Genomic DNA, 121896 nt, shown 5'->3' with positions numbered 1-121896 from the left:
GGGGGCCCGCAAGAATTCTAAATATTAACACTGGCCATTCCAGGCTTGTAATAAACTCCCAAGGTTACAGCTAAAAAAGAAAAACAAAGGAAATCAGCTCTTGCCACCAGCTAATTAAACAACATGTGCACAAACCTCTTAGGACACAAAAATTCTATCCTGTTTTTAAAAAAGGTAAATTTTATTAAAAACAAAAAGAAAGAAAATACATCTGAAAACTCAGGCTATTGCTAGATTAAAAAAACAACCACTTACAAGAATTAAGCATCAAGAATAACTTTCTTGAGGTCCAGTTTAAAGATTACAAGCAAAACAAAAGCACTTGGGGTTAGCACAGAGGAGTCCACAAGTCATAAAAAAAATAAGAGATAAACCTAATTGCGTCTTCCTAGACATTTCCTGATCTACTTACATATCTGGGGTTGTAAATGAGTAGTTTCTAGGTATGATTCTGATGATTTTTTCATACCTGGCCCCAAGCTTCTTACAGAATAATCTCTGCCCTGTTCGCCTCTCCCCAGAGAATAACAACAGACAGACAAAAGGGGAGTCTTTGTTTCAATTTTAAAAAGTTCTAGCCTTCCCATTGGCTCTTTTGGCCAGATGCCCATTCACCTCCTTTGACCTATGCATAGCAACAAGACTTTTTAACCCTTGACAGGTAAAGCAAGTAGAGAACAGCTACTAAGAGGGATTTTATAGCTAACTGGCTGGCTGGGTGTCCATAAAAGGAAGCTATTCCCCCTCCCCCTTCATTTATCACAGTGTGTTTTGAGAGGTTGACAGAGGGTGCTTGACCTTGAAGGGTCAGGGTGTGCCGGGAGTGGGGGAGCTTTAGATTGTAATTTGCAGTGTTGTCCTAGCTGTGTTGGTCCTAGCATATGAGAGAGACAAGGTGGGTGAGATAACATCTTTTACTGGACCAACTTCTGTTGGTGAAAGAGACAAGCTTCGAGCTCTCCGTCAGGTCCTCTGGTGAGGTCTCAGGTGAGGCTGGCTGCCAGAGAGCTGGGGGTGTGCTCCCGAAAAAAACCTGAGAAAAGCTCTGTGTGTAGCTTGAAAGCTTGTCTCTCTCACCAACAGAAGCTGGTCCAATAAAAGATATTACCTCCCCCACCTTGTCTCTTAAATTAGTGGTCTCCAAACTTTTTTGATCGCGCACCCCTATCAGTAAAAATTTTTTGAGCACACACTCCCTGCCGTGCCGCAGGGCCAGCTCTACCATTTTTGCCGCCCTAAGCAAAAAAAAAAAAAAAAGGCACCCGGACTCCTGCCCAAACTGCCGAAGCGGCACTGCTCCGGCGGCGCTCCTCCTGCCGGGCACCCCAAAGGATCCTCTTGTGCACCCCTGGGGTGCGTGCACCCCACTTTGGAGACCACTGCTGTTGTTGGCACAGAGGCCCGAGGACAGCAACAGCGGGGTTCGTTGCCCGGTACCTGGTATGAGGGGAGGGGGTTGTAATTGATAACTAGCTGTTTACACATTCCAATTTCTGTCCTTGGCTTTTGAGGCCGATTAGAGTTAAACATGGAAGGACAGAGTTTAAACATGGAAGAACTTTGGCTCAGGCAGGCCTAGTAACCCCAACACTGCCTTAGATTGTAACAATATTTCCAAAGCCTTGCGACCCACTGATTGCTTTTCCTTCCCCCCGGAAAATGTTGTTACGATCTAAGAGACAAGGCGGGGGAGGTAATATATTACTCTTATATTTGCACTAGGGTGTGGTGAGGTGGACATTACACACAATTCACAGGGTGAGGCAGGCAGATCCCATACTGTTATTAGCAACTACACACTATTCATGCTATTATTAATTATATTATATGGGTGAAACTGAGGCATGGAGGGAGATGATGCCACTTGGCCACTCGGTCAACGGCAGAGCCAGGTGGAGAACCCAGGAGTCCCACTGCCTCTCCCCCGCCCAAAGTGTAACCTACTCACTAGACTACCACTAGGGATGTGGGCCTTGGGAGACTACATCTCCCATGGTGCAATGGGGCTACAATTCCCTGCATGCAGCGCGCGCTCCGCCGGCTCATTTCCCCCCTCCCGGTGGGGCGATGCCTGCTGGGAGTTGTAGTCCGGACAGATGCGCTCCCCTGGCGGGGGCTCCGCGCCTCGCCCTGCGTGGGGACCGGGCTGGAGCGGCCCGGAGGGACGCGCAGGTACCAGGGCTGCGGCCGCCGTGGGGAGGGGCGTGTGGCTCCCCTCGGTCACGTAACGCCGGGGGCCTCGCGGGAGGCCGGCTCCGGGACAGCTGGGGCTGAGCCTCAGTAGCGGGGAGCCCCAGTATCCAGGTGGGGGTGGCGGGCAGGGTGAGCCCCAGTAGCTGGGGGGGGGACGGGGGTGAGCCCCAGTAGCTGGGGGTGGCGGGCAGGGTGAGCCCCAGTAGCTGGGGGGGGGGGACGGGGGTGAACCCCAGTACCTAGAGGGGGTGAGCCCCACTAACTAGGAGGTAGGGTGAGCCTCAGTAGCTGGGAGCCCCAGTATCTAGGTGGGGGTGAGTCCCAGTAGCTGGGAGGGGGGATGAGCCCCAGTACCTAGGATGGGAGATGAGCCCCAGTAGCTGGGAGGGGCGGACAGGGTGAGCCCCAGTAGCTGGGAGGGGTGGGCAGTGTGAGCTCTAGTAGCTGGGAGGGATGAGGGGGCGAGCCCCAGTATCTAGGTGGGGGTGAGCCCCTGTAGCTGGGAGGGACGAGGGGGGTGAGCTCCAGTACCTAGGAGGGGAGATGAGCCCCAGTAGCTGGGAGGGGCGGACAGGGTGAGCCCCAGTAGCTGGGAGGGATGAGGGGGCGAGCCCTAGTATCTAGGAGGGGGGTGAGCCTACTAGCTGGGAGGGGCGGAGGGTGAGCCCCAGCATCTGGGAGGGGTGTGGGAGTGAACCCCTGCAGTGGAGGGGTGAGCCCCAGTATCTGGGAGAGGGTGGGGTGAATGAGCCCTAACCCTTGAATTTTCCAGAGGAAGGGGCTGAATTGCTACCTGTAGCTATGGGAATGCCATTGGTGATGGAAGTGTAAATTTCCCAAGGCAGAAGGTGACCCCTTGCCTTGCGCCATGGATTCTGGGGCTCAGTTTGTGTTTGCCACGTGCTGCAAGAGGCTGAGCTGGAAGGATGAAGTGTGGTCAGACAATGCTTTTTATTTTCCTTAGGAGTCAAGGCCCTTGATTTACAGGCTAGTTGAATGGATAAGAGATTTTTTCAGTCATTTTTTCTGATTGCATCCACGTAGGGCTGGCCCTATGTTGTTCAGAGCCCTATGGGAGGTCGTGTGCAGGGGCTGAGTTGGATTTCCAGGGTGTGCACAAATCTTGGAGGGGTTGAGGGAAGACTTTGGCAGTTGGAGTGATTGGGGGTGGTTTTGTTGTTGGTTTTTTTCTTTTCCTCCGGTGCTTTAGCAAGGAGGTCTAGGGTGCAGGGACCCCAAAGGGGAGTGTCTTTATGGTTGGCCACTTTGCATATGGCTTAAGTCTAGCCCTGAGTCCATGCTGTTGCCCTATTTTTGTTTTAGGTATTTGTACAGCACCAGTCACTCTGGTGTCTAGGTGCCAGTGGCACCATTTCATCAATAAAAAACAAATGCCTTCCAGGCATGTGGTTAAAATTTACCAGACATCTTTGTTTTGTGGGTTTTTTTTTTTTTTTTTTAGGTTCGCCTCCAGTCCTGTAAAAGGACCAGTTGGATTCCTCGCTCATATTCAACACACAGGTTTCAGGACTATCATTTCAATTGTGGAAGATGTCATCTGGCCTTACGGAAGAACAGAAAAGAAAAATTGAGGAGAACAGACAGAAGGCCTTGGCTAGGAGAGCAGAGAGACTAGCAGCCCAGCAAGGAGGACCTGGTGGGCTCACTAGCCAACCATCCAACCTGCAGAATCCAAGCTATCGAAGAAACGTGGAGCATCAGTGTGTGAAACAAGAAGACAATCATGTTAGGTTCATTAGCCTACACCAGCAGACTCCCAATAGCCATGTGGTGCAGAAGAGCTATGTTCATAAAGGATATAATCACTTTAGCGCACCCCAGCAGATGGCTGGTTCATGTGGCTTGCAACAGGAGAATTGTTCAGAGGTCTCAAACCAAGATTCGTGGAGTCAAATGTGCAGCACTAAACAGTCCCTCCCGATACTCCAGAATTCTTTGAGTTATTCCCATCAACATTATTCAGGTTCTGAGCAACCCAAGTACCACACAGCATTCAAAAAACCTATAGAACCTTCTCATCCTAGATTAACTGCTAATGAGCACCCTGATGATGATAAAGGTTTACAAAGTCTGAACAGATCTGCCAGTGGACATGTTGACATGAAATACATGCCATCACCGAGCAGTGCTACCTTGAGTGATTCTGAAATGCCAGCAAATGCAGGGAAACCAACCTGTGGGCCCTTCCCGAAAAAGGATAGCATCTCACAGTTCTGTGGCACTATGCGGCCACCCACTCCGTTGAAGGAGGGTAAGATGCAAAAGGTGGCCAGTGCTGGTGGTGTGGGCTCTACCTTGGAAGTATCCTGTCATAGAAAAGTACCCAGTGTTATCAAAGGAAGGTGCGTGAAGCACAGAGAAGACCGATTCCGGGTTGAAGTAGGCTACAATGCAGAACTTGTTGCTGTGTTTAAGAGCATACCTAGCAAAAGTTATGGTAAGAAAACATAGAACAATTTCTTAAGGTTGGTTTATGCCCCTGTTGTTCTTAAGAAAAATCAGTATATCAGTCTCTTTAAGGAACTGTACAGAAATCGCCTCACCCATCACAGAAATGGAGCTATTTGCAGGGGTGGAATATGGCAATGATGCTGTATATAGTTTTTAGGGGGGATGTGAAAAGTAAGGCAGTTGAAACTGCAGAAGAATTCAGGGAGTAAATAACTCAGACTGGAATTTAGCCCAGATAATCTCCATTAACCCCCCGCTGCTTGTATGAAAAGCGTCCTGAGATGTTTTGTGACTTCAGGCGGTCAGAACTAGAGCTGGTTGGAAACTGGATTTTTCCACCTTGCAAAAAATTTTGAGCTTTTGGAAAAATTATCCTGATTGGAGAATTTTTTTTTAAATTTTTCACAAAATGAAATTTTTAAAAATAAATTGAGTAAATCAAAATGTTTAATTTCAGTAAATTTGAAATGTGTTGATTTTGACCTTTAAAAAAAAAATATTAAAGTACATTTTGAAATGAAAAGTCACTTTGAAACAAAAAAAAAAAATCAAAGCTTTTCATTCCAAAAATGTCAAAACATCATTTCAAAATGTTTTTCCATTTGTTTCAAAATGAAATTTCATTTAATTTGTTATGATTGTGGAAAAAAATATTTTTGTCAAAATGGTACTTTTTGACAGAAAACTATTTTGACAAAAAAAATTCCTACCAGTTTTAGTCAGAATCTTTGAGGGGGAAAACAGTATTTTGGAAATTGGTATTGGAGAAATGGTCAGTTAGTTTCAGTTGCTCTTGGACAGTTGGTTGACTCATAGTCTTTAAGGCCAGAAGGGACCATCATGATAATCTAGTCTGACCTTCTGCACATCACAGACCACAAAACTTCACCCACCCTCTCCTGAAATAGGCCCATAACTTCTGACCGAGGTACTGAGGACCTCAAATCTCAATTTAAAGACTTCAAGTTACAGAGAATCTACCATTCACTCTAGTTCAAACCAGTAAGTGACTCATGCCCTGTGCTGCAGTGGAGGGCGAAAGCCCCCTAGGGTTTCTGCCAATCTCACTTGGTGAAAATTGCTTCCTGATCCCAAATATGGCAATCAGTTAGCCCTGAGCATGTGAGACCCACCAGCCAGACACCTGGGAAAGCATTCACTGTAGGAATTCAGAGCCCTCCCCATCTAGTGCCACATCTCCAGCCACTGGAGATATTTGCTAATAGCAGTCGCTCATGGACCATATGCCATTGTAGGCAATGTCATTATACCATCCCCCCTCCATAAAGTTATCAAGCTCAGTCTTGCCCTGCCCCAGCCCAGAGCCCCCTCCTGCACCCTGAACTCCTCATTTCTGGCCCCACCCCAGAGCCCACACCCCCAGCTGGAGCCCTCACCCCCTCCTGCACTCCAACCCCCAATTTTGTGAGCATTCATGGCCCACCATACAATTTCCATACCCAGATGTGGCCCTCGGGCCAAAAAGTTTGCCCACCCCTGATCTAAGGCTATGTCTACACTGCACTTTCGTCAGTAAAACTTTTGTCAATCGGGGTGTGAAAAAAATGCCCCCCCCCCCCCCCCGACTGACAAAAGTGTTACCAACGAAAAGCGCCGGTGTGGACAGCACTTTGTCAGCAGGAGATGCTCTCCTGCCGCCGAAGTTACTGCCCCTTGTTGGGAGTGTTTTTATTTTGTCAGCAGGAGACCTCTCTCCTGTCAACAAAGTGCAGCTACGCTGCGTACCTTACAGCAACACGGCTCTTGCCGCACAGCTGTGCCGATGTAAGGTGCTCGGTGTAGACACTGCCTAATTTGAAGCCTAAACTTATTGATGGCCCATGTACATCCATATGTTCTTGTGCCCATATTGTCCCTTAACTGAAGTCTGTAATCAGCACCAGTCTAACCCTATGGTCTCCAGCCGTCCTAGTGTCCTCTAGGTTCTCCTCCTTAATGTCCAAGGGTGCGCACAAATATTTGTACCCACCCTTATTTGCAAAATCCTTTGTCCTTTTCAGTCAGTGCTGTGGTTTACTTCCACACCCCTCTCATATTTGTGTGGATGTTTGTTTTGCTATCCTACTGCTAAGTCTTTCTGTATTTCCAACTGCCCTGCAGTCGTAATAACAATGCACAATGCTTCTGATAGGTACGTGTGAAGTGTCTGTATAAACAGACCAGATTCTCTTTAATTACTAAGCCTTTAACAGCACAGTTTGTTTCTATTCCCAAATGACTCAAATTCTGTCCAATTTCAGATCCTGCTACGAAGATTTGGAATTTTAGTTTAGAAGACTACAGAAGTCTCAGTAAGTGAGCAGACCTATGGAGTGATATGCAGGATCAAAGTCTCTCTCTCATCTTTGCATGATTATTGTTGGCTGTGTTATTGCTTGGAGTAACGATGGGGCAGCACTGTTCAAACAGAAAACCCATTCTTCAGGCATGGGGCTTTTGAGGGTCTGCTGTGAATCTCTGAAGTTAGTTAGAATTAACTGGGTTTCCAGGTGTAATCTAAATGCTAAGTATATGCTTTCTCCATTCACTAACTGCATGTTTCAGGGGCGAACAAACCACAGTATATGGTTGAGTTCATGCAAGTCGTTCATATGGGTTCATGCAGAGAAAGTGAAAACATTCCAGAAGTGCAGGCTGGCTAATACTTTGATGAATGATTTACTCTGATGCCATCTTTTTAAACAGCAAACTAAATGTAGGTTTCATGAAGCTGTTTCTTTTCCTGTTTATTGGGAGTGTGGGAAGTGAAATGGCATGATCTTCTTGGCTTTGTGAGATTGCCATTGTGGTTGCCTCAGAATTTGGAATAATAGGGGATGGTTTTCTTCGTTGTGGACTGAGGAAGATTTGAGATGGTTGCAGCCATGCATTTCAGGTGGGCTTTTCAAAAGCACGCAGTCTTGATCCAACTTTGCTTTCCTTGAAGTCAATGGTAAAACTGCTGTTGATTTCAATGGGAGCAGATTTAGGCCAATGCTTTGGAAAAGTCCACCCTTCAGGCCTAATTTTAACCTCCCATGCAAATTGCTGTATATTTAAGTGCTGACCGGTGCCTCTCTTCTGTATCTTATACCGCGTAAGCAGGGTCCTAGCCCTGCCCAGCTTACTGTCTAAATAGACCATTTTAAAATAGCACATCATCTTTTTTTAAAATGTCTTGTCAAATTATCCTGAAGCATGAGCTTATGGTAGAAGGCACCTGGTGAAAAGCAGCTGCTGGTATCCCTATCAGTAGATGGTTACCAAAGCCAATCCCCAGTGTTTCATACACTATGGGTAAATGGACTCTTTCGACTTGAAATCTAGGCAGTTTTTTAAAGAATAATTCAAAAAATAGTGGCAGGTTCTGTACCTTCCCCTGCCAGTTTCTGTGGTTTTAAAATTACACTTTCCAAAAAAAAAAATCCTTCTTTTATTGTTTGTGAAAGACCCAATCAAATAGGGGAAACAAAGTGTACATAAAATGAACAAATAGAGAGGTTCTCTTCCCCCCCCCCCCAATTTCTTTAAAGCAGGGGCGGGTTGTAGCTATATTAGATATAAAGAATCAGATAAAAATGAAAGTTTCCATACAGGCTTTAATTGTCCGATGCGTCTTCTGAAATTCTCTTTTTGGGATGAAATTTCACATGCTTGGCTTCAGTTTGGAGGTGACTTTTTTTTTTTTTTTTTAAAAGGTAAATTGGATGAAAATCCATTTTGTCTCTTTGGAATTATGGTGGGGGGAGGGGAGACGGGGGCGAAATCTACTTTTCCAGCTTAAAAAAGCCCCCAAACCTGAAGGCTTTTGTAGCTTGTCAATAGCTCAGAATGTCGGCGAAGGAAGCTTGACTGTTGTCATATAGCTCAACTCACGAAGGAATGGCCTCTGAGTTTGTAAGATGGGGCTGGGGGGAGCCTGCTGTAATGATGTGGCTTTTGAGCATGCTCAGTGATCCTCTATTAAGAATTTAATGTAATGGTGCTTAAGGAAATTTTGCCCCTTAAGTCAGGTGGTGACATTACACAGGAGGCAGAGAGATTTCAGATCACACCCCTGGTGGCTAAGAGGGCACCTGGGCAGGGCTGGTGCAGCTTGGCTGCTGGATTCTCTACCTCTTCATTGCCAGCTCTGCTTCTCTTCTGTTCTCATTGTCTGCTCTGAAGTGGGAGAGTGGGTTCACCCTGCTGTTGCACCTCACCTCAGCTCCCTGATCCTTGCTCTACAGGAAACAGGGCCAGCTGTCCCCTTTTAGAGGAGCGTGGCCTGCTCTGCTGATCTCCTTTCCCTCCTCGTCCCAAAACATCCTGCACCTTTTGTCTGGGTTCATTTTGGCTCCTGCTCTTTCTGTCCCTTGGGGAATCGAAGTTTTCATGGTCTGCCCAATTTTTCATTTATTCTTTCCCATAAAGCCATTATTTCCCCCCCTAGTGGAAGCAGTGAAGCCGCTTTCCTCAGTGACTTTGGTACCATTTGAAGAGATGGATGCAACTGGCCCAGCCCCGTGTTCTCAATCTGTCAGCAGCGGGCCCAGCTTGAAATCCTTCTTAAAGACATTCAGCGGCTGGAAGAAACCCTCTGCCACCGTCAGGGGGAAGTGTGTTCTGATCTCACGCTCCCGGTTTGAGGTTGAGATTGGGTATGCTGCAGAAATTATCGAAGTGTTTAAACAGATGAATTCCAGGAATTACGGTGAGTCTCTGGTTTAATTGCTGCATTAATGTAGTGGTGGTGTTGGTGCTAGCTATCTTCACTAACGCTTATGAAGTGCTTTTGGATTGAAAGATGAAGGGTGGTATACAAGAGCAACTCTGCTCTGGACAGGCTGAAAGGAGAGGATCTGTGTCAGGGAGGGTTTTGGTATCTGTTGTAATAATGTTGGGATACTTAAACATTGTGCCCATTGCTTTGCTCTGTGGCAGCATGACTGACTCCTCATTTTGTTCAGAGACAAATTCCAAAGACCATATTTTGATGCTGGATGTGCTGAATTTGACCAGTGGTGCCCAACCTTTGCATCTCCCCACCTAATTTGTAGTTTTCGTCATCAAAAATGACAGAACAAGTCAATGTGGAAATGTGCATGATCTTCCCAGAGAATGAACTAGAATTGGTTGAGTTCACCAGCAGCCATGCTAATGTTTAGGAGGAGTTCTAATAGCACTCTCAGAACTATAAAGGGAGTTAAATATCCCCATCCTCACTTACAGACAGGCAAACTGAAGGACAAAGAGGTGAAGTGACTTGCCCAGTGTCACGGCAGGCCAGTGCAGGGCCGGCTCCAGGCACCAGCTGAGCAAGCTGGTGCTTGGGGCGGCAGATTGTTGGAGGCGGCATTCCGCCCAATCCTAGGGCGGCACGGCCGCTTTTTTGTTGTTGTTGTTCCGCTCCGGCTGCCCTGTAGGGGGCGGCGGCATGGAGAACCAGAGCGCCCTGCAGGGCAGTCCTCTTCCTTCCCTCCCCGCCGACCGGAGCGGAGCCCTCCTGGCAGGAGGCGGCGCAGCGGGAGGGGCCGCGTGGCAGCGCCTCTGCTGTAGCCCTGGCCGCCCCCTTCTCTCTCTCTCTCCCGCCCTCTCCCTCCCCCTCCCCCAGCCGGTCCCCCTGCACCCGCGCTCCGGCCGCGCCGCAGGTTTTTTTTTTTTTTTGCTTGGGGCGGCCAAAAAGCCAGAGCCGGCCCTGGGCCAGTGACAGAGCGGGGAAGAGAACCCAGGCCTCTTGACCCACAAGCCTGTGCCTAGTCTGCTGCATCATGCTGCCTGCTTGCAGTGGATCAGCTTTTTACTCACCCTTGACGACCAGGAAGATGCAACTGCTGTCAGAACAGCAGGCCGAGTTTGGCCCTAGCGTTGCACTTCGGGTATGCATGAATGAGGCAGTCCTGCAACTAGCTATTACTCTCTGAAAGTCAGCTGGGGTCTAATTGCCCATGTACTCTGCTGAGAACATTCCCTCCCTTCCTCAAAACCATTTGGTTAACATGGGATAGGAAGGTTTAAAAAAACAAAAAAACATGATGACTGGCCAAGGTGGAAACTGTTTCAAAGCAGTTGTGAAATGGAGAGAATATTGAATGATGCTGACGCTGCTTGTTTATGGAAGAGTCAGGTGGTGGTGGTTTTTTTAAACATCCTTTCTGACAACATTTGGTTATTTTATTATTGTGACCCTTACAGACATGAAGACCAGAAAATGGAGTTTCCTACTGGAGGACTATCCAAGGCTAAGTGAGAAGCTGCATTTACCTAGTGGGGTCTGTTCTCTTGGGACGGTGACCGAATTCTAATTCCATTTCTGGGGATAAGCGGGGATTGAAGTGGTAACGAACTCCCGGGCTGGCTGTCCTATTGCCCTATCAAATAGATTTTTTGTGTGGGTTACACAGACTCGGAAACCTGGTTGTAATGTGTGTATATTAGTAATAATTATGGTAGCCTGCCAGAGGCCCATTCAGGGCCCCATTGTTCGAGGTGCTGCACAAAGGCATATGAAGATGTGATCTCTGCCAGGAGTAGAATTTCTATTGTTTTTATTTCATATATTTTTACAGTGTGTGATGATAATTATGAAAGTGAATTAATAATGGGGGGCGGGGGAGTGTCCTACAGTAACTTACTCTCAGTTCTAGAATGAATTAAACAATGGAGAGAGAATGGCTTCCCTCACTAATTCCCTCCTTCTCCAGATCTGGTCGCAAGCTGCAACAGGGGCTGCTGGCCCGTCATGTCCATCTCTGCAGAATTCTGGGTCACTAGATCTGTACAGTTGGACTCCTAGGGTATGTCTCCACAGCAAAGAAAAACCTGCGGCTTGCCCGTGCCAGCCGACTCGGGCTGCGGGGCTGTTTTGTTAGTCTGTGGACTTCCGGGTTCAGGCTGGAGCCCAAGCTCTGGAACCCTCTCACTCCACAGGGTCCTAGAGCTCGGGCACCAGCCCAAGCCCAGAAGTCTACACAGCAAAGAAACAGCCCCGTAGCCCAAGTCGGCTAGCACAGGCCAGCCATGGGTGTCTAGTTGCTGTGTAGAAATACCCTTAGTGTCTTCTACCCTGGCCTGTCCCTAGTTCCCCACCCTCCTCCCTCGTGCTGGCCTGTTCTGCAGCTGGCACGCAGTCACCCCCAAACCGTGGTGAACAAGGGATGTGCAGGCATGAGTGCTCTGCCCACACTCCTGCAAGTAGCCCATTGCAGGACTTAAGTACTGTGGAGAATATCGTGCTGGTGATTTTCACCTTCTGAGTTTGTTCAGTTTATAAGTGAACTGATGATTTTTCTAACTGCCAGTATCAGAACCATAGTCTGGGTGCTGACTGTCAAGGTGGTTTTGTTCAGCTTTATACGGTACGACTAGAACTGAAGTCGCTGTAATCGGAATTCAGCCAACAGGTTTGTAGTTGATGTACAAGGCAGACTAGAATCCAGGTTGCTCTCCTGTGGCTGTGTTGACTGCTGGGCAAATGAGTCCCTGCTTGTTTCAATAAAGTGAGCAGACTGGCTCAGCAGGCTCTCACCGAGCAGTCACATCCTGGCACGTTTTCATATTCCTCTGAAAAGCCCAAATGCTAAGATGATGGGCACTTAAAATTTTTTGAGTAAAATATGTTGAGTGAGAGAGCATCGTCGTTCTACTTATAAGTACGCTCCAGGCGTAGTCTATAGCCATAACATTCACTTCTGGGCACAATCAGACATGCAGGCTCCTCTCCCTTTGCACCCATGCGCGGTGTTGAAAAAATTCTGACCCACACAGCAGGGTGTCAAATTGTATTTCTTTTAAAAGATGGATACGCTTTGCAAATAGCTCTCTCACAGCGGTGCGCTCCCAGCACGTCTGCTTCTTAGTTGTGTGTGTTTCGTTAATGTCTGGAAAGTGCTTTGAAGATGAAAAGCAGTGGATAAGCACTCAGTGTTGTAATTATTACTTATCATTCCATTCTGCTTGCTGTGGGCCCTCATACTTCCTGAAATATAAGGCTGCGGAGTTAGAGCAGGATAAGCTTTAGAAGGAAATGGCAAGATGCCCTATACTGGTGCTATAACACTGTTGTGGAGGATTGTACAGTCACGGTCCAAAATCCTGCAGTTTAGTGCTACTCCAGTACTGTACACCATTACTATGGGTTAACGGAGCATTTTTAATAATTGAGTGCCTGTATACTCTAGTGAGGAGTGCGTTAGAAATACTAATAGTAATCAAGGAACTGGAAGCCAGGATGCTGGATGTAGCATTAGAGGAGAGGCTGCTTTATGGTGGTGAAGAGGCAAAAGATTTTTTGGGTGAGCAAGCCTTCATTCTGAAACGACAGTATAAAGACCCTAACAGGACGGGAGAACAGAGTTACACAATGGAGGCTAGTTGAGGTTGCCCGGCATCTTGCAGGATTGGCTTGTGCGAAGGTCCTGATCTTGTCAGGTGACGAGCAGTTCCTGCTCGATGCTGAGTTTGCTCAGTCTTTTCAGTCGTCTGGCTTTGTTGAGGGCTGAGGGCTTGCTTGCACCACCTTGGAAGAAGCATTCAGTATCTTGCAGGGCCAGGTCCAAGGAAAGTATGGGCTGGATAAACGAACTACAAGGTGGATAGAAAGCTGGCGAGATCATCTGGCTCAACGGGTAGTGATCAATGGCTCCATGTCTACTTGGCAGCCGGTATCAAGCGGAGTGCCCCAAGGGTCGGTCCTGGGGACGGTTTTGTTCAGTATCTTCATTAATGATCTGGAGCATGGCGTGGATTGCACCCTCAGCAAGTTTGCAGATGACACTAAATTGGGAGGAGTGTTAGATACGCTGGAGGGTAGGGATAGGATACAGAGGGACCTAGACAAATTAGAGGATTGGGCCAAAAGAAACCTGATGAGGTTCAACAAGGACAAGTGCAGAGTCCTGCACTTAGGACGGAAGAATCCCATGCACTGCTACAGACTAGGGACCGAATGGCTAGGCAGCAGTTCTGCAGAAAAGGACCTAGGGGTTACAGTGGATGAGAAGCTGGGTATGAGTCAACAGTGTACCCTTGTTGCCAAGAAGGCTAATGGCATTTTGGGCTGTATACGTAGGAGCATTGCCAATAGATCGAGGGACGTGATCATTCCCCTCTATTCGGCATTGGTGAGGCCTCATCTGGAGTACTGTGTCCAGTTTTGGGCCCCACACTACAAGAAGGATGTGGACAAATTGGAAAGAGTCCAGCGGAGGGCAACAAAAATGATTAGGGGGCTGGAGCACATGACTTATGAGGAGAGGCTGAGGGAACTGGGATTATTTAGTCTGCAGAAGAGAAGAATGAGGGGGGATTTGATAGCAGCTTTCAACTACCTGAAAGGGGGTTCCAAAGAGGATGGATCTAGACTGTTCTCAGTGGAACCAGATGACAGAACAAGGAGTAATGGTTTCAAGTTGCACTGGGGGAAGTTTAAGTTGGATATTAGGAAAAACTTTTTCACTAGGAGGGTGGTGAAGCACTGGAATGGGTTACCTATGGTGGTGGTGGAATCTCCTTCCTTAGAGGTTTTTAAGGTCAGGCTTGACAAAGCCCTTACTGGGATGATTTAGTTGGGGATTGGTCCTGCTTTGAGCAGGGGGTTGAACTAGATGACCCCCTGAGGTCCCTTCCAACCCTGATATTCTATGATAAAGGCCCCTGTGGGTGGTGTCCTAGGAGAACACTTGTGAGGGGTTTGCAGCCCTCTCATATGCACCTGTCGAGAAGCTTTGTCCCTCTTCACTTACCCCAGCAAAAAAATAAAATATGGCTCGGTGCCTGTGCCTTATCTTCTGCAATGATTTCCTTTTGTTAGAAACTGTTCCGAGGGGTTAATATCTATTTGCCCAGTTACTCAGTCATCTTTAGGTAAAAGGTCACTTCAGTAAAAAATGACTCTTGGATGAATCACGCTGGCTGCAGACGCATCCTAATGATTTTTCTAGCTTTTCTGCAGAACAATAGCGTCAGAATGATCACGTAGGAAATTGTAGCAATTATAGTAACGCAGTAAGTAAGTTTGTGAGTGTAATAACAGGCTTTTGATATACTTAGGGGGAGAGATTTCCCGCCATTGAAAGAGTATAGAGTAAACTGGAGAGCTGAGGAAATTCAGACCATCACACAAGCACAAACTGAAATCCTTTCAAATAAGGATTTTTTACTTGTGTAGCAGGAATCCAGTCTGCTGCTCTGCTCTAGAGAGAACTGAAACTAAAATAAAAATCTGCAGTCTGGAGGCATATTTGGTGCCCACACAGTTGTAATACATAAAATCAGTGAGCACAAATTTAAATGTAAGTAGCTCCGTATGTTTGTACAGCTGGAAGTGTTCTATAGTCCCCCAATTTCCTATTTTAGTGGTTTAAAAATAAAGAGGTGCTTCCAGAAATAATGGGGGCTGTGTGTGCATTGCACGCATGCTTGGTATAGCGTCGTGTGTGGGTATGCACGCGTGTGTTTAGTATAATGCAGAAATGTGTTTTGATTTCTCTAAGTAGTAAAAAAAAATTGTGAAGAAAAATCAGTTTAAAATGTGTGCTAGAACCAGGAAATTGTGTTAATGTTATTGTGTTAATTAATTGTGTTAATATTATTAATTCTTAATCATTTTCTCTTGGAGTAAAAAGAGTTTTTCACTTGGCTTTTATGAGGGAGAGGGAATGGAGGGGTGTGAAATAAGGGTGTCTGAAAATTGAATGCAATGAAATTTTGACCCCCGACTTGTGGCTTTAAAAGATTAAACCCCAGATTTTTTGCACCAGGGATATGTGGGAGCTTGGTACAGCATTGGATAAAGGTTTGTGTTGCATATCATTGCAAATTGATGTATGGCTGAAGGCTATAAATGTTCTGATGTTTAGTGATAGTTTCATAGCAGAGAGTAAAATCCGGTACAGCTTCCCTAAAGATACGGTATGTCCATGCATTAAAGGATGATTTTAAAAGCCTTGGGATGTTGCTTGAACTAGGCTTCGAAGCACAGTCCTAGCGTAATGTAGTTGTAACGTCTTCTGTGAAGTGGTTACAAAACAAAGTCGTGGGCAAGTTCAAAAAGTTTAAAATTGGCAAAATCTCTCTCCCAATCCTGAAACCCGCCTAGAACCCCCCATCCTTTATTAAATTAAGCCCTATCTTATTTGAAACAGGATTGCTATTTATTAATTATTATTTAATACATGCAGTGTGGTAGTACCCAGAGGCCCCAGTCAGATAGCCATTGTGCTTGGGGCTGTACAAACATATACAGCCTGAAGACAGTTCCTGCCCCAGAGAAGTTCAGATGAGTGACGCACGATGGAGGGCAGACGCAATCCAATTATATGCAGCTTTTATGCAGGGATACATTGACAAGGAGAGATTTTAGGCTGGGGATGTGACCCTGTTCAGATAACAGCAGTTCAAATCAGTTCTGCTCAGATAATTGAGGAGGAATTCTCTGCAGAGGGAGGCCTCGGGGGTCTGCTACTTCAGAGTTCTGAAGCAACACGAGATCAAAACCTCAGTTCTACAGTGCTTAGGGGGACTCTGTTATTCAGTAATACAAATAAGGATTTGAACAAGGTGCTGTAGGTTGCCTGTGGGGTAATCTGTGCCCTGGCTGTTAAAATAAATTATTAAAAACTTCCTGTTCACACTGGACTGGGGATCTGTGCTAGCAGCAGTTGTCCTGGGAAAACAGGCCCAAGCAGCGCTGTGCTTGGCAACTATATCTGCGTGTGTGCGTAGCTAACAGCCCAGGGTTCAAAAACAGATTTTAGGTAACATAGTTGGGCCATGCCTATTGGATCAGGCAAGGCTTTCTTGAGCTGTTTCAGGACAAGCGTAGTATTATAATGCTGGTGGGGCCAAAATGTCCCCCTGGCACTAGTGTATATTCCATATGTGATCCCCATTCAGCTAACAGGCTGCTGTTTGTTCTTTTCAGTGGAAGCTGTACAGCGCCTTCCGTCAGTAGAGGTGGAACCGCTGCCCAAGCCAGTAATACAAGCCTTTGCTCCGCAGTTTGATGAGCCCGCCTTGCATGTCTCAGACATTCCTGAAGCTGACCTTTCAGCAGTGGATTCCAAAATTGTGATGAGCCTCATGCCCTTTCAGAGAGAAGGCGTGAAGTAGGTCCCATTTTTATGCCATGAAGAGCTAGGTCTGTGTTTATGGTTTGGCATTTCCCGTCAGCGTGGTGTTTGCATTTTTTTCCGTGACCCATCAGAGATGGGTTTGGATCCAAATTTCACCCAAGGGGTGCTGGGCTTTGGTACAGACTCCATTCGTCTTTGAATAGAAGGGTAATGAAGCCCATTACACATGTCTACCCAGTATGTATCCAGAATTTCTCAGGATGACTTGGGAAGGAAATCACATTTACCAGGGCACATGATAGTGTGAAATATTTCCAAGTCATGTAAATCTGTCCCTTCGGCACATCTTTGATGTGCCTCTCTGGGCTTAGTATGTGCACATGCATCATTTGCTTTTCTCATAAATTCAGCTTATGTATCCAAGTGCATTAGCTGATGTTTTCTTTCTTTCTTTTGTTCTTTCTTACAAGCTGTACACGTGTGTAGGGGAGCAAAACTGAATCCAAGGAAGATTTAAAACAACTGATTATATATGGAGGAAGCAACTTTAAATTTTTTTTTCTCATTTTTGGTCACTATTTATTAGCAGTATCAAGCAGCAAAATGTCACAGCTAAATCCCCAGCCCCTAATATTACTAATAGTCCTATGCTAATGTTTTTCTAGTCTGATCAGGGTAAACTCTGGAAGAGTAGGTGAGTATTTAGTAGTATCATGGAAAGAGCAGATTCAAACATCTCTAATGGTCTGGTTCAACCCCAGCAAAATCAAAGTAATTCAGAAGCAGGACTGAAATGGTTTCTTTGACCAGTCGGTTTTGTCACAGTACTGCAGCACCCTGGCATCTGTACATCCTAAGATTGCATATTTGTTGCTCAGTCTCATTCATACCAATGGAAGTGACCCATACACACTGAATGGAGAATTTGCAGTTCAGAGCCTTCTGTAATACCTAGTACAATCGAATGGCCTAAGAACAAGGCTTCATCTTAATTTTTGGTTCGAGCAATGGTACAATGATGGAATAAAATGAACATCTTAATCATTTGGGCCCCAATAATTAGGCAGGCAAAAAAAAAAAAAAAGAATTTGAAGAACAACTAGCAAAAGACACACAAACTAACAGCAAAAAAAAAAAAGTTGAAGTACATCAGCAGCAGGCAGCCTGCCAAACAATCAGTGGGCCCACTGGGTGAGCGAGGTGCTAAAGGCGCACTCAAGGAAGACAAGGCCATTGCAGAGAAGCTAAATGAATTCTTTGGTTGTTAGCCAAGATGGTCAGGGATGCAACCCCATGCTCTGGGTGTTCCTAAGCCTCTGAGAGCCAGAAGCTGGGGCTGGATTACAAGGAGTGGATCGCTTGCTAAATTGCCCAGTTCATGGACTGTTGGTCTGACCCACTGTGGCCATTCTCACGTTCAACGTGATCTCAGTGGTTCCATAAAAGTGCAATTCCAAAGTGAAAAGCATTGATGTAAAAAACCTGTCTGTGTGTATTCAGAGCCCTAAAATCAGTTTCTTACACCTGCAGACCCAGCACAGCTAGACTGTGTGAGCGGGATTTCATTCCCCTTTCTGCACCCTCAGTTACGTTGCTTACTAAGTTCCAGTCAGTTAAACCTGTGGAAATCCACTGGAGACAATGGGACTGCCCGGCTGTAGTTGGAGGTAGAGTTAGAAGGCAATGTGGCTGCACAGATGTTGCTGGAGGTCTCATTTGGACTGCAGAACCTTTTCTGCTGGTGATGATGCTTAAGAAGGAGAAACCTCAATGTGACTCAAGCTGAGTTTTTCAGGAGCTGGGTGGAATGAATTGGTTGGTCAGTCCAGTTCCCACTGCACAAATGTTGGGCTCACAAAAGTCACCACAACCGTTGGGACTAACTGCCCCCCTTTGTCATCTCAGCAGAGAGAGACAAAGGGTTGCACAGACCGGGGAGACTGGACTATCTGCTCGTCCTGGAGATGGTCCTTGCCGATCAGGTTGAGGCATCTTGGCAGGACTGCACGGGGAAGCTTGTACTGCCACTGTCTGCACTGTGCCAGTTGAGGGGCTAAACAGAGGGCTTCTGTCTGCCGGATTGTCAGGTCGCCACTATAAAGTACTTTAAAAATAAAACCAAAGGGGCTGCAAAGGAAGCCGTCTGCTGTTTCCCTTCCCTCTTCTTTGGCAATGAGCTTCTCAGACTGGGGAGGGATTATGCTAACCTTGGCTGGGAAGATGGGGAAAGGAGTAACCCTTCTGCCTTGTGTTCTTTCAGTTTTGCCATCTCCAGAGAAGGCCGTTTGCTTCTTGCAGATGACATGGGCTTGGGGAAGACTATCCAGGCTATCTGTATTGCTGCATATTACCGAAAAGAGTGGCCGTTGCTGGTGGTAACACCTTCCTCAGTGAGATTTACCTGGGCAGAGGTACTGTATGTTTAAATAGAACTTTTGGGGGCTCACCTGTGGTTTTTTATTTTTGTTTGTTTTTTCTTCCTATGGATTCTCTGAGGGATGGCAAAACTGCCCTCCAGTTAGAAAAATAAGGGGAAAAATAGGAAGAGATGAGGTTCCCTTATCCCCTGTAATTGCAAGAAGCTGATCATATGACACATGCTTGCCTGAGTCTAATGGATGATCCTCATTCTGTGTTCCAGAGGAAGGTTAGGAAAAAGATCTTTGACAAAATGGCCTTAAGGAAAAATTCCTCACTGACCCCATATATGGCAGTTGGTTTAACCTTGTGCATGTGAACCAGAATCACTGTAGTTAAGCATCTTAATTTCATTATGCCCAAGACACCATTGGTATCCAAGCAATTGTCCGCTTCTTTTGAAACCTACCAAGATGGGTTCTATCAGTGTCTCAGCCGCTACAGAATTGCAGATGCGGAAATTCTGCCCTATATGTTCTGCAATTCCCACTGACCCCAGCAAGCCTTTTTCAGGGCAAAATTTGGCCCAGAAGCTTTAATCTACAAAACCCTCAAAATTATTTGATATCCTTTCCCTCCAAGCTGCATGGTCACATGGCTTCCCAGGAGTGATTCAAGTGCCGTGCACATCCGGCAGCGTGTGTTCAGGTGCCCCTCGCCCCTGCTGCTTTGCAGCCATGTTGCTCTTGTAGCTGCTTCTGGGACCCTCCTGCTGGCTGCGCAGAGTGAGGGGGAGCGGGGTGCTGATGTCAGGGTGTCATCGTCGTCCCCGTTTTCCCCACCGCCCTGTACCTCGTCTCCACAGAGTAGGGAAGAGTGGACAAGGCTCAGGGCTCAGAGCAGGAGAGAGCTGCTGCGGTCTGAGGTCCGGTGAGTGAGTGCCTTAAAGAGACAGTGCAAGGTCTCTGAGAGTTCCCCAGCAGCCAGTTTACACTATCTCTGTCTCTGTTACACACACACACACACACACACACACACACACACACACACACACACACACACACACACACATTGTTGTTGTTGTTTTTTTCTTCTTGGTACTTCCTGCAATGCACATATATTCTCTGTAATTTGATTCTTTCCAAGTGTGCTATTTTAGTTTTTTGGCTGGTCTATGCATTTCATAATTTTTATTTCTCTTTTACACTTACATTTAATTCTTTGAGTAGTGAGTTCTAAAATGCCTAACCTGTCCTGGCTGGAGTAATTATCCCTATGGTAACTTTTTAAAAATATTTATTGTATCTAGGTTTTTTTGTTTCTACTGGCGGCACACGTCCGCACAAATTACCTCGGTGCACATAACGAAAGTTATTCCACACATGGGTGGAAAAAATTAGAGGGAACATTGGTCAGGACCTGGAGATGGGCGCTCTCAGGGATTGGAAATGCACATAATTGAAAGAAAGCACGGCTGCAGGGTCTGTCCTCGGAGGGCAATTACTGTGCAATTAACCAGCTTGTGCTAGCAAGATGATTTTGAGGCATACTTTCCTTAACTGTGAAATGTTCATTAATGCTGGGAGAAAGTGAAGAGTAGAAGCGCTCAGGCCCTTAGGCTAATAAGTTTTATGCCTGACTTGGTGGGGTTCTTTTTTCAGTAGTTCACTATGCTGATGCCTGTAGAGTAAATTGGTTGGATTTTGTTGCGTGGTGGGACCTTAGTACCACAACTATTTGTTCTCTTTTTCCTCTGCCAATGGTATAACAAAGCACTGGGCAGTCAGCCGAGCTACAGAAGACGCATCTAGATTTTTACCTGGTGAATGAGGGAGTAAAATTATTTATATTTGGGATACGGAGGAGGAGGCAGCGGCGGTATCCTTCAGAGGCTGGTGGAGATCTGGCCCAACATTTAAAAAAGTGGCTATTGATTTAGGATATCTCAATTTTTGGGTGCCCAGCTTGGAATGTCTTTGGTCCTGATTTTCAGAAGGGCTAAGCATTTGCAACTCTAATCTTGTTCTGGGTAGGCTCTTATATCCGCACGCGTCACCGTGGTATCTGAGCACCTTCCAGTCATGTATTAACATGTCATGTGGCTTTTGTTCTCTCATCCTTTCCTCAAGGGGAGAAGTGTGTGCAGTGGAGCGTTTTATTAGTGTAGATTTAAAAAAAAAAAAAAAAATCCATGTAACTATGTGTATATGTTAGAGAAGCCTTGATCAAAAAAATTCATCTTGCACTTTGAGTGGAAGGTGGTGAGTTTTGTGATAGTCCTTAGTTCCTGGGGGAGTTTATTCCATAGTCTCAGACCAACCCCCGAGAAAGCGTTACCTTTTATTGTAGAGAGTTCCACTGTGCCAGAGAAGTGCAGTAGTTGACCGTGGTCTTCATTCCGGAGCTTTAGGCTCTTTTAGATGGGATTCAGCCCACTGAGTGCCTTGAAGTAAGGACTGAGACCTTGAACTTGAGTCAATATTCTATGGGGAAACCAGTGTAAGAACGGGGAGCAGGTTTGATATGCGTGCAGAAGCTGGTGTTGCTGTGGAGACCGCTGCAGTGTTCTGTAGTAGTTGCAATTTCCAGAGCGCCGAAAGCTTCGTGCCCGAATCTGTCACATCGCTGTAGTCCAGCTGAGAGGTGATGAAGGTGTAAATAACTGAGGCCAGGTTGGGACAGAGTCTCCTAGCCAACCAGAGATGGTAAAAAGCATTACTCATGGATGCTGCTATGAGAGTGCTCATTGTCTGCGAGGAATCCAGGACCCTTCTAAGCCACAGACTGAATTAACCAATTGTGTGTTTGTGAACCGTCAACCAAAGGAGACTGCCCTGTGCCTGCAGACTCTTTAATATGCTTTCCCCTGCCCATCAGCATCACCCCTGTCTTGCTCGGGTTCAGCTTCAGGCAGCTGCTCTTCATCCGTGGGCTGATCTCATCCAAGCACTAGGCTCTCTTGGTGGTAGTGGTGTGGTTGTATGTGGTGAAGATAGGTAGAACTGTGTCATTCTCTTACTGCTGGGGCACTAGAATCCGTGTCATCTGCCCAGTTCACACAGTGGTTTTAGGTAGCTGTGTAATAGGACCAGTGAGAGAATTGATCCTTGTGGGACTGCACAAGTGAGAGGTCTAGTGGCGGAGATATGATTTTCCCATTGTTACTCTTTGGCTACATCCCTGCAGGAAGGACTCAAACCATGTTAGCGCATCGCCCAGACCTCTGCCACTTCTTTCAGGAGAGGCAACAGTATCTCATGACCAACAGCACTGAATGCTGCAGGGAGGCTGAAGTAATTGAAATAAATGGGAACTTTCATTGCTCGGCACCTGAAAAAAAAATCTGTCTCAAATTGGGGATCCAAAATCAGTGGCCCCTTCTTGAATATTTATCTGCTGGTTTTCATAATGAAATGTGAGCACAAGTAATTCAGTTGCCACCATAGAGCAGCAGTCAGTGGCTCTGTTAGACTGGTTCTTAAAAGGGAAAAAAGACCTTTAAAGGACCTGGATAAATTGTTCTTCATCTGTATCATGGTGCAAAGTTTTGTAAACTTTCCTGCCCTGTAAAATATTTGCTGCTTGTAAGTGGGTGGCTTTCACAGCTTCATGTTTACTATTGGTGTGGGCGGAATAACAGTGAATCTCTCTGCTAACGGTGGCCGTGCCACTCTAGTTGTGCTCTGGCTTTTGGGCACAACTAGCAACATTGGTAGACAATCACGTTCATTTCTGATCACGGCCAGAGTTCTGGCTGAGTAAGAAGCAAAGCGAAAGTAGACTTAGATCTTCCTAGTGGAGGGAGTGTGGTGGTGTGCCCAGAGCATGGGATTCCACTTCTGATGCCTGCTCTTCCAGTTACTCACTGCGCGGTCCTGGGCAAGTCACTTAAACATTATTAGACCCATTGTCAAGTTGGGTAAAACTGAAGCACAAACTGGTTATTTCCAAAGATGTGGTTATGAGGCTCCATTATAGCTTGGGAAGGTCTTTGGGATCCTCAGAGGAAAGACACTAGAGAGGTTCACCATCCTATTAATCACTTCTTCTCCTTTCTCAGGCATTTCATAGGTGGCTTCCCTCCCTGAGCCCAGAGAGCACCAATGTCATACTGACAGGCAAAGACAACCTGTCAGCAAAACTGATAAACATAATCAGCTTCGACCTCCTCGGCAAGATGGATAAGCAGCTCAAAGACACTTTCCAAGTTGTCATTATTGTAAGTAGCACCCCTAGTTATTTAAATGGGATTAGGAGGCACATACATGCTGGGTTCTCCTGGGTTGTTAACAGGCGTTTGGAGAGAGTGAAACTTCGTAGTGACTGGATGCTCTACACAGCAAGTTGTATATCCTTATATATTCAACCATGTATTGGCTCCAGGGCAATCTCCAGCTGTCACTAGTACATGTAGATATATATGGGGAGGGTTCCTGAAACCTTTTCAGATAAGGTTTGCTGCTCCCCTGCTCTGTACTCCTTATCCTCCTCTCCAGCTCCTGAGACCCTGTTTCTTCCCTGCTGGATGTGAGCAGCTGCCATTGACTGTAAGGGAAGATAGATGTTTCCAGTGGCTGGAGAATAGAGTTCCAGAAATGCTCTGTTGGCAGATCAATGGGATTGTGTTTTGCCCAAAGAATGCCATAGTCAACGTGTTTTGAGGAAGGGCCATGCCTTTGACTGGTTTTCATAGAATTTTACCATTGGCTACATTATCCGCATAGCCAGTAAACCAAAAAAACCCTCTTGAAATAATGTTCAGAGTGGTGTAAAGCATCAAAATGCAGCGTAGTCAAAATCAAGATTGACGCTACATACTTCAGTCGGACTGTTTCATTGCAAGTGTGTGTTTTTCTCTTTGTGTGTGTGTGTGCAATTTCTATGCCTTCTTTACTTTCATGGATGGCTCTGGTATCTGAAAAATACAGATTATATAGGGACAACCATTATAGAAAACCCTTAGGTAGACTTCAGCTCTATTCCAGTTAATTAAAATAAATAAATATATGTGTATATGTTTAATGGGACCCTTTTAGAACTCATATTGTTTCAAATCCAGTTTAGATCAATGGCAACCAAAAAGTCATTACACTTTGATGTCTGTTATCTTATGTGAAATGAGTTTAGTGTTCTCAGCCTGGTTTCCAATGAGCAGATGTTTCTGTCACAAAAAGTACCATGACTACTGTTAGTGGCGGTATCAGCAGAAAGGATGAGAACAGACTGGGTGCTGGAGACTGAACTTTTCTCTCACCTCTGTTGATTTCGCAAGGGTCCCGGCTGAGACACCGTGTCAGGATGGAGGAAACTCACATTGTTTGAGGGTAGAGCATCTATGACTCTAGAGCAATCAGTCCGGTACCTTTAATCTGCACTAAATTAGCAGATATTTTATTCATGCACGTGTGTGTGCAGATTCAAATCCTCTATATGTCCTGTAGATCAAAATGGCCCCACTGAGTGTTTAGCCTCCCTGCTTTTTTATTTCCAGTCCTCCTCTGCTTGCTGCTGTCATAATAACATTACCTTATTGCTAACCAGGATTGAGAAAGCTGTGCCTTGGAGGCTAAGTGGTGTATCGTCTTCTCTACGCATGGCTGCTCACTCATCCACACACATCAAGATGAGAACATACCCTTAGAGGGTGCCAATTTCCTCAGTGTCTTTAAGTTCTGCCTAACTACAACGAAGGAAATGTAGCCTATTCTGCGAGTGATGTCTCTCAGCCGGGAGGTTATTATCCACCTGGAGAGCCCTAACAGCAAAACAGTTGGTTCCTAATTAGATTTCTGCACTTCTGATGCTTTTCATTAACCCCTTCATTTTAGGGAGGCAGCACTGCGTGGGGCTCCCCATGAGTTTTTTGCATTTAAAGAAAGGACACACAGTAGCAAATGAAGATCAGTGGTGGAAATTCTTTGCCTCTTTTCATTTCTTCTCTCCACTTACTTGCTTGGCTATGATCATTCACGATTCGTGTCTTAATGTTTGTTTCCCCTTCCTGTTAACGTTCAGACAGTCCTACCCCCTTCATGATGGTTTCACATTCGGAATATGATGTTGGCCAGCCCAGAGATTGAAACCTGCTTGGGGACGATAGGCTTGAAGTATTATGCAGCATAGGATGCTGGGAATTTGTTCTTTATCCCAGAGTCAGGCTATGACTCAGGGCTTAGCTCTATTCATTTTCTTGCCTGTTTTGTTTCAGGATGAATCTCATTTCCTAAAAAACACAAAAACTGCGCGATGCCGAGCTGCAATGCCTCTTCTTAAGGTGTGTATTCCGTATGCCAAGCTCTCGTCAGTTTCCTCCTAGAGACTCCTAGCGGTATTGGTTTTGTATACCTGACGTAGGAACGAACAGCCAAATTCTGTTACGGGGCAGGGTAAATCCAAGTAACTTCTTTGATCCCAAGGCAGTTACTTTGGGCTTACACTAGTGTAACTGAGCGCAGAATTTGTCCCCAGATCTCAACTGCATGTTTGCATGCACATGACTGGCAGAAGGGTCTAATGGAAAGAGCGCAGGAGCTCCCAATTTCTAATCCCAGTATTACCACTTGACTTGCTATGTGACCTTGTCTCAATTTCCCCATCTGTAAAATGGGGATAACAATATTTCATCCCGGGGTGTAGTAAGAATGTATTAACATCTGCACTGTGTATTTAATGTAGCAAGCACCATGTAAGCACTTAATATTTATTACATGCAATAACTTGGGGCTCTTAAGTACTGCTATACTCCAATATTGTTATTCTGGGCTCCTCCTTCCCTGGCTTTGTGCTAGAGCCCTATGTCCCAACACTGCTTGCTTACCATCTGTTTGTGCAACTGGTGTTTGGAGCAGCCAAAGCTGCATTGCTGGTAGAATTTATATAATTGAATGGAGAAGTGGCAGGAACTGACTAGTACAGCCCCAGTTTTTGCTAAACAGGTACATTTGTTCAGAAAGCTTTCATAGATTCATAGAATATCAGGGTTGGAAGGGACCTCAGGAGGTCATCTAGTCCAATCCCCAGACAGATTTTTGCCCCAGATCCCTAAATGGCCCTCAAGGATTGAACTCACAACCCTGGGTTTAGCAGGTCAATGCTCAAACCACTGAGCTATCCCTCCCCTTGGTTGAACTACTACAGTATATAATACAGATAGATACATGCACACACCAGATTTTCATTATAAAGCCTTTTAACTACTTCAGGTTTTCCCAATGTACCTAGTACGTAGAACCTAACCTACACTCAGTGTTGCATTCCTGGCACCTGCTGTCTCATCACTGACAGACCACTGTGCCAGTGGAACAAAGGCACTTCCGAGTCTGCAGCAGAGAAGGGGCTGGGTATCTGTCCTAGGCACAGTGGTTGGCAGTAGTTGAATTAATCTATGGGGACAGGAGACCTATGCTGAGTTTTTGCTGATGGTAGTGTTGACTAACCTTGTATTGTGGAGATTTGTAATGACGTGTTCACACGCTGAAGGTTTTTTCTTGTTTTTCTAATTATGCTGTTCTCCATGAATATGTAGATTGAAAAAAGGTCAAAATCCTGTTTTCCATTGGTTTTGAGACTTCAATTGGAAGTTGAGCACATGGTGCAACTTTCTGTGCAAATTGTAATAAGTAAACCAGGGCACTTTTCCTGTTGTAGCACTTTTATGTAAGGGACAACACCAACTTGTGTGTGCACACCCTTCCCCTATGCTGGTTGGAGCATCAGACTTGCTCAACTGAGTGTGTGTGAGAGAGAGCATGCCTGATTCTCTTACAACAAAAGGAGAGTCTCCTTTAGCTCAAGTGACAGGGCCCTGTGCTGTTGGATGGATTCGAGTTCTGTCACGGATTACAATTATGAAGTCCTGGGTGGACTACAGATGTGTTATGATTTCACCAGATGGCTCAGGTCCCAGAAAAGTGTCGTCTTTCCTATTTTGAACTGTGAGAGGATCAGCTTTCAAAACTTATTTGTGGGTTGCATGATACAAGGTAAAGAACCAAAGATGGGCCACTTTAAAAGGAGACCAGCGTCCTTTATTAACCTATTTAGAGTTTACAGTTTTACACTGATAAATCACTGATCACACCTAATGGAGAGCTGATATTTCCAACATTGTGAATTTCAGTCCTTTGAAGGTACATTGATTTTTGTAGTGTTCAGCTTTCAACTGAAAATGGTAATAAGCAAGGAAATAGAGGCCAAAATATGTAAAACAACTTTCTATCCGATGTCCAGGTGAATGCCATTTTGATCATTTCAAATCCTGCTGCTCTAATCTTTTGATTTATGGTGCAAATATTAAATATTTTCTCGCTTAAAGGAACAAAAAAGTGAGGTTCTTTAGTTAAATGTTAACCTTTTTGCAGCTGTAATCCTAATATGCATCAAATAAGCACCAAAATGGCTAAAACCTCAGGATTCTAAATATTTAAGTGCTTCGTGATTGCTGGATAAAAGGGTTAGATAAATACACATTTATTATTTATCTTTAAATGTTTTGAGACCTGGGGTGAGGGTCTCACTTCTGTTCCTGCCTGTTTACACCATGTAAAAGGATCAGAGCAGTGTGAAGTGGTCTGGTGCAGGAACTGCAGAAGAGGGGTCCTGACACAGTCTCACAAGCCTTGGTGTAGGGGCGTGCCGGTGGGGGAGTTGAATATGGGAATGCTGTGTATTGCAGCCCTGCTGCTGACACCATGCTGTGGAGACAATGGGAAGCCCTGGGACGCTACTATAGTTTAGAGAGGCCCCTAGAACTGTCTGAAGCCTTTGTGTGCTCATACGTTTTGCTGCGTTAAGTATGCTGGCATAGTTTAAATCAGCGACCCCCCCAAAAGCCTCAGAGTATAGCTACATTTTGAGGTGTGTGTGAAAACCAGCTTGAGGAGACATACCTGTACTAGCTCTGATTGAGCTTGTTGCTAAAAATAGAGTTAGCGGCCAACCGTGGGAGGGGCTAGCCGCCCCGAGCACCTTTCTATAATCTTGGATGGGCATGTGCTCAAGAAAGCTAGCCCGTCCCACCACTCTATTTTTAGCCCACTAGTTCAGAGCTAGCACAGGTATGTCTCAAGCTGGGAATCACCCTCACTCCCAACTCACAGTGTAGACAACCCCTTAGTTATGCTGTGGGCCTCTCTAGCCCCCTCAGGGTTGTGAGTGCCTAAATCTGACTTTGTTCCCTTGGCTGTGAGTTCTGCGCTGTGCCTCTTGGAGAGGCAGCACAGAATCTCATTCTGGGTCTTGAAGCCACTTTCTCGAATAACAAGTAGATGGACGTCTTCCAAATCATGAATGCTTAGATTTCAGCTGATTTATGGGAGAGGAAAAAACCTCTAAGAAATGTGATCTCTGCTTCTTATTTGCTATAAATATTTATATGCCCATAACTGCCATGGCCAGATTTAAATTGAAATGTTTCTGAGGCAGATAGCGTCCCTTCCATGGGTATTTAATAGGTCCTTTTTAGCGTACTAGAATCTGGTGCTGTAGCTTCCATATTACAGTGGCCAGTAAAATTTAGAAATTGTTACGGTGGTTTAGACAAAACGGCACAATAATCAGATTAAATCAATAAAGAAGATTTAAGTTTTTAGTATGAATTTGAAAATTACCTTGCTAACAGGGCTGAATATCTGCTTCTGAAATACTTCGCTGTGGATTTGTTTTAATCTTTAATATCTTGAGGTCATTGATCATTTTTCAACATAAAGTGGTATTTTTACCGTATAACTCATCATCTTCTGCTCTGGCGTAAATGTTGCCATGGAGCTGGCACAGGACAGTGATGTATCGAGTTTTCCACTCTACCCATGTATAAAACATGTGACTGAAATCTCACTGTCGTGGATTGGTAGAAATAATCATTCATATAAATAACTACGTGTCTTGGTCTTCTGTATTCTACACCAGAGTCCTATAAGACAGATTTTGCTGTTTCTCTATCAAGTGCCGGGGATGGGTAGGGAAGGGTTTAGTTCCCCACAGTTTGGCTGGAGAAAGTGGGCCTCCTGAGGCTGGGCAGACTGCGTTTTGATTTAGTACTTTAAGCAAACGGGATACATAGAATCATAGAATTGTAGGACTGGAAGGGACCTCGAGAGGTCATCTAGTCCAGTTTCCTGCACTCATGGCAGGACTAAATATTATCTAGACCATCCCTGACAGGTGTTTGTCTAACCTGCTCTTAAAAATCTCCAATGATGGAGATTCCACAACCTCCCTAGGCAATTTATTCCAGTGCTTAAGCACCCTGACACTTAGGAAGTTTTTCCTAATGTCCAACTTATACTGTCCGTGCTGCAATTTAAGGCCGTTGCTTCTTGTCCTATCCTCCAGAGGTTAAGGAGAACAATTTTTCTCCTTCCTCCTTCTAACAACTTTTTATGTACTTGAAAACTATTATCATATCCTCTCTGTCTTCTCTTTTCCAGACTAAACAAACCCAATTTTTTCAATCTTCCTAATAGGTCATGTTTTCTAGACTTTTAATCATTTTTGTTGCTCTTCTCTGGACTCTCTCCAATTTGGCTACATATTTCCTGAAATGTGGCACCCAGAACTGGACACAATACTCCAGTTGAGGCCTAATCAGCATGCAGTAGAGAGACAGAATTACTTCTCATGTCTTGCTTACAGCATTCCTCTTAATACATCCCAGAATGATATTTGCTTTTTTTGCAACAATGTTACACTGTTGACTCATATTTAGCTTGTGATCCAGTATAACCCCTAGATCCCTTTCTGCAGTATTCCTTCCTAAGCAGTCATTTCCCATTTTGTATGTGTGCATATAGTTGTTCCTTCCTAAGTGGAGTATGTTGCATTTGTCCTTATTGAATTTCATCCTATTTACTTCAGACTATTTCTCCAGTTTGTCCAGATCATTTTGAATTTTAATCCTTTCCTCCAAAGCACTTGCAACCCCTCCCAGCTTGGTATCATCCGCAAACTTTATAAGTGTACTCTAGTCTATGCCATTATCTAAATCATTGATGAGGATATTGAACAGAACCGGACCCAGAACTGATACCTGCAGGACCCCACTCGATATGCCCTTCCAGCTTGACTGTGAACTACTCATAACTATTCTCGGGGAATGGTTTGTCAACCAGGTATGCACCCACCTTATAGTAGCTCTATCTAGCTTGCATTTCCTTAGTTTGTTTATGAGAAGGTCGTGTGAGACCGTATCAAAAGCCTCACTAAAGTCAAGATATACCTCATCTACCGCTTCCCCCCCATCCACAAGGCTTGTTACCCTGTCAAAGAAAGCTGTTAGGTTGGTTTGACATGATTTGTTCTTGACAAATCCATGCTGACTGTTACTTTTCACCTCATTATCTTCTAGATGTTTGCAAATTGATTGCTTAATTATTTGCTCCATTATCTTTCCGGATACTGAAGTTAAGCTGACTGGTCTGTAATGTCCCGGGTTGACCTTATCCCCTTTTTATAAATTGGCATTATATTTGCCCTTTTCCAGTCCTCTGGAATGCTTCCAGGTTATGGAGGCTGGGTTGAACCCCCACTGATTAATCTCTTGGCATGTGGCACAGTACCTGTGTACCCCACTTTCAAGCTCAAGCATGACTTGGACCATGACCAATCTGCACTGGGAATTGCGTGAGGCCTGTCCATAGCACTGTGATCTCTGATGGTACTGGTGAATGCTATGAGCTTTTTATGGCCAGACAGCTCCAGATTCCCTGTTTTAAAGGGGCTAAATCCTCTATTTCCACGTATACCAAAAGGTCTCCTCTTGCTGCGAGGCTTGAGACACTGGGTAAGCTGTCCTGAGTTCACCTCTGTCAGGGCTGGCTTTTAACTCCCACTACCCAAGAGGTGGGACAGTCAAGAGCTAGGCTAGCTGTGTCTATCCACCACCTTGCTGCCAGTGATCTTAGGATATATCATCTGAGTCCAAGCCCGCCTGACCCTAGGGTCCAAGCTCGGGTGGCTAGCCCAAGCCCTTTCCCCTGCAGCAATGTCCAGACTAATTTTTAGCACACTAGCTTGAGTGAGTCTGTCTACTCTGGCCGGGAGGCTTGCTTTCAGCTGCAGTGTAGACATATCCTTATAGGCCCACCCCCAGTATCAGCTGTCCTCTGCCCCAGCCTCTTTCTTCATGGGGCTCCCACTAGCCTAGACTGCCCATGTAGCTGATAAGCGTTGGAGAGGTAATACATATACTATCAAATTGTCTAAAACTATAAAGATAAAGGGGAAATGTACAACGGATAGCAAACAAAGTGCTGGGAGAGACTGAAACTTCTCCACTTCGTCCACGGAGGGTTCTCCTGGGGACCCCTGCTGAAAACGAGTCCACTTCCTCCCACAAGTCAAAATGTTACATGTTCTTTGTTCTTCTGTAATTGCATGTGATATCACAAGGCAGTGGGAATTGGGGAAGGTCTCAATGGAACATGAATGGGTTTCAGAAGCATCACGGTGTGTCATCAGTGAAGAACTCAGAGACTGAGAAATAAGACTTTAAAAAAATTGTATCTAGCCAAAGATTCCTATGGTGTAAAATGGATGTCTGCTTCCACTTCCTTCCTCGTGACCTTGATCCTGCAAAGTTGAGCAAAAGGAGCACTTAAAGACAACAAAGTCATTGCGGAGAAACTAAATGAATTCTTTGCTTCAGTCTTCACGGCTGAGGATGTCAGGGAGATTCCTAAACCTGAGCCATCCTTTGTAGGTGACAAATCTGAGAAATTGTCACAGATTGAAGTGTCATTAGAGGAGGTTTTGGAATTAATTGATAAACTTAACAGTAACAAGTCACCGGGACCAGATGGCATTCACCCAAGAGTTCTGAAAGAACTCAAATGTGAAATTGCGGAACTATTAACTATGGTTTGTAACCTGTCCTTTAAATCAGCTTCTGTACCCAGTGACTGGAAGATAGCTAATGTAATGCCAATATTTAAAAAGGGCTCTAGAGGTGATCCCGGCAATTACAGACCGGTAAGTCTAACATCAGTACCGGGCAAATTAATTGAAACAATAGTAAAGAATAAAATTGTCAGACACATAGAAGAACATAAATTGTTGGGCAAAAGTCAACATGATTTCTGTAAAGGGAAATCATGTTTTACTAATCTATTAGAGTTCTTTGAAGGGGTCAACAAACATGTGGACAAGGGGGATCCAGTGGACATAGTGTACTTAGATTTCCAGAAAGCCTTTGACAAGGTCCCTCACCAAAGGCTCTTATGTAAATTAAGTTGTCATGGAATAAGAGAAGATCCTTTCATGGATTGAGAACTGGTTAAAAGACAGGGAACAAAGGGTAGGAATAAGTGGTAAATTTTCAGAATGGAGAGGGGTAACTAGTGGTGTTCCCCAAGGGTCAGTCCTGGGACCAATCCTATTCAACTTATTCATAAATGATCTGGAGAAAGGGGTAAACAGTGAGGTGGCAAAGTTTGCAAATGATACAAACTGCTCAAGATAGTTAAGACCAAAGCAGACTGTGAAGAACTTCAAAAAGATCTTACAAAACTAAGTGATTGGGCAACAAAATGGCAAATGAAATTGAATGTGGACAAATGTAAAGTAATGCACGTTGGAAAAAATAACCCCAACTATACATACAATATGATGGGGGCTAATTTAGCTACATCTAATCAGGAAAGAGATCTTGGAGTCATCATGGATAGTTCTCTGAAGAAGTCCACGCAGTGTGCAGTGGCAGTCAAAAAAGTAAACAGGATGTTGGGAATCATTAAAAAAGTGATCGAGAATAAGACACAGAATATCTTATTTCCCTTATATAAATTCATGGTACGTCCACATCTTGAATACTGCGTACAGATGTGGTCTCCTCATCTCAAAAAAAGATATACTGGCATTAGAAACAGTTCAGAGAAGGGCAACTAAAATTATTAGGGGTTTGGAACGGGTCCCATATGAGGAGAGATTAAAGAGGCTAGGACTTTTCAGCTTGGAAAAGAGGAGACTAAGGGGGGATATGATAGAGGTCTATAAAATCATGAGTGATGTGGAGAAAGTGAATAAGGAAAAGTTATTTACTTGTTCCCATAATATAAAAACTAGGGGCCACCAAATGAAATTAACGGGCAGCAGGTTTAAAACAAATAAAAGGAAGTTCTTCACACAGCGCACAGTCAACCTGTGGAACTCCTTGCCTGAGGAGGTTGTGAAGGCTAGGACTATAACAGGGTTTAAAAGAGAACTAGATAAATTCATGGAGGTTAAGTCCATTAATGGCTATTAGCCAGGATGGGTAAGGAATGGTGTCCCTAGCCTCTGTTTGTCGGAGGGTGGAGATGGATGGCAGGAGAGAGATCACTTGATCATTACCTGTTAGGTTCACTCCCTCTGGGGCACCTGGCATTGGCCACTGTCGGCAGACAGGATACTGAGCTGGATGGACCTTTGGTCTGACCCAGTCTGGCCGTTCTTATGAGCACATGTGTAGCTTTACTCTCGTGAGTAGGCACACTGATCTCACTCATGTGAGTAAAGTGGTGCACGTTTTCAGATGGCTGCAGGATGGGGGCCTGTGTTGGTATTCTGGAAGTCCTGAAGCTCCATGTAGCCTGCAGCTCCAGTACTCTGTGTTTGCGCTCATTTCAAAAGAAATGTTTAGAAAGAGAAATAGGTCAGAGTAGATTAGCCAGTGCTGAAACTCCAATGTGATGGAGAGCAAAAAAGCTCTCTTTCCAGTGGGGAAGAGCTAGCTCCTTTCCCGTAGGCATTCTGAATCCACGGGGATAGAATAAATTAACAATCGTCACCCTTCTGTCTGCAGGAATCTTCAATCTCAGGGGCCCAGAGAGAGAGAACCTTGTTTTCGAATCACAGAAGACTTTGTCCCTCCAGGCTTATGCTAGTTCTTCAGTTCTGATCTCAAGAGCTTGTGATTTCTGCCCCCCTCCCCCCGTCTTCCCATCCTACCACAGCCAAATTCAACCACTGCCATTAAAAAAAAAAATTCTCTTTATTTTGGTATCCGTTATACCTACTAGAAAAAAAAAATCACTTGCAATATTTATATTTGTGGGATTCTGACTTCAGACTAATCCTGATGCAACCTGGGCACAATCCAGAGAACTGTCTGATCGCAGTATAGAAACCTGTTCTCGGAAGCAGCTTCAGCCACTGTCAGTATCTTTCCCCTTCAACAAGTTTCATCTCTCTCAAGTGATTCTGTCTTCTGCATTAAAATTGTCATCAGATTCTTCATTTGTATCAGGGTAATATTCTTTGTGTTAATCAGTTCAAAACAACAGAGTAAGCAAGAACTGGGGACTTCAGTAACTGTACATCCAGCACCAGCATTTATGAAGGAAAAAAGTATCAGCCTGTTAGTGTATGGTAGGGCTCATGCTGTGAAATTCATTTAACCTACAGAGAGCCATTGTATGCAAATGAGGCTCTTTGCATGTTCAATTTATTTCTTTGTGGCATAACCTCCCCTTTTCTGCACTTGGAAGCAATTGGGTGCTGGGCTTTGACCTCTAAACTGAGTACCTGGTGGGGGGTGGGAAACACTTCAGAAATTAGTCCTTCTGAAGTGACTTTTGGAAATTAAATTAATGGAGATATCCCATCTCCTAGAACTGGAAGGGACCTTGAAAGGTCATCGAGTCCAGCCCCCTGCCTTCACTAGCAGGACCAAGTACTGATTTTGCCCCAGATCCCTAAGTGGCCCCCTCAAGGATTGAACTCACAACCCTGGGTTTAGCAGGCCAATGCTCAAACCACTGAGCTATCCCTCCCCCCTGTTGCCAAGCCTGTGGAACTCTTCTCATCACGTGTGGGCGTCCTTTGTAAAGTACTTTGAGATCTACAGATGAGAGGCTAGGTATTATTATTATAGGCTTATGACTACCTTATTGGATAGATGAGGGCTGCAGGACAGGGTGCAGGTTCCCAATGAACAAGGCACCAAGTCTGGCTTCCCTTGCACAGTTTCCCAAGGACGGAGCTACAAGAAAGGCAACCGAGAGTGTGGGGAGGAGAATGCCAGTCTGGAAGGTTAGGATCCAGGTGCTGAGTGGCGTTTTATCTCTGCTGCTCTTTATGGTGACCTGTTTCAACTGGTTATAAAGATTTGCTCCTGCTAGAAAATCCTTGCTGGTCATTGCTGTCTTATTTTGCACTTCTGCTCCACCAGTCATTTTACCAGCTTCTGCTGCTCCAGGTTGGTAGATTACTTTTCCTGGGTCTGAAATCCCACTGCTAACACATAGGAAATTTCTCAGGAAATAAGACTTAGGGCATGTTTACACATACAGCGCAGCAGCGGCACAGCTGCCGTGTGTCTGATGAAGGCGCTTTATGCTGATGAGAGAAAGCTCTCCCATCCGCATAATAAAACCACCTTCGCGAGTGGCAGAAGCGACGTCAGCGGAAGAAACTCTCCCGCCGACATAGCGCTGTCCACATCAGTGCAACTTACGTCACTCGGCGGTGGTTTATTCACACCCCCCGAGCGACATAAGTTCTGCCGACATAAGCTGTAGTATAGACATAACCGAAGCAGTGATCAACAAGGACTTAGCAGGAACAAATCTCCATCGCATCAGTTTAAAACAGTCACCACTAGCAAAACAAATGAAGAAAACCCCCATCTAGCCAGGTGTTCACCCGGCTCTTGACTTTCTCCCCCCTGGGCTCTGTAGCAGCCTTTTTATAGCTCTCCCTCTCTGCACCTGTGCAGGGGGAGAGGGAACAGAAGCCAGACTTAACCTCTTGCTTACTGGGGACCTGGTCTTCCCTCTGCCCCTTGTCACAGGGTAAAATGTAGAATCTGGGAAGAGGAGGCCAGAATGTCCATGTGGAAGATAAAAGCCTTTCACATCTGTTGCTAATTTTATATTGCATGGAATCCAGCTTGTGTCAGTAGTGACTGAAAGTTGTTGCCATCTGCTTCAGCTCTTCAGTAGCTTATTTGAAACGAGCCGATTGGTCTTAGTTCAGTTCCTAGTGAGCAGGTGTCTACATCATAAAAACAATTAATATGTCTTAGGTCAGGGACTACCCAGGTTTCCTGTGTTTTGTACTGTGCCGAGCACCCTAGTGCTCTGGGATTAACAAACTGCAGCATTTGCAGTAACTGGTGCCTTGTTAGAAGTCCTTGGTGAGAAAGGTAAGGAGTGATTGAGCAGGGAGACTGAACTCCCCTCTAACCCTAGGAGGTCCAAGGTGGGGCATGGTGGAGAAGGTTGTATTGCCACTGTCCGTGCTGTACCAGTTTTATGCAAAGATAAGTCTGCAGGGCTGTCAACCTGGCATCTTCTGACATGGGCAAGGACCCCTAGCAAGCCAGCCTTTACTCTACCCGTGGTCTTCCGGGGATATTTAGTTGGTGGCTCCTTCATGGAGCTGTGAGTGCGGGCACATGGCTGGCACAGTTCATGGATGCCCCAATGCCTGCCCTTTCTGCAGCGAGCAGGAGACCCTGGCACTTGCCTGCCCCCAGTGTGACATGTTGCAGCCCCTCTTTCAGCTCCTTCAGAACCTCCTGCTTAGGGTGTGGTTGCACGTGACCTTGTCAGCCTCCTGCTGGCACTGGCCAAGTTGGTCATCCATCAGTCCGGGAGAGGGAAGCTCAATGGGGAGGTTCTCTGTGACTGGGGCCTACTTTTGGTTCTTACTTGTCTCGTGTCTCTGGGCAGAGTTCCTCTGGGGTGCGTCCACTGACTCCTTTGTCGGGGGTTCTCTGCTTAGTGTCACCAGCTGGTACTCTCGGTTTGAACCTTTGACCTCTACTCCTGTCTCTGTTTTATCATTTGTTGTCCCACTGAATCACATGTGCTCTGTGCCCCCTCCCTCAATTGAGGTGGCTGGCCTTCTGTCCCAGGTGCGGTTAGGCCCCCCTCCCAGAAGTCAACTGAACTGGCATCTCTTCTGTCTGTTCACTTTATAAGAAACCTGCTTTTTATGTTCGTGAGACTTTTCTGACCTTAGCTGTGACCACATCTCCGGCTCGGATCTGCTTAATAGGGAAAAAAATCCCACTTATTTTGACTTCAGCCTATAAATATCTGACAAAGAATTGCTGAATTAATTTCCGGTAACTGATAAGTGAACCCTTCTTCCTCCAGACTTGGTCGGCGAGTGAATGAGTCAGTCTAGTGAATAGACTTGGGTGACTGGTAGATCTCGCTGAAAGGATAAAAGAATTTCATTTTCTTTTTCATATCGGTGTGAATGAGCTGTCGGTATAGATGTCACTCAAGAATCTCTTTGTTATTTTAATGATCCTGCATTAAAGCATGCAGGAAATTACAAGGCATGCGTAATTTAACTATTGTATGTGAAATTATAGCAGTGGAAATTCATAGTTCTCTTGTAATAAGGGGATTAGATGTTATTGGAGGTAAGAGGGCAAGAGTGCAACTTGAGGATTTTATGTTTATAAAATAGAATTTCTCTTCCCTTTGCAATTCTTTTTTGTGGTGAATCTTTTTTTTATTTTTTTTTTAACTGCTGACTTTTCCCATTTGATTTATTGCATGCAATTTTCCTGCATGACTGTTGTTTATTAGCTATTAGGTTTTGGCATCTAACAGGCTGTTTATAGAGCCACCAAGATTGGCAGGTTGGCCTCTTCTAGCCCTGAGTCGGGCAGTATAATTTGCCTCTTACAGTTTTTTTTTTTTTGTTCAGTCTGAAACTTTTATTGTCTCCCTGCCTCCCTTTTGTGTGTGCAGGACAGGGTATATTTATGGCTTGCTGCGGCAGGCTTGTTGCAACAGAATTTATTCTGGAGGCGAGGATGTGCCATAGAGGTGTGTGTGAAGCCTTTCTGTGAGATCTGATGCTGATTGGAATGTTGAGCCAGGTACAAGCTTTGAACATGCATAGGGGCAAATGCCAGTTGTCAACGTGCCGTAATAAAAATAGACTTTCCTTGATCTCCGAAGCCATGACTGGCAGTGCGTTGTACTCCCCCCTGTGGAGATCGGAGCCCTTGTCCTCGGAGCATCTTGACATAGCAAAGGCCAGGAGTTTTTTGAAGACGATGCACTCCTTCCTTAGGAGAGTTGAAACTTGACCTTTATTTGGTGGGTGAGATGTATGGTTCGCAGAAGCTGCTGAAGTGATTTCCTAAACTCTGCTTGTGTTTTTTATCTGTATAACAATCGTGTTCAATTTTGTTTTTGCAGGCTGCCAAAAGAGCGATCTTGCTATCGGGAACCCCTGCCATGTCGCGCCCCGCGGAGCTTTATACGCAGATTGTGGCTGTCCGGCCAACCTTCTTCCCTCAGTTCCATTCCTTCGGACTCCGCTACTGTGATGCCAAGAAGGTACTGGAGTGTATTATCTATGAAATGCTAGCCTAGGATGTGCATGTTCATGTGATCCCAAACAGCTGTACAGATCTGGCAGGGTACTTATTTCTTTGCCAAAGTGGAGACCCTCACCCCACTTCTGCTCCTGCTGTGTGTAGCCTCTGCCTGTAATTTTAGGCCGAGTCTCTTCTCTTGCTCACAGCAGTGTTTTGAAAGCTGTCACACTGTGAAGCATTTTGTGCTGCGTGTAAACTGTGTACTTGGGCTGGGGTGAAGCAAAGCTACTCAATTAAAATCTGCCTTAGTGAGACCCTGGCTTAAAAGACCAAAAGGCAACACAGCAGTAGGCGAGTCTGATAGGAGAGGATCTGACCCTGTGGCGTCTGACTGTGAGGAGCGGCTGCAGGTTTGGGCTGACCATCTGGAAACCAATTTCTAGTCCCAGGTATGTTAATGGTAGTTTTTAACAGCCTGAAGAACTTCACTGTTTGAACATTGGAGCCCTGCTTTTGCTAAGCCCAGAGGCGGAGGAGCAATGGAGACTATGAGCCACCTGATCTTGGGACCGCCTGGCTGCCGGGCTGGGGCCTGGCATGTGTTAGAATAGCCTAAAAGCTGCCTAAATTTATGCCAGCTGCCACTGGCTCCCAAGTGCCATTAAAGCATCTGTGGATCAATCAGACACAGCCATGCTGGCAGCAAGGAGGGGTGTGGAGTAGGAGCCACTACAGCAGCTCTATGCCACTCGCTATACAAGGGGAATTCTCTGGTGCCTGGATTCATAAGGTTCAGGGCTGCTGTGTGCTGGTGGAGCTGGTCTTTGTAGTAGCCTGATGATTTCTTTGGCTCATGAGACGACCAGAACCTGATAATTTTTTTAACTGGTCTGGTAGGCGCAGAAACGGGATCCAATGCCACTGCTAAATCCTGAAGCAGAATAAGAAAGTGAATTGAGCTGAGCTACAGGAGTCTTCTAGGCCAGCGTATCTTTCATGTTAACTCTTTGCATCCCCCAAAATAAATATTTGTAATACTTAGCCCTTGGTGTAGAGAATCATGGTTTAGTGGCGTGAACACAGGACTGGGCGCCAGGAACGCCTGAGTTCTAATCCAGGCTTTTACATGGACTCCCTGTGGAGCCCTGGTCAAGTCACTTAACTTCTCTGTGCTGCGGCTTCTATAAAATGGAGATAATAGCTTCTTCCTTTCCATAAGGGTTTGTGGAGATCAAACCACTGCAGGAGCAGTAGAAGATAACCCGGGTGGGTGCTCAATGTCATCCCTATAAGCCATAATATTAACCATCTTTGTTTTACTTGACATGGTTTGGTATTTTGTCACTCTTTGGAGTCCCTAGCACTCTCCTCACCGGAGAGCTTTGTACCTGAATTCCATCCAAAGGGGCTACTGAGTCCCCATATCCTGATCGTACATTTGGAGCTGTGTGTCTAATAATCAGAGCGCCTACTCTCTCTTTGGGGCTAGCTTGGTGCCAGTAGGGATGCACAAGTGCCCTGCATTTGACTAGCCCATTGGCTTCAGTGGTAATGTATTGACACTGTTGATTTAACTTAAGGTCACACTGCATGGGGAGTCAGGATAGTGGGCCTAGCTGCTGGGGTCTGTAAGATCCCTGCATTAGTGTGAGCAAAGTGCAGCATACCTGGCAGAGAATGGAAACCTCCCATTTCCCCAGCCACAGGAGGATCCCTCAACACACGGGTGACGGTTCTCAGGGTACCCAAGACTGAGTCATTTTGTTACATTTAGCGAGAGGAAGTCTTTTCCTTGTGATAGCTTGGCATCGGCGCCCTGACACTTCCAGCTTTTCAGCCACTCAAGCACTCTGCTCTGGGATTATGCCAACCCTTCCTTTGCCTTGTAGGTTAACAGTAGGTGCACCCCAGTCCCCTTGAATCATTCCCCTGTGGTATCCACCCCTAATGCTGGCTACCCTCAAAAATACCAGGTCTGCTGTCCCCGAAGAGACGGTGTACACGCTAGCTTGTAAGATTCAGCTCAGGACCTGCACTTTACTTAGCACCGAAATATATTGATAGTGAAAACAAGAATAAGTTTATTATCAAAGTATAGAGATTCTGGAGAGAATGAGTGAGGATATTGGAAACAAATGGCTACTTATAAAACAAAATCGTAGCATAACGCTTTTTAGAGACTAAGCTCAACTATCAGGTTAACCTCCTGTGTGAAGAAGTTTCTCACCCAAAGTCTTTTGCAGTGTTTTCAATCAAGATAAGCTCAGATCCCATTTTCATAAATGTGAACACACTGCCCATTTAAGTGATGAGGGGGTGCTTTCTTTGCATCCTACATATACCCCCAAAGTTCATTGTCTGTCCTCCGAGACAGGATAACCACCTGTGGCTTGGTTTTTCTGTATGCTGCTTCCCTGTTGACTTAACATCTATTTGTTAATATCTGACTTCGTATGTAAATGGCCATCCAGTGTGTTAGTTTATGACGCTTAATTTAAATCTGGACCGAGAGACACATTTCTTACTCCTCTCTGGAGGAAAATCTGTTTTTCACGTCTGCCTTGACTTTGAAGCCATATTTTCAGTATAGTGATATAACCCCTAGTGTAGTATCTGAACGTACCGTTCACAACAATGTTAATGACCAATGTAAACTCTGCTTTTATTTAAGACCTCATGTGACAGTCTTTGGTGAGCCAGAATGTACATACCAGAATTGGGATATTCTTGGCATTAAGGGGTGCTTGGGTTACAACGTGGAGCTCATTCAGAGGGGCACTGTGCATTCAGCATATCTTTAATGCAGCTCCTTAATTCTTCCTGTCTGAGCAGTGTCGGTAGCACTTCCTGGGGGGGAACAAGACGTGGTCTAATCTCTCTGGCTTTCTGCAGTGCAAGAGGCTGAATGGTAGTGTGTAGGACTAAATAGGTTTGGTATTTCATAGACCTTTGGGGTAGGGGTCCACATGACTAACTATTGCTTCAGCTGCAAGCCATATGGATCTCAGGTTGGACGTTGAGTTGGACGAAGAACACTGAGTTGACGGAAATAAAAGAGAGCTCCTCACGTACCCACTAGGTGTTCAGCAGCAGGGAAGTATTAAACTGGGTCTCGTAAAGGTCAGTGCTTGAACCACTGTAGAAATGAGCTTGCAACCTACCGTAAAACCAGCAGGAAGGGTCACCATCAATTTCAATTCCCGCCTTTAAACGGCCGCTGCCAAGCATCCCCAAGGTTTCCATTACAATTTTGCTTCATTGTGAAAGACCCACCTTTACTAGGCAGCTGAGCATTGCTGCTTCTTTAGACCGGTCACTTGAGACAGGTTGTGCTGTCGTTAATGCTGGTGAATGATAGCGGCGACTGCAGTGAACCTGGAAAGAATTCAGTCAGCGATTCTGCAAAGAACCAGGGGGGCTTTGTAACTGGAAAGCAATGTAGATGAGATGTGAGGGAAGCGAATGAGATTTCTGCATGTTAGGACCGTAAGTAGTCCATGAAGGCGGTGGGGAACAGGGCAGGAAACCTGGGGGAAGTTTGTCGATCTGCTATAAAATGACAGTTTCTCTTGGTGTCAGGCTGGCTTTGGTGTAAATCTCTGTAGTGAGAATAATTCAGAAGGTGCTGAGGAAAGGAGGCAGAGGCCAAAATCAGGAAGAGAAGCCTCTGAGGATGCAGGGTTTTGGTTGTTCTGAGTTGAATTGCCCTCCACCCGCACAGTGTGCCTGACCAGAAGGGGCCCTTCCCTTCAGTGTGCTCTGATCCCAGAGCACAGTAGGGCAGATTAAGAACAGATCAGTTTGAGGGCTATGACCTACTTTTAATGGGAGTGTTTTGTCTGTGAGAGTGGAACTTAATACACGGCCTGCGGCCACGCCTCCCTTAAGCTACGTGCTCTTTGGACCTCACAAGTTCAGCACGGGCAGGCCTGGTTAGTACTTGGATGAGAAACCTCAAAGGAAAATAGCCAGATGTTGCAGGTCAGGACTGAGCCAGTCTCTCAGTATAGCACTGGGGTGCTGGGCTGCTGTGGGTATGGCCTTTTTAGCTGAGACACAACCAAGGTCCTGGCCATTTTTGGTTCCTTTGCATTCCTCACAATAGTCAAGGTTTTTGGCCCGGTGTCCTGGCCAGATTTCAATGTTGGTAACCATTCTGCCTCCTTAAAATTCCTCTTTTCAGTTTGAACTGGAAGTAGTGGTGGAGTTTACTTGCTGTCCTAAGCGGCTGGTGTAGCATTGCTGTGCACTGTTGAAACAGGTGCTTCTTAAAACCGCAGAGGCAACTAGGGCTGTGGCAGTGAGTGGAATTAAACGGAGTGAGAGAGAGTTTGAAAAGTGTCTTGAAAGCCATTGGAATGAAAGGTGCTATATAAATGAGTTGCTGTTATTAATAAATCCTGTTGTAATCGTTACATTAAACAAAAATTGACAAACCTGAACCATTTAATTTAAAATAAAATCCTGGCAATTCAGCATTTAAAAAGAATTGATTTCGTTTCATGGCAGAAACCTACAAATCTCTGGCAGATGCTATAAGAAAAGATGTAAAACAAGAGTTTTATTGGTTCATGATCCAATTCCTTGGCACCTCTGCTTTTAAAACTGCAACAAATGAAATGTCACCTCTTTTATTTACAAGCTCAACTCAACTCAGTTTCTTGAAGTAGAGGCTGAAGCCATTTTTCAAACTGGTTGAAGTTGGCAAATAACAAATAAAAAAAATTAAATAATGTCTAGATCAGCATGTGCTCTGAATTTGTAAGGGTTTGGCAGCTTCTGTTAACACTGTAATAAATTTACTGACTTGAGTGAGATGCTTTAACACTTTGATAAGAAATTCACAGTTGATGCATTTGTTCTGGGATATTATGGACCAAAGCCAGATGTGTGTGTTGGCAGAATAAACTTCTATTCATTTTTTCCTCTGTCTTTCAGTAGAAGACATCAAAGTATGTTTTAATAATTCTAGTACTAGACTAGTTTTATACACCATGTCCTATTAAACATATTACTATTACGTTCTCATGTTAACTATATTTTTTTAGAATGACTTTTTTTCAATTTTCAGTTTTCTAGAAATGACCCATCAGAACTCACTGCTAGGATTAGTTATTAAAATTCATGTATAGATATGATATAGCGATAAAGTTACATAGTCTAGGGGCTTCATTTGCTACTGTGTGACCCAGTTTGATACTGACATAACACCACTGAAATCAGTCATGTAACATTGGCATCTTCATTGGCTAACTGTTAACAGAGCTGATACAATGCGATCAGTGGTAGTGCGTCATGATTACAGCAGCATCCTTTTCTTTCCTACCCATGTGTTTCTACCCTAAGCAGCGTCATCCACCTCCAGATGCCATAAAGGACTTCAGTGTCTATGACCCATCTGATTCCATCCCATCCCATCCCAAATCTTATACCTCTCTTCTATCATCATAGTATCTGTGTGTCTTCCAGTCATGCAGTAAGCAATGTGACCTACATCTGTCATATGTGGTTCGTGTTCTCTCTCTCTTCCTCCCCCCCCCTTACCTGGGTGAGAATTGTGTGTGGAGTGTTTTATTTTGGTAGGGTTTTACTTTTCAGGGGAGGGGGTTGTTGTTTTGTTTTGTTTTTTAAATGAACATGCTGGTCTCCATGTGTGTTTAGAGAGGGTAGGTTGAAGAAGTGTGCCTGACACTTGGGACGGAAGTTGTGGGGTTTGTGATAGTCCTTAGTTCCTCAGATTGTAAGCGCGTTGGGGCAGGGACTATCTTTCTGTTCTGTTTGTACCGCACCTAGCGCATTGGGGTCCATGACTGGGGCTCCTGGGTGCTACAGTAATAATTGACTGAATAACAAATTTATATTATTATTAATCATAAGACAGAAAATATTATATTGCCTCTGTATAAATCCATGGTACGCCCACATCCTGAATACTGCATGCAGATATGGCCGCCCCATCTGCAAAAAAAAAAAAAAAAAAAAAAAAAAAAAGACTGGGACTTTCAGCTTGAAAAGAGACAACAAAGGATGGGATATGATAGAGGTCTATAAAATCATGACTGGTGTAGAGAAAGTAAATAAGGAAGTGTTATTTACTCCTTCTCATAACATAAGAATTAGGGGTCATCAAATGAAATTAATAGGCAGCAGATTTAAAACAAAAGGAAGTATTTCTTCACACAATGCACAGTCAACCTGTGGAACTCCTTGCCAGAGGATGCTGTGAAGGCCAAGACTATAACTGGGTTCAAAAAAGAACTAGATAAGTTCATGGAGGATAGGTCCATCAATGGCTATTAGCCAGGATGGACAGGGATGGTATCGCTAACCTCTGTTTGCCAGAAGCTGGGGATGAGCGACAGGGGAATGGATCACTTGATGATTACCTGTTCTGTTTGTTCCCTCTGGGGCACCTGGCATTGGCCACTGTCAGAAGACAGGATACTGGGCTAGATGGACCTTTGGTCTGACCCAGTACGGCCGTTCTTATGTTCATAGACCAACTCCTGAGGAAGCTGGAGTGGACCTTCATTCCTGAGCGTTAGGCTCTTTTAGAGATGCCGGGCCTGGGCCATTGAGCGCCTTGAAGATAAGGCCTCAGACCTTGAGCTGACTCCTTGGTTCCTCTCTCGAGACCTCTAGCGAGAGTGAGAATCGGTGCCGATCACAGTCATGATTTTGCACAAACAACTTTCAATATTTTTTAAATTGGAAGTAAATAAGTAACTAATAGAATATGGTTCCATTTGTGAAATTGCAACAGAAGTCTCTGCTCGCTGTCCCTGTATAAATCCGTCCCAGTCTAGAACAGCAGAGCAGAATTGTATGGGAGTCCTGGTGAGATAAAGCAACTTTCTGTTGAAATTCCATTTATAACATTCTGTTCAATTTTGGTCACCACATTATGTAAAATTAAATGTTGTAGCGATTAACATGCTTCAAAGAAGGGCATGAAGGCTGATCCCAGAACGAAAGACTATAAGCTCTGAAGTAAGTTAAAAAACCCTTTGCTTATGTAGCCTGAAAAAGGGAAAACGTTCTGAGGCATTTTAGTTGGAGAATATATCAATTTTAATGGTGTTGGTTGTCAACTTAGTTGTTCTCTGCTGCAGCAGATAAGAGAACAATATGGTGTGACATTCAGGAAAGCACATCCAAAGCCGTCTTCAAAATCACATTTCCAAATACACCGTGCTCCAGTGTGGGAAGAAATACTGATGATTGCACTGAGAGCTTTACAGCTTCAGATCACTTCTCAAACATTAACCCTTTCACCTTCACCCCTCCCCCCGGAGAAGCAGGTAATTGCATTTTACATTATTGTTGGTGTTTGCACTGTACTAAAAATAACAACAATGGGAGTACATGCAGCTTTACAGACAAATAAAGAGACAGGACCCCACGCCGAGGATCCTGCAACCTAAATTACATTTTATATGGTGAAGGTTGCTGATAAAGATGGGGGGGGGGGGAGTGACAGGACAAAGGTTACAGCAGAGATGAGCTTGATGTTATGAATACAGCTTGTTCCTTCCTTCCTGTACACCAGATCTGGGAGGATATGCTAGGCATAGTGGTAGCTGCTTCTGGGAGAAGGAAATAAAGGGAGCGTTAAGGCAAGCTGCTGTGGCAGAATGGATGCCATGAATGCTAGGTGCCTGGAGAACGAGCTGATTTATGCTGAGACATGACCAAATGTAGCTGCGCCTGCTTCCTGCAAGCTACATGGAGGCCTCGGAGCCAGACTTGGCAGTAGCAGAAATAGGCGCGGTGGTGTACGTCACACATCATGTGTAAGCTGATCGGGAGACAGGCAAAGTGGGGAGATGTGCTGATTCAGCATTCAGTGGGTGTGCAAGACAACTTACACACTGAGGGTCTGGAATTAGGAGGAAAAACAATTGTGCCACCCCAACTCCCCCCCCCCCCCATACTGGACACAGCTGCTGGTAGGTGTCCTAAGGTAGCAAGCCTGCATGTATTCCTCTTTGAGTCGGGCATTGGTCCACTTTGCTTAGGTGGGTCTGGAAGCCCCTGACACCAAAAACCAATTACACACTGAGGAGTTTTGTAACCATTTATATAAAAGCATATTAGGCAAGGGAATGGGTACAGAACAACGGGCTGAAAGGAGATGGGGGACTTAAGGGATTTCAACAACTATGAAACAATAGCACAAGCCCTTCCCCCACAGCTGGAGGTCCCCAAAACCTTCCTCCTCCCTCCCCCCCGGCTTCTGCCCCCCAACCTCTACTACCATCAGTGATGCACAGAGTTGAGATGCACTAGCCTGGTGAAAGACGTTGCACCTCTGGTGGCTGCTCAGTCTGGATTTCTGGCCTGGTGAGCGGTGGCGGATTTAGAGTTAGTGGGGCCCTGTGCGCAGGTTCGTTTTCGCCCCTCCCCTCCACCCCCGGGACCCTGCCAAGAAAAAGAACGTTCTCTTATCTCCCTCCCATTGTTCATTCTTTTTTTCTTTCTCCTCCTCCTATATTATAAGTAATGGGAAGTAAATGAAAATACAGTGAGGTACTTTGATTGGGGCGGGGGGTTGGGGTGCAGGGGGTGGGCTCTGGGCTGGGGCAGGGGGTTGGGGTGTGAGAGGGGGCCAGAGAGTCTCTGCATGTCGCTGCCCGCAGGCGCTGCTCCCGCAGCTCCCATTGGCCACCGTTCCCGGTCAATGGGAGCTGCCGAGTCAGCACTCAGGGCAGGGGCAGCGCGTGGAGACATACACCCCCCCCCCACACACACACACACACCCCCGGGGGCAGCAGGGACATGCTTCCGGGAGTGAAGTGGCGCAGAGGGAGGGAGGCAGAGCGGGCAGGGAGCCACCTTAGCTCTGCTGCGTTGCTGCCTGCCCGTCTCTACGCGCCCCTTGGGGACAGGAGGGCAGTGGGTCTCTGCGCACGGAGCCGTCTCCCTCCAGCCCCTCCCCCACGGGCCCCTCTCAACCATTTACCCTTCATTAGTATCTGAGCCCCTTCCATGTAAAATCAATAGCAATGTCCCTAATGGACTTCATGGAGTCTCTGGTATTTTCAGGGGCAATAGGCTGCGTGCAGTAGGCTTTTGTGGTAAGAACTGGAGGGTAAACGGGCCTATCCGTGTTAGGAGTGTCATTCTTACCGTGAAGAGGCTTTTTCAAAGGAGGAAGGCTTTGCAGCATTTCCTGAAGACAGGCAGACTCTGGATTCGCCTGTTCTCCTGTGGAAGTTTGTTCCCTAGCCAGATCCCCTTGACCGAGAATGACTTAAAGGCTCCTGGGACTTTTGTTGCTGATGATCATGCTTTGCTCTTCCCCAGATGCCATGGGGCTGGGACTACTCCAGATCTTCCAACCTAGGAGAACTGAAGCTTTTGCTTGAAGAATCTGTCATGATCCGCCGCTTGAAATCAGATGTGCTCTCCCAGCTTCCAGCAAAGCAGCGCAAAATGGTAGTGGTGGCTCCTGAAGGCATGAATGCAAAGACCAAGGCTGAGCTGGCCGCCACTGCAAAGGAAATGGCCAAAGGATACAGAAGTGTGAGTCAGAAACTGTTAACATGATGGACTGTTGGTATTTCAGGTACTCACTTTAAAAAAAAAAAAAAAAAAAAAATCAGTGGAGAGCAATTCCCAGATTCTTAGATCAGCATCGAAATGTACAGCAGACGTTATCAAGGGTACTGTTTTAAATGGTTCTCTTGGGTATCCAAGAATGCACAACATCAATAATCATAACAGTTCAGCTTTCTCTTTCTTTAGTTTCAGCTGTTTCATCTTCTTGTCATGCTGCATATCACTCTTTCATTTCCCCTGTCATTCGCCTTTTATCTCCTCTTCACTCTATTTACTATCTTTCACGCCTCTGTATTTACTCTCCTGTCTTGCCTCATAAGTCCCACTTACCTTACAAATGTAACCGACAGGGTTGTGAATCTCAGTTGTGGCCAACTATTTTTTTGTGCCTCTGTGGACAGAAAATGCATATTACAACCGTGTTCGAGACCTGTGCTGTTTATTTTATAGACTTTTCTATGGTGCTTATCATCTTCGTATCTAAGCTTCTGACAAACTTCAGTTTACCCTCACAACACCTCTGCTGCTATTCCCATTTTACAGATGGGACTCTGAGGCCTAGAGAGAGTCGGGTTCTGTCTACACTGGAGCTGGAGGTGTAATTTACCTGTGCTAGCTCTGATCAACCTCAGGCACTAACAGTAGCAGCGCTGTGAGCAGCAGGATGGGCTAGCCATCCTGGGGATGTAGCTAGGGTTTCTACTGGGACTGTACTCCGGGAGCTCGTCTGTGCCATTGCTTGTGCTGCTGCAACCCTGCTGCTATTTTTTAGCATTCTAACTCGATCAAAACCAGTTACTCGAAATTACCCCTTCAGCTCTGCCGTAGATGTACCTGAAATGACTTGCTCACGGTCACACAGAAAGTCTGTGGCAGAGCAGGCTCTGGCAAGTACTCTAACCACCGGACCCAGCTGGTAGAGAGATCTGTGCTAAAACTTGGTTCTCTAATATGGTTATAACACATTTTTCTGTCCGCACCAGTAAGAAAAAAAGCAAATTATGACGTGATTTGGCCACAACAGTGCTTAAATATGGCTATGCTTGTAGTGCAGACAAAGCCCTCTACACACAGCATCTCTTGGGGGGGAAATGAAAAATACAGTTCACGTGAGAGTATTCCTTCAGTTTTCCAAACTTTAAATTTCTGCTGGGGGCAAATCTACTTCTCCCCACTCTTGGGTTGTCCCCAGTCAGCGTAGAACTGGCGCAGTGCCACTGGGGTAGGTGGCAGGGGCAGACTTTTGGTAGCACATGGTGAAAGCTTTGCCCTTCCGTGTACTATGTTTTGTAAATCCCAGTGTTTAGGGAGAGTCTGCTTTTCCCCAGCACAATACCCAATGGCAGCAGCAGATATGCTGGAGCGGCTGGCACCCAGGAGGAAAGGCAGATTTGAAACTGACATTCAGATTTTCCCCTCTTCACAGAAACAACAGGAGAAGGAAGCTCTATTCCTCTTCTATAACAGAACCGCGGAAGCCAAAATCCGTTCAGTCATGTAAGTTGTGTGACAGTCATAGAATCATAGGATCAGAAGGGACCTCAAGAGGTCTTCTAGTCCAGTCCCCTGCACTCAAGGCAGGACTAAGTATTATCTAGACCATCCTTGACAGGTGTTTGTCTAACTTGCTCTTAAAAAATCTCCAATGATGGAGATTCCACAACCTCCCTAGGCAATTTATTCCAGTGCTTAACCACCCTGACAGTTAGGAAGTTTTTCCTAATGTCCAACCTAAACCGCCTTTGCTGAAATTTAAGACCATAGCCTCTTGTCCTATCCTCAAAGGTTAATCCAGTGCCTCATTCTAATCTATCAAAATGTATTTGACTAATGAGAAGAGAGAAATTGAGCCTTTGGGATAAGATTGCAGCAAAATCAAGTCCAGTTAACCAAATTAATTACAACACACAACATTCTCTTCTTCCAAGGGCTCTATACCTGCCCAGTCTTCTGATTTAATTCCAGATGGGCCCAAATTGGGATTCTAGAATCATAGAATATCAGGATTGGAAGGGACCTCAGGAGGTCTAGTCCAACCCCCTGCTCAAAGCAGGACCAACCCCCAACTAAATCATCCCAGCCAGGGCTTTGTCAAGCCTGACCTTAAAAACCTCTAAGGAAGGAGATTCCACCACCTCCCTAGGTAACCCATTCCAGTGCTTCACCACCCTCCTAGTGAAAAAGTTTTCCTTAATATCCAACTTAAACCTCCCCCACTGCAATTTGAGACCATTACTCCTTGTTCTGTCATCTGGTACCACTGAGAACAGTCTAGATCCATCCTCTTTGGAGCCCCCTTTCAGGTAGTTGAAAGCAGCTCAAATCCCCCCCATTCTTCTCTTCCGCAGACTAAATAATCCCAGTTCCCTCAGCCTCTCCTCATAAGTCATGTGCTCCAGCCCCCTAATCATTTTTGTTGACCTCCACTGGGCTCTTTCCATTTTTTCCACATCCTTCTTGCAGTGTGGGGCCCAAAACTGGACACAGTACTCCAGGTGAGGCCTCACCAATGCTGAATAGAGGGGAATGATCACGTCCCTCGATCTATTGGCAATGCTCCTACTTATACAGCCCAAAATGCCATTGGCCTTCTTGGCAACAAGGGCACACTGTTAACTCATACCCAGCTTCTCATCCACTGTAATCCCTAGGTCCTTTTCTGCAGAACTGCTGCCTAGCCACTCGGTCCCTAGTCTGTAGCAGTGCATGGGATTCTTCCATCCTAAGTGCAGGACTCTGCACTTGTCCTTGTTGAACCTCATCAGATTTTTTTGGCCCAATCCTCTAATTTGTCTAGGTCCCTCTGTATCCTATCCCTCCCTCCAGCATATCTACCACTCCTCCCAGTTTAGTGTCATCTGCAAACTTGCTGAGGGTGCAGTCCATGCCATCCTCCAGATCATTAATGAAGATATTGAACAAAACTGGCCCCAGGACCGACCCTTGGGGCACTCTGCTTGATACCAGCTGCCAACTAGACATGGAGCCATTGATCACTACCCGTTGAGCCCGACGATCTAGCTAGCTTTCTATCCACCTTATAGTCCTTTCATCCAGCCCATACTTCTTTAACTTGCTGGCAAGAATACTGTGGGAGACCATATCAAAAGCTTTGCTAAAGTCCAGGAATAACACGTTCACTGCTTTCCCCTCATCCACAGAGCCAGTTATCTCATCATAGAAGGCAGTTAGGTTAGTCAGGCATGACTTGCCCTTGGTGAATCCATGCTGATTTTCCTGATCACTTTCCTCTCCCCTAAGTGCTTCAGAATTGATTCCTTGAGGACCTGCTCCATGATTTTTCCAGGGACTGGACTGGTCTATAGTTCCCCGGATCCCCCTTCTTCCCTTTTTTAAAGATGGGCACTACATTAGCCTTTTCCCAGTCATCCGAAACCTCCCCTGATCGCCATGAGTTTTCAAAGATAATGGCCAATGGCTCTGCAATCACATCCGGGATGTTTAGTTCCCTATCTAAAGCTACCCAGTGTTTGGGGTTAAGATCAAGTCCTCTGGTTCGGGCCCTTCTTTAGTTTAAAAGGAACAAATCAATGCAATCATCAGTGTAAAGAGAATTTTAAAAAACTAACACTGCAGCCTTGCTGCAGAAAGCATTGAGCCAACCTATTTGTCAACCAAATTTAGTCTTTAGTTTTATAGTGCTCACTAGAGGTGCCATGTTGACAGCCCTGAAGGTCTTGAATGTTCCACAGAGCCCATGTGGGATCATGGTAACAATGTACGCTTCCCCCAGGAATGGACTTTTAACTCTTTCCTCTGGAGAGATAATCCCTTCGAGTTGGGCTGGAGGCCCTTTCATCCCTAGCTTTTTTTGCTCTCAACAGATCAGATAGGATGTTGGTTTTGTTTGTTTTTTATGGGAACATGTATAATTTGCCACTGATTTTTATTTCTCATAGCCAACTGACCGGCTATCCTATTGGAATGACCAGAGTCATGTGTACTGCATGACTTCACAGCCACAGAATTTGCTGCAGAATCCAGAATTGCCGCCCAGAGGCTCTGCTTTTGTTTTTAAACAAGTGTTTCTTTCTTTTATGTTGGCGAAGAAAACCACGTGAACTGTACACGTGAACTGAATATACAACCATACAGTGTTGTTTCCCTGCGTCTGCAGAGGTCTGAAAAAATAGCACTGAGAGGTGGGAACTGCCCCATTCATCTTTAGGCAGTGCCACCTATGAAATTGTAAAGATTAAAATTTAAATGCTAGCCGTATGAATTACGAAGCTGCTTGACTGGTTTAGCAGAGCCACCTAGCTAATATTCAGAAGTAGCTCAAGCTAATGTCCTTATCCTACCATCTCAGTATGCCTCCCACAACATCTCGGGTGCCAAAATGTCCAACTTCCCCCTGACAACTTCTCCAGTGCAGCAGTGTATTGTCCATACAAAAATCTGTTGCATGTTAAACTGAAAGTGTCAGGACAGCATATAAAATAAATGTAATGAGTTGAATATCATACCACAGGGGTCATTGAGCTGATTGTATTATTCATTTTCAGCTTCATTTCAGTGTAAACCTTCTCTTGAATTAAATTAAACTAAAATAGAATTCCCTATAGATTCACCAGAATGTCACAGAATTCAGCAACTTGGCTGCAGAATTTAAGTCCATCTTGCCACGGAGTCATTTGGTTTTTTTCAGTCATAGCTGGCCTGGGCTGTGTTGAAAATAGTGACTTGGTGAAATACTTCATAGTCCTGATTTTAGCACCAATTCGTTGAGCCATCTGTCCTCATTAGAAGCTGAAATTTGATTTACCTGTTCCCAACCATTTGTAAATAACTTACAATCGCTTGTTACATAGGAAACTTATTGCAAGTCTTAGTGGATTGAAAAATAAGTTTCAAGATGTCCTGATAAATTTGTTCTTCAGAGAAGTTTCCTTTTTAGAGTGACAACAGCATTAAATAAATGTATTATGGGTAATTGCCTCCTGGATAACATAATGTGTTCCACAAGATGCCTAGAGTTAGAAATACAAATGAATGAATGAATGGGATAGACAGATAAATGGAAATGACTTTCAGTTGGGCCACTCTGTTTCATCAAGTGTGACTCAGTGACATACAAATAAAAATAGATACATTTGTCATTCAGTGGCCAGGAGTCCAGAAAAATGAGTGATGTGTCCCTGGATCTTTTTTTATATGTGGATATTAATTATTGAAATGCTGGTTTTTGCTGGCTAGTTTCCTGATTTCCGCCTATAGATCAACAATATCTCTTAGGATTTGAGGGTGATGTGTGCATGGGACAACAGAGACATCAATCATATAACTTGGATTATTTGTTTTTAATACAGAGAATACATCCTGGAATTACTGGAAAGCAGGAGAGACAAATTCCTGGTGTTTGCTCATCACAAGATAGTACTGAATGCAATCAGCAAAGCGCTGGAGAACAAAGTAAGTTCTTAAATCAGGTTCCTATTAATTTTATTATTGAGCCAACTTCAAAGCTCTGGAGAGTTCTGGCAGGTCACCTACTTTATGAAAGTTAATGACACACACAATTCTCTAATTGAGATATCTCTAATGTGCCCCCTGGCCACAATAACTGAGTCTCCAGAATGAGACTGCCCGGTGGGATGTACATTTTGTGTATGTGAGGGCTATTGCTGCAGATGTTTCTTGGTGTTCACCACCACCTGGAGGGATGTGTGTACAGTGCTTTGAGAAGTGCTGTTTCAGTACCATACGTTGCTATTGCTGCTTTTCGTGCCTCTTCGGAGAAGGTGGTGAGAAGGCAGTGACAAACCAACCCCAGCTATATCTGCATGCCCTTTGTTTCTTGGGTCCATGTTGCTCTGATTTTTGTGCCTGGCTATTGCATGGAGGCTCGAGTCTACTTACTAACTGCATAGTGATCTTTCTCCTGTGTCTAGTGATGAGTGGAGGTCAAGTTTCTATGCCTGTTTCATCTGATCTATCAGGTTTTGAAAGCTCATGAGGTGGCTGTGAGACCTGGTAGTGGTTGATGGGAGGCGGTTTTGCAAATTTCTCACTTAGAAATCTCTGAGGGAAGTACTGGGCAATTGCTCATCATCCCTGACATTTATAAGGTCCCCATCCTATCCCCGCTCCTCTTCGGTGAGGAGACCATTGGGAAATTGTTAGCTTTGCAGCTGTAGCATCAATATGTGGGCAATACTTCGCTCTGCCCTGAGCCTTTTCATCTACGTCTCCTTTTCACTGACCCGGACTCTGCAGTCTCACCTTCCCAGTGTCGAAGCAGGATAGTGACCTGGATGAAGGGTAGCTGAGGAGATGGTGGCTGGTGATGCTGGTTCCTATTGTGTGTTGATGCCCAAATCTAATAGCAGCATTAGAAAATGCTGAAATAAAATTGAATATTTTTTTTACCCTGCCAATGTATTTAAAATAAAATGTTATGGAGTAGTTCAGTGGGTTTTGGTGGTGGGGAACTCCTCTAAAACTTGGGGAAATAAAGACATGCTAATGATCTTTCTCCACGCCCTCCTCTCAGCATGTTGGATATATTCGCATTGATGGCTCCACATCTTCAGCTGAGCGTCAGTCTCTGTGCCAGAAGTTCCAGTTCTCCGAGAAGCACTCTGTGGCTGTCTTATCCCTTACTGCTGCCAACACGGGGCTGACCCTCTCTTCTGCCGACTTGGTGGTGTTTGCAGAGTTGTTCTGGAACCCCGGTGTAAGGAACCTATGTTACTACCATAACTTAAAGCAGTGTGCGCCAGTGGAGAGAGCACGGTACTGGGACTCCAGAGACCTGGGTTCTATTCCTAGCTCTGCCACTGACCTGATAGGTAACCTTGGGAAAGTCACTTCCCCCTCGGTGCCTCAGTTTTCCCATCTGTAAAATGGGGCTAATGATGCTAACCTCCGCTGTAAAGTGCTTTGGGAGCTACTGAAAAAAGTGCTATATAAGAGCTAGGTGGTGTTACTATTCTTATTACCGTACTGATCAATCATATTGCCAAAAAAGGGGACTGTTTGTAGTGTTGAGGGGTGGAAATGGAATAGTGTTATGGTGGTCCTTTGGAGGTGGGGGAGCATCATCCAGGATTTCTCTGTTTCCTTCCTCACTACTCTTTTACACTCCCAGCCCCCCAAAAAACCTTTACATTGCTGCAACCCCAGCTGACCAGACTGGCAGGGAGGGGTCACGTGGGAAGGTCACCTGCCTCTCCTTTAGCTGGTGCCCCCCTTTGTGTCCCTCCCATGAGTCACCTATGCGTACTGGTAAGAGTTAAAATCTCCTTGCACCACTGGATTGGTGACTCTTGAGGTGGCAGTATTCTCTGAGTCAGTACTGAACCAGTGTTCCAGCACCGCGTTGGAAGGGAACAGGCAGGCCTGCAAGTGCTGTCTTTCATTTTCAACGTAAAATAAAGGGCCTGACCGCTTGTCATTAGAAATCCAAGCGTGCTGCCTTCAAGAGGGCAGGGGACTAAGCCTGGATCCCTGCCCAGATTCCATCCTGCCTGCCTACTATTCACCAGCCATTGGAGTTGGATGATAATAATACCTCATTCTCATAGCACTCTTCACCAGGTAGATCTCGATGCACTTTACAAAGGAGGTCATCAATATCATTAGCCCCATATGGAAATGGGGAAACTACAGCACGGAGAAGCGAAGTGGCTAGCCCAGTATCACCCAGCAGGCCAGTTTCCAAGCTGGAAACTAGAATCCAGGTCTCCTGAATCCCAGTCAGTGCTCTATCCACTGGGCCACACCACGTCTCATTCTACTTCACTTCTTGCTCTAAACTGCAGAGTAGCACAGCTGTGCACCATTAAGCAGCTGATGCATTCCTCCCCTAAGGCAGCGGCATTTCAGTAAATGATCTTTATATATACAAATTGTGGAGTTGTTTGAGGGCCCTCTGAATGCGGTGTGCCATTTGAATTATCAGTTACCAGCAGGACTGGAATTCCAACAGCCCCCGTATGCCTCAGAAAAACTATGAGTATTTGTTTTCAGAGGAAAATGTCTGAGAGGAAGGTAGATCTTTGGGGTTCGGGTGCTGGCCAGGGACTAGGATCTGAACTCAGATCTCTGCTCTGCCACAGGTTTCCTGGGTGACCTGGGGCAAGTTGATTCATCTCTCTCTGCCTCAGTTCCTCATGTGTAAAAGGGGGAAATACCCCTTCCATCCTCCCATCCATTGTGCAGCTTGGCTGTTTAGGTTATAAATTCTGGGCGGGCAGGGCTATGCCTGCTATGCCCTGATCTCAGCTGGGGACTCTTGGTGTTAATAGGGTACAAATTGGAGTAGTTAAGCATCGGGAAAAATAGGTCTCTATTTCCTGGGGCCGGTTTTGTCAATTCTCGTGTGTTACACTGTTTCATTGTGCTTTCTCTGTTTATTTAAATACAGGTTTTGATCCAAGCAGAAGATCGGGCACATCGAATTGGACAAACCAGTTCTGTTAACGTTCATTACCTGGTGGCTAAGGGCACAGCAGATGACTACTTATGGTAGGGAGTGGAAAGGACTTCGTCTTACCTCTTCATCTATCTCTTTGGGACTTGTGTGACTTGGGATACAATACTTAACCTCTCTGTGCTTGATTCCTCCTCTGTACAATAAGGGTGGCAGTAACATGATCTCACGGTACTGAGAGGAGTGATATTTGCCTTTTGGGGTGGGGCTTTCTAGAAGGGCAAAGTCTTGTTAACAGTCTGGCCTTGTAACTGAAGGTGACAAGCCAGTAAAATAGACCTATTTATCAGGCAAAAAGTGGTTGTTGAGATGTTTGAGAGGGCTTAACGTATCTAAACGTTGACAGGCTGGGAATAGGGAGAGGAAGTTTGGCTGCTTGGTTGCAACACGGAATATTACAGGCTCCAAGCGCTTCCTGAGAGGTGAAGTTAGCAAGGACTTAGGGTGTTCAGCAGAGCTAAGACCCATACAACTCTCTGGGTCATGAGTTCTTGGGCACACAGAGGAAGCCTGCTCTGCTGCCTCTCATGTTGCTCTTCAGCAAAGCCGTCTGACCAGCTCACGAAGGGACATTGACGTGCCCCAGTGGGAACTCAATCCATCCTTCTTTGGCTTGCGGGAAGGTTGGTGGAATGCAGGGCTGTGGGAGTATAATGTGATGGGGAGGGATCTAGGAAATCCTCTGTGCTGTGAGGGAAGGGACCTGCAATCGATGAAGGAAAATGATTCACCAGATGGTACTTCGAATGTCCGAAATTATATCTTTCCATTACCTCATCTGAAAGAGCAAATGAGCTGAAGTGAACTTACACAGTTCCCAGAATATCATGATTGCAAATAATTAGGGCCTTGCATCAGGAGAAACTGGAAACTGACACGTCGCCCACATTTCAAGGAAAGCTAATGACAGTAATTTTGCTTTTTATTTGTAAAATGCGGTCCATGCAACCACTAGTGCTTGACTGAAAGGAAATATGCTTTTCAGAAGAGGACATACTTATCCTTTCATCCTCCCTCCCGTCCATGCCAACTCCAGGAGAGATGAGGGCATTTTATTAATGAAGGGTCATTAATTGTGCTAGGTGAGGTTCACTTCTTCATAGCTTCTTGTCATGTGTTGCAAATCCTAGGAATTGGAGATGGGAATGGAACCTGTTGCTCCCAGTACCGCCCTGTGGAACCACTTTCCCACCTTGAACTTTACACCTTCCAAATATTTGTAGACTGCAATCACAGCCTCTTATGTGTCCGTTAATTACACTGCACACATTTAGCTCTCAACCTTTACATCCAGATCAGTCCATTTAGCCTCTATAATCCTTTCGACTGGTTTTTTTCTGAATGCCTCTGTTTAATATCTCTGGTCCTGAGGTACCCAAAGCTTAACACAGCATTCTAGGTGTGTGCATACAAACAGAAGGCAACATAGTGAAATTGACTTTGGTTACTAGAACTGGCTCTGCTAGCATGGGATCTATCCTAAGGTGAAAGGGCTGGTGCATTTCAATACTCCGAAGACGGTGGTTTTTCATTGGCCCGTGGTAAATGACACCACAAAACCAATGATATACCTGAGATACATCAATGATGTTTTCATCCTCTGGACAGATGACCTAAACTCTCTCTCATATATTTCCATCACAAGTTCAACCACCACCATCCATTGTGACGTTCCCCTGGTGTTATCTGGACCAGTGATCTGCTAGGTAACTCCAGTCCTCGACTCTGGGAGCCAGCCTTACCCTGCTCTGCTGTGAGAACCCCACTCCTATGCTGTTCACGCACAGCCTCTAGCATGTAAGCTGCTCCCAGTTGAGTGAGTGAGCACTTTTGGCCAGCCGCTGCTTGGATTGTGCAACCGAATGACACTAGCCAATATCTCCGGTCCCAGACACAACCCTAGGAACCTCTGTCTTGCAGTGCCCAGTTATGCCCGCTGGACGCTGCAAGCTTATATGAGTTCATCAATTTAACAAAGAAATTGGCATGTACCAGGCTTCTTATCCCAAGGGGAGTCTCTGACATGCTTCAAACCAAACGCACTGCTTCAGGTAGAGTAAACAAACAGATTTATTAACTACAAAGAGAGATTTTAAGTGATTTTAAGTCAAAGCACAACAAGTCAGATTTGGTCAAATGAAATAAAAGCAAAACGCATTCTAAGCTGATCTTAACACTTTCAGTGCCCTTATAAACTTAGATGCTTCTCACCACAGGCTGGCTGGTTGCCCTTGCCAGGCTCTCCCCTTTGATCAGCGCTTCAGTCACTCGGTGTGATGTCTGTAGATGGAGGTGGAAGAGAGAGGAAGAGCATGGCAAACGTTTCTACCTTTTATCATGTTCTTTCTTCCCTCTTGGCTTTGTCCCCCCCCCTTCAGGGTCAGGTGCGCATTACCTCATCGCAGTCCCAAACTGACAAAAGGAAGGGGGGTGACTCACTCGAGAGTCCAACAGATCCGTTGTTGCTGCCTAGGCCAGTGTCCTTTGTTCCTGTGAGGCTGGGCTGGGTTTGTCCCATACATGCCCTGATGAGGTGTGAACTGCCCCTCTGCTCTTGGAGAGTTTTGCCTGGGCTTGTTTTAAGCCATGAGGACACATTTTCAGCCTCATAACTATATACATGAAATTACAACCTATAACATTATTGTAACAACAATTACTATAACATCACCACAACAACAATGCCCAGTGCATCATGAGCCTTCCAAAGACACACGACATCACAAACTTTGCACTGGATCCCACACAATCCTTTTATAAGGATGAACATGGGGGTGCAGGGTGTTCCCCTGAGGCACAGAGCGTCACACCCATCCATCAAACTCTCTCTAGAACATTCCCACATCAGCATCAATTTCCTGAACACCCGGATCAGCTTCAACAATGGAACCCTACAGACAACTAGATCCAAGAAACCCACAGAACCAGTAACCACCCCCAGTATACCAAGAAATCGGTGGCCACAGAATTTGCTCCAAGGAGAAAGTCTGAGATACACACCTTTACACGCTTAAAATCGCCTTTATCAAGCAAGGATACTCCACCAGAAAAGTAGATCACATCATGGAATGGGCCACTGAAAACACTCAAAAAGAACCTGCTTCAGTATGGGGGGTGGGAACCCTCCAACTGTACACCCCTAGGTGTCACCTACCACCCCACACTGGAACCCATACAAGGCATCATTAAACAATTACATCTCATCCTCAATGGGGACCACATCCTGAAGCAAGCTCTCTCCCCACAGATCAGGACACGCCAACTCATAATGGCAACAGCACCTGCCATAACAACAGATGCAAAACCTGCAGACACATCTCCACTGCTACAATGATAGACACCCCCGACACACGCCTGTCACGGAGTGTGGGGGAGTCAGGGCCCTGCACCCCCCACTTCCTGCAATTCACCGTGACTCTCAAAGCAGAAGGGTTATTAGATGATAGGAACACAGTCTAAAACAGAGCTTGTAGATACAGAAAACAGGACCCCTCACTCAGGTCCATCTTGCGGGGTAGGGAGACCAGATCCCGGTTCTGGGCCTCCCTCCATTTCCCCAGCCAGCTCCAAACTGACACTCCCTCCAGCCCCTCCTCTGGCCTTTGTCTCTTTCCCCAGGCCAGGAGGCCACCTGATCTCTTTGTTCTCCAACATCTTCAGTTGGCACCTTGCAGGGGAGGGGCCCAGGCCATCAGTTGCCAGGAGACAGGGTGTCGGCCATTCTCTGTGCAGACCGTATCACCCCTGCCCTCTAGGGCTCTGCAACAATCACACACCCTTATCCCACCACCTAGATACGTAAGAAAGGCGTAGGGGAAACTGAGGCAGCCACACAGTATTCAGAGAAAACATTAAGAACATTCCCACTTCATCACAACACCTTTCAAGCTCCAAGGGTCCTACACATGCCTATCACAACATGTTGTGTACTTCATCTAGTGCACAAAATGCCCCAATAGCAACTATGTGAGTGAAACCAGACAATCCCTGTGCTCTCAAATGAATTTGCACAGGAAAATGATAAAAGGCAAAAACGCCATATCACCCCGGGGCAAGCACTTTTCTTCACAAAACGATCACTCCATATCAGACCTCTCAGTCCTCATCCTCAAAGGAAACCTGCACAACACCTTCAAAGGACAAGCCTGGGAGCTTAAACTGATAACTCTGCTATACACCAAAAATCACAGACTTAATAAAGACACTGGATTTATGGCTCATACAACAATCTGCAACCCACTAACTCGCCTTTGTCGTATTATTGCAGAGGTGTTAACTGCCCACTTCACCTTGGAAACGGTCTCTTGCAACATGGGTTAACTCCCTTGTATTTAGCTGTGACACTCAGTAGAAGAATGTAAGCTCGAAAGCTTGTCTCTTTCACCAGTAAAAGTTGGTCCAATGAAAGAGATTCCCCCACCCACCCTGCCTCTCATGGTAAATGATTCTGTGTTCCTCTGCCTAGAAAGGAGCCTGTGACATCTTAAATGCTACCACTTTCCTTTCTAGCAATATTTGGTGCTTGTTATCTTCCCATAGGCCTATGATTCAAGAGAAGATAAAAGTGCTGGGCGAAGCCGGTCTTTCTGAAGTCAGTTTCTCTGAAACAGCTGAAGCCACTGATTACTTCTACAAGGTAAGTGATGTGAATGTGAGACATTAGCCCGAGTCATTCCTGGGAGGAGTTAAACTGACTTGGGCTTTGTATGTCTCTAGAGTGACATGTTAACAGAAGCGGAGATCTGAGCTCGCGCCAGTTCTGCCGTAAGTGCAGTAGGCAGGGTCATCCACCTTCCTCCCCGAGCCGCGTGGCAGTGGACCCTCCACGCAATGATCCCAATCTTGTTGTGTGGAAGGAGACTCCGGTGCCTCTGCAGCACCATTTCCTAACCCCCTCAGGCCCTGTGGAGGTTTCTCCATGTGGTAGGGAACCACATGGGAAAAAGGATGGGGTCAGGGCAGAGGGTGGCAGCCATATTGTCCCCCAACTCTCACTCTGCGAGTTTGTGCTGGCAATGTAAATACAGCTCCAGGCTCTATTACCTTTTCTGCTGAGCCTCCGTCCCCTGGGAGACCTAGATAGCGTGGCCAGGGAGCTGCCAGGGACCAAAACCGGCAGGGAGCACAGGACCTCTGTGCGTGTATTTCACTGGCCTCTTGCAGCTCCCCCAGATCATAAGGATCCGTTGGAGCAGCCCCCTTGCCTTCACTGTGAGGGAATGTCCATGAGGAAATTCTTCTAGAAGTTTCCATGGGAAAAGCTCCCTCTAGTAGCTTTTCCTTGCTCTGCAAGGGGCCACAACATTTTGCGAATCAACCCCTTCCTCTCTCTCCACCTCTGAGAAAACGGTGATGTGTGGCTTCATTGCAGAGGGCACAACGGCAGAGCTGAGTTCAGGCCGAGTCCCTGCCATTCTCTCATGGGTACCTCTCTCACTGGAATTCCATTCTCCATTGGTCAGGGGAGCCGTGAGGGAAATGGAAGATGTAAACTAATTATAATTACCATCTGTTTGGCTTGTTTGTTAATACCCTGTGTGTGCAGAACCTCTCTGCTCTACTTTCACAGCGAGACCCAAAGCAGCAGACCATTTACAGCCTTTTCCAGAGGACCTTCTCTGAGCAGGGAGACGACCTCGACAAAGCTTTGCTCGTGGAGGCGGCTGACGCTTGCCAGGAGTCTGACTCCGGGAGTGCCTCTCGGGATGCAGGAGCGGACACCTGCTCAGCGAGTCCACGTAAGAAACAGCGTCTTGAAGATTATTTTCACAGACAGTAACTAGAAAGGAACGAGACACTTAAAAGATTTTTATTTAAAAAAACAACAACACAGAATCATTGTATTGTTTGAGTTTCCAAAAATAAAACACATGAATGGGTTTTGGAGAAGATTCAGTGTCTTACTTCTATAGCGTTTCCCCCCAAAGGATGGAAGGACAAGGCAAGGTGCTCATCTGGGTCAGCGAAAGGAGGGCTGGGTGTCAGCAGATCCTGAATTCTAATCCTGTCTTTGCCAATGACTCACAGTGGCCTTGGGCAAGGCACGTCCCTTCTGGGCCTCAGTTTGCACACCTGTTTTATTTTAAATAACGCTCACCTGTTTACATCACAGGAGTGTCACAAGGATGAACTAGTGAATGGCTACAGACTGCCTTGAACAGGCAGAGTGCCATATAAATGCAAAATATTATCACCCCAAAGAACTTTACACACTGTATACGTAGTTCACCACTGACATGCAGCCACTGCTGAGATGTGAGGGTGGCAGTTTAGCAGCAGTCTGGGGCACAGCACGGCAGAAGTGAGAGGAGGAATTTTGACCACGGGCAGATCTCTAGATCGGCAACAAGTGCATAGGATCTTTATCATCTGTGCAGAGCAGTCAGGACCTTGAACCCAGATTTTCAGAATTGCCTGGGCTAACATGCAATGACCATCTATTTGCAATTACTGCAGACAACAGTTCTTAAATCTCATCCTGAAGACCCACATAAAATAAATTGCTTAGAACTCGATATATAGATCTTGGGATGGTGAAGGGCTGATGTGATCCTGCCAAGATTTGAACCCATGACTACCATGGGGCTAGTATTTAAAACCAGAGGCTTAGGCCACTTTGCCACAGCCTCTTGTTAAGTATTTTTCCCTGTGTTCTCTCTCCACTGTACCTGGTTTAGAGTGTGCGCGCGCTCTCACTTGTTTACAGCAGAAACAACAAATCAGGAAACTGAGACTTCAGACTAAGCCATTTGTGCAAAAAGAAATTTATTCCACAGTGCTCTAAGTGCCCTGTGCTCCTGCTTTTCCTTTGATTTGGAGTCTTGTCTCACATCTGGGCCTTGAAACTTTAAGAAATACGAGACATTGGAAGCATTCGTATTTATTTAAATTATTTATAGTAGTTGCAGCTCGGATCTCTTTGGTGAATAAGAAAATCACCTGTAAGTGCTTTAGCTCTGGTAAGGGACACTTGCTTATAGGCCGTGTACCAACCACTCCTCTAATGGGCATTTTATGTCCCTGTAAGGGTGCTACTATATTGGCACCTTTAGGACCTGTAATTCATCACCAGTGCAGCTCCGCTGTAGCAGTGGTGGAGGCTTCTCGGGCGACTTTACCACTGTCGTCGTCCAACTCTGCTCCGATTTAGAGTTAGACGGGATGGTGGTAAAAATGTCTAGCCCAACTCTGTGCTTGCACCCTCCACGATTGTTATTGTGCTGCAATGGTGGTGAATTACAGATCCTGAAATGGGCCAGTGTAGACGCAGCCTGACAGCGTGCAGTGCTGTTCTTTCATTCCTTTCTAGTGGTGTTTGGGACATAACCCCTGACAACCGATTGGAACCGGTTCCTTTCACAAGGGCACTGAACAGCCATCAGATGATTAGACCTATAGGTTGCTACCACCCTGGGCCAAACTTGAATATGCAATCTAGGGATGATGGGCTCTTTATCACGTTACTAATCTCCTGAGGAATCCAGGCTCCCGATATTTGCCTAATTATCTTTCTTTATTTGTATTGCGGTAGTGTGTAGTTGTTCCTTTCTTCTCAGCCTCCTTTTTTAGAACTAGAAGATGCCCAGGATTGGCTGGGCATGTGTAATTGATAATTCCGTGTGCTATGTAAGAATGAATAGAGGTCAATTTTATGAATTTGCCAACATGCCAGTTAGATACATCTCCCAGTTACCATGTGTGAAGAAGGTGGAGGGGAACACACACACTCACAGTTCTTACACTTTGTCTCTCACTCCCAGGGGTTAACACTGCTGTTTAGACAGGGTGCTTAGCTGCAGATGGTTACCAGACAATAGTAAAAGCATTATGTTGCTTGAGACTTCTGCCAAGTGAACAAATTGACAATGACAGTGCTTTCCTTAATTAAGATTTTGTTGTATCATTGACTGCAAATACCATCACATAAGCATGGAAATGGCCTACAAGATTCATATACAATGGGTACAATGTCTTAGGGATTCATTTATGACTGTGCAAAAAGGGTTTTCAGTTGGAAGTAGATTTAAATGTTTGCAGGTGGCAAGCAAGAGGGGAGAAGAGTCCGTGGACATTGGATCAAAAGTGCCAAATGTCATTCCTATTATAGGAGACTGACTACTGCCCAGCCATCTGTTTGTGCCTAGCTACTCTCACCACTAGATTACATTGGTGGACATCTCTCCCTAATTGTTCTCAACATCTTGCATCTAACCCTTTATACCAGGCGCTTGCCCACAGGACCCCATTTGAAACAGGGTTGTTTTCAGTAGGCTGCAGGAAGTGGTGAGAAGGATGGGGAGATTCTTCATGCACAAATCTTGTCTTCTCAGAAGAACAATTCTCTTCCTCTCATACGCGAGAGGAGCGGCAAATAGCATTTTTCAGAAATCTGCTGAAAGCGTCTTTGGAGAATTCTGCCTCCCATAAAATCTCAATTTATTTTTATCTACACACTGATAAATCTCCAATCCCATTAAAGGACGTCAGGTATACTCTCTCTCTCTGTAATGGGACTCATAAAATCTCAGCTTGATCTCTGCAGAGTTGCTGAGACTCTTCAAGAACACTTGAAATTCACTTTACCCTTTCTATATTAAAAAGAAAAGAAAATCTAGCCCTGGAGAAAAGTGCTTTTAGCCATTCAGTCAAGGGAACTCATTGCTGGTACACAGCCTGTTATACCCTCCAGGTTATCAGAAAAGGTCTGTCTACAGTGGGAGCTGGGGTGTGAGTCCCAGCGCCAGGAGAAATACCTGCGCAAGCTCTCAATGGGCTAGTGCGTTACAAATAGAGTGTAGCCACCGAGTACGTGCCTAAGATCTCCAATGAGGGCAGTTAGCCCATCCCGCTGCTCATGTTGCCATGGCTACGTTCTATTTTTAGCTCTCCCGCTCGATGAGAGCTAGTGCGGGTGCATCTCCTCAAGCCGGGAATTGCACTGCAAACTCCAAATATAGACATACCCACAGATGGTACGCCTGGTTGTGGTTAGAGACCAGCAGCAGGGCATTCCAGAAAGTCCAAGGCCTCAGTTCTTGGTTGTATCCAGTTACTTCCCTTTTATTTTAAGAGGAATCCCCATTCGCTAAACCACAATGTACCAAACTGGAGGGGAAGAAAGGCAAAAAGCTGGAAAATGCAAGAATTGGAGAAGAGAGACTTTTCTGATGGAGGAGGAGGAGGATGTTTGTATGGGTATGGTACTGTCCTAGGTCGCAGGGATGTGCATTCAGCTCCCTGGGTGACCCCTAGCACAAGCCACTTAGGGTCTAGTCCAAAACCCAATGAGGTCAATGGAAAATCCCAATGGAAAGCCACTGACTTAATGGGACCCTTAATCACTCTGGTCCTCAATTCTTCATCTGTAAAATGGGGACAATATTGGATAATTTCCTTTCTCCCGCTCTTGGTTTTGTCTTTTTTTCTAGTTAGACTGTAAGCTCTTCCAGGTAGGATTTCTCTTGCCACTTGTTTGTACTGCACAACAGGGCCCTGATCCTGGTTGGGGCATTTAGGTGCAACTGTGATATAATTAATAATAAAGTGTAACAAATACCACAGAATAGCTCACTATATAAGAAAAAGTATTTAAACAATAAAAATCTTTGAGTTTAAATGCAGAGAATATTGAAATGACTAAACCTGAAATCGGGATTGCTCCCAAGAACGGTGCAGTTTACTTTGTAACTTGAACTTTACCACAAACTCAGAGCATCTCATTATTACTCTTTACCTGCTGATACACATCTGCATTCCCTTCATGGCCCCTCAGAAGAAATGCCATTTCAAGATCCCAACTCCGGTCCTATTGCTATATCTCTTTTAAGTCTGTTTGTTCTGTTCCTGGCTCCTGTTGATTTCTTGTTGGGTGTTAAATATGCGTTTGGGTCCATACATCGTCCAGGTTTTAGGACAAAATGTCAAATTGCACAAGGTTCTTATGAAAGGAGGAAAAAAGCCCTTCTCTTCTATGAAAATGTCATTGGAGGGTTAGGGCAGATGTCCCAAGCTCCAGCTCTCGTGTATGCTGGAAAGTTATTGTTATTACTACATACAGTGATTCATGGCAAATAGTTTGCCATGTGTATTAATAAAGCGGACCTCGTGGAAGTTTGGCTAGACTTTCTTCCCTCTAAGTACTTTCAGAAATTATGAGTAGTTGATGGCTTTGAATATAAAAACTTTTAAGAATTCTGTTTTGCATATTGTCATCAAACTAATCAGATTATATAGAATCATAGATTATAAAGCCAAATCACATAGATTCTTAGATTATAAAGGGACTGCTGTGGTCATCTAGTTTGACTTCCTCCATGACACAGATCATAGGACTTCTCTGAATTTCTGTTTGAACTAGAGCATCTCTTTTAGAAAAATATCCAACCTCAATTGAAAAACTTCCAGTCACGGAGAGTCCACCACAAACCTTGGTAAACTGTCTAACTTCAGCCATTGAATCTTGTTATACCTTTTGTCTGCTAGATTGAAGAGCCCATATTATCAAATTTGTGTTCCCCATGTAGGTACATATTAGGGATGTAAAATATTAACCGGTTAACTGATAAGTATTGGTCTTACCGTTAATATATTGCAGTTAACGTTTAAAACAGATTGGTAAAATAATGTAGTGACATTTTCCATCCCTACTTGCGCTGTCATTCTCTCAATCTGGCTGCGCTCCCTGCCCCCACGTCTGAGCACACCGTGTGCATTAACAAATCTGCCTCTTCCCTATCCACATCCCGCTCCCCCCTCAGCAGCAGCGCCCAGGACAGGACAAGCCGAGCTGCCCTCGCACAGCGATGGCTCGGGAGCCCGGAACAGCGGTGACCGGGGGTGGACGGAACACGTTGTGCCTTGGCCCCCTGCGAGACCCCTAGCCCCCCCAGGAGACTCTACCGAGCCCCTGGACATCGTCCAGACTCCTACCATGCGGGCAGCTGCTCAGGGCCCAGGTTGCCCCTGGCTGCTGCCACCAAGTGCAGGCATGGCAGGCGGAGGGGGCGGGTGGCGCTGCCGGTGCTGCTATTAGGGGGGGTCTCGCTGCCTCCTGGCCCTTGGGGCGGCCAAGGAGCTGGGCAGCAAGGGGGATGTGACCAGAACTAGCCAAAATCCTATGATGCACCGAGGGAGACCGGGTCACATGACAGGGGAGACTGGTGTTGCCATGACTTCTCCTGGCCACATGACAGGTTCTCCCCTTCATCCTAACACTCCCAGATCATGTGATGGTCTCTCCCTCCCCCCACCTCCCATCGCCATGACAGTGCGCAGAAGGGGGTGGTGACGGGGTACCAACTAGGGATGTAAAATATGAAACAGTTAAACTGTTAATTGATATTTTAATAGTTTCAATGGGTATTTTAAAAAATATTTACATCCCTAATACACACAGACTGTGATTAAGTCATCCCTTAGGCTTCTCTTTGTTAAACTATCAGGTTGAGCCCTTGGAGTCTATCATGATAGGGCATGTCTTCTAATCTTTTAATCATTCTCATGGCTCTTCTCTGACCCCTCTCCAATGTCTCAACACCCTTCTTGAGCTGTGGAAACCAGAACTGGACACACTATTCCTGCAATGGTAGCTCTACTGCCAAATACTGAGGTAAGATAATCCCGACTCCTACTTGAGATTCCCCCGTTTATGCATCCAAGGATTACATTAGTCCTTTTGCCAACAGCTTTGCACTGGGCACTCTTGCTCATTTGATTATCCACCCGGATGCCCAAGTCCTTTTCAGAGTCACTGCTTCCTAGGATAGAGTCCCCCAGCCTGTAAATATGGCCTGTGTTTGTGTTTTTTGGGGGGGGATTTTGGTGAGGGGGGGAGGAAGAGGGAGGCCAGCAGGGGAGAAAACTCATTGTTTGCTTGCACCCAGTTGACGAGATGATCCAGATCACGATCATGACTTAATTAAAACAAATAGGATTATCCTATTATGAGTATTGACAGAACTCAACAGCGCTGGTATTGGTTTGTTTTTCTTTTATCACTGATTTTTATGTTGGAGAGAAATTCCATGTTAATTTCCCAGTTATTTGTGGGATGCTTTCTGAGCCCCGGGGACTCATTTTTGATCAGAGCGAGGGACACAGGGGTCTTATGCCTGTTTGCCTTTATACAGATTTGATGATCAATGGGATGCAAAGAATGTTTTAAAAAAAAAAAAATCTGGTTTTGAGGAAGAGGGAGGGATAACATAAGAGTTGTTATAAATTAACATTGACTTTTTGTCTCTTAAAACTGCGTTTGCTGTTCCCTTTTTATTGTTCTAGTATTTACTGTGTTCTTTGATTTTCTTAAAAATAAAACCAGCTAACCACTCTATCCATTTTCTTTTTATGGGTTCTTTGGATATGAAGTCAGAAATCTGCATTCTGTGGCTAAATCTCCAATCCAATAAAATCCATGGTGATATAGATCAATTTTACTGCCTGGATATTTGCTGTATCCCTGCATGAATACATTTCTACAATATTTTCCAAATGATGGATCGTTCCAACTCAAGCTGCAAATAAATTCCATTTTGTGAGTTTGAAGGCTTTAGATAACCCTATTATCGCTGGCCAGATTTACAGAATTAAGCTGCGTAAGACTAAAAAGAATGACTGAATGCTTTGTGTGGGACTCAAACTCTGTGAGGGAAGGGAATTCTGAAAGCGTGTCATAGGTGTCTTTGCAGCAATTGAACCCTGTGATTGTCAGCAGGGTACCATGGAAGCAGAACTTCACTTCGGTGGTACTAGTTGCATATCCTGATTTCCCCTCCCCCCCCATACCTTTTGTTAGGCTAAGAAAGATAAATATTTAAACATCTTTTCATCCAATATACCTGCTGTAAATGTTATATCCTGTACTCTTAACTCCACCTAGATTTAGATCATAGTTGTATAATTAGGCTAAATTTATTTATGATGTAACATCATTGATGGGAATGAACCCATCTCCTGTTGAATGGTCTTATTTGAACTCTACTGTTCACCTTTTCCTTTTGTTCCTTCTTAATCGCCTGTCATCCATCCTCTTGTCTGCCATGCATCTAACTAATCTCCTGTATAAATAGGGTCTGATATATCAGAGCAGTCAGTTGAGCCATCAGACGTGCTGGCTGCACAGGTTAACACATACCGAGGGGGGAAATCCATACACCATACAGCTAATCCCGCACTTGTGTGAAAGGAGGCCACATCCCAACTCCCTGCACCAGCCTGGAGCCCCCCTCCCGCACCCAGAACCCCTCATTTCTGGCCCCACCCCAGAGCCTGCACCCACTCCCACGCCCCAACCCCCTGCACCAGCCTGGAGCCCCCTCCCGCACCCAGAACCCCTCATTTCTGGCCCCACCCCAGAGCCTGCACCCACTCCCACGCCCCAACCCCCTGCACCAGCCTGGAGCCCCCTCCCCCACCCAGAACCCCTCATTTCTGGCCCCACCCCAGAGCCTGCACCCACTCCCACGCCCCAACCCCCTGCACCAGCCTGGAGCCCCCTCCCCCACCCAGAACCCCTCATTTCTGGCCCCACCCCAGAGCCTGCACCCACTCCCACGCCCCAACCCCCTGCACCAGCCTGGAGCCCCCTCCCCCACCCAGAACCCCTCATTTCTGGCCCCACCCCAGAGCCTGCACCCCCTCCCACGCCCCAACCCCCTGCACCAGCCTGGAGCCCCCTCCCCCACCCAGAACCCCTCATTTCTGACCCCACCGTCCCTCACCCACTCCCAGGCATTCGGGCTAAACCGTTTACACGCAACACCTACAGCACTATCTCTGCTGCAGAGTGCTGCAAAGGCGACGATAGAGTCCCACACACCCCGAGTGCAGACAGTCCCACTGCGAGTCCCTTCCTCTCTGTGGTCTGATCCCTCCTTCCTTCCGGCCAGGGCCAAGCTATCGCGCATGCGCAGGAAGTACCTCCTTCTTTGTGTCCAGGCCCGGCAGGAAGATGGTGAGTGTGGTAGAGGGACCCCCGGCTTCTCTCTCACGGCTCAATCCGCCGCCATCCGCCCTATCGGCCGCCTCATCCGCGCAGGCGGAGGCCGGAGCTAGTGCCGCGGGGCCTGCGCTCCCCGGGGCGCCGGGTATTGGGGGGGCAGCTGGGGCCTGATGACTGTGGGTGGGAGCGGGCGGTGGGGCAGAGCCGGGGGCCTTGGGGGGAGCGGGCCTCTAGTCGGTGAGGGGGAGGGGTGAGACCCGGGCCTGGTGGGGGAAGCAGGTCCTGGGCCGAGCGGGTCTGGGGGGTAAGAGCTGGGGGTAGGGGGAGCGGGTGTTTTCCTTTTCCTGCAGGCCGGAGGGGGGGGCTTTGGGGGCGTTCCCTGCAGCCCCCCTCCCCGCCCCATTGCTGGGCGGTACCCCTCTGCCGGAGTCGGGGTGCCAGCCCGTGGGAGTGGGATGCCAGCGCTTTCTCTCGTGTTGAGTGCCCCGGGACTGGCCGTGGGCTGGCGGGTGGTTAAGTCTGCAGCGGCGTGTTTCTCCGAGCCTGGCTGTCCGGTGATCAGGAGGGCGGTGGGGTGCTGAGAGCCAGGAAACTGGGGGGGGGGGGTGCTGCTCCCCGCTGTGCTGCTGGCTCATTTTTATTGCGCTCTGGCAGTGAGCTTCCCAAAGTACAAGGCACTGCTCTCAAGGCTGTTCCCCTATCTGTGGGGTTTAGGGTCTGGAAGAGGGACAGAAACAGGTAGCCCTGGGAGAGACTAACACATTCCTCTCTCGGTATTCTGATTTCTACCCATGTTTCGTGGGCCTCGCAGAGGAAAAGAGGGTCAGTCTCCAGGAGAGATTTGAAGGGCAAAGACTGGGCCCTGGTGTACTAAAGTTTGGGAGGACATGCTGAGCCCAGGGACAGTAAAAATGACTTAAGACTGTTGCAGAAGGAAATAACGTGGGAATCAAAGCTAGCATGATTGCATTGATGAAGAACAGGTGTAGAGCGAGAAGAGACCTCAAGTGTAAGCAAGGGCTTGAAGTTTAAACGTGAGATGATGGGTAATGGCAAGGCTAGTCAACCCCCACTTGCTATGTGAATATGAGCAAGTCATTTAATCTTTGTCTAGTTTTCTCCCTATTTCTGATTTGGAGATAAAAATACTTACTTTTGCAAGACTTAATTTGATTGTCAGTGTGATCCTGAGAATATCTGGTGAAAGGCTCTGTAGATATGCAATGATGCAATCCTCATTTAGGCCCCAATCCTGTCTGACTGCATTCAAGTACACTGATGTGCCTGTATGCAGTCATTGCACATTTGTGATCCTAAAAACACTACATACCAGAGCAGTACTCGTGGAGCTGTGGCTATGGAATAATTCATATAGGCTTGAATTTCCAGTGCAGTACAACTTTATTTTGTACAGCATTTTGGTGGAAACTGTACTTTAAAAAATACTGTTACATAATTGATGAAAATAGATTCAAGCAGTGTGCAGATAACTTTGCTTTAATTCTTTGGCTGCTGTTAAGTAAACTGCTAAACAGTCTCTGGTTTTAATTAAGCTAATGTGTGTGGTGATTTATATCCTGACAGGCTAAGCGCACCAAGAAAGTTGGGATTGTGGGAAAATATGGTACCCGTTATGGTGCTTCCCTCAGGAAAATGGTAAAGAAAATTGAAATTAGCCAGCATGCCAAGTATACCTGCTCCTTCTGTGGCAAGGTAAGAGCCCTTTTTGATTCACCCCAGCAAGTTCTCAAAATCTTACAGTGAATAGAAATGGGACTGCTTCTTCAGATTTCTCTACTTCTTAATGTATAACAGGTTAATTATGGTCTGCCTAAGCATGATTTGAATTGTCCACAACTTTCAGAGGTGTAAGATTACACCTTGCAAAATCCCTCTCCTACCTTTTCATATTATCTCAAAATAAGATTGACCATGTTTTAAGTTACATATTTTGGTGGTAATTCAGTTAATGTGGTCTCAAGTTGTTTTTCACTACACTAAATAGTGATGCTGATGGGCAGAAAATGTTAGGCATTGAATAAAGGGTCATAAGGTAAAAATATACACTTTTCATGTATCACTGGTTATTAAAACATCATATTAATTTGTTTTGCCCAATAATTCTCAAGTTTTTCTAGTATGGATCTCTTGAGTGAGACTTCCAGTTGTGTGCATTATATATTTTGGGGAGGAGGGAGTGAAACCATCTAATTGATCTTTACGCCTGTGGGAATTCTGCAACAAAAAATGAAAAGTTCTGCACACATTATTTTCAAATTCTGCATATTTTATTTGTCAAAATAACACAATATAATCACACTAGTTCCAATTTTTTTTGGTCATTTATTTCAAAATACCTGTCAGCAAGTATGTTTGTAACAATGCAAACAACAAAAAAGATTCAGGAAATATTTTTTGACAAAAAGATCCCTTATTAGGCATATTAATACGGAACTCTGAGTAATAATTCATTTAAACTACTATACAGAGCCATATTTCCCGCACCCCTCGGAAGCAGTGCAAGGGCTTGGGGGATTTGGGGTAAAGGAGGGGCTTAGGGAGTGGGAAGTAATTGCTGGGAAGGAGCTTGGGTGTGAACATGGAGGGTTGTTTGGTATGGGTGGGAAAAGTATGGAACAGGTGTTTTGCGGGGAGGGATTGTTAGGGAGCTTCCACCATGCAGACCCTAGCTGACCCCAAGCCTTTCCCATTCAGTCAGGCACATGTCTCTGCACCCACATGTGTCCCTCCATGCCCACTCAGATACCCCCCCCCCCCCCATCCCTATGTGTCTCTGTGCCGCCACTCAGCCACCCCCTATCCATATGTGGTCCAACTCCCCCATCCCCATGTGGCCCTGCACCTCCCTCCCCCTGTGGTCCTGTGCCTCCTCACCCATTCAGCCCTTGGCCCGGTATGTCCTCCCCAACTAGCCCTTATGAGCCCCTCTCTGACACCCCCCAGCAGCCCCACGCTGTCTGTCTCACCATGTCTCCTGACCTGGCCCAACAGGCACTGTGAAGAAGACTGGCTCTTTCTTTTCCCTAGCTGCCAGGAGCTGCTGCTCTGTTCTATTGTCAAAATGCCCTCTGGTGTGCAAAAGGCATAACTGCAGCAACTTTCCAGCAGAAGCTTTTTTCTTTGCAAAAAATTAAAAATATGCACGGCTCATTAATTATGCACGCGCAATGGCATAGAATTCCCCCCAGGAGTAGATCTTGTATGTGACCAAAAAAAAATTGAATTCAGGTCTCAGAAATTTGAAAGGCCACTCACTCTTTGCCCTAGTAATTTAGCCAAAATATTCAGATTCAGATGCCTACAGTTAAAGTGGCCTCATATTCAGGTGTGCTGAGCACCCATACTTACTAATGATTTCTACCTTCAACGGCTGACTATGGATTTAGGTATTTAGCTATAGGTATCCAAGCTTAAGTGTTGGACTTTAAAAGCTAATAGAAAGCTGAGGTCATTCTTTGTGTGAATTTAGTGCTTATGAAATGGGCCCGTTTGATAGCTTTGAAGGCATTGAGTAGATACAGCATGGGCTGCGGTTCTGCGAGCAGTCCCGCCGATACGTTTCAGCCTTCACCTGGAGGGAGAGCAGTTTAGTATCCCAGACCCATTCAACTTTGGTTATTTTGTTGAGACTCCAAAAGGGTTCCAGTTACCTACATCATAAAAAGCCACTACTGTAACTGTCCATTCAGAGCTGGATTGATACTGGAGCACTTTCCTACACTATGGATTTAGGTACTTAGGCTAGTATATCAGTTTAAGCTAAAATGGTTTTACAACCATATGAGCAGAACACAATATTAAAACGGCTTGCTAAAACAACTTGTAGAGTAAATGACTAGCTATAGATAGGAACTAAAGCCAATTCAGCTCCTCTGTTTTATTCTTCTGTGGTGGGGGGGACAGGGACAGCTGAAGGGTTTTTTTTACATAGTATTTACAACAGTGATAACTGTCTATCTGCCCAAGTTAATGCCATCACCGAAGTTCTGTGGCCTTTGTCAAGAGACCTGTAGAAAGTCTGATGTCTTCATATTTCTTCTGGCCCTGGTTGCAAACGTTGCTGTTGTGAAACCTTGACATTTAAATCCTATTTCCATTGTGTTGTTTTTGGAGTAAGGCTGAAAGGTCACGTGTCTTTACTGAGCAAAGATGTCTACATTTCTTGGTTTCTTCAACTGAAAGTATATAAATACTTTGTATTACAGACCAAAATGAAGAGGAAAGCTGTAGGTATCTGGCATTGTGGATCCTGTATGAAGACAGTAGCTGGTGGTGCCTGGACCTATAAGTAAGGAAACAAATAATAATTGGCTCTGTTGTCTGGTAGTTGAAGCAAAGTTCAACATTTTTGTTGCTTTTCTGATGACTGCCGCTTATTTAAGCAGGTCTCTTCCTTGAGCTAGCTGCAGTGGAACCCCGGCTTTTTCCCTGCATGGTTAAAGTTAATTGAGAGTATGAGAAGTTCATATTATTCTGTTCATCGTGTAATTAGCTTGCTTTTGTGACTATTGAATCTTGTCTGTTGTGCTGCTCTTTCCCTACTTTTGTTAAGTCCCCCTGGAGTTCCTCACAGTCTTCTCTGGTCTTAACAAAACAAAGTTCTTTGAGTCATAGTTAATTGAAATTCCAGGGCTTCCAATATTTTTTAAATAAGTTTAAACTTAAAAGAAATCCAAATATCTGAAAGTATGGAAATACATACAGTAGTTTTTAAGGTCCCCTAGCAATCATAATTCTGCCCCAGTCTTAATACCAGCCTTGAACTTTTTCCCTTTCATCTGGAGGTCCTAAGAATTTCAGCTTGGCTGTCTCTGGCATAGTGTTCATATCACTACCATCCTTCCTTCCCTTCATTATCTGCAGCCATGGGAGCAAAAGTTTTAAATATTGAGAATGTTGCAGTATGTGTGTACATACACCTCTACCCCGATATAACGCTGTCCTCGGGAGCCAAAAAATCTTACCGTGTTATAGGTGAAATCTATACCGCGTTATATCGAACTTGCTTTGATCTGCCGGAATGCGCAGCCCCGCCCCCCTGGAGCACTGCTTTACCGCGTTATATCCAAATTCATGTTCTATCAGGCCGCGTTATATCGGGGTAGAGGTGTATATGTATGTTCTAAATGTTCACGAGCAGTGCCTTTTATTCACTGATAGTTGTATAAATGGTAGCAAACAGTCTCAATGATGTAGCATGATTGCCTTCCTTACGGTATTTGTTCAATCAGGATTTTTAAATTGGGAACCTTCTAGGGGCTATGCATACTGCCTGAACTTTGAGTTCCCCAATCACTGTATGATCAAGACTTTGTCTACATACAGGTTTTGTACCAGTATTTAACTATTTTAGTAGAAAAATCACACCATTAATCAAAATAGTAAATTGTCACAACCCATGCAGTGAAGGTGCCTTACCCATATGGCTTATACTTCTTCCCTACAAAGAGAGCCGTTCAAGTGGTACAACGTTTGTGTAGACATGACCTTAGTACTGAGATCCTCAAACTGGGGTGTGCCTCCTAGTGGGGTGCAGAGGACTGTTTGGGGGGGGGGGGCGTGGTTGGGGCCTGGGCCAGCCCCATGGGGGGTGGGGAGGGAGCACCACCTGGCTCCGCTCCTGGCCCCGGCTGCCAACCCGACCCCTGCTGTTGCTCCAGCCTTGGCGCCCTTACCTTTGTCATCATCCCCCTCTCCCAGAGCCGCAGCCTTGGCTCTGGGGGGGCAGGAGGGTGGACAGAGGTAAGGGAGGGATGCAAGGTAAAAAGTTCGAGGACCGACCACTGCCTTAGAATAAAATATTAGGTTTATCTTTTTCCCCCCTTTTTGGCATCACTGCAGGGCAGAGTTCAGATTGTTTGGGTGTTTTAACTGTACACTTCATAACTGAACATGTTTGGATTTTTTAAATTTAACCTCAAACTCATCAAATTCAGAATTATTAGTGCTTTGGGGGCGCTAGGACCACAGGTGCTAAAATGCAATAATCCTTTAATTATTGTATGATGTCACTACAGCACAGTTCAGGTTGAGATACAAGACATATAACTGCATACACCTGCTCAGACTCAGATCTGTGTTCTCAGGGTCATGAGATATTGAAGTGGATTTGCACTAAGTTATAACTGCTTCATTTCAGCTGATAAATTGAGTGCACATGGAGTGCAATTGATGAGCGTTGCTGGTTGCTTCAGTGTAGGAGTGACACTATGGTTTTTCTTCCAGCACCACCTCTGCAGTGACAGTCAAATCTGCCATCAGAAGACTGAAGGAATTGAAAGACCAGTAGAAGCGTCTACCTGTTACCATGATTCATACCTTCCTTCTCCAGAGTCTGAAAATCTCTACCATTCTTTTGTCAATAAAAAGGGTGTAGTGGAACAGAACCCTTTTTTTCCTCTTCTGTACAAAATTATATCTGGTCTGCCACGCTATGGTTGTGAATCTGCTTAGCTGTCAATTATATTATTATTGCGGCACTGATAGCAAATGCTGTATCTATTTGTTATGGTCATGGACAGGTCATTCTTAATGACACTGTAACATCAGAAGTAGCTCAATCAATCAGTACCATTCCACTCCAGTTAATTTGCCTGCTGCAGTTCTATTAGTTGAACGAATCAGTGGGTTGTACGTCGTTTTATAAGAGCTCTAAAGAAAAGCCTAGGCAGGTTCTAATGGGGTACTATGGCAGTTGTGACATAGCAGTAATCAGTAACTTGTGTCTCTGGGGAAATCTTAAATGAGAGGGGGGAGAGAAGGGGCAGATCTCAAGTGCCGTGAACATCTGAATGTAGGTTCTGTGTCTCCACCCCAACCCAGCTGCTGCTTTTGCGGGGGGGCATATTCTGTAGCATGGAGGGGGAACCAGCCCTGTTGACAGACTCCCTCTGGAGTTGGAGTAGGGATTGAAATCATGAAGAGCAGCTGTCCTCCCACACTCTCTGACTCTGGCTACGGATCCCACGGACAACGGGCTACTACTGCCCATGCTGCGTCTTTCTGTGTGAATGTCTCCAGTATTGGCCACCTGGTGCCTTTCTATTTGGGCTGCCATTCCTGGTTGGCAGTAGGCCCTGTGAGCTGCTGTACTCAGATAGCAAAATGTTAGTCAAATCTTCCCGAATCATATAAATAGCTATAATGAAAATTAAATACTAAAAGTTTCATGCTAAGTCAGTTTAAAGATCCATCTTCCTGGCAAGGAAAACAAAGTGCCGGTTTCTAGAGCCAAGAAGAGTCACTGCCAAATAATTTCTTTCTGGATGATCAGACTTTAGCATTTTGGTACCTGGGACCAGCTGGCACATGTGTTTGAACCATCTTTCAGTCACCACTAATAGACTGGATACCTGCACCATCTCTCTGTATTTCGGTGGACATACAAATAAGGAAATGATGATCTGATGAAACCAAGGTGCTTATAGTCACACAGGACAATCACTGTCCTGTTTTTGTGTAATTTTGAAGAGGTATTTCTTTCCCAGTGTGAGGTTACCTTGTGAACCTAGTCCCAAAGACTTTGTTGTGTAACCGTGACTGCTGGGGTGCAGTTCAGGAGTCTGTGAGACCCCAGTCTCCTTAAGAGCAGTGGTCCAGATGGAGGCAGGGCCCCAAGGGTTTGGAGAATTAAATTCAGATACAGTAGAACCTCAGAGTTACAGACTGACTGGTCAAACACACACCTCATTTGGAACTGGAAGTACGCAACCAGACTGCAGCAGAGACACTCCCTCCCCCCCTCTCCCCCCCCCCAAAAATAAAATAAAAAGCCAGTACAGTACTGTGTTGAATAAAAAAAAAAAGTTTAAAGAAAAGATTTGACGTGGTGAAGAAACTGTTTCTGTGCTTGTTTCATTTAAATTAAGATGGTTAAAAGAAGCATTTTCTGCATAGTAAAGTTTCAAAGCTGTAGTGAGTCAATGTTCAGTTACAAAGTTTCGAAAGCACAACCATACTGTTTTGTTTAGAGTTGCAAACATTTCAGAGTTACAGCCTCCGTTCCTGAGTGGTTCATAATTCTGAGGTTCTACTGTACTTTTAATAGATTTTTAAGGCCTGAAGAAATACATTATGATTAGGTATGCTGAGCTCCTGCATAACAGGCCAGAGAATGGCAGCCAGTAACTCCTGCATCAAGCCTGTAACTTTTTGTGGAGCTAGAGCATATCTCATAGAAAGATAGCTTCAGAAAAAAGTTGTTTTATGAAACACCCAATGCTGCCTGCTGTCATCAGAATCAGAGAACCTCTTCTGCTGTTTACCTGCCTCAGAACTCTTCCCTCCCCGTTCATGCCCCCATTGAGAAATGCAAACCCTGTCACCATTTAGACCCTAGCAAAGATTCTTAGATGAGTCTATCAGCTTGGCCCTGCTGTGGGCTCTCTGACAACAAGGTAACTCTTAAACCCCACCATCTTATCTATGTATTTCTGAGGTACAGCGATAAAGTCTAAGGTCCCACAGGCTGAGCTGGGAATTGAACCCAGGTCTTCTGAGTCCTGGTCCAGTGCTTTAACTATAAGGCCATCTGTTTCAACAGAGCATAGGAATTGCCACCCTGGAACAGAGCGGAGGGCCATCTTGCCCAGAATCCCCTCACTGGGAGTGGCCAGTAGTACCAACTGCTTCAGAGGAAGAAGCAAGAGACACTGCAGCAGGCAGCAATGGAATAGCCTGCCCATAGGGAAATTTTTTCCCAGGCAGAGCTATAGGTGCTGATCTATTGATTTCAATGGGAGGTAGGTGCTTACATACCTTTTGAGGATCTGGGCCTTAGTGCCTGGTTTGTGCCCTGAAATAGGAGGGGTTTTATCCTTTCTTTTATCCTGTCCAGTGTAATAAGCTGTTCTCCTTAGTCATATACACATATAATCCTTTTCTAACTCCTGTGTTTTTGCCCTGAACAATATCTTGTGTCAGTGAGTTCCACAGGCTAATTATACATTGTGTAAAAAATATTTCCTTTTATTATTGACATGTTTTTTTCAATTTCATTGAACGCCCCTGGGTGCTTCTGTTATGAGAAGGTGAATAGCAGTGCCTGACTTATCATTATATCAGGCAATATTTTGTGTATCCCTAACATTCCGTCAGCTAAACAATCCCAGTGTTTGCACGCTCCTCAGATGGAAGTCTCTCCAGGCTTCTAATCATTCTCATCTCCTGTCTCTCCACCCCCTCTGATTCTGCTATATCCTATGGGTGCTAGATCCCACAGCTGGTTCTGAGGGTGTTAACTGAATAAGGTTCAGGTACGTAAAAGCCGTGGGCTCTGTTCTCCAAGGACAGCTGCTCAGCAAGCAGCAGGATGACAAAATTCAGCCAAAGCGGGCAACCGTCAATCTTTGCACTGCTGCTCATAAGCATAAAATTAAGAGCACAAAGACTGCTACCCCTGAAGGAAACTAGCTAACCCTTTGCCAAGAACCGAGGGTTTGATTCTGTGCCTCTTGAAGTTGATGGCAACGCTCCCACTGACTACAAAGGTGCACGATTAGGCACTATGCCTGGTTGTGTCCTGCTTGCATCTGCTGCCCTTTCCCCTGGCCAGTGCAGTTGCTGTATTACTCCTAAGTGTGTATGATCTTAGTCATAGGGCCAAAATTGTAAAGGTATTTAGGTGCCTAATGATGTAAAGAGGTGTCTAGTGGAGTTTTCAAAAGCACCTGAATGGATACCTCCCTTTGAAATCATCCCTTTAATAAATCTGGCCCACTGAGGCTCAGTTCAGTATTAGCGGGGAATTCCCTGCTCTCATGCCTCTTTCCTAGTATTGCCAATACCAATTGTTCCAAAATCACATCCTGAAAAAATCATGTGATTGACTTTGAATATCCTGAGAACTTCTATACGCATGTATGGTTCTTTTGTAAAGGGAAATCATGCCTCACCCCTCTATTAGAATTATTTGAGGGAGACAACATACGTGGACATAGGTAATCCAGTTGATATTAGTGTACTTGGACTTTCACAAAGTCTTACAAGGTCCCTCACCAAAGACTCTTAAGCAAATTAAGCAGCCATGGCATAAGAGGGAAGCTCGTCTCCTGGATCAGAACTGGTTAAAGGACAGGAAAGAGGGTAGAAATAAATGGTCACTTTTTAGACTGGAGAGAGGTAAATAGCGGTGTCCCCGAGGGATCTGTACTGGGACCAGTACTGTTCAATATATTCATAAATAATCTGGAAAAAGTGAATAGTGAGGAGGCAAAGTTTGCAGATGATACAAAATTGCTCAAAAGAGTTAAAGACCAAAGCAGACTGAGAAGAGTTACAAAGGGATCTCACAAAACTGGGTGACTGGGCAACAAATGGCAGATGAAATTCTATGTTGATAAATGCTAAGAAATGCATATTGGAAAACATAATCCCAACTATACTTAACAAAATAATGAGGTCTAAATGAGCTGTTACCACTCAAGAAAGAGATCTTGGAGTCATTGTGAATAGTTCTCTGAAAACATCCACTCAATGTGCCGCGACAGTCAAAAAACCCAACAGGAACCATTTTGGAAAGGAATAGATCATATGACATTGAATATCATTAATGCCACTATATAAATCCATGGTATGGCCACACCTTGAATACTGCATGCAATTGTAGTCACCCCATCTTAAAAAATATATTAGAAATGGAAAAGGTACAGAGAAGGGCAATAAAAATGATTAAAGGTATGGAACAGCTTCCATATGAGGAGAGATTAAAAAGACTGGGACTATTCAGATGGGAAAGGAGATGAATAGAGGGGATATGATAGAGCAGTGATTTTCAACCTTTTTTCATTTGTGAACCCCTAAAAAAAATTTAATGGAAGTGCAGACCCCTTTGGAAATCTTAGACATAGTCTGCAGATCCTCAGATACCACGGCTCTGTGGTAATGACAACCTTTCATGGACCCCTTAGACATAGTCCGCAGACCCACAGGGGTCCGTGGACCATAGGTTGAAAACCCCTGTGATAGAAGTCTATAAAATCATGAATGGTGTGTATGACATACTAGGGTACAATCCAGATTATTGAGTAGCTGTGTCCCTCCTGCCCTCTAACCTGGGGTTCCCTTTACACTGCTTTGCTGCTGTAGCCTCCAGCCTGGACTGCTCACAGACAACCTCCAGCATGCAAGTCACTCCCAGCTATGTCTGTGTACGAGCTGCAGCCAGTTAGACCTTGGCTCTTACCAGCCTTGGTTATACTGCAGAGTGACCCCAACACACTCCCAGTCTTAGATTTCCCCCCAGAAATGTATGTCCTGTACTGCCCAGCCCTCTCCTGGACAACACAAGTTTATATAAAGTGCATTGTTTCTTTAAAAGAAATAATATGCACACAACTTGCCATCCCAAATGGAGTTTCCCAAACACTTCAATTTAATCACACTGGATTAGATATAACAATAAAACAAGTTTATTGACCACAAGGGGATAGATTTTAAGTGAGTACAAGTAATGAGGCATAAAAATCAGAAATGGTTACAAGAAAATAAAGTTAAAATGCTACTTATTTGGTGTAAAGTCATGCCTTACTTAACAATCTCAGATACAAGCAAAATTTCTCTCCATATGCTTTCAGCAGTTTTACTGACCAAATGTCTTAGGTCAGAACCTTTTCTCCCTGAGTTAAATGAATGCTTCCTTTTTTGCTTCTGGTGCCAATCATGTGATGGGCAGGGAAAGAGAAGGAGGGGATCCCTTGGCATGTTTGTCCCTCCTTTTTATAGTGTCAGTCAGTGTTCCCTCCAATTTTTTTGTATCCATGTGTGGAATGAATTTTGTTATGAGAACCATATCGAGGTGGATGTGCACCACCAGTAGAAACCAAAAACCTAGATATAATATATATTTTTTAAAAGTTACCATAAGGATAATTACTCCAGCCAGGACAGGTTAGGCATTTTAAAACTCACTACTCAAAGAATTAAATTTAAGTGTAAGAGAGAAATAAAAATTATGAAATGCATAGACCAGCCAAAAAACTAAAATAACTCACTTTGAAAGAAGTATCAAGAAGTAACAACAACAATATAAGTGTGTGTTGGGAGGTGTGTGTATGTGTGTGTGTGACAGAGACACACACTGTGTGTGTGAGAGACAGACACACACTGTGTGTGTATGTTGTGACAAAGACACACACTGTGTGTGCGTGAGAGAGACAAAGACATGTGTTGCCACTTTAAGTACACTGCCCTTTTAAATAGATCAGGAAGTTCAGACACAGCAGCAGCTGCCAGCAAGCTCCCTCCCTCCTGAGCCCTGTCATGTACCCATCCCTGGTATGTGGAGATGGGGTACAGGGGTGGGGGGAGAGGGACACCCTGACATCAGTGCCCTCTTCTCCCCTCCCCACCCCCTGCACAGCAAGCAGGAGGCTCCTGGGAGCAGCTCCAAGGCAGAGGGCAGGAGCAGCACATGACAGTGGGGGGAGGGACACCAGAACTGCCTGGCACTTGATAGCCTGCTGAGCAACTGTGCAACTTACAAGGAACTTAGTTCAGTCCTAATCTTGAAAAACTTTTCCAGCTGGTACTAGGAGACAAAAGATCTATGGAGAAAGATGTTCCCTGCTTTCCCTCACCTGTTTGAGCTTTCTTTATCTCCCCTTTCTGCTTGATGACTCTGTTTACTGCTTAAATGCAAATTAAGCAGAGCACACACTCCTTTATTTAGGACAGACCTGTTTTCCAACCTCAGTTTGGAACAGGTGTTAATAACACCATACAGGGGAATCTTATAACTTCAAATACGATCTGGCCACACAGATTTTACCAGGACAAGGGGCAGCAAATGATGAGTTTTCAACTGATACCTCACAAGACATACTCTGTACAAGGATTATTACAATGGTGTGTGAGTACAGGGGTACCTTCAGTCACAGTGTGGAGAAAGTGAATAAGGAAGTGTTATTTACCTTTTCACATAACACAAGAACCAGGGGTCACCCAAGGAAATGTATAGGCAGCAGGTTTAAAACAAACAGAAGGAACTACTTCTTCACACAACCTGTGGCGCTCGTTGCCAGGGGATGTTGTGAAGGCCAAAACTACATCTGGGTTCAAAAAAGAACTAGATAAGTTCCTGGAGGATTAGGGTGACCAGATGTCCCAATTTTATAGGGACAGTCCTGATTTTTGGGTCTTTTTCTTATATAGGCTCCTATTACCCCCCACCCCTGTCCCGATTTTTCACACTTGCTGTCTGGTCGCCCTAGGATAGGTCCATCAATGGCTATTAGCCAGGATGGGCAGGGATGCAACCCCATGCGCTGGGTGTCACTAAACCTTTGACTGCCAGGTGCTGGGAGCGGACGGCAGGGGAGGGATCACGCCCCATAAATTGCCCTGTTCTGATCATTGCCCGGCCGCTGTCGGGGGCAGGCTACCAGGCTAGACGGGCCATTGCTCTGACCCAGGATGGCCGTTAGTCTGTGCAGTGGCCACCTGGCTCTGGTGCTGTCCAGGTTTGGGGTTTTCAGGCTGCTCCTGGCAATGGCCAGGGCTAGACACTGCCCGCGAGCCGCGCTCTCCCCGGGTCGCAGGGCTCCTGGAGCTGGGGTTTCAGCAGGCGGCATGTTGCTGTCCCTCCGCCCAGCAGGGGGCGTGCGTGCCACCGGCACGAGCGCCTTCGCCGGAGGGGACCATAGAGCGGCAGCCGCGCCCCAGCTCTATGGTTGCGGCCGCGGCGCAGGGTGATGAGCTCACTGCAAGCGGCGGGTTTGAAAGCGGGAGAGGGGGCGGCGCGCGGCAGACCCAGCCGGCTCCTGTGGGGGCGGGGGGCGAATATGCAAATTAGCCCGCGTGTTCATTTGCATGTGATGATTGACAGCAGTGCGAGGTCAGTGCAGCCCGCGCCATCAAGTGGGTGGGTGGGTGGGTGCCGCTGGGGTCTGGGGCCGAAGGAGGGCGGTGGAGGTAGGAGGGGCTGGAGCAGAGGGGCCGACGTGGCTGGAGAGGGCTGGGGCAGACGGGTTGAAGTGGGGGAAGGCTGGGGCGGCTGGGGCAGAGGGGCCGAAGTGGGGGAGCTGGAGAGGGCTGGGGCAGAGGGGCTGAAGTGGGGGAGGAGTGGGGGGTTGGGGCAGGGGGGGCCGAAGTGGGGGAGGGCTGGGACCTTGGGGGGCATGTGTGGGGGGAAGGCAGGGGAGGGCTGCCTATAGCAAAGGGGGCCAAAGAATGGTGGTTGGGGGTGGAGGGGCTGAAGATGGGGGGGGGGGGTTGGCTGGTCTGGATGGAGGGGCTTGGGGGGGCAGGAAGTAGCTAAGGGAAGCTGGGTTTGTGGGGGTGGCTGAGGTAGGGGAAGCTTCGGGGTTGCTGGAGGAAGATGGGTTACAGCTGGTGGAGTGGGCTGGGGCCCCCAACATCTGTCCCTCCCTGCCACTTACTTACTCCTCTTTCTAGCATCCCACTTGCCTGCTCCTCACTGCAGTTCTTCCCATGGTCTGGTCCAGCCGGGGGCCCAGTGAGACAGGGGCTGCTTGGCTGACAGATTTTGAAGGGATTTAATGGTGGCCCACTAGAGAGCAAGCTGAGCCTGGCCTGCTCATTTTACTGGTGATTCAAGATGGATTTACAGGCAGGTTTGTGGAGGAGAGACGATAATGTGTTTTCTACAGAGGTTCTTGACAAAGGCTTTGCTCCCCTTGAAATCAGTAGCAACATTCTAGAGCAGGGGTAGGCAACCTATGGCACGCGTGCCGAAGGCGGCCCACGAGCTGATTTTCAGTGGCACTCAGACTGCCCGGGTCCTGGCCACCAGTCTGGGGGGCTCTGCATTTTAATTTAATTTTAAATGAAGCTTCTAAACAGTTTAAAAACCTTATTTACTTTACATACAACAATAGTTTAGTTATATATTATAGACTTATAGAAAGAGACCTTCTAAAAACGTTAAAATGTATTACTGGCACGCGAAACCTTAAATTAGAGTGAATAAATGAAGACTCGGCACATCACTTCACTTCTGAAAGGTTGCCGACCCCTGGTCTAGAGTCATCTCAATAGGAGCAGGCCCTAAAAGCTCAGTGTTATCTGAATGGACTTTGTTAACTCAGTGATGTGCCACCACTGCTTTACCAAGGGGTTCTGACAAATTCTCTCCCTTAGTCTGGAATAAACTCCTTGATTTTAGGGGATTTTGCACTTGCAAAAGAGAGGCTGAGGAATCGATGGGGCCATTTAGGGATCTGGGGCAAAAATCTGTCTGGGGATTGGTCCTGCTTTGAGCCGGGGGTTGGACTTAATGACCTCCTGAGGTCCCTTCCAACCCTGATATTCTATGATTGTATTCATTTATTTTTCCGGTTTGAACACTAACACTTCCTTATAACAGTAACTGAGTGAAGAGAGGCCATGCCACGTGGTGAACAAACATGATGCACTTTGCCAAAAATACGTGGACTTTACACCTGGAAAATATGCAGAGTACATTGAGGACATGGCTAAGTGGGATCCTTGTGGGTGAAGACCACTCTTGCTGTATCCTTCCATGGGAATTATTTTAAATATCTGACTCTTGGTGTAATCTGGTTAATTTCAAAAGCCAAAAAATCTGCTCTTCAGAAGTTCTTTCCATGAGCTTCAGGGATAAGTCATTTCTGGCAGGGATGATTTGCCAGGACCCAGAGTTTTGAGCTCCCTTGGAGCCAGGGGAAATCAGCCCAACGTACCTTTCATTGAGGTGGCTGAAATGTCATTAGGGGCTCCTCTTGCACACCATTGAATGTATCTCTTTTTACAGGGTCAAAGATGGAAAAGGTACAGTCCTATTTAACGTTGGATGAAGATGACTTGCTCTCTGACCTAAGCAGTGGGGACCTAGAGGTAAACTTCTGTGCATGAGGGGATGTATTTCATTATGGTCTATGTGTGTGGGGGGCTTTCATTACAAATCTATTTTTAGTGGTTTAAACAGGCTCTTGACTGTTGAAATAGCATCAGGCTGATGAGTATGCTTAAAAACTAGTGTCACCCCAGCTTGCCTGTTGGCAATGTTGGTGTGATCTGGGTTTGCTTAGTGGTCTCATGGTTCCTTGCTCGCAGGCCTGTGCTAACTCCAATAGACAGACATCTCCTGGTCTAATGACAGTTAATGTTATCATAAAAATATTCATTGAAATAAAACATCACAGGACTAACACGCACTCAGTGTGGCGCTCTGTCCCCCTCTGGTGGTGGCTGGGTCACATGTAGAGGTTGATGAGCCTCCTATAGCTTTGGCTAACAGAGCTGGCTCTTCTATCTCAGACACTAGAGGCTTTCAGAAACCAAGTTTGAAGGTTCAGTCCCTGCTGCTGACAACCCAACCAGTGTTACATCTGTTTTAAAAATAAATCTTCCCATCTCACCGTGGTATCTGGCTTGTTTTGTGTTTACTTGAATTCTTTTCCCTATTTTGCCTTTCCAGATGTTGCTATCATTCCTGGTGGGTAAGGTACATGAAATCGAAGTGAGAGTGAGCACAGAGAAGGATGAGATCATGAGACTTGAGACAGAAAGAGCACAATAGTACGTCTCCTAATAAATCTTTTAATATTACTAATTAATTAGCATCATGTTTAGCTTTATGTTTTAATCACAACTACATTTTAATAGTACTTGCAGACTGCACTATTAAGTCAGAAACCTATGTATGTGGATTTAATGTCACTGCCATATCACAAGGTCTTTGGTTGGCAGGAAACTTTCTGTAAATGAACGTGAAAGGGCTTTTTACAGACAACTCAATGGTTGAATTTTGATGCTGGTATGTTGTATAAAGCACTTCTGCTATATATAACCAACACAAATTGTAGTCACTAGAACAGTGACTGGGAAGAGAAATAATGCTTTTGTACTCTCATTTTGTAGTGTCACAGAAAGAGACAACTGTCTGTCACTGGCAGCACAGATTGTGCATTTGCATCCAGTATTGGAAGAGGAATTCAAGACTCGAGAACAACTTCAAGCTGTTGCATCTGAGCTGAAAAGGCTGAAAAAGGATATTGCTCAAGATACCAGGTATAGATCCTTCCGGTTAGAGCAGAGGATGTTTGAGAAAAATATATGGCTTGCAATATACTTCTAATTATGATCTTGGGGTAATTAGCAGGATGCTACCATGGCCTCTTCAAAGAAACTGATTAAACAGGCACATGTACCACAACAGAACTGTTTATATTATTGATACAGAGACTGTACATATGCTGTATGCTTAAGATTGTTCATTATGTGAAATCAAATAATAGCATTTGAGCAGTTAGTTTCCTGGGAGTAATAGAGAATAATCAGAGGAGTGGGCTGGCTGGTGAACTGCCAGGAGCCCAAGGGCTGCCCCTTATGTACCTGATTGATTCAATTATGGGATGGGGTTGAAGCTGCAGGTATGTGATGTGCTCTCTGCTTGGGTAAAGAGGGGACATTGCCAGGTGCAAGCAAGGGAAAAAAAAGAAAAAGAAGCTTACAAGAAGTGGAAGATTGGACAAATGACCAGGGAGGAGTATAAAAATATTGCTCAGGCATGCAGGAGTGAAATCAGGAAGGCCAAATCACACTTGGAGTTGCAGCTAGCAAGAGATGTTAAGAGTATCAAGAAGGGTTTCTTCAGGTATGTTAGCAACAAGAAGAAAGTCAAGGAAAGGTGGGCCCCTTACTGAATGAGGGAGGCAACCTAGTGACCGAGGATGTGGAAAAAGCTAATGTACTCAATGATTTTTTTGCCTCTGTGTTCACGAACAAGGTCAGCTCCCGGACTGCTGCACTGGGCAGCACAGTATGGGGAGAAGGTGACCAGCCCTCTGTGGAGAAAGAAGTGGTTCGGGACTATTTAGAAAAACTGGACGAGCACAAGTCCATGGGGCCGGATGCGCTGAATCCGAGGGTGCTAAAGGAGTTGGCGGATGAGATTGCAGAGCCATTGGCCATTATTTTTGAAAACTCATGGCGATTGGGGGAGGTCCCGGATGACTGGAAAAAGGCTAATGTAGTGCCTATCTTTAAAAAAGGGAAGAAGGAGGATCCGGGGAACTACAGGCCAGTCAGCCTCACCTCAGTCCCTGGAAAAATCATGGAGCAGGTCCTCAAGGAATCAATTATGAAACACTTAGAGGAGAGGAAAGTGATCAGGAACAGTCAGCATGGATTCACCAAGGGGAAGTCGTGCCTGACTAACCTAATTGCCTTCTATGATGAGATAACTGGCTCTGTGGATGAGGGGAAAGCAGTGGATGTGTTATTCCTTGACTTTAGCAAAGCTTTTGATACGGTCTCCCACAGTATTCTTGCCGCCAAGTTAAAGAAGTATGGGCTGGATGAATGGACTGTAAGGTGGATAGAAAGCTGGCTAGATCGTCGGGTAGTGATCAATGGCTCCATGTCTAGTTGGCAGCCGGTTTCAAGCGGAGTGCCCCAAGGGTCGGTCCTGGGGCCGGTTTTGTTTAATATCTTTATTAATGATCTGGAGGATGGTGTGGACTGCACTCTCAGCAAGTTTGCGGATGACACTAAACTGGGAGGCGTGGTAGATACACTGGAGGGTAGGGATCGGATACAGAGGGACCTAGACAAATTAGAAGATTGGGCCAAAAAAACCTGATGAGGTTCAACAAGGACAAGTGCAGAGTCCTGCACTTAGGACGGAAGAATCCTATGCACTGCTACAGACTAGGGACCGAATGGCTAGGTAGCAGTTATGCAGAAAAGGACCTAGGGGTCACAGTGGACGAGAAGCTGGATATGAGTCAAGAGTGTGCTCTTGTTGCCAAGAAGGCTAACGGCATTTTGGGCTGTATAAGTAGGGGCATTGCCAGCAGATCGAGGGACGTGATCATTCCACTCTATTTGGCATTGGTGAGGCCTCATCTGGAGTACTGTGTCCAGTTTTGGGCCCCACACTACAAGAAGGATGTGGAAAAATTGGAAAGAGTCCAGCAGAGGGCAACAAAAATGATTAGGGGTCTGGAGCACATGACTTATGCGGAGAGGCTGAGGGAACTGGGATTGTTTAGTCTCCAGAAGAGAAGAATGAGGGGGGATTTGATAGCTGCTTTCAACTACCTGAAGGGCGGTTCCAAAGAGGATGGAGCTAGGCTGTTCTCAGTGCTGGCAGATGACAGAACAAGGAGCAATGGTCTCAAGTTGCAGTGGGGGTCTAGGTTGGATATTAGGAAACACTATTTCACTAGGAGGGTGGTGAAGCACTGGAATGGGTTACCTAGGGAGGTGGTAGAATCTCCTTCCTTAGAGGTTTTTAAGGCCCGGCTTGACAAAGCCCTGGCTGGGATGATTTAGTTGGGAATTGGTCCTGCTTTGAGCAGGGGGTTGGACTAGATGACCTCCTGAGGTCCCTTCCAACCCTGATATTCTATGATTCTATGAGGTGGACTCTGTGGGGCCTATTGCTTGTCCTTCTGCATTAAATACCAGCTGTCCCTTGATCCGGACTAGGTTTGATTCCTTTGGCTAGGTATGTCTTTCACTATCCACAGTATAAACAAAGCAAGCCCACATGGGTTAGCATAAGCAAATGACTACTAATAATGCAATGTCCCTTAAAAATCTTCCATTCTTCAACAGTTTTGAAGCTTGATGTATGGCAACAATCAGATTCACTTAGACCTCAGTGATTCTTTGTAGATTCATATATCAAAATACTACAGTGATGGGCACATTAGAAATGTCTGAGACAGAGCACTGATGTGCTATTCCACTTGCAGCAATGGTAACAAACTTTCATCTAAGACCAGGAGATCCCTCCTCTTTACTCTCCCTCAAATGCAGAGGGAATCTGCCTGCTGGGTTGATTGCCATTTCAAATAAGGGAACTTGCCTCCAAAATATGCTGTACAACATTTTGGCTCCCTATATTACTTTTAGAAGATGCTGCGTTTGATCCTTGTTTCCTAGAGTATCAGCTTTGCCCTGCTCACAAAGTGGCAGGAAAGCTGTCCTAAAGAGTCAGTCAAGGATTCCCCCAGTGTAGGGGAATCTTCCAATGGCATAAAGCAGGTGCCAGCTGGCTGTACACAACCCACTTCTCTCCCACCCTCCCCCAACACGTGAAGGAGGTGTGTCAGGGTGCAGAGATGTGGGCTGAGGGCATGGCAGGTGGTAGGAGAGCTAGGGCTGGAACACAGGTTTCTCTGTCTGCACACTGGTCCCTAAGAGATCGCTACTGCCAGCATGATTTTGAGCAGGTGCTAAGTTATGCTGGGGGCCATTTTGTATACCCGTGATTTGGGAGATGGAAAGATGGTTTAGTGCGATCTTGCCATCCTCTCTCCCCAGCTGTGCCAGGCATAAGGACGGTTCAGCTGAGGGTTCAACCCATTAGGTTAATACTTCTTAGCTCTCTTGTCCAATCAGGTATCAAAGCTAACCTGTAACCTACTGTCTTCTGAAAAGTGACTGTACAAATGGCACATTCCTGTTGTTCACGTCCGCTCCTTGCGTGTTTACAGAATTGTCTTTCCTCAGATGAGTGACAAAAATAAGTCTTAACTCCTCTTAGTTTTGCCAAGCCAGCACACTTAGGAGAGGGAGAGCTGGATTCTTCCATCTTATTCATCATCAGAATTGTTTGCAAAGTTGCACTTAATTACACCTGAGCAGCTGCACTGAATGCAGTGGGTGGCATAGGTGTCACCGATGGCCTAGTTTGGCCTATAGAACCTCTTTTACCAGACATGATGTTTGGGGTGGAAAGACCCCAACCACCCCTCCCCTCACAACCACCCAACCATGACTGTCAGAGCCCAGACTGAGTATGTTGGGCTGACAGGAAAAAAAATCCTTTAGCTTATAAACTGAGTGCATTTGATCTGCTGTCCATTAGAAACAATACACACAGAGCCCCACAGTGCCATTTTTGCATTCATATTTTAGAGTAAAATTGCACATTCAGATGATCACTTCAGTGATAGACATTCCTAGTGTAGTGTGTGGCACTCTGTGCTTTTAATGTAATCTGGCTATATATAAAACCCCCAAATGTCCGGCATGATGCTGTTCACATGAAAGGGTGATTGTACTTGTATTGTAAGCTCTGTGAGGCTGGGACTGGCTTTTTGTGGTGTGTGTGTCCAGTGAGTAGGTCTGACCCTGATCTTGACTGGCCTTGTAGGCCCTACTGCAATATAAATAATCTGTCTCTGATACTTATCTGCTCCCGCTGCCTTTAGTGTAGTATCTGAACATTTCTCTTTACTGTATTTATCCTCACAGCCTCCCTTTGAAGTGCTGTCATATCTATGTTACAGATGGAGGGAGGAAACTGAGGCACAGAGAGACTAAGTGACTTGCCTCAGGTCACACAGGGAATTTGGCGAAATAGGAATTGAACATGGTACTTCTGAGTCCCAGGCTAGCACCCTAACCACTAGAAGTCCTCTTAATTTTCCCTTGCTGCCTTAACTATGCTACATCTGACTCACAAGGGCGATGGCAAGCCTTCCTGGAGTGCTTTAGAAAAACATAGCTGTCTGTGAAATGATCCCTTTAAAAGTTGCCTCCAACCCATGGAATTGCCCTTCAGATGAGTGACACCTGCCCAGTCCCGCTTATCTCAGAACCCATTCTTAGGACAGGCCCATTAGTCAACTTCTCCCACAAGCACCTCAATGCTTTCTCCCATGCTATCCCTTGCATACCCCCCAAAAATTCTAAAGGTCACTCTCTTATGCTCCTTTACATCCCTCTTAGAGACTCATGTCTGCTGTGATGCCTGCAGAATGTTGCAAACTGTGTTGTGTGCACAGCTAGTCTGAATGTAAGCCAGCATATTATTGTTCTTGTAGCACCTAAGAGCCCCAGGCATGAACCAGGACCCCATTGTGCTAGGTGCTGTACAAACACAGCACAAAAAGATTGTTGCTGCTCCACCACCGCCACCTGTTAGTTTCATCCATCTGTTGCATCTCATCATTAATCAAGAAGCTCTTCAACTCAGGAACTGTCATTTTCCTATTTGTTTGTACAGCCCCTAGCACGATGGGGCCCTGAGCCCTGACTGGAGACTCCAAGGATGCTACTGGAATGAAAATAACTTCTTCTGAAATATCTCCTCTCACCTATAGGAGGCTCCTGTAGGTAAGGAGAGTGAGACGTACTGGCTCTATGGCTGCAGTCTTTAGCTAGTTAATGTTTGTAAAGAGCTTTGAAGTGGGAAGTGCTACACAAGTGCTTCATGTTGTTGATATTCAGTGTGTAGGGGCTGTCTTCCATCACGTCTCACAAGCATTAAATTCACACAGAAAAAAATGGAAAAGAACATGAATGGAACTTTTGTTAGAGCTGTTAATCTTATTCTTGTTGCTGTTGTGGCATGAACTTTATGCTGCAGTATTGCAAATGGCCTATTGGGGGAGTTGCAGCTCCACTAATCCTATGATTTACCTTTACAGTGAGACTTTTGCTCTTGAAAGACAGGCTGGATACTTTGATTGGACACTTATGGGTATCTGGGATATCCACAGTTGTAATTATTGATAACAAATTTTCTGGAAGGGACATTAGACCACATGCTTCAAGGGCTTGAGATAATCTCTTAACTATGACAGATCAGGATGAGACCTACATGTGGGGCAGATTATCCCACATAATCTACTGTGGGATTCTTAGACCTTCCTCTGATGAATCTGGACTGGCCCCTATTGGAGACAGGATACTGGGCTAGAAGGATCCAGTCTGGCAATTCCTATGTTTCTGTTTTCCTACTAGGATTTTTGTAGTGCCTAATTTAAATACTAGGGTCAATGGAGACTTTAGGCGCCAATTTAAGATCATTCTATTTCTGGTTACCTTTTTAGTGAGCAGACAGATGCGGCCAAATTAGAACAGTTGATAGCTGAATCAGAAACCATGATAACCTCTCTCCATCAGAAACAGCGTATGTTTAAAAGTGAGAAAATTCATCTGACTAAGGTACTGGAGACCACCCAAAATACGCTTTCCGAGGCACAGGCAGAAAGCCATGCAGGTAATTGACTTTTCCTTTGCTTGGATAAATTAAAGCAGATGTGCTGTCTTGAACTCTAGGCATTTCTGAAACAGACACTGTCACCTTGAAACCTAGTCACTTTCAAAAAATGAATTGAAAGTAGGTTCAAGCATGGTGCCCATCCCTGAGTCCCTCTGTCAATTTCTGTGGTTTCACAATAGCATTTTCTTTTAAAAAATAATTTCTCTCCCTTGTTGCTGCCTGAAGGACTCCCACAAATGGACTCTTGGAGATTGCTGGTAACAACACTTAATCACACATCTAAGTATTCTTTTTTTTTTTTTTAAACTTGAAGTGTCCCCTTACCTTCTTAACTTCTGTGGATAATAATAAAGATGCACAGAGTTTGGATCCACATCAAAACTTCCCCAAAGATCTGAGGAGTTTGGGTGTGATTAATAATCTTCTATATTGAGCCTCTATAGAAGAATCCCGTATGGATCCTTTCCTGATAGAACTTGAAAGTGATTCCTCCAAGGATCTCAACGTACTTTGGAATAACAATAAAATGGTTTCAGGATCTCCTTGAGATAGTGGACTTAGCCAGGTCCAGACTGGAAGGCCCATTGAAGTTCTGCATTTGGGTGTTAAACTTGATGGCAGTCTACACCTTTGTCACTTCCTCTTCAAAGCCAGAGATGTGTGGTGTGCAAGGTTGGCTGAGTCGGATATACAAAGCAGTGGTTCACGATCTGGCCATGATGGTGTCTTCTCCAAAAGTCAAGGTCTGTCCCCAGCAAAGCAATTTTTAAAAAGACTGGCAACCTTGTACCCTCCCAGCTAGGGGCTTATTGATCCATGGGTCAACCAAACTCACAGAAAGACTCTTTTGAGCACATAGGGCTCTGCTTTCTGTACCCCTTCTCATGAAAGGTCTTGCTCTTAGTGGACAAGTCAGCCATGAGAGTCTTTGAATTGCCGGCCTTTATGGCTAATCACGTTTTACCATTTTCCACATAGGCAAAGTGATAGATAGGCACTAGCCCAAGTTTCTGACCGAAATTATATTGAATTTTCATCTCTGTTTAAATCACTATCTGTGATTTGCCCCAGAGACCCATAGGTGTCCTGGGGAGTCTTGGATATGCATGTCAAGAGCCATTAGCTACTAATAATTTTTCAATTTAGAAGGTAGAACAGGCTGTTTGTGGCCATTGGAGAAAAATCCAAAGGTCAAGCCATTTCTGGGAGGAAAAGACATTGCATCCAGTCTTCTTATCAATTTAGGGCTCGTTCATCTAGGGAGATACTTGCTATCAAAGCAGCTACCCTTGGTGTGCAGCCTCCTGTGACATCATTAGGGCTGCTGCGTGGGGTTCAGCTCACACCTTCGTGAGTTGCTATTTTGTAATCTCAGTAGGGGTGTGTGTGGAGCTCTTGCTATTCCTTGAGTGGCTGTGGCAGTTGTCTTTCAGCCTCTTGCCAGAAAGGGTACCCAAGCCATGATGATTTCCAGCTCTGTGCACTCTCCCATATTGCCTCAGTGAACATTCCCCTACCCTAATTACTCTGATAGTTACCCCTACCAATTTGTCTGAACGAGGAAGGACCTAATGACTGGCTTTCATCTCCACAGCTGATCAGGAGCTGCTTCGCTTGCAGAAGGAATGTACTGAGCAAGCTAATGTGAAGTCTTTGGGGGATAATGAAGCCGACAGACAGCTGGATGCCTGCATCAGACAGCTGGGAGTGTTAAACCTCCTCGCTAGGAAGAAGTGAACTTCTGTCTCCAGCAGGGGATATGTGTTAGTCAGCAGACCTGAAGTTCCAAATTCCACTTGCAGAAGATGTAAGCAAGTAGGAGGTGTGTGGCCACCAGTACGCTGAGCCCCTCTTGTAGGAGGCATGGGAAGAGACACCATCTGGAGCGTAGCTGTACCAGGTTAAGCAGCCTGACCGCTCCCCAATTTGATTTCATTTTACTTCATTCACCTTCCAGCTGTCCACCAGGACATAGCAGCAAAATATTTGATTGTTCTTCCCCAGTCTCGTCTTCTCTGGATGCTGCATGGGGGACATGAAGCAAAACCTGCTGTATGATGAATTCTGCTACTCTCTGTTTCATGTATGCAGGGTTTTATTTTCATAAATATTGAGACTAGTCCAATGGTTTGTTGTCATTGGTGTCAGGGATGCAGAGACTAAAGGAAACCAATGGTTTAAGAAGGGCCCATTTCAGCCAAACTCTCCTGGCATCAGCCATTTCCATGTCCGCTCACCCTGGTTTGTGTGGCTGCTTCCCATCCAACAATAGATTTCCCTTTCCAGCTAGTAGTCTAATTTCCCTGTTTAGATAGGCCATATCCACTGCGTTGATGCACTTCTGTTGCTGTCTCATTCCACTTCACACGGACCTATCGCCATTCTTTCCACTGGATTGCCTTGAAGTTTCTCCATGTTGAGAGTAGGGTATCTCCAGGCAATCTGTGAAGATCATCAGGTGTATGTGAAACACAACTGGAGACGGAAGCCATTTGCTGATCTGGAAGCTGGTCAGCTCATGGGAGACAATGTACAAAATTGTGGCTAGGTGTAATTGTAATGCAGTGCGGCTGGATTTCTAGAAAGCTCTGAGCAGAGACATGTTTTTGCATAACTTCAAAATAAAGTCAACTTTCTTACATAAGCAGCTTCTTTTTAATTCAATCCTTTTGTTGCCTGAAAGTGCTCAAAAGCCCTGCATGCCAATGACTTTTTGTCCTGTCGTCAATAAGCAGCATGGGTGATGCGCAGTAAGGTGACTGATGCTGTGGACTGAGGATGCTATATCAATGCAGCAGCATCCATCAGGGACCTCAGAGCACTCCGCATATTGCTATGCAGGGATCACAGCAGCCACCCTATGGAATATGGTAGCACTTTAACAGTAGCCAGGAACACTGTACAACAGGTTTATAAACAGGAAGTGAAATTACTATTTTTAGTGACGCTACAGGGTAATCTTTAGGCAGGCACAATGTAATTGCTCACATTAAGAAGTGACCTGGCCATATTATTTGTATTATTGTAGGGCCTATAAACCTCAGTCATAGACTAGGACCACAGTGTGTTAGCTGCTGTACAAACACAGGGCAAAAAGATGGTCCTGCCCCAGGGAGCTTACGTGGATTTTGTGTCCCTGCTGTAGTAGAAACTGCCATGGGATCTCTAATGACCAGTTGTGGTCAGGACTGTGGGACCATCTCTCATATAATACACAGTTCCAAGCCTCCCCTCCCCCAATAACATTCTTGAGTATTGACCCAATGTTGTAACTCCAAGAAGAGGATACCACTCACTCCTTGAAATACATGGATTTTCCCTAGCAATACAACTGCTGACCCAGCCCCAACCCTGCTTTAAGTATGAGACTTGATTAAATCACAGCCCGAGGTGAGATGGCTGCAGAGCCTGCCTATAAAGTAATCAACTGTCCCCCAAGCTGTGAGTGCATACAGCTGGTCATAAAGAGATGATGGACTGTTCAGAAATCACACCAGACCCCCCACAATCATGAGATGCTAAATTCTGTTGGTTTTTCCCCCCCCCCCCCCACCCTTCGCCATCCAGATTTTGAGCCTTCAGAGTGCACTTTTTCAAACTTTTCTTTGAAATCTTGAGGGCTAGAAATGTACTTCTTTTTGTTTCAAATGAAAGCTGAGATTCTTATCTAATCACTTGTCTCCAAGACCTGGGGCTTTTAAGTAACACATCCTATATCATGAGCCTTGTGATAAAGTTGTGAGAAATGGCGTCATTGATATGTTAGCTGTAGGTATTGGAAATTATGCTGCAGTCGTCTATAATTTCATAAATAACATTGGGAATGTAGATAAGGTAGAATCAGTTATGGGTTTTTGATAAAAACCCAACTTGAACTAATCTCTGATATTAATAGGAGGGAAGAAACCTTTGTTTGCTTACTTAATGACTTGGGGAGATTGCACTGATCCTACTGTACCATAATGTGACTGCCATTCTCTGGGAGAAGGCAATTCATTCTCTCGTAAACCTGATGCTTTGAAGATGGCATATTTTACTTGTTGGGGATAGGGAGGAATGGGAGAGTAATAAAGTACAGAACAAGCTTTGGTTTTTGCTTTACTTGAATGACTGTCCTTTCCCCTGATAGAGCAACAGTGCCCACCTTAATGTGCTTTACAGACCAGTTCCTGTCCTTCCCGGTACCTGCTTCCTGCCTGGTGCCCTCTTGGGTCCATCCAAACATCCCTATTGAGCCTGTTATCGGTAGCCCCAGCAGAGTGGCCCAAACTGAATGGGCGATGGAGACTAAACTCTGCCTCCTTACAAGCTTCCCTCCAGGGCGGTGTTGAGGCCCATGGATGGGGTGACGGGTGAGCAGTGGTGGGAGACTTGCCATACTGCATTTTTTGTGGTTAGAGGAGTCTAGTCCTGTTTGTCAAGAGCTTTGAAGGGGAAAAGTTCTGTATTGGTGGTAATTGTATTTCAGTCTGCAGGTGCGTCAATCCAGCATATTTCATGAATGCAAAAATATTTTTTTTCAAAAAGGAAGGATGAGTGTGTGTTAACTTTCTCATCCTTACTGGTGCTAGAGCATTAATTTTAGTCTGCGCTACTACAAATGGCCTCTTGGGGGGCACTGCAGCTCTACTGAAATCCAGTGTTTAAACACCACATCTTTAAACTTCCCTTCTGTATAGCGATAGCACTTTGTTTGCCTGAACATCTACCATTTAGTTTCTTAGCTCAGTATGTTTCCCTTTTAAAAGACTTATAATGCTGAGGTGCTTTGTAGATTAGAACAGCCATTTGTTTCAAAAAGAGGTTTGGAAGCCCAGGAGTCTGAGCATACTGTTATGACTTGCAGTCCTTGCAGAGTTCTGCTTACATGTTAAGAAGCTAACCCTATATTTTTTGCACCACCAAAACATCCACTGACTTCACTGGAAGACTTGCCTCCTTGAGGACTGCAGGATTTGGCTAATTGACCACCACAGAGCTTTATTTCATCCAGGGATCTCAAAGTCCTTTATAAATAGGAATCTTCGTAGCATCCATCTGAGGGATTACACTGGAAAGAATTAGGGTTTGTACTTTGCTAAACTCTGCCACAGCTCTAAGCTCCATTCACTTGGGTCCCCAAAAGGCCGTGCAAGGGTTAATACGTTGATGTGGTAAAAGGGCAATGAGAACTTTAGATGGAAAGTGTTTTATTATTTGTATTGCTGTAGCTCCCAGGAGCCCTAGTCATGGAGCAAGACCCCACTGAGATGACGACTGTACGTACACAGACAGGTCCTGCCCCCGAGAGCTTACGTTCAAGTAAGTGGAGTCTTATCGCCTTGTTGCACTGATGCAGCTTTTGAAATAATGGCCTCTGTGTCCCTGGGGGAAAAGAATCAGACTTTGAATGTCGGGATTCTGCAGATCTGGCTAAATAAAAGCAGCACATTGGAACTGCTTTGAAAGAGAACAAGTTAGAGCAGCACAGCTGCCAGGTCGTGATCCTTTACCTCCCACAACGCATTGTCGACCAGCCACACTAACCCAAGGGGCAGCAGTTAACTAACATCAAGGTGCAGTGATTGCCTGTGGTGTGTGTGCAAAGGGGTGAATTGTCAGGATAGTGATGCTGTGACTCTGAAGGTGGAACTAGCTCACTGGGGCTGTGTAGTTGGCTGACCCTCAGCTTGGGCTTGAGCCATAGTATCTTTGAGTCTCTTGCCCCTAAGTCCCTTATAGGAGCTCCCAGTCCTGGGCAATCATGCCGTTCCCAGCGGAAGTTCAGCTCACTCCTGGGGTCTTTTCAGAGCCCGAGTTACAGTCCCCTGGTCTCTAGCCCCTGGCAGCACTTCCCAGGACCCACCACAGGCCAATGGCTGGAAGCAGTCCTCCATGACCTTCACTTATACCAAGCTTATAGTGCAGGGGTGGCCAACCTGTGGCTCCGTAGCCACATACGGCTCTTCAGAAGTTAATATGTGGCTCCTTGTATAGGCACCGACTCCAGGGCTGGAGCTACAGGTGCCAACTTTCCAATGTGCCAGGGGGTACTCACTGCTCAACCCCTGGCTCTGCCACAGGCCCTGCCCCCACTCCACCCCTGCCCGCCCCCTCCCCTGAGCCTGCCGTGCTCTCGCTCCTCCCTCTCCCCCCGAGCCTCCTGCATGCCACGAAACAGCTGATTGGGAGGTGTGGGGAGGGAGGGGGAGGCGCAGGGCTGCCAGTGGGCAGGAGATGCTGGGAGTTGGAGTGGGGGAGCTGATGGGGGGCTGCTGACGTATTCCTGTGGCTCTTTGGCAATGTACATTGGTAAATTCTGGTTCCTTCTCAGGCTCAGGTTGGCCACTCCTGTTATAGTGTCTCTGCTTCAAGTGAAGGGTATGAAGGAAAAGGTTAGCAACTGCCTCAGGCTGAGCTCCTCTTGTTACTGGAGCTCACTCACAGGCTCTGGCGGTTTCCCTGTTCCTAGAAATTCTTTCCCCCCTGTGGCCGGTTTCATCCTTTTAAACTCCACTTTTCTAGGTGGAGCATGTTCTGCAGGCGTGCCTAATTGGGAATGCTTGTTAGCCTGTCCACTAGAGGGATGGGGGCATGTCCCATCACAATCCGTCAGGATTCTGTTTTCCAGCACTCAGGCGTTTTCTTCATTCGGTGAAATGAGATGCATTCTGCCTGTTCCAGCTCATCCATTCTTGACTGTTCTTGGTACAGCCTTGCGGTGATGGCATGTGCAGCTTGTAAGGAGATATTGAATGACTGAATGGGAATCAGAGTACAAAGCCTCAGGGCACTGTTTGTACCAGGCACTTGTTACCATGCATGTTGCACTCCTAGCAACCTCACAGTGACATGACAGACACACCCTTGCCCACACAATCCCTTGCAGGCATGCACATCCAGGACAAGAGCCCGGGTGGGTCACGTGTCTGGGGCAGTGAATCACACACCCTTGCATCTTTAAGTGTGTTGGAGTCAGGTAGGCCAGTTTTTGTGTTCAAATATTTCAGGTGCTGGATGAACAGCCCTGGGACGGAAGCCCCAGAAAGGGTAGAGCAGGGGCACCAGCAGGGCAAACTTCCCAACATTGCTCACCAAGAGGTCTCTGTCCTGACCAGGAGAGTGCAGGGGTACTGCCTGGTAAACAAGGGGTTAACAGCAGCTCTGCTGCATCCGCAATCAGGGGAAGGCTTCCGAGGTGTCTGCTTAGAAGACAGAGTGCAAGAGAATACCTTTAGGTGAGGGAGGAGTCCCAACTTGGGGAGCTTGTTTTGTGCTAACTTATTCTTACCTGAGAAGGCTGAAATCTGGAGAGTTTATGCAAATTGTGTAATGCCCTAACGGGCATATTTTAATGTCTGATTCCTTACTTACATAAACAAGCATCCTGATTCCATAACTGAAGCCTTATCGCGCGATCTTCCTGCTGCATGACCAACCGTTCCCCCGCTGCTTGCCTGATCCGTCCTTCCAGGGTGCCACACCTCCTTTGGTGGAGGGATGCTTTCTGGCGCTTCCTCAGACCTAATAAAAAATAGGAGTAGATCACACAGGCCCACAGCAGCTTCTGCTTTAGAACTGCAGCCCACTAAGGACAGGGGACCTTCATGTGCCCAGGGTTTTCATGCTGTGTCCCCAATGTTGCGTGGTGGTGAGTGGTACCTGAGGCAAAGATACCACTAGTGATGATCATTTAAAATAATCTTCCCTCCCTGCACGCCAGCGGTGCTCCTAGAAGGGCTGGGGCAGGTTCCCCTCTCCCAGGAAACTTATAGACCGCTTTCTAAGGAGGGAAGAGCTGTGCCTCCAGGGCCTAGTGAAGCCTTGGTTTTCTGCTAAGATTGTTGGCCAGTGGGGAAGTCATTCAAAGTCAGATGTGGTAACTACTAAGCTATCATCCACCTTCTGATTTCCCATGTTACCAAACAGGCTTCAGATGGGAATAGCTTCCAGCCACTACCAGTCCGGTCTGGATGTACACCCGTGCCCTTGCAGTGAAATGCTCTGTATTCCATTCTAGTCTCCTGAGCTATCGAGTCCCCAGCGGAGAATGGTTTAACAATGAATTGTAGGAGGAGGCATATAACTTCCACCACATATGCTTTGCTGCAGTATGTGTTCCCTTCTGGCTTCCCCACTTTTCAGGATGCCTGGATGTTTCACTAAGGAGAGACGGAGCCTGAAAGCATATTGGAAGGTGGCATTTCCTGGGAGCTTGCTCTGTGGCACAGGAATACCTAGGCTGAGTCTTCAAGTGTCCTGTGGAGACATTAGTCCCATTGACTTTTCTGGGAATCACACACCTAAAACTGGCCACAACTCTTTGAAAATGGGCAGTCACCGTCAGTAATATATTCTTGCTCCATATATTTGATCATTAACTCCTGTCCTTTGAGATTTAAGTATAGTTAAGTTGCTGATACACTTCAGGTGCCCAAGTGGTTAGATGGATGGATGCATTATGAAAATTGCTTCTTTGAAAATGTCTGATTGCTATTCCACGTATTCGAAGTGTTTTCCCTTGACAAGGCTTTGGCATTCCACTGGTTGCTAAATATACTTTCCTCTTGTGAATACTTGGCAGGAATCAGTGTGTGGTCTCATGCCAAACTGTCTCTTTAAATGTTAACAAGCTCATTGGTGTGGCTTTCCCAGCACAGAGTCTGTGTTCTCCTTCTTCTACAGCAAAGAACCCGCACTGGCCTCCCTCCCCTTCAGTTCCGTTTTGATATGAACTCTGAGCACATCCAAGGAGGAAGCCAGGTTTCTCTTTTAGGGGCTGAGAAAGTTATTCCCAGGATCTTCATGGGACTCATTTTCAGAGGTGCTGCGCACCTGTTGCTCCCATTGAGTTCAGCTGGAATTGTGAGTGTTCAACACTTCTGAAAGCCCAAAATCTGTTCCTCACTCACTCTGGCCTTCCCTTCTCTCTGCCACTGGTGAGGTGTACGGTCCCATCACCAGTGTTTGGGAATGGCAGATCCAATGTCCTCCCCATTGGAGGGTCAGTTAGCAAGTGAATAAAGTTGATGTGCTTCATTTTTCTCTTCTGGGTTAATTATTGGCAGAGAGGGCACTCAATGGCTGCCGTGACTTGAGCCATGAAGAAGCCATAAGTATTGCCACTTAATCCAAATTTACATCTCAAAAGCCCCAACATCAGCCACCGCTTTCTCCCGTTCTGTGTGCTACTGAATGCAATTGCAGCATGAAAATGGAACCATGCTGGTGATCCTCCAACTGCACAAACGGGGAGCTAGAGCAGGCAGGGGGAAGCCACCGTCTTGCATCTGGTACTCTCAGACCACCCTTCTTCCAGTGCTGAAGCCATAGGCCAGAGTAGCTTGCTTTTGGGAGCACGATGTTTCTCAATAGCATACAAGTGGTTTTCCAACCAACCTCAGCCCTTACTCAGAACTTGACTCACGCTCAAAATGATCCTTTTTTTGAGGTGGAAAAAGTTTTGATGCCTGAACTGCAGTGCCCTCTGTAATTCCCCCGATAGCCCTCCCCCAGCTCTGCCGGTGCCCCTCAATCTTGGCCTGCTGCACCTCCTGCTAGTCTAACCCTGAGCCTGACCCAGCTCTGCCAATGCACCTCACTCTGACATGTGCTCAGAGTTTGACTGGCAACTTGCCAGAGACCTGAGGGATGCCTCTAATTTTCAGGCAGTGGAGCCGATTGGAGCTGCTTTCATCTTTCACAGCTCTGCTGTTAACGGGGGTGGGGGTGGAGGTGGTCTAAAGCGCTTTGGATCTCATCTTGGGTCCCCTTCACTAGAGTGCCATTAAGGGTTAGGGCTGGACTTGCTTTATAATTTTTATACAAAGACAGGGCCAGAACCTGAGCTGGAGCTGTGCTGATTCACAACGGCTGAGGAGCTGGCCCGCGATTTTTATGTCAGAGCCCTATAACTTAGATCCTGGGCGTGTTCTGCGCACACCCATTCACCCTGTTTATCCCAGGTGATATCACACATTTGAAAAATCTGTCCAATCAGGAACCAAATAATCCTCAGGACCTGTGGCAAAGCACAATCCTCTTTCTGCTGGATCTAAAGACCTACGTGATGTTTATGAACAAAAGGGCGGGGGGGGGGGGCATGCAGTGCTTAATTTGTAATGAAAGAAGTTCTGGGGCTCAAGCAGTTTTTTTTACTTTCATAATTGACGTGGCAAGCCCAGAGGTGCCGGGCTATGAACTGCCAAGCCTAGAGATGCCGGGGCTCAGCCCTGGCAAGCCCTGGCACAAATTAAGCACTGAGGCTACGGGCGCAGCATTAATTGATGTAACTAAACTGGTTGGTAGAGTGGAGCCCATGCTCAGTTATTCACCAAGTTAGCAGAATTGAGGCAAGAGGAAGGGGTGTGAAAACACCAAGGAGGCAGCTCTTCTGTACAGAAATAGAACAAGACAGAAAATGAGCCAAAGAATAGATTGTAGCCCATGTTAAGTAATGTCTCCCCTCTTTGGGACATTCACGTCGGCCGTGTCCTCTCTTGTTGGCCCTTTGCATGCAGTAGAAAAAGAATGCATCAGCCCAGACGGGGGAACCCATAGTGTGGTAAGGCTTGTTCTCATATCCTTTGTATTAACAGGAAGGATTTTTATTGTGTCCAATGAATTGAAATATTTTCACTCTGGACTTTTCCAAAGGGGCCTCCAGCCTCACCAAGGAATATTTATTTATAACAGATGACTTTGATTTCAGGAATTTGCTCCATAACCCTTCTCCATTCCTTTGATTAAATCTAATATTATTAGGAGAAGAACATTTTATTCTGTATCCCTTGCCCTTCCAGGAACAAGCAACCTGCTAGTCACCTTCTTGCGCTCCAGTTCGGAATTGGAACAATTTCAGGGCTGCGGAGTCAGAGAACGCACTATATTAAAGGGGAACCTCTGTCCCTAAAACAAACACTATGTTAGAGGTGTCAGACAAAAATGCTATGCTGCCAGCCCTGGAGAAAGAGAGGCCTCCATTTTTCCAAGGCATAACTATCTTCCAAACCACCACCGGCTGATATCCCTCACCCTGGAGCTAGAAAGGTTAGTTATAGGGCAGATTGGTGCTTAGATACCCTGGCAATGGATGTGAACTTAAGTAATTTGTAGAGAAGGCAGTTTGGTCTCTGTGACCCATTTGATCTTCACTGAGGCTGCTGGTTGTGATGATTTTTGCATGAGCAGTTTTTGAATTTGGGATATAAAGAATAAACCTCTTAAGGAAATGCTCAGAAAAAAGAAAAACCGCACATGTAGGCTGAATCCCAGTTAGGGTGGGGGAGGGGGGGAGTGGAAAAAACACCGTAGGCATCAACAATAGAGAATTCATAGATCTTAAACAGCTGAAAACATATTATCCCTGGTCAACAAAGAATCATATTACAGGCGTACAAAACATGGTGTAACAACAATAAAGAAATAATTCAACTCCTCCTAGCAAATTGAGATTTTTAAGTGTCTCATCCTCATCAACCATTTTATAATTTGTACTGGGGTAGTGCCTATTTGCCCCAGTCATGGACCGTGGCCCTGTTGTGCGAGGTGCTGTACAAACACAGAATAAGATGGTCTCTGCCCCAAATTGCTTATAACAGTGGTGGGCAACCTGTGGTCCGCAGACTGCATGCGTCCCATAAGGGTAATCCACTGGCGGGCCGCCAGACAGTTTGTTTTATTTGCATGGCCACCTGCAGCTCCCAGTGGCTGCAGTTTGCTGTTCCTGGCCAATGGGAGCTGCAGGAAGGGGCGGCCAACACGTCCCTGCGACCCACGCCACTTCCCGCAGCTCCCATTGGCCGGGAACGGCGAATCGCGGCCATTGGGAGCTGCGGGCGGCTGTCTGGTGGCCTGCCAGCGGATTACCCTGATGGGCCACAGGTTGCCCACCACTGGCTTATAACCTAAGTATAAGAAAAGAGTCAACAGGTGTGGACAAATTGGGGAGTACAAGGAAACTGTATTGGTCTCTGTCATGGGCTATACAAACCCCACACTGGGTCTGAAAGGGTTAAAAGGCAATACGGAGCCCTGTCCCCCAGACCGGCTGAGTACGTGCCGACTGGAGGAGTGAGTTAAAAGGGCACTCAGAAGCCCAGGCAAGGGGGGTGGACAGATTGCAGGAGAAAGGAAACCTCGTCCAGGAAGCTAGTCAGAAGGTCCAGCCTGAGAAGGGACCACAGAGTGGGTAAGGCCCTCAGGCAGAACCTTCTCCCACCACCACCACAGCCATCCCCTTTGCGAACCAGGAGGTCCTGCAGGGCCCTACTCTTCTGGACTCTTTTTTTGTTGAGAGACTTACTGTTTTAACTATAGCGGCCATGCCCCAAACTGAAGGAACCTATTGGTAGGAAGTAGCCCAAGGAAGTGTACTTGGACTTGCTGCAGGGAGGACCCTGCTAGTGTTGCTTCCCACAGGGCCAGGATCCGATGGAGAGGGAGGACCCAGGTCCCCCTAGCATACCCCTTTAAGGGATGAGGCCCAGATGCAGGTGGAGAGCAAAAGATTCCCAGTTAAGGTCAGGAACAGGCACCTCTACTGCCCTGACAGAGGAGCAAGGGGCTAGAAGTGGGTGTGCTAACCACGAGGCTGTCTGGTCCACCAAGCCCTCTATCAGAATCAACATAAGAGGCAGTGGTCTCAGCACTCCACCTTCCTAACTGTAGTGAAATGTACGTTACCAATCCTCCGAGCCATCTAGTCCAGCCTGCAGCCCAAAGCATAAGAATGTAGTCCTAGCGGTCAACGTAGTCACAGGGTGGTTGCTAGCCTAGCATTGGCCAAGCTGGTGGGGAACTACTCTGACCACTTGGGAGTACATCTAGGGTATGTCTACACTACGAGAGTAGTTCGATTTTACTTAAATCGAATATGTGGAATCGATAATACAAAGTCGAACGTGTGTGTCCACACTAAGGACAGTAATTCGACTTTGTGAGTCCACACTAACGGGGCAAGCGTCGACATTGGAAGCGGTGCACTGTGGGCAGCTATCCCACAGTTCCCGCAGTCCCCGCTGCCCATTGGAATTCTGGGTCGAGCCGCCAATGCCTTCTGGGTAAAAAAATGTGTCGAGGGTGCTTTTGGGTAACTGTCGTCATCCAACCGTCACTCCCGCCCTCCCTCCCTGAAAGCGCCGGCGGGAAATCAGTTCGCGCACTTTTCTGGTCAGTGACAGCGCGGACGCCACAGCACTGCGAGCATGGAGCCCGCTGCGACCATCGCTGCAGTTATGGCCATTGTCAACACCTCGCACCTTATCATCCACCTTTCCCAGAGGCAGATGCTGAGAAATCGGGCGAGGAGGCTACGGCAGCGCGGTGAGCACCTGAAGTCTGAGAGTGGCACAGACCTGTCACAAAGCACGGGACCCCGCGCCGAGGACATCATGGTGGCAATGGGTCATGTGGATGTTGTGGAACGGCGATTCTGGGCCCGGGAAACAAGCACGGACTGGTGGGACCGCACAGTGCTGCAGGTCTGGGATGAATCACAGTGGCTGCGAAACTTTCGCATGCAGAAGGGGACTTTCATGGAACTTTGTGAGTTGCTGTCCCCTGCCCTGAAGCGCAAGGACACCCGGATGCGAGCAGCCCTGACTGTCCAGAAGCGAGTGGCCATAGCCCTCTGGAAGCTTGCAACGCCGGACAGCTACAGGTCAGTCGCGAACCACTTTGGCGTGGGCAAATCTACCGTGGGGGTTGTTGTCATGCAAGTAGCCAACGCAATCGTTGAGCTACTGCTCTCAAAGGTAGTGACCCTGGGAAACGTGGAGGTCATCATAGATGGCTTCGCCGCGATGGGATTCCCAAACTGCGGTGGGGCTATAGATGGAACTCACATCCCTATCCTGGGACCGGACCACCAGGCCAGCCAGTACATTAACCGAAAGGGCTACTTTTCAATGGTGCTGCAAGCACTGGTGGACCATAGGGGACGTTTTACAAACATCAACGTCGGATGGCCGGGCAAGGTTCATGACGCTCGTGTTTTCAGGAACTCTGGTCTGTTTAGACGGCTGCAGGAAGGTATTTACTTCCCGGACCACAAAATAACTCTTGGGGATGTGGAGATGCCTATAGTCATCCTCGGGGACCCAGCCTACCCGCTAATGCCCTGGCTCATGAAGCCCTATACTGGCACCCTGGACACTGAAAAAGAACTCTTCAACTACCGGCTGAGCAAGTGCAGAATGGTGGTGGAGTGTGCTTTTGGACGTCTCAAGGGGAGATGGAGAACCTTACTGACTCGCTCTGATCTCAGCGAAACCAATATCCCCATTGTTATTGCAGCTTACTGTGTGCTCCACAATCTCTGTGAGAGCAAGGGGGAGACCTTTATGGCGGGGTGGGAGGTTGAGGCAAATAGCCTGGCTGCTGATTACACCCAGCCAGACAGCCGGGCGATTAGAAGAGCCCAGCGGGACACGCTGTGCATCCGGGAGGCTTTGACAGCTAGGTTCCTGAGTGAGCAGGGTAACCTGTGACTATTAAGTTTGTTTACAGAGAAGCTGAACCTGCCCCCGTTTCTTTACCCAGTAAATGTTCACTATCCTCTCCTGTTACATACCCCGTTCACCCCGTTCCCCCCCTTCCAACACACGTTTAAAAATAAAATCACTTGAATTTTGTTAATGAACACCGTTTTCTTTATTACTGTTTTCTCGGTAAAGTGTTGAACCTGGGACGCAGACTGTGGTGGGGAGCGGGTGTAGTGTAGTGATGCAAAGGACGCTTCTAAACTCCAGGAATGACAGGCTCCGCACTGGTGGACTGGTTGTTTCAACGGAGCCTGCCACCCCTCCTGTTCGGGACTCTGTGTGTGGGGGCTATGTGACTTTGTGGCAGGGGGAGGACGGTTACAGATCCCCTGCTGCGTGGCTCTGTGATCCAGGATAAGGACCGCTGCATAAGATCTCTAACCGCCCTCCCCCGCCACAAAGTCACATAGCCCCCCCCACACACACACACCCAGAACATGAAAACCACCTCCCAGACTGACCAGGGTAACTAGTGACTGCACTGTGTGTGTGCCCTGCTGCTGAACCTGCCCCCGCCTCTGTACCCTGGTAAAGGTGACTGTCCTGTCCAATTACCAACCTCCTTCCCCCCCTTCAAACAGACTCTCCTCTAAAAGAACATGATGGAAACAGTAATTAACAGAAACGTCTTTTTTATTAGCAACTACACATGAAACTGGGGGATGAAACTGGGACGGGGGCTTGGGTGAGGCGGGAAGGAAAGGACTTATCAAATTTTGGGGAATGAGAGCCTTCTGGTACTTGAGCAGTCTGCAGGGGTGGAGTGAGAGTTTTCACGGACTCTGCCGCCCCTCCTTCTTTGGACTTTGGGTGAGGGGGGTATGGGACTTGGTGGCGGGGGAGGGCGGTTACAGATAGACTGCAGCGGGGCTCTGTTCTCCTGCCTCCGGTCCTGCAGAACATCCACAAGGCGCCGGAGCGTGTTCGTTTGCTCCCTCATTAGTCCAAGCAGTGTTTGAGTCGCCTGCTGGTCTTCCTGCCGCCACCTCTCCTCCCGTTGCATGTGTGATCGGTGCATTTGGGACAAGTTCTCCCTCCACTGGGTCTGCTGGGCTGCCTGGGCTCGGGAGCAGCCCATAAGTTCCGAGAACATGTCCTCCCGTGTCCTCTTCTTCCTACGCCTAATCTGCGCTAGCCTCTGGGAGTGTGATGCCAGGCTAGGTCGGGAGACAGTTGCAGCTGTGGGATGGGAAAAAGGGAGTGAATTCCTCAGAAAGATAAATTTAGTTGTGAACAAAGAACATAGTCTTTCTCTGTGAACAAGACCATGCACAGCACCTATCACATGCGCACTCAGGACAAGGTCGAATTTTCGGCCTTCGCATTCAGTGCCTGGGGTCTTGCAGTGCAGATCAGAGAAGCGGGGCAGGACACCGGAATTTGTGTAGCAGGCCGACATGGTAAGCCGTAGACTTGTGGCTGCTTAAAACTTTAATAATAGCACTGGCCTCCTTTCACGTTGAAAGCAATGCCAGTCCCTGCTGCCAGCAATCCGGCAAGCATGAACTCTGCCCCTGTCCCACCCCCTCGCGGCTGTCCCAGGGAAAGATCCCTGTATGCTGCCCCTCTCCCGCCTCCACCGCGTGGCTCTAAACCGCCGGTTACAGTTCTGTAAAGGAACAGGCAAGCAGTCCCAATACTAACATTCCCCTACCTAATTCAAAGCAGGTCACCATGAGCGACATCACTCTGATGAGGATTTCAGAGACGGAGAAAGAAAGGATGCTTCGGGAAAGCCTGCAAAGACCAGGGCCGTATGCCGCCATGCTCTGCAAGGCAATGATCCTGGAGTACTTGCTTGTCTCCTGGTGCGGAAACGTTTCCTACTACGGAGGACCCAATAAGGCCGCTCTCCCCAGGAACCTGATGCAAAGGCTTTCCAATTACCTCCAGGAGAGCTTCGTGGAGATGTCCCTGGAGGATTTCTGCTCTATCCCCGGACATATAGACCGGATTTTACTGTAGCTGCACTGGCAGGGACTAAACAGTAGAGCGGCTAGGGCAGAACAATCATGCTAAACCGGACATTGTTAGATTTTTTTTCAGTAGTTGCACTGCCAAGGACTGAAACGTTAAGCGCCTAGGGCAAAGTAATCATGCAAAACCCATTGTTAATATTGTTAATATTCCTGTTCTGTTAAAAATAAATGTTTACATGTTTAAAACACTTACTGACTGATCCTTCCCCTGATTCTGTGTCCAGGTTAACGCCTGGGGACGGTTGGTAGGGGATCTCTGTAAGGGTGATGAAGAGATCCTGGCTGTCGGGGAAATCAGCGTTGTAAGCGCTGTCGACTGCCTCGTCCTCCTCATCTCCTTCCTCATCTTCCCCGTCCGCTAACATGTCCGAGGAAGCGGCCGTCGACAATATCCCATCCTCAGAGTCCACGGTCAGTGGTGGGGTAGTGGTGGCGGCCGCACCTAGGATGGAATGCAGTGCCTCGTAGAAACGGGATGTCTGGGGCTGGGATCCGGAGCATCCGTTTGCCTCTTTGGTCTTCTGGTAGCCTTGTCTCAGCTCCTTGATTTTCACGCGGCACTGCGTTGCATCCCGGCTGTATCCTCTCTCTGCCATGGCTTTAGAGATCTTCTCGTAGATCTTTGCATTCCGTCTTTTCGATCGCAGCTCGGAAAGCACGGACTCATCGCCCCACACAGCGATCAGATCCAAGACTTCCCGTTCAGTCCATGCTGGGGCCCTCTTTCTATTCTGAGATTGCATGGCCATCTCTGCTGGAGAGCTCTGCATCGTTGCCAGTGCTGCTGAGCTCGCCACGATGTCCAAACAGGAAATGAGATTCAAACTGCCCAGACAGGAAAAGGAATTCAAATTTTCCCGGGGCTTTTCCTGTGTTGCTGGTCAGAGCATCCGAGCTCAGACTGCTGTCCAGAGCGTCAACAGAGTGGTGCACTGTGGGATAGCTCCCGGAGCTATTACCGTCGATTTCCATCCACACCTAGCCTAATTCGACATGGCCATGTCGAATTTAGCGCTACTCCCCTCGTTGGGGAGGAGTACAGAAGTCGAATTTAAGAGACCTCTATGTCAAACTAAATAGCTTCATGGTGTGGACGGGTGCAGAGTTAATTCGATGTAACGGTGCTAAATTCGACATAAACTCCTAGTGTAGACCAGGCCCTACACTGCAGCTGGGAGCATGCTTCCCAAGCGGGGTATGCAGACATAGCTCTGTGTGAGCTAGCGTGTTAAAAATAGTTGGTGGCACAGGCTACTTGAGTACGGACCCAGGTGGTTGGGCAGGCTTGTTCCTTGGACAGCGAACCCAGGGTGCTGCCGCTGCCACAATGTTCACCCTGCTATATTTATCACGCTCACTTGAGTGGAGCTAGCATGAGTGCCTACCTGGGCTCGGAGGCACGCTCTTAGCTGCACTGTAGGCATGCCCTAAGAGTACTTACTTTGGCAACCATACGTGTGCCTACTGCTATCTTGTCCCCTCCCGCCTTTTCCAGCTATCCACCTTGCTTTATCGCCTTCGATGCTGTGAGCCCGTGAGGCAGGCACTATATTGTATTCGTTTGTATAGCAGCTAGCTCCACAGAGCCCTGATTGGAACCTCTGGATGTTACCACAATGCAAAGTAATAATATTTTTTTTTGGCATGAAATATGCTCATTAAATGTAAGATGTTGCTAGTGCAGGAAGAGGTGTCCATTCATAAAAAGGGGAACAAATCTCTGCTTGGGGAAAAGGGGGTTCTATTTAAATCAGAGCGGGAGAGAATCCGGCTCCTATTGTCTTCTAAATCAGCTGGGTTTTTAACATCCAAAAGACAAATGAAGATGAAAGACTCCTTGGTTGGGTCCTCCACCCTCTGGAGAAAAAAACCCACAAAAGCTTGATAGATATTTTGTGTTAATAAATTCCATTTCTCTTATAAAATGAAGTTTGCCAGCTACCAAAGCAGGGAAAATATTTTACATAACTCCCGAGAACTCTTTCTAAAAGGTTGTTATGGGCCTGGCTTGAACAACTCTTTCCATAACCCAAAACGCAAGGGAATGCTGAGATCTAACTAGCCTCGTCCACGCAAGGGCTGTGTTTTGTTCTGTTTTGTTTTGTTTGACTCTAGTGCAGTGGAAGTTGCAAAATGCTTCCCGGCCAGTGGATGGAATCCAGGAAGTGGGGGTAAGAACATGGAAAAATAAATAATGGACATAGAACAAAAAGTATTTGTAAAGCAAGAATAATGTCCCGTACAGTGCTGCAGGACTGTTGCTACACAAGGCATGCAAAGCACAGCTGCCTACTGTTATAATTGTTTTATTATTTAGTTTTAACAGTGAGAGTAATTAACCATTAGAACAGATTCCCCAGGGAAGTAGATTGCATGATGGAACGGGCTACGCAAATACCCCAGGAGAAACTGTTTCGATACAGAAACCCTCCCCCCACACACACACTGACTGCACATCCTCGTTGTCACCTACCACCCCACACTAGAACCCCACAAGGTATCATCAAACAGTTATAACCCATACTTGAAGGGGGCTGCATCCTGAAAGAAATATTTCCCGAACTCTCTCTTCTGGCCTTCAAACAACCCACCAACCTCTCCAAGCTCATCACCAGAAGCAAGCTCCCTACAGACCAGGACACACCAACTCAAATGGCACCAGACTTTGCCAGAACAACAGATACAAAACCTCCACTGCTCCGATGATCAATGTCACCCACAACACACCTTTCAAACTCCCTGGGTCCTACACATGCCTATCACAATGTGTGGTGTACCTGCTCCAGCAACAACTATGTGGGTGAAACCAGACAATCACTATGCTCTTGAATGAACTCACACTAAAAACGCACTTTCACCCATGGACAAACACTTTTCACAAAGCGATCACTTCATATCTGACCTCTTAGTCCTTATCCTCAAAGGAAACCTGCACATCACCTTCAAAAGATGAGCCTGGGAACTTCAATACAAAACTCCACGGGAAACTAAGAACCATGGACTTAACAGAGACACCGGTTTTATGTCTCATTACAACAATTTGTCTCAAATCCTACTGCTTGCTAACCCTCCGTTGTCTTATGGGTGCAGAAGTATTAATTACTCATTTCATTTTAAATGGTCTCCTGCAACATGCGCGGACCCCTTATACTTAATCTGTCCCACACCTTGTATTTAGCTTGGGTGTCTAGTTACCTTCTCCAGGCCAGAGGCAAAGCTCTATGAAGACTGCGGGAAGGTCTACACTTAAAATGCTGCATCCGATGCAACTGCACTGCTGTAGCGCTTAAGTGAAGACGCTCCTATGCCAATGGGAGACCTTCTCTGATCGTTTTAGTTAATTCACCTCCCCAAGAGGCAGTAGCTATGTCTACAGGGAAAATCCACACCCCTGAGTGATGTAGTTATACCGATATAGGTCTGTCATGTAGGCCTGGCCTGAAAGCTTGTTCCTTTCACCAACAGAACTTGGCCCAATAAAAGATATGACCTCACTTACCTTCTCTCTCATATCTTGGGAGCAACACAGCTACAACAACACTGCAAATATTCTATTTCTAGACGCACACTCTGCAACTCGGCTGCCAGAATTGGGCAATCCCAGTTTCATAAATCTGATCTGTTGCAGAAGAGGTGCCACAGCTAGGGGTGGCTGGAAATATTCTTTCCCTCCCATGAAAGATTTCAAATTTTGGAAAACATTTTTGTCCTGAACTGGGATGAAAGATCAAACATTCCAAATCTTTTGTGGGAGGGAAAGATTGAAAAAATTCCATATCCAGGGAGTCTGGCAGCCCAGAGACATTTTTTGATTTAAAGGAATCTACATTTTCTGACAGAAAAAGTTCCATCGGAAAATTGCTGACCAGCTCCAACCCCAGCTCTGTACTCAACCCCTAATTTGCTATCCTGACAAGGACTAGCGTTATTTTAATAAGTCTGGGCCACTTAAGCTGTGTCTATACTTATGGCAGCTTGTAGAGTACATACACTGCACACCCCCTAACATGGGTATAAATAGCAGTGTAGACGGTGAGGCACTGCTGAGGTGAGTAGGTATATACCCTACATGGCTCTCTGTACACCCAAGCAGTGCCTCCCCTGCTCCTGTCTACACTGCTATTTTTAGTAGTGTAGTGTTCCACTGCCTCCCCCCAGGCAAAGCATTTCCCTGCCGCACGTAACTACACCCCAGTAGTGTGGTCACAACCTACTTTTCCCTGTGGCGTGTAGCTACACCTACCCTACACACCGTCGCCAGGGTAGACAAGGCCTTAGACAGCAAGAGTATCAATAGCAAGAGTTTTGTCACTGATTGTGCGACTACTTCTTTATCTGTTAGCAATCACGTTAGGAGCAAATGGCGAGTTCCACTAAATGATCTCTCTGGGCAGAAAACCAATACCAGAGCTGGTTCATTGATTTTATAATGTAGTACACAGAACCTCTCACCCCATGTGCATTCATGCACATACCTTCTGGAATCTAATTATTAATTTGCTGTTAACCAGTAGCTATCTCCTTGCTTCAACTCAGTACATTGGCCAAATGGAAAATTGAAAAGAGAGAGAGAGCGTGCAAAAGCAACAACAACAACAATCAAAGAGGTTTAAAGTTCTAGAAAAGTTCACTGGGTGAGGTTAAAATTCCTTGTCTGTTCAATTGTGCTGTGCTGTTCATTGCTTGGCGACTCCGGGGTTAAAGTGGCACAACCTTTGCCATTCAAAACCTGCCCACGGATCCCTTCTGGGCTTCTAGCACAGCTTCTGTTTGACTGAAATTTCTCAGGCTAGAAATGGATTGAGCGGTGCAGAGAGTTTGAAGAAAATCAAACAAGCTGGTTTATGACGTTTTTTGAAAACGAATGCTTTTATTCGATTTTTTAAAAATTTACTCTGTGGAAGGACTGTCTTCTGGGAAAAGTGTTTGCGACTGGGACTTAGAACAGTGGTTCTCAACCTTTCCAGACTACTGTACCCCATTCATGAGGCTGATTTGTCTTGCGTACCCCAAGTTTCTTGCTTATAAAATCCGACATAAAAGTACTAAAGTGTCACAGCACACTATTAATGAAAAATTGCCGACTTTCTCAATTTTACCATATAATTATACAATAAATCGTGGGCCCCAGGTTGAGAAACACAGCTATAGTACACAGAGCAATATAAACAAGTCGTCATCTGCTTGAAATTTTAGTTTGCACTGACTTGGCTAGTGCTTTTAATGTAGCCTGTGTAAAACTAGGCAAATATCTAGATAAGTTGACATACCCCCTGGAAGACCTCTGCGTATCCCCAGGGGTACGCTTACCTCTTGTTGAGAATCAAAGACTTAGGAGATCTTGGTTCAATTCCTAGCTCTGCCACAAACTTCTTGTGTGTCTTTGGGCAAGTCATGTATGGTATGTCTACATTGCAATCAGGAGGTGTGCTGCAGCTGAGATTGAGGTTTGATCTAGGTAGCTCAAAGCTAGCTTGGGTATGTCTACATGTGTTGCAATCACACCTCTCGATCGCAGTGTAGACATACCCTGAATCTCTCAGCAATTCAGTCACCCCCCTCTGTATGCTAAGGATAATAACGCTTCCTTTGTCCGTCCCGTCTATTGTGATGGTCAGCGCTTTGGAGCAGGGACTGTCTGTCACTATGCGTTTGTACACCACCTAGCACAATAAGGCTCCGATCTTGGTTGAGGCTTCCAGGCCGTACCCATAATATGAACAATTAATAGTAATACTAAAGTCTCATACCTCAGGAATAACTGTCTTTTGCCTTCCCAGGGTTTTCATGCTCCTAGTTTTCTAGAAGAACTCGGGCAGAGACCATTGCTGGACGTAGTTTTTAAGAAATGTTGAAGTTATTAACTGCTGAAATCTTTATGGTTCATGCCGCTGTCTGCTAGCACACACAGAGCACAGGCTGGAGGGATGGTGAGAGGGAAGGGGCAAGAGAGTTGAGGTTGGTGTTTGGAATGTTGTGACTTTTTCATGTTTAAAATCCTTACCATCTTCCTTTTGTTTATCTGCCCTCACTCTGCCTCCTCCTGCCCACAGAGCTAATGTAAACCATGCCTGCTACGTGTGGTGGTCTGTCCCCCTCTAGTGCCACCTAGACCACCTAGAGATTGATGAGTCTGCTACAGCCTTGGGTAAGAGCCATGTGGCTTTCAGCTCATGCAGTAGAGGCTCATGCATTCTGAGGTTCGATCCTGCCAGACTGGGGTCTGTCAGTGTTACATTAGCACCAGGGGTGCCAGCTTTGTAGCCTCAGCAGCCCTGGTGGTACGAGCAGTTGCAGAGTCTGTGAGCTGTTGGTGGGGGTGGGAGAAAGGGAATGGCTAGGCAGAGGTCTAGGTAATAGGCCGGTCCTGCTGGCACCTTCCAAACCCTGAACTGCAAGGTCATCAGGATACGTACGCTCAACAACCTATCAGTGGGCTTTCTGCCCCTTTGAGCCTGACTCCTGCAGGAACCCAGCCCAGCTCCCTGTATGGCAGCAGAGAGAATGGGAGAACCCTAGGGGACCCAGTGGCTCCATTCCCACATGGAGAAAGCACGCCAGGAAGGGGGTGTGGGCCAACTTATGAAAGTTTTGGGGACAGTTTATGGTTTGTTTTAAAGGGGCTCATGATACCAGGTAGAGTCTCTCACCAGATCAGTAGCAGAGGTGGGAACAGAACCCAGGAGTCCTGCCCTCCTGCCCCACCCTCCATTGAAATACTACATGTAGATACTCTCCCTCCACTTACTACTAAATCTACATGAGTGGCTGAGGAAACATGAGGATTTCCATTTATGGGTATGTACATTTCGGCACACAGGTCTTTTCCTCACCACCATGTGCCTCTGTAAATAAAGTGATGGAAAACAGCTAGTAGCTTCTTGCTGATGGGTTATTTGCATTCAAGACAAGGGCTTGTTCGCGCACTACTGTTTAATTTAAAAGGGATTAATTTTCACCCTTTAATGTGTTTGTTTAATGCCTGTTTGATGAAGTCTCTTCTTAGGCTGGTTGGTGAGCCACCAGCACCAGCTTTCACAAACGTCCTGACTCATGAGCTTCCCTCTCAACTCCTGGCTTGTCTGAATGAGGGCCGCCCTCATATCAAATTCTTGCTTCTTCCCTCAACTTTCTCTCCCACCTGGAGATTACTAACTCCCTTTGGAATGAAGTGCTTTATCACGCTCATCCCTGGGGTTGATGCATCATCAAGGATTTTACTGATCTCCAGCCAGAGAAACCCTGTTGTGCGTAATTTTCTCCCTGACTCAGTGTGCCATTTCTGACTTTCTTTTTCTTTAAATCAGAGATTTGCTCTTGCAGATGGATATGTTGTTTCCATCAATTCAGGGAGTATTCTCAGCAAAGGGCATTGATCCATGAGCTACTGGGGGGCAGGAGGGGTGTGGTTCTCTGACCTGTCTTATGCAGGAGGTCAGACTGTACGATGACATTAGTCCCTTCTGGCTAGGTTCTGGAATGGTGGGAGAGACAGAGGAAGAGACGTATTTGGATGGGGTGTAGTTAAGGGTAGTTAAGTTCTGGAACAGGCTTCCAAGGGAGGTTGTGCAGTCCCCATCACTGGAGGGTTTAAGACCAGGTTGGACAAACACCTGTCAGGGATGGTCTAGGCTGAGTGGCAGCCTGCATGACATGAGTCGATGCTCTCGATCCGTTTTCCCGTGGACATGTCCACAGCACAAATATGTCCACCCAGGAGCAGCCCTAGCTGTTTTGCCGCCCAGGGCAGATGTGGTTTTAGGCACCCTCCCCCACCACACACACAGCAACCGAGCAAAACAAACATAAAACCAACAACACAGCCAGCCAATCAGAGTGGAGCAAAAATGGCCAGCCTATCAGAGCGGAGAAAGAAAAATACAAAAAGCCCAGCAGCACAGCGGTGCCCGCTGGAAACTGGCTTCCAGGGCAACCACCCTACTCACTCACCCTGCTAACACCACCATAGATGGCTTCCATTCACTGTCTCTGTAGGGAGTGAATGAGCTAAGGAGGCTGACCTCCTCTCTCACCCTCAGAGGCTGCCACCCCAGGGACAAGGGTGAAGAATTTGCTTGGGGACAGGGAAGCTTGCACTGGCCCAGCCCATGGAGGCCTGCCCCTGGGTCAATAGATAGACAGCTTAAGTCTGCAAAGCTGTCGTTTCAGAACTTTTTGCATTTACCAGGCTCATATAAAGAGATTAAACAAAGACAGTTTGCAAGTTTGCTGGCAGATTAAAGCCTGATCAAATGAATCATTTGAACTGGCCACCATGCTCCAAAGGGGCATCCAAAGAGTTAAAGATCACCTCCAGTCCCTTCCTCAGATACCTGTGTGCACTGGTACATTATTTACTTAGCGATAACTTGGACCCCATATTGGGATAAATAACTCAGACTTCAGTTAGGCATGGGCAAATCTTAGAAAGTTCTGGGGTTCTGGAAGGTTTTGATGAGTCCACGAAGGTGTTTTTCTGTTATTTGTATCACATTCCCCCACTTACTCTCCCCAAATACCAGTGTCTCCCATCGAAGTCATCAGCTGTGGTGCCAGTTTGTACGAGCACTGAGTTTGGCTACACAGGAAGATCCAAGGAAGGGAAGGGCAACTGGATGGAAGGAAGGAGGATGCATGGGTCAGGGATTACTCGTTGGGTGGGGTCCAAACCATTGAATGAAGTAGTTGTGATGGAGAAGGAGGTTTGAGTCACAAGCTGGAGCACTGGGAAGGTGGGGAAATAATTTGTGTGTATATTTCAGTGCTTTTCCTAACCAATTTGAATCTTTGGGATAGATCAGTGCTACTCAGACCTCGGTTGGGAGGGAGACGTGCTGTTTTTTACCCCCCCTCCCCTGGGATGGGGACAGGTGCTGGGAGGGGGATAAGCTTGCAGACTCATGCCAGCACTGAGTAGGGAGCTCAGCTGCTGCTGAAACCTGGCTTGGAGTGTCAGCTGCTGGAGCTGGAGCCTGAACTGTGCTTTGTTCAGAGTTACGAACATTTTAGAGTTCCGGACACCCTCCATTCCCAAGGGGGGAGGGATAGCTCAGTGGTTTGAGCATTGGTCTGCTAAACCCAGGGTTGTGAGTTCAATCCTTGAGGGGGCCACTTAGGGATCTGGGGCAAAATCAGGACTTGGTCCTGCTAGTGAAGGCAGGGGGCTGGACTCCATGACCTTTCAGGGTCCCTTCCAGTTCTATGAGGTAGGTATATCTCCATAAGGTATCTGTAACTCTGAGGTCCTACTGTAGTAAAAGCATCCTGAGTGGTTAATAATTTAGCTTGGTTAATATTTAAGTCATAGAGTATTTTAATATCATGTGCTGCCAAGAGACACATTAAAGAGCCACTGCAGCTCGCGAGCCTCAGTCTGAGTATCACTGAGATAGATCGATTTGGTGAGGCAGCAGTGTCAAGGTTGGCGCCAATAGGAATGGTCTTTGAACCAGTTTACCAGTCCCTACCCCACAAACTTGCAGATCTCCCCATTTGAGGATTAGTTTATCGTTGCCTGATAAAACAGGATGACATTTCTGTTGTTGTTTAATCTGCTATTCCTTTAAAAGAGTGTCACTCACCATGCACTCTCCAGAGATGGGTCTGCACTGAAGGTTTTCCTTTTAGGGGTTTATTTAGTGTGCCGAGGATTTGGGGAAACTGCTAAGCTGTAGAAAACACCATACTAATCCCTTCAAAGTCAACAGCAAATTCCTGGCCAAAGCAAACAGCGCAAAGCATGCGTTATCTTGTTTTCAGGAGCGGTGTTATGTTCACTTTACCTGCTGCCTCAGAAAGAGAAACAGTCTGGAGTGTGGCATTGGCAGTGATATTGTGACCACTGACCAAGAAGTGGAAGACGCTACCTCATTTTTAGAGCTGGTCAAATTTTTTAATTTGAAATGTTTTAGGATGAAAAATAGTGTTTTCACCACATCAGAAATTTCTGCAGGAAATGTCTCTTTTTGATGAAAATGTTCTGGTTTTTTTCCACTGAAAACCCCAAACTGAAAAAATTTCAGTTTTCAGCAAATCTTTAGGTTTTGATTGCCAAAAACTGAAAAATGTTTGGGTTGTCATCAGAAATGTTGCAGATAAATTTCAACAAAAATGATTTTTTTGTGTGGAAACCTTTCCCCTCCCACTCCAATTTTCCAACCAGCTCTGCTGATTGTTAATTCACCACTGTTAATCTCCTGAATGATACCCCCAGTCTATGCTGTCAATGAACACGACTGTTTGGCGGGTTCCCCCTGGAGGATGTAGTCACAGCATCACTAATCCCATTTGGCCAGTCATGGTAACGGTGTTGCCAACTCTCCCGAGAAAGCGTCAGGATTTTGGCCTCTGCTGGAGCAAGTCTGGTAAAAATACAAGAAACTCCAGCCTTCCCCTGATTGTCAGCCCTGCCCAGAAGTTCTGATTGGCTGCTTTTCCCACTGCACCGCCTCCTGGGGAAGAGCAGCCAATCGGGAGAGCTGCTCCAGATCATTCTCCCCAGAGGGGTGGGGGAGCAGAAAGACCCCAGCAGCTCAGGGTGGCTCAGGGTGGCTACAGTTTTGCCAACCACCCCTCTCTCCTTCTGTGGGCAACTGTGTGCTCTGCTCCTTTCCCTGCCCTTCTCCCTCCTTGCAGTACCCAGTCTGGGGAGTTGGAGAGGGGAGGCCACTGCAGTCTGCCCCTCCCTCACAAGCCTGGGAAGGAAGTGAAGAGCCCCAGAGCTGCAGCAGGAGCAGAGGGGAGTGTGAACATGCAGAATTGATGGAGTGGCTGGGAGGCAGAATTAATTGCTGGGCAGGGGATGGGCACATGTGGGGTGAGACATCCTGCAGCAGGAGCCAAAATCCCCAGGCCAAAAACCTCACCGTACAATATTTACAGAACAGCCCTCAGGATGTTTTGGGTGTCTGACTCATGGTTTTTCAGACTTTGGAGTTAGAAGTACTGCCGATGTGAGGAGGCAGTGTTGACTGGGCGCTGGAGGAGACGTAAGGGCTGGGGACACAACATTAATTGATGTGGGGCTGAGGAGCACAGAATTGACATGGGGCTTGGGAGTGCAAAACAAAGTGCTGGGCCGGGGGATGGGCAGATGTGGGGCTGAGGGGGCAAAGATTAATTAATTGGAATTTTGAGTTTTGGGGAGGGGCTGTGAGCTCTTTGCATCACCAGGCGGCACTTTATAGAAATCTCTGTCATTTGATCTCCATTGAGTCTTCAAGCCCTATCTGCTGCAGCGGGGCCATTGTTGGCAGTGCTGTGATTGTCACACACACACACTGGGGGCATGCAGGGGGAGTTCATGTACCTGTGATTGTCACACACACACACACGCACATATTGGGGGTGTGCAGGGGGAGTTTACGTACCTGTGATTCTTTCTCTCTCTCTCACACACACACACACACACACTCACACTGGGGGTATGCAGGGGGAGTTAACGCACCTGTGATTGTCTCTCACACACACACGCTGGGGGTGTACGAGGGGAGTTCACACACTGTGAGTGTCACACACACTCCTGACATTGGTGGGGAGTTCAGAAATGAGAAGACAGACCAAAAACTCAATGTAATTGTTTATAAAAAAAAAAAACCCTTACAGTTTTGGGGCCAACCTCATGATTTTGAGGATCCGGCTCTGGATTTTTGAAATGTTGTGGTTGGCAAAACTGTAGGTTCTAGCCCAACCCTCCAGCATGACAGAGGACAGAAGCAATGCTGAAGGGAGGTTGAGAGCTGAGAGAAACTCTGCAGTGGGCTGAAAATGGCTGATGTGGATCAGTGATAAGCCAGAGTGTTTTGTATTGTTCTGACTTAGAACAAAGGTCCCCCCAAATGTGGTTCATGGCGCCCTGCTGGTCTGCAGAGATCTGGTTTCCCATTTGTTTCTAGTGAGGAACAGAAAATAAATGAAGAGCAAAAATGAACATTGGCCAAAATTTTAAAAAACAGGTGTCTATGTTCAGGCCCGGTCTGCACTTCAAATCCATACCCCGGAGCACCATAGCTATGCTGCCATAACCCCCTGTATACACACAACTAGGTCAATGGACGAAGGCTTCTGGTGATCTAGCGGTCGTCGCTCGAGGAGGTAGACCGCCTCCAGTGATGGAACCTTGCCTGCTGTTGCTA

The 121896-nt window shown here is 46.2% G+C and overlaps 3 protein-coding genes across 5 annotated transcripts; all 3 read left to right on the top strand.

Annotated features, from left to right (window-relative positions):
• Positions 1–2098: 2098 nt before the first annotated feature.
• On the top strand, positions 2099–62243 carry SMARCAL1 (SWI/SNF related, matrix associated, actin dependent regulator of chromatin, subfamily a like 1). 3 transcript variants are annotated; one of them, XM_065413285.1, is made up of 18 exons: positions 2099–2172; positions 3656–4651; positions 6927–6977; positions 9098–9358; positions 10840–10890; positions 16568–16751; positions 18979–19129; positions 23137–23295; positions 25285–25350; positions 38219–38359; positions 47647–47865; positions 49328–49398; positions 53232–53334; positions 54416–54598; positions 56291–56391; positions 60896–60992; positions 61073–61120; positions 61926–61985. In XM_065413285.1, exons 2-17 carry the CDS (start codon positions 3745–3747, stop codon positions 61100–61102), a joined length of 2775 nt encoding a protein of 924 aa, XP_065269357.1. In that variant the 5' UTR covers positions 2099–2172; positions 3656–3744; the 3' UTR covers positions 61103–61120; positions 61926–61985. The 3 variants fall into 3 exon arrangements, with proteins under 3 accessions (XP_065269357.1, XP_065269355.1, XP_065269356.1); XM_065413283.1 differs by lacking the exon at positions 61073–61120 and having other exon boundaries at positions 61926–62243; XM_065413284.1 differs by lacking the exons at positions 2099–2172; positions 61073–61120 and adding an exon at positions 2235–2304 and having other exon boundaries at positions 61926–62243.
• Positions 62244–70230: 7987 nt separating this feature from the next.
• On the top strand, positions 70231–76700 carry RPL37A (ribosomal protein L37a). The gene is made up of 4 exons (XM_065413218.1): positions 70231–70307; positions 71880–72008; positions 74522–74604; positions 76542–76700. The coding sequence occupies exons 1-4, from the start codon at positions 70305–70307 to the stop codon at positions 76603–76605; spliced, it is 279 nt and encodes a 92-aa protein (XP_065269290.1). The 5' UTR covers positions 70231–70304; the 3' UTR covers positions 76606–76700.
• A 7399-nt stretch (positions 76701–84099) lies between these two features.
• LOC135885855 (uncharacterized) lies at positions 84100–95386 on the top strand. Its single transcript, XM_065413762.1, has 6 exons — positions 84100–84147; positions 86047–86129; positions 86713–86813; positions 87156–87305; positions 93089–93258; positions 94856–95386. Exons 2-6 carry the CDS (start codon positions 86055–86057, stop codon positions 94996–94998), a joined length of 639 nt encoding a protein of 212 aa, XP_065269834.1. The 5' UTR covers positions 84100–84147; positions 86047–86054; the 3' UTR covers positions 94999–95386.
• Positions 95387–121896: the final 26510 nt, after the last annotated feature.

This window comes from Emys orbicularis, chromosome 11 (assembly GCF_028017835.1).
Source record: "Emys orbicularis isolate rEmyOrb1 chromosome 11, rEmyOrb1.hap1, whole genome shotgun sequence".
In the NCBI taxonomy this organism is placed as follows: domain Eukaryota; kingdom Metazoa; phylum Chordata; order Testudines; family Emydidae; genus Emys; species Emys orbicularis.
This window is presented reverse-complemented; position numbering and strand designations above follow the sequence as displayed.

Excerpts from the sequence above, each read along its gene's own strand:
- SMARCAL1 (XM_065413283.1), top strand. The coding sequence starts at position 3,745 with ATGTCATCTGGCCTTACGGAAGAACAGAAAAGAAAAATTGAGGAGAAC. Across the intron at positions 53,335-54,415 it reads GCAAAGCGCTGGAGAACAAA|CATGTTGGATATATTCGCAT; the intron begins GTAAGTTCTTAA and ends CCCTCCTCTCAG. Across the intron at positions 56,392-60,895 it reads ACAGCAGATGACTACTTATG|GCCTATGATTCAAGAGAAGA; the intron begins GTAGGGAGTGGA and ends ATCTTCCCATAG.
- RPL37A (XM_065413218.1), top strand. Across the intron at positions 72,009-74,521 it reads CCTGCTCCTTCTGTGGCAAG|ACCAAAATGAAGAGGAAAGC; the intron begins GTAAGAGCCCTT and ends TTTGTATTACAG. Across the intron at positions 74,605-76,541 it reads GGTGGTGCCTGGACCTATAA|CACCACCTCTGCAGTGACAG; the intron begins GTAAGGAAACAA and ends TTTTTCTTCCAG.
- LOC135885855 (XM_065413762.1), top strand. The coding sequence starts at position 86,055 with ATGGAAAAGGTACAGTCCTATTTAACGTTGGATGAAGATGACTTGCTC. Across the intron at positions 86,130-86,712 it reads TAAGCAGTGGGGACCTAGAG|ATGTTGCTATCATTCCTGGT; the intron begins GTAAACTTCTGT and ends TTGCCTTTCCAG. Across the intron at positions 93,259-94,855 it reads ACAGGCAGAAAGCCATGCAG|CTGATCAGGAGCTGCTTCGC; the intron begins GTAATTGACTTT and ends TCATCTCCACAG.